At 50.6% G+C, this 140,170-nt stretch overlaps 1 protein-coding gene across 5 annotated transcripts; it reads right to left on the bottom strand.

Moving 5' to 3' along the window:
- Nucleotides 1-27,110: 27,110 nt before the first annotated feature.
- On the bottom strand, nucleotides 27,111-139,383 carry RUBCN (rubicon autophagy regulator). Of its 5 annotated transcripts, none has more exons than XM_075340425.1 (21): nucleotides 139,266-139,383; nucleotides 126,580-126,736; nucleotides 123,386-123,469; nucleotides 121,679-121,835; nucleotides 120,243-120,349; nucleotides 111,388-111,541; nucleotides 90,053-90,505; nucleotides 89,834-89,878; nucleotides 88,296-88,379; nucleotides 87,985-88,100; nucleotides 68,213-68,408; nucleotides 60,172-60,273; nucleotides 58,632-58,686; nucleotides 58,391-58,523; nucleotides 56,226-56,371; nucleotides 56,066-56,130; nucleotides 48,507-48,745; nucleotides 48,355-48,416; nucleotides 35,969-36,122; nucleotides 31,896-31,986; nucleotides 27,111-31,727 (listed from the first exon to the last, which is right to left on the bottom strand). In XM_075340425.1, the coding sequence occupies exons 1-21, from the start codon at nucleotides 139,301-139,303 to the stop codon at nucleotides 31,567-31,569; spliced, it is 2,799 nt and encodes a 932-aa protein (XP_075196540.1). In that variant the 5' UTR covers nucleotides 139,304-139,383; the 3' UTR covers nucleotides 27,111-31,566. The 5 variants fall into 5 exon arrangements, with proteins under 5 accessions (XP_075196540.1, XP_075196541.1, XP_075196542.1 ...); XM_075340426.1 differs by having other exon boundaries at nucleotides 126,580-126,733; XM_075340427.1 differs by lacking the exon at nucleotides 89,834-89,878.
- Between the last annotated feature and the right edge of the window lie 787 nt (nucleotides 139,384-140,170).

The raw sequence follows: 140,170 nt of genomic DNA, 5'->3' as shown, positions 1-140,170 counted from the left end.
GGTATCGGTCCTATGTGACCTAGCCTTGTCGGGAATCACCTGATTACTAATGGATTAAAAGGAGGCTGGGAAGTTGGGGGAGGGTCTCGATCTGGGAACACAGAAAGCCTGTCTGTGTAGGAGACACTTGTGAGTGGGAGCACTGCTCGATGTCTGTATGGTTTAGCTGGAAGGAAGAAGCCCTCCAGTCTGTAGTTAGGATATCATCCTGGATAGTTAGCGCCAGGCAGGCAAAGATTTATTTTGTTGATGTTTTTGTTTGTGCTTCACTGCAATAAGTCTGACCAAACGTCAGTTACACCTGGAATTCGGCTGTCTGCTTGAGGTGAATACCGAACCTACGTGCCCTTTGAACCTAGCAAAGGCGGTCACCGAGCGTGTTAATACAATATGTGTCTCCTACACAGACAGGCTGTCTGGTTTCCCAGATGGAGATTCTCCCCCAACTTCCCAGCCTCCTTAATCCATTAGTAACCAGGTGATCCTGACCAGGCTAGGTCATATAGGACCGATACCAGGGTGAGATATACCTGCCCTTATTCACTAAGCCCACAAGTCTCACAATATACAATGTGTCCACCCATATCCTGTCCACCGCCATTAACTTAAGAACGGCAGCAGCTATAGGCATAGAAGTGGTGTCTAGGTATAGTAAAGTAGCCATACGCTACACAATGAAACCACCTATTGCGCCATCTGGTGGAAAACAACCGAGTTAGCATTTTTATCTGCAAAACGGAATGAGATAGAGAAAACAAGTGAATTACAAAGTGGTAGAGCATCATCAATTCAATATGAATTGACACCTTGCATACAGAAATGCTATGATTAGAACGTGTAAAACTCACAAGGCTGCGGACGTGAAGCGATACCTCATGGAGAGCTTCCTACAAGTCATTGGGTATGGTGGCTGCGTGGAGTGGCCTCCACGCTCACGTGACCTGACCCCATTGGACTTCTTTCTGTGAGGTCACATCAAAGAGCATGTGTACGCGACCCCTCCATCAACATTGCAGGACCTATGACGACGTATCACAGATGCTTGTGCAAACGTGTCACCTACCATATTGCACAACGTGCAGCAAGATACAGTATGCTGTCCAGAGTCCAGATGTGCATTGCAGCTGACTGGCCACTTTGAGCATCAAAGTTAAATGAGCGCCATATTCGTGACCAGCATTCAATGTTGTTGTTTTTTGTTGGGGAGGGGTGTCATGGGTTTCATATAGCATTTCTATATGCAAGGTGTCGATTTGTATTGAAGTGATGATGCCCTACAATTTTTTAATTCACTTTTTTTTCCTCTATCTTGTTCCTTTTTCGAGATAAAAATGCTAACTCCGTTGTTTTCCACCAGGTGACGCTATAGGTGGTTTATTTGCGTAGCGCATGGCTACTTTACTATACCTAGACACCACTTCTATGCCTATAGCTGCCGCTGTTCTCAAGTTAATGGCTGTGGACACACTGTATATGAAACCGCAGGAGAACCACCTTCCAGAAGACAGGAAATATAACCACATAACGCCAGATAGAATTACTCACCCTCCCTAAGGATAACCTAAAAGTCCTTAAGCAGATACAGTGCCTTGCGAAAGTATTCGGCTCCCTTGAATTTTTCAACCTATTCCCCCATTTCAGGCTACAAACAAAGATAAAAATGTTAATATTACGGTGAAGAATCAACAAGTGGGACACAATTGTGAGGTTGAACAAAATATATTGCTCATTTTAAACTTTAGAAAATAAATAACTGAAAAGTGGGGCGTGCAATATTATTCGGCTCCTTTAGTTTCAGTGAAGCAAACTTACTCAAGAAGTTCATTGAGGATCACTGAATGATCCAATGTTGTCCTAAATGTCTGATGAAGATAAATATAAGCGCCCTATGTGTAATAAAGACTCCGTATAAATGCACCTGCACTGTGATAGTCTCAGTGTTCTGTTTAAAGTGCAGATAGCATCATGAAGACCAAGGAACACAACAGGCAGGTCCATGATACTGTTGTGGAAAAGTTTAAAGCCGGATTTGGTTACAAAAAGATTTCCAAAACTTTAAACATCCCAAGGAACACTGTGCAAGTGATCATATTGAAATAAAAGGAGTATCATACCACTGCAAATCTAGCAAGACCCGGCCGTCCATCCCAACTTTCATATCAAACAAGGAGAAGACTGATCAGAGATGCAGCCAAGAGGCCCATGATCCCTCTGGATGAATGTCAGAGATCTACAGCTGAGGTGGGAGAGTCTGTCCATAGGAAAAACAATCAGTCGTACACTGCACAAATCTGGCCTTTATGGAAGACTGGCAAGGAGAAAGCCATTTCTCAAAGATCCATAAAAAGTGTTTGTTTTAAAGTTTGCCACAAGCCACCTGGGAGACACAGCAAACATGTGGAAGAAGGTGCTCTGGTCCGATGAAACCAAAAAACGGATTTTTGTGTACTCACCGTAAAATCGTTTTCTCTTAGCCATCATTGGGGGACACAGGACCATGGGTGTTATGCTGCCTATCCATAGGAGGACACTAAGTAGATGCAAAAGCATAGCTCCTCCTCTGCAGTATACACCCCCTGGCCGGGCCAGGCAAGGTCAGTTTTAGTACACAAGCAGTAGGAGAAAAAAACAGTAAAAACTTCTCAACAGAGGAACATGAGAAAAAAAAGAGTCATAACCAAATAAAGTACTGAGAGAACCAAGGCCCAACAGGGCAACAGGGTGGGTGCTGTGTCCCCCAATGATGGCTAAGAAAAAACTATTTTACGGTGAGTACACAAAAATCCGTTTTTCTCTGACGCCTCATTGGGGGACACAGGACCATGGGACGTCCTAAAGCAGTCCATGGGTGGGAAACATAAAAGAAGACAACACAACCCAAGGACTAGGAACCAGTCCCGGACAGCCTGGAGCGCCTACTGAGAGAGGTGCTCTACTGCCGTTTGCAGAATTTGCCTACCCAGATTTGTCTCAGCTGAAGCCTGGGTATGGACTCTGTAATGCTTTGAAAATGTATGTAGGCTAGACCAGGTCGCAGCCTTACACACCTGTTCCACTGAAGCCTGATGCCGAATGGCCCACGAAGCGCCAACTGCTCGCGTGGAATGAGCCCGCAGCCCACTAGGAATGGGATTTAATTGCAAGCGGTAGACTTCCTGGATCGCAGAGCGAATCCAGCGAGCTAGCGTTGCCTTTGAAGCTGCCTGTCCCTTCTTAGGCCCCTCAGGAATGACGAACAAAAAAGTCCGTTTTCCTAAATGGGGCTGTCCTGGATATGTAATATCTGAGAGCTCTGACGAGGTCTAACGAATGCAGAGACCTTTCCACCCTATGAACTGGGTGTGGACAAAAGGAAGGCAGGACAATGTCCTCGTTCAAATGAAACGAGGTAAGAACCTTTGGAAGAAAATCCGGGAGAGGGCGCAGAACCACCTTGTCCTGGTGAAAGATCAGAAAAGGCTCGCGGCAAGAGAGTGCTGCCAGCTCCGAAACCCGTCTGATGGACGTAATTGCCACTAAGAATGTTGCCTTCCAGGACAGAAGAGCAAGGGAGGATTCCTTGAGAGGTTCAAAGGGAGACCTCTGGAGACCGTCCAGAACGAGGTTGAGGTCCCATGGTTCCAGCGGCCATTTGTACGGTGGAACTAGATGGGAAACGCCCTGGAGGAAGGTCTTGACTTGCGTTTTTTGAGCCAGGCGGCATTGGTAGAAGATTGAGAGCGCTGAGACCTTCCCTTTAAGGGAACTGAGAGCCAACCCCGCTTGCAAGCCAGACTGTAGAAAGTCGAGAATTCTGGGGATGGCCAGAGGCATAGGCTGGACGTTAGTTTCCCTGCACCATGAAAGGAAGATTTTCCATGTACGGTGGTAAATGCGGGCTGAAGCAGGCTTTCGGACGCTGAACATGGTGGCAATAACCGCGGGGGAGAATCCCGCTCTTGTTAATATCCAGGTCTCAATGGCCATGTCGTCAGCTTCAGGGCTCTGGAGTTCTGATGGGAAATGTGCCCTTGGGTCAGCAAGTCTGGGATGTCTGGAAGGCGCTACGGTGCGTCTGTGAGCATTTGTACTAATTCGGCGTACCAGGCGCGCCTGGGCCAGTCCGGTGCTATCAGTATCACCGGGACTCCCTCTGCCGTGATCTTCCTGATTACCCGCGGCAGCAGGGGTAGAGGTGGAACTATGTAAGGCAGGCGGAAGTGGTGCCAGGAGCAGACTAGAGCATCCGCGCCGATGGACTGCGGGTCGCGTGACCTGGCTATGAACGCGGGTACCTTTGCATTCAACCTTGAGGCCATTAGGTCCACGTCTGGTGTGCCCCAGCGAGTGCAGATGTGTAGAAACACATCTGGGTGGAGGGACCATTCTCCGGCAGCCAGGCCTTGGCGACTCAGAAAGTCTACTGCCCAGTTCTCTACCCCGGTATGTGTACCGCTGATATCACTGATCCCGTCGATTCGGCCCAGCTGAGGATCTTGTGGGCCTCGAGATAAGCCGCTTTGCTGCGGGTGCCCCCCTGCCGATTGATATAGGCTACAGCTGTCGCATTGTCCGATTGGACTCGAATCTGACAACCCTCTAGCAGAGGGCTGAACGCTCTGAGCGCGAGGAAGATCGCGCAGAGTTCCAGGATGTTGATGGGGAGGAAAGACTCCTGGGGCGTCCAACGTCCTTGAGCAGTGTGGTGCAGGTACACTGCTCCCCAGCCTAGGAGGCTGGCGTCCGTGGTCAGGACCAGCCAGTTCACTAGGAGAAAAGATCTCCCCTTCGATAGGGATGAGGACCGAAGCCACCAGCGGAGTGCGTACCTGACTGAAGGCGTCAGGTGAAGATGTCCGTCCAGGGAGAAGGGGCTCTTGTCCCAGGCCGCTAGAAGGGCTAGCTGCAGTGGGCGGAGGTGCAGTTGAGCAAAGGGTACTGCTTCCATAGTCGCCACCATCCTGCCGAGCACTTTCATGCTGAATCGAATGGAGCGAGACGGAGGACGTAGAAGGAGAGGGGAGCCAGCACGATCTGAAATTGGCATGCATCATATAAAAAGTGAAAATTCACAGATTTATTCCAACTGTACTACAATAAAAAAATGAGATTTTTAGCAAATAATTGATCAATTTTTTGAGCCACCCCTGCCAACGTCACGGCAAATCTCAATAGGGGGGTCCTACTCTACATTCTGTATTTCATGTGCCATGCGGCCTCCTAGATAAAGTTAAAAGCAGAACCATAATAGAGCACACATACCTGTAACCTGTATATAGCCGCTTCTATGTTGCAAAAAAGGCACTTGTGGATAGAGACCAGCCCAGGTCCCAGCATGTGGAGCAAGCTCTGCACCATACCAGGACTATATCAGAACTGATCCTCCCAGTGCCAAACAGCAACCATTGATAAAGGCGGACCAGATCCAAGATGGTGCTTAATTAGCATTGCCTGTGGAAAGGGGTGAGGTAACTGAATCTGAACAGCTACCAACAGGAGGAATACAAAGCAAACCAAAATCAGGCGTGCATGGCATGGTGGTGACCGGCCACCAGAATTTGTAGCATAACTACGACCAAACAGAGAGAGAGGGGAGCCAGCACGATCTGAAATTGGCATGCATCATATAAAAAGTGAAAATTCACAGATTTATTCCAACTGTACTACAATAAAAAAATGAGATTTTTAGCAAATAATTGATCAATTTTTTTTTTTTTCTAGGACGTAGAAGGCAGAGTACCGCTCTTTGAAGAGCGAACGCCTTGTCCTGAGGGAGAAGGATCAAGCCCCGACGGGTGTCCAGGGACATGCCCAGGAAGGTGATGGATCGTGATGGGATCGGGGATGATTTGTCCAGATTCACTAGCCACCCTAAGCGAGATAGGGTGTCCACAGTGATTTGTACGCTGGTTGAGCAGCCGCGGAAGGAGGGGGCCTTGATGAGGTCGTCCAAGTAAGGGAGAACGACTACTCCCCTGGCGTGAAGGACGCTCATGGCGGCCGCCATGACTTTGGTGAAGACCCTTGGGGCGGTGGCAAGGCCGAAGGGTAGAGCTACGAATTGAAAGTGGGAGTCCTGAATTGCGAAGCGTAGGAACTTTTGGTGATCTGGGGCGATGGGTATGTGCAGGTACGCGTCCTTGATGTCTATGGAGGCGAGGAATTCCCCTTCGACCATGGATGCAATAATGGACCTTAGGGACTCCATTCTGAATCTCCATACGTGCACATGTTTGTTTAGGTGTTTGAGGTCCAGGATGGGTCGAACTGACCCATCCTTTTTGGGGACCACAAAGAGGTTGGAATAAAAAACCCCCGAACTTCTCGTTGTCTGGGACAGGTATTATCACTCCTGCTGTTTGGAGCGAGTGGATTGCTGAGAAAAAAAAAGCTTTGCGGCGTTTTCGAGTCTTTGGGGGTTTGAAAAATAAATAAGAAATAACGTTTGAAACACCATTCTAAGTCTAAACTGGGTGCAAAAACCTAAAAAACATCACTATGGGGAGATAAGGTATGCACACCAGTGACTATGTAAGGGGAATACATGAAATAGCAGAAACTGCTGTGTGAATACTGACTTGAAAAATCCAATAGCTATATGTAAGAGTGAAAATGTGAAAAATGGAATCTGCATTACTGCCATGAACATATGAATCAAGAGAAATTTAGCTACTGAATTGATCAATGCAATAGAGCCCCAACACTACGCCAAAGTATTTCTCTACGTTGGGGTCCCTAGCTTGTGTGTGTCCTCTCATGCAGTTAAAAAACTTACCGTGTATGGGAAGCTGAGACCCAGGCTATTTATGCGTATGATATGGATTGGCAATAGGTGTGGTTGGGGAGGGTTCACAAACGAAAAACTACTAACAAATAAGGAATAACGTTTGGAACACCATTCTAAGTCTAAACTGGGTGCAAAAACCTAAAAAAACATCACTATGGGGAGATAAGGTATGCACACCAGTGACTATGTAAGGGGAATACATGAAATAGCAGAAACTGCTGTGTGAATACTGACTTGAAAAATCCAATAGCTATATGTAAGAGTGAAAATGTGAAAAATGGGGGGTTTGAGAGAGAACTGATTCGGGGGTCGGGTCCGAAATTCTATGTGGTAACCGGAAGACACAAGGTCTCGCACCCATTTGTCGTCTGAGGCAGCAGCCCAGATGTGTTGAAAGAGCCGCAGTCGACCTCCTACAATGAGTGCGTCTTCCGGGGTGCCGAAGGAGTCATGAGGGGGGAAAACGTCGTGGCCGAGTCTCCCTAGTCCTGGACTGTTTCGGTCTAGGCTGCCATGACGAAGTGGGTTTCAAGGAGGGCTGAGAAGGTCGGTCCCTGCGTAGTCCGCGGCTGGTGGCGGGGACAGCACGGGATGTCGACCAACCAAATGAGTTCCGAAAGAAGCGGAAGCTGGGGGAGGGAGGTACTCTTTCCTCCCGTGGCGTCAGTAATGAGCTTGTCCAGACGTTCGCCAAACAATCGGTCTGGAAAAAAAGGAAGGCCCGTGAGAGACTTCTTGGAGGCAGAGTCCGCTCGCCATTGTCGGAGCCAGAGAGCTCGACGGATGGCTATGGTATTTGAGGCGGCAAACGCTGCGCAGGTAGCAGCGTTCATGGAGGCCTGGATGAGGTACTCCGCCGCAGCGGCAATTTGAGCTGTTACCTCTGTGAAGGTCTGAGTGAACTGGGATTCCTCAAGCGAAGTGTTAAGGGATTCTGCCCAGACCGAGATCGCCTTTGCGACCCACACAGAGGCAAAGGAGGGTGAGAGGGAGGAACCCGCAGCCTCAAAAGCAGAGCGGGCGAGGTGCTCCACCTGTCTGTCTGTCGGGTCCTTAATGGAAGAACCATCGGGTAAAGACAGGAGTGTCTTTGTGGTAAGGCGGGAGACCGGGGGGTCGACCGAGGGCGGATTGGCCCAGCCCTTAGGGGCAGGTGAGGCAAAAGGGTACTGAGACTCCATGAGTTTTCGGTTACCGAAGCGTCTGTCAGGCTTCTCCCTTTGCTTTGTGAGGATATCCTGAAACTCTGGGTGATCAGCGAAAACCTTTTGGGGTTTCCTTGCCCTCTTAAAGGAGACCGCATGGTCAGTGGTAGTGGATGGGGGATCCTCCACGTGCAGAGTTTGGTTGATTGCTGCTATAAGAGAGTCTATTGCAGTTTGATCATCTCGGGGTGATGAAACCCAGGAATCCTCCTGGTACAAACAGCATTCTCCCTCCTCCAGCTCTTCAGAAGCCGTGGAGCGTGTGGGAGAGCCTGCCCTGTGTGCTCCCGAGGGAGAGCCCGTTGGAGACACCCGGCCGTGTGCCCTTTTCCTGATCCCTGCAACCGGTGAAGCATGTGCCCGGATTACCTCAGAAGGATCCTCCATAGGGGTATCCTCAGGATGCGTTCTGTCCAGGGACCCAGAAGGGTGTGGAGGACGACATTGCATAGTCAGAACCAGGTTCTGTGAGTTTTTCCATTGATTGGGACAGAAACTGTGCCCATTCCGGTGGGCTGGGGGCCCTAGGTTCTGGGCTGCCGGTTGCGGTGGTGGTGGCAGGGGGGTCTTGGGGGGCTATAGGGGCACAGAACTCACAGAGAGAAGAGGTGTGTTTACGTGGTAGCTCATCGTGGCAGGCAGTGCAGGCTGAATAATAGACTATGTGAGCCTTAGCACTCTTAGTGCCTTTTGAATTTTGCATGTTCCTAATAGGAGTATGCCAGGAGGGGGAGCAATGCTCAGCAGAGCTGCAATTGATAGCAAGCACCTCACCAGAATCAGCCGATGACCCTGTCCTCAGGAAGGCTTAAGCTCTATGAAGATCTCGCACGCTTCCCTGGGGGAGCGGGGCTTATCGCGGGGGGGCGGGGCTTAGCGCTAAAACAGCGGGAAGATGAGTCAGTGTGCCCCCCCCTGCTGTGGGTAGTAAAAACCGGCGGGAAGGTAGCTTCTGAGTTTTCCTCCCTCTCTCTACAGTCAGCACACAGCTTGTCTGCGGTGGTTATCAGCCGGCTTTTGCTGGAGCAAATAAACAGAGCAGATAATACACAGCGTGAGTCCCTGAGCCCTGGGTCCTCCGCCTGCCACCAGGAAATTATCTGCAAGACTTTCTGCAAACAGCAGAACTTCCCCCCAGTCAGCAAGCTAGCGAAAGTTAACACTGTGTGTGCAGGATCCTTGCTCCTTGCACATAAATACTGTAAATGGCCTGGGAGCCTTCTGCAGCGTCCTTTCTCCCTTTGTCTGGGAAACCAGTCAGGGGGGATCTCACCTGCTTTCCAGGCAGTGAAAATAGCAGAGCCAGCTTGCTGTGTCGTTATCATATTCAACTCAGAGCCTGCAGAGAGGGGCTGAGGAATCAGTGCCATCTTCATCTCAGAGCCTGCGGAGAGGGGCTGAGGAATCAGTGCCATCTTCATCTCAGAGCCTGCAGAGAGGGGCTGAGGAATTGGGCTATAGGGCACAGGCCTCTACCCTGGGCTTTGGAAAATTGGTGTCTGTGGAACCCGTCGTCCAGCCCAGGATCCAGCGTCGCGGGAGGGGGTACGTTTAGGCAACGCTTCGCGTTCCCGCCCGTTGATGGTAGTGGGAGATCGGTCCCAAAAGGAAACAGTCGCCCTCAAAAAATAACAAACCTTGAAAGGAAGTGCCTCCTACAGACACTAAGCTAAAACTGAGCTTGCCTGGCTCGGCCAGGGGGTGTATACTGCAGAGGAGAAGCTATGCTTTTGCATCTACTTAGTGTCCTCCTATGGATTGGCAGCATAACACCCATGGTCCTGTGTCCCCCAATGAGGCGTCAGAGAAATCGAACTTTTTGGGCACAATGCCAAATGATATGTTTGGCGTAAAAGCAACACACCTCAACACCCTGAACACACCATCCCCAATGTCAAACATGGTGGTGGTAGCATCATGGTTTGGGCGTGCTTTTCTTCCGCAGGGACAGGGAAGATGGTTAAAATTGATGGGAAGATGGATGGAGCCAAATACAGGACCATTCTTGAAGAAAACCTGTTGCAATCTGCAAAGAAGGGAATTTTGTTTACTTACCGTAAATTCCTTTTCTTCTAGCTCCTATTGGGAGACCCAGACAATTGGGTGTATAGCTTCTGCCTCCGGAGGCCACACAAAGTATTACACTTTAAAAAGTGTAACCCCTCCCCTCTGCCTATACACCCTCCCGTGCATCACGGGCTCCTCAGTTTTGGTGCAAAAGCAGGAAGGAGGAAACTTATAAATTGGTCTAAGGTAAATTCAATCCGAAGGATGTTCAGAGAACTGAACCATGAACCAAAAGAACAATTCAACATGAACAACATGTGTACACAAAAGAACAACAGCCCGAAGGGAACAGGGGCGGGTGCTGGGTCTCCCAATAGGAGCTAGAAGAAAAGGAATTTACGGTAAGTAAACAAAATTCCCTTCTTCTTGGGGAGACCCAGACAATTGGGACGTCCAAAAGCAGTCCCTGGGTGGGTAAAAGAATACCTCGATAAAAAGAGCCGAAAACGGCCCCTTCTTACAGGTGGGCAACCGCCGCCTGAAGGACTCGCCTACCTAGACTGGCATCTGTCGAAGCATAGGCATGCACCTGATAGTGTTTCGTGAAAGTGTGCAGACTCGACCAGGTAGCCGCCTGACACACCTGCTGAGCCGTAGCCTGGTGCCGCAATGCCCAGGATGCACCCACGGCTCTGGTAGAATGGGCTTTTAGCCCTGAAGGAATCGGAAGCCCAGAAGAACGGTAGGCTTCAAAAATCGGTTCCTTGATCCACCGAGCCAAGGTTGACTTGGAAGCCTGCGACCCCTTACGCTGGCCAGCGACAAGGACAAAGAGCGCATCAGAACGGCGCAGGGGTGCCGTGCGAGAAATGTAGAGCCGGAGTGCTCTCACTAGATCTAGCAAGTGCAAATCCTTTTCACATTGGTGAACTGGATGAGGGCAAAATGAAGGTAAGGAGATATCCTGATTGGGATGAAAAGGGGATACCACCTTAGGGAGAAATTCCGGGACCGGACGCAGAACCACCTTATCCTGGTGAAAAATCAGGAAGGGGGCTTTGCATGACAGCGCTGCCAACTCCGACACTCTACGGAGCGATGTAATTGCCACTAGAAATGCCACCTTCTGCGAAAGACGTGATAGAGAGACATCCCGCAGTGGCTTGAAAGGTGGTTTCTGAAGAGCCTTTAGCACTCTGTTAAGATCCCATGGTTCCAGCGGCCTCTTGTAAGGTGGGACTATGTGGCAAACTCCCTGCAGGAACGTGCGGACCTGCGGAAGCCTGGCTAGACGCTTTTGAAAAAACACGGAAAGCGCCGATACTTGTCCCTTGAGAGAAACGAGCGACAAACCCTTGTCCATTCCTGATTGAAGGAAGGAAAGAAAAGTGGGCAAGGTAAACGGCCAGGGGGAAACACCCTGATCAGAGCACCAGGATAAAAAGATCCTCCAAGTCCTGTAATAGATCTTGGCGGACGTTGGTTTCCTGGCCTGTCTCATAGTGGCAATGACATCTTGAGATAACCCTGAAGACGCTAGGAGACAGGACTCAATGGCCACACAGTCAGGTTGAGGGCCGCAGAATTCAGATGGAAAAATGGCCCTTGAGACAGCAAGTCTGGGCGGTCTGGGAGTGCCCACGGTTGACCCACCGTGAGGTGCCACAGATCCGGGTACCACGACCTCCTCGGCCAGTCTGGAGCGACGAGGATGGCGCGGCGGCAGTCGGACCTGATTTTGCGTAACACTCTGGGTAGCAGTGCTAGAGGAGGAAATACATAAGGCAGTCGAAACTGCGACCAATCCTGAACTAATGCGTCCGCCGCCAGCGCTCTGTGATCTTGAGACCGTGCCATGAAAGCCGGGACTTTGTTGTTGTGCCGAGACGCCATGAGGTCGACGTCCGGCGTTCCCCAGCGGCAACAGATCTCTTGAAACACGTCCGGGTGAAGAGACCATTCCCCTGCGTCCATGCCCTGGCGACTGAGAAAGTCTGCTTCCCAGTTTTCTACGCCCGGGATGTGAACTGCGGCGATGGTGGAGGCTGTGGCCTCCGCCCACAGCAGAATCCGCCGAACTTCTTGGAAGGCTTGACGACTGCGTGTGCCACCCTGGTGGTTGATGTACGCAACCGCCGTGGCGTTGTCCGACTGTATGCGGATCTGCCTGCCCTCCAGCCACCGATGGAACGCCTTTAGGGCTAGATACAGTGCCCTTATCTCCAGAACATTGATCTGAATGGAGGACTCTGTCGGAGTCCAGGTTCCCTGAGCTCTGTGGTGGAGAAAAACCGCTCCCCACCCTGACAGACTCGCGTCCGTCGTGACCACAGCCCAGGATGGGGGCAGGAAGGATTTTCCCCTCGACAAAGAAGTGGGAAGAAGCCACCACTGAAGAGAGGTTTTGGCTGCCAGTGAAAGAGAGACGTTCCTGTCTAGGGACGTCGACCTCCTGTCCCATTTGCGGAGAATGTCCCATTGAAGTGGACGCAGATGAAACTGCGCAAAGGGAACTGCCTCCATATAGCTGCCACCATCTTCCCTAGGAAGTGCATGAGGCGCCGCAAGGGGTGTGACTGGGCCCGAAGAAGAGAGTGCACCCCTGTCTGCAGCGAACGCTGTTTGTCCAGCGGTAGCTTGACTATCGCTGAGAGAGTATGAAACTCCATCCCGAGGTAAGTCAGTGATTGGGACGGAGTCAATTTTGACTTTGGGAAATTGATGATCCACCCGAAGCTCTGGAGAGTCTTCAGAGCAATGGTCAGGCTGTGTTGGCATGCCGCCCGGGAGGGAGCCTTGACTAGGAGATCGTCTAAGTAAGGGATCACCGAGTGGCCCTGAGAGTGTAGGACCGCCACCACGGATGCCATGACCTTGGTGAAGACCCGTGGGGCTGTCGCCAGGCCGAAAGGCAGTGCCACAAACTGAAGGTGTTCGTCCCCGATGGCGAAATGCAGGAAGCGTTGATGCTCTGGTGCAATCGGAACATGGAGATAAGTCTCCCTGATGTCGATTGATGCTAGGAAATCTCCTTGTGACATCGAAGCGATGACCGAGCGGAGAGATTCCATGCGAAACCGTCTGGTTCTCACGTGTCTGTTGAACAGTTTGAGGTCCAGAACAGGACGGAATGATCCGTCCTTTTTTGGCACCACGAACAAGTTGGAGTAAAAGCCGCGACCACGTTCTTGAAGGGGAACGGGGATCACAACTCCTTCTGTCCTCAGAGTGTTCACCGCCTGAAAAAGTGCATCGGCTCGCTCGGGGAGCGGAGATGTTCTGAAGAAACGAGTCGGAGGACGAGAGCTGAGCTCTATCCTGTAACCGTGAGACAGAATGTCTCTCACCCATCGGTCTTGGACATGTGGCCACCAGGCGTCGCAAAAGCGGGAGAGCCTGCCACCGACCGAGGATGCGGTTTGGGGAGGCCGAAAGTCATGAGGAGGCCGCCTTGGAGACGGTGCCTCCGGCGGTCTTTGGAGGACGTGACTTAGACCGCCATGCATAAGAGTTCCTCTGGCCCTTCTGAGGCCTGTTGGACGTGGAGGATTGGGACTTGGCTGAGGGCCGAAAGGACCAAAACTTCGACTGAATCTTTCGTTGCTGCGGTCTGTTTGGCTTGGACTGGGGTAAGGACGAATCCTTTCCCTTGGATTGCTTAATAATTTCATCCAATTGCTCGCCAAACAAACGGTCGCCAGAAAATGGCAAACCGGTTAGGAACTTCTTGGAAGCAGAGTCTGCCTTCCATTCGCGTAGCCACATGGCCCTGCGGACTGCCACTGAATTGGCGGACGCTACCGCTGTACGGCTCGCAGAGTCCAGGACGGCATTCATGGCGTAGGATGAAAATACCGACGCCTGAGAAGTCAAAGACGCAACTTGCGGAGCAGAGGTACGTGTGACCGCATTAATCTCAGATAGACAAGCTGAGATAGCCTGGAGTGCCCACACTGCTGCAAAGGCTGGGGCAAAACACGCGCCTATGGCTTCATAGATGGATTTCATTAGGAGCTCTATCTGCCTGTCAGTGGCATCCTTGAGCGATGAACCATCTGCCACTGATACTACGGATCTAGCCGCCAGTCTAGAGACTGGAGGATCCACCTTGGGACATTGAGCCCAACCCTTAACTACATCAGCAGGAAAAGGGTAGCGTGTGTCATTAAGACGCTTAGAAAAGCGCTTGTCCGGAAATGCTCTGTGCTTCTGGACAGCATCTCTGAAGTTAGAGTGATCGAAGAACGCACTCCGTGTACGTTTAGGAAACCTAAACTGGTGTTTCTCCTGCTGCGAAGCAGACTCCTCTATAGGTGGAGGTGGGGGAGAAAGATCTTGCACCTGGTTGATGGACGCTATAAGATCATTTACTATGGCGTCCCCTTCCGGTGTATCTAGATTGAGAGCAACGTCGGGTCAGAGCCCTGGGCTGCGACCTCCGCTTCATCCTCCAGAGAGTCCTCAAGCTGAGACCCCGAACAGCGTGATGAAGTCGGGGAAGGTTCCCAGCGAGCCCGCTTAGCCGGCCTGGGACTGTGATCCGTGTCGGAGTCCTCCCCGTGAGACTCAGGTGTCACTCCAGGAGCACGCTGCTGCGCAGACCGAGAGGGGCCTGGGGGCGATGAACTCACAGTGCCCGAGGCCTGTGTAAGGACCGATCTGGACTGCAAAGCTTCTAGTATCTTAGCAGACCATCTGTCCATAGACTGAGCCATGGATTGTGACAGTGACTCAGAGTTTCTCAGCCAAAGCTGCAAACTCTGTCCCTGCCACCTGGACAGTGGAGGCCGGGGGTTTTACCTGAGCCGAGGGCCCCACCAGTGCCCGAGGTTCCGGCTGAGCGAGTGCAACAGGGGCCGAGCATTGCTCACAGTGCGGGTAGGTGGAACCTGCAGGTAGCATAGCCGCACAGGAGGTACAGGTTGCAAAATAACCCTGTGTCTTGGCACCCTTGCTCTTTGCGGACGACATGCTGTTGTCTCCTCTGAGCGTGATCACTGAGGGTATATAGTCAAAGCAAAAAACAATGCGGCCGAACAGGTAAAATGTATACAGATATTATATAAATATATACACTTCGGCACCCTGGGGGGACCAGCACCGGTGACCGGTGTGGCTTACCGACCGCCCAAAGCGGTTGTGTGTCCACCAGATTCCCTGCCTTGGGCCTCCCAGAGCTGCAGAGCTCTTCCTGAAATCCTCCACCGGCAGAATGATTGTAAAAATGGCTGCCAGAGTTCTCAGGGGAGGAGGGAGCCGTGGGCGGCGACTAATAAAGTGCGGGAATCTGGTGCCCCACAGTGATCAGTGAGGGGGGAGGAGGACACCAAAGTATGCTCCAGCCCTCACTGTCGACGTCAGGTCGACCGTCCCGCCCTTACCCCTGACTGGCAGGCCCAGGGGCGGGAGTTATGGTACTAGGCCGCAGAAGCCGGGGACTAAATTTAATACCGCGGCCGACAAACAGGCACGGTCGGCGCGGTAGTCCCGGCCGTCCTAAAAAAACAGCAGCCGCTGCAGTGTCAGTGACACGAGCGCTCCATACACCGTCCCCAAGGGGACACAAAGTACCTTTTGGATGCAGGGCCTGTCCCTGATGATATTAAGTCTCCTGTCCGGCAGATTCCCACAGGGGCTGCGGAGGGAGCCCGGTCCCAGTGCCTGGATGACCGGTTAGGATCCCACTTCTCCCAGAGCCTCTAAGGGATGGGGAAGGAAAACGGCATGTGGCTCCAGCCTCTGTACCCGCAATGGGTACCTCAACCTTAACAGCACCGCCGACTTAGTGGGGTGAGAAGGGAGCATGCCGGGGGCCCTGGGGCCCTCTTTTCTTCCATCCGATATAATCAGCAGCTGCTGCTGACTAAAATGTGGAGCTTGAGTGAATGTGTGCCTCCTTCAACACAAAGCACAAAACTGAGGAGCCCGTGATGCACGGGAGGGTGTATAGGCAGAGGGGAGGGGTTACACTTTTTAAAGTGTAATACTTTGTGTGGCCTCCGGAGGCAGAAGCTATACACCCAATTGTCTGGGTCTCCCAATGGAGCGACAAAGAAAGACCTGAGACTGGGACGGAGATTTGTCTTTCAATAAGACAATGATCCAAAACATAAAGCAAAATCTACAATGGAATGGTTCACAAATAAACGTATCCAGGTGTTAGAATGGGCAAGTCAAAGTTTAGACCTGAATCCTACCAAGAATCTGTGGAAAGAGCTGAAAACTGCTGTTTACAGACGCTCTCCATCCAACCTCACTCAGCTCGAGCTGTTTGCAAAGAAAGAATGGGCAGCTGTAATCGCAGCAAAAGGTGGTGCTACAACGTATTAACTTAAAGGGGACGAATAATATTGCACGCCCCACTTTTCAGCTATTTATTTTTTAAAAAAAAGTTTAAAATAAGCAAAACATTTCATTCCACTTCACTATTGTGTCCCACTTGTTGTTGATTCTTCACCATAACATTAAAATTTTTATTTTTATGTTTGAAGCCTGAAGTGTGGGAAAAGGTTGAAATATTCAAGGGGGCTGAATACTTTCACAAGGCACTGTAGATAATACAGGGAAATACTTGATCTGCTTAAGGACTTTTAGGTTATTCTTAGGGAGGCTGAGTAATTTTATCTGGAGTTATGTGGTTATATTGACTGTCTTCTGGAAGGTGGTTCTTCTGCGGTTTCATATAATCATATACAGTATATTTATATACACCCCATTTTTCCATCTCCTTTCCTCCTCATTACTATGGTCATATGTGCCTAGTGGATGTAAGGTTTTGGAGACTTGTGATATATGTGGGCGGCTTCTGAGGGCTCCATGATATTCCAGGCAGGGGTTTTGCCTTAAGGGTCTAAGGTTCTCTACTAGTCTTTATTTGGTCTTATTTTTGACAACTAACCTTTCCTTTCTGTATATCGTGTTATGTAGTCAATGTTTGTCATTGTCAAGGTGTTCCTGAGAGTTTAATATTTTGAGAAAAATTTGTATAATTTTATGGGAAATGGTTTGATGTTACTAAATGTCCTCTCCATCCTTAAAAGGGATTGTCCATTGAGACCGTAGCAGTAGGATAGGTGATCACTTGCCGAGCGTTGTGTCTCCAGTCACTGGGACCTGCACCATGGAACTTGTATCCCAGTCGTATACCTAACAACTGCTCCTTTCATTCTCTATGGAGCTGCTGGAAAAAGCAGAGGGCAGTTCTTGGCATCCCAAAAGGGAGTAAATGGAAATCTGGGCATGCATGTGCATGTTGGTTTTGAAGCCAACTTGGCAACAAATCTGTTCTGTTGATTAGTCTGTCTCCCACTAATCAATCCATTAAATGTAGGGTAGTCCAGTGAAAACAAGTTAACACAGGATTTCTTTTTAATTTTGTGTCCTGCTTAGTGCCTGTGGTACCAGCCACCTCCGCTGTGGCAAGTCTACTAGGCAGGGAGTACATGCTTGTAAGCGCTGCCCTGAAACTAGCCGAATCACAGGACCAGCCAGTATCGGTGTTCCCTGCTTACAGTACCGAGCACAGCGCACAGTTTAGGCCAGTGCCTCAACAATGCTGCGGGTGTGACCTATCAATCATCAGGAGCACAGGAACCCGGGAAGAAAATAAATATCAGGTAGGCAGTTCTATTATATTTAGCCATCTACTTTTACTAACAAGTATTAAATGCAAATTTCTGGTACGGCTGTTCAGGTGCATTGAGGTTTTAAAAACGGTTATCCAGTACTGGACCCTTCAATCAAAAACGAGAATAATAGTGGCTTAAAATTAGAAATTCAACATCACCTGCATTTGCCGTATTAGCAGCTGTTTCTGTAACACTGCTCACAGTATAATAATAAAAATAAACACGGCACAACAATGTCTTTTCGAGATTCATGAATTTTTTCTATACATTAAAAATTTCCAAGATTAACAATCGCTTCACCCCATGGTGCAGGATGAATACGGAAGCTTTTCTTCTTATTGAAGTATAGTTTATCCAGACAGTTGTTTCATAGATAAAATCAAATAGGCACATTTCATTATTCCATAAAAAAGTTCAATAGTTTGGATTAAAAACACCAAAATGTCATCTTCCATACAATAACTCTGCAATTAATCCAAAATAGGATTATTTTACGCATCCTGTGCAGCTCCACTAATGTAGCGCTTTATAATATATGCGGGGTCAGTTACCATATACTGTGCTGCAGCGCTTCAATGTGTCAGCACATTGCATTTTATGTATACACTAGCTGTAGTACCCGGCAATGCCCGGGATAGTAACTGTCTCCTTCTCTGTCTGTCTCCGTGTGTTTCTGTCTCTCTTTTCCCTGTCTCGCTGTTTGTCTCTCTCTGTCGATATATTTCCCTGTCTGTCCCGTTCTCTATCAGTCTCTCCACCGACATATTACCTCACACATAAGCTTCTTATGCTAAGAATGTCCTTTGTTGCATATAGCAACCAATCAGATCTCCTATTAATGACCTGTAACTCCCATCTCCATTGACTTTTACTATAAGCAGGTTTTTGGCGGATAATTAAAGCACAGGGTCAAATTTTCCCCTCAAAATAGTCTATGACGTTCCCGGAGTCAAATTTGGTGTCTGTGCAACATTTTGTGATTGTAAATGCGACGGTGCAGATTTCGTTAGCGGATGTACATACACTCCACTTAATATATTAGATTCATGTGTGTGGTAACTGACCCCAGATGGATCCACTGCGCCCACCACGGATTATTTAAGCGCTACATGAGTGGAGCTGCACAGGATGTGTAAGAATCCCATTTGGGATCCATTGCAGCGTTATTGTATTGAAAATGACGTTTTTGTGCGTTTTAATCCAGACTGTTGTATAGAATAATGAAATGTATCATTTTATGTTTTATGGATCAATTTTATCTGGATAAAACTATACTGCAATAAGAAGAAACGTTTTCAGATTCATCCTGCACTGTGGTGTGAAGTGATCGGCATTGTTAATGCTGGAAATTATCTATATATATATAATTGCCACGGATTGGCCGCTCGCCTCGGTCTGGCCCCGCCCCCCGCATGGATTAGCTGCTCGCCCCGGCCTTCCGCACACATCGCCCGCTCCAGCGTACACCGGCTCCCGGTACACATGTGCAGGGAGCCAGCATACACTGACGCCTCGCCCGCTCAAGCGTACACCGGCTCCCGGTACACATGTGCAGGGAGCCGGCCTACACTGACGCCTCGCCAGCTCAGCTCCGCTCCAGCATACACCGGCTCCCGGTACACATGTGCAGGGAGCCGACTGCCGCCTCGCCCGCTCGCCCCTGCCACACATTGGCACGCTCGGCCCCGCTGGGATCGTGACTGAGCCGGTGTACGCTGGTAACTATGATACACATCGCGTAACTATAGGAAGCGCTTCCCTTAGTTACCCGATGTGTATCATAGTTACCAGCGTACACCGGCTCCCGGTACACATGTGCAGGGAGCCGGCATACGCCGACACCTCGCCCGCTCAGCCCCACCCCTGGCACACGTTGCCACGCTCGGACCCGCCCCCGGCTGCCCCAGCATGGGGGATGGTTCACGATGGGGGGTGTGCAGCATGGAGGATGGAGCACGATGGGGGGTGCGCAGCATGGGGGATGGAGCACAATGGGGGGTGCGCAGCATGGGGGGTGCGCAGGATGGAGCACAATGGGGGGTGCGCAGCATGGGGGGTATGGGGGGTGTGCAGCATGGAGGATGGAGCACGATGGGGGGTGCGCAGCATGGGGGATGGAGCACGATGGGGGGTGCGCAGCATGGGGGATGGAGCGCGATGGGGGGTGCGCAGCATGGGGGATGGAGCACGATGGGGGGTGTGCAGCATGGGGGATGGAGCACGATGGGGGGTGCGCAGCATGGGGGATGGAGCACGATGGGGGGTGCGCAGGATGGAGCACGATGGGGGGTGCGCAGCATGGGGGGATGGAGCACGATGGGTGGTGTGCAGCATGGGGCGCGATAGGGGGTGCGCAGCATGGGGGATGGAGCACGATGGGGTGTGCGCAGCATGGGGGATGGAGCACGATGGGGGAAAAAGCATGATGGGGGTGCACACCTCCCCCCAAAAAACACACACACACACACACACACACCGCCACACGTACACCGCACAACACACCACACACACTGGGAACCACAAACACCGCCCTACACAGACACACACACACACACACAGACACACACACACAGACAGAGCCGCGCACACACACAACACCCAACACACAAACACCGCGGCATACATAAATATACGCACATACCGCGCAACACACACACTGCACAAAACATACCTCCCCCCAAAACACACACACACACACACTCCACACCCACACAAACCGCGCAACACACACAGCACCACACACACAGAACGCTGTAGACACACAGCGCAACACACACAACGCAACACACACAACGCAACACACATACAACACCGCTCACCCCCCCACACACCCAGACAACACCCAGAACGTTTACAGCTTCCTACACAAACACTTGGTAACTACACACAACAACATCTATATATCAATAGATATATCTATATCTATATATAACAAAAATCATACATTAACTACACAATACGTAAATTCTAGAATACCCGATGCGTTAGAATCGGGCCACCTTCTAGTGTATACATAAATATATAAAAAATTCATGAACCACAAAGAAGGGAATTTTGTTTACTTACCGTAAATTCCTTTTCTTCTAGCTCCAATTGGGAGACCCAGACAATTGGGTGTATAGCTATGCCTCCGGAGGCCACACAAAGCATTACACTAAAAGTGTAAAGCCCCTCCCCTTCTGCCTATACACCCCCCGTGCTCTCACGGGCTCCTCAGTTTTGGTGCAAAAGCAAGAAGGAGGAAAAGAATTATAAACTGGTTTAAAGTAAATTCAATCCGAAGGAATATCGGAGAACTGAAACCATTCAACATGAACAACATGTGTACACAAAAAACAGGGGCGGGTGCTGGGTCTCCCAATTGGAGCTAGAAGAAAAGGAATTTACGGTAAGTAAACAAAATTCCCTTCTTCTTTGTCGCTCCATTGGGAGACCCAGACAATTGGGACGTCCAAAAGCAGTCCCTGGGTGGGTAAATAATACCTCATAATAGAGCCGTAACGGCTCCGTCCTACAGGTGGGCAACCGCCGCCTGAAGGACTCGCCTACCTAGGCTGGCATCTGCCAAAGCATAGGTACGCACCTGATAGTGTTTCGTGAAAGTGTGCAGGCTCGACCAGGTAGCTGCCTGACACACCTGCTGAGCCGTAGCCTGGTGCCGCAAGGCCCAGGACGCTCCCGCGGCCCTGGTAGAATGGGCCTTCAGCCCTGAGGGAACTGGAAGCCCCGAGGAACGATAAGCTTCGAGAATTGGTTCCTTGATCCACCGGGCCAGGGTTGATTTGGAAGCTTGTGTCCCTTTACGCTGGCCAGCGACAAGGACAAAGAGTGCATCCGAGCGGCGCAGGGGCGCCGTACGAGAAATGTAGAATCTGAGTGCTCTCACCAGATCTAACAAGTGCAAATCCTTTTCACATTGGTGAACTGGATGAGGACAAAAAGAGGGTAAGGAGATATCCTGATTGAGATGAAAGGGGGATACCACCTTAGGGAGAAATTCCGGAACCGGACGCAGAACCACCTTGTCCTGGTGAAACACCAGGAAGGGGGCTTTGCATGACAGCGCTGCTAGCTCCGACACTCTCCGAAGTGTCAGACACTCTGCCACTAGGAAGACCACCTTCTGTGAAAGGCGTGAGAGAGAGATATCCCTCATTGGCTCGAACGGTGGTTTCTGAAGAACCATCAGCACCCTGTTCAGATCCCAGGGTGCTAACGGACGCTTGTAAGGAGGGACGATGTGACAAACCCCCTGCAGGAACGTGCGTACCTGCGGAAGTCTGGCTAGGCGCTTCTGAAAAAAGACAGAGAGCGCAGAGACTTGTCCCTTAAGGGAGCCTAGTGACAAACCCTTTTCTAATCCGGATTGAAGGAAGGACAGAAAAGTGGGCAAGGTAAACGGCCAGGGAGAAACACCCTGAGCAGAACACCACGACAGGAAAATTTTCCACGTCCTGTGGTAGATCTTGGCGGACGTTGGTTTCCTAGCCTGTCTCATGGTGGCAATGACCTCTTGAGATAATCCTGAAGACGCTAGGATCCAGGACTCAATGGCCACACAGTCAGGTTCAGGGCCGCAGAATTCAGATGGAAAAACGGCCCTTGAGACAGCAAGTCTGGTCGGTCTGGGAGTGCCCACGGTTGGCCGACCGTGAGATGCCACAGATCCGGGTACCACGACCTCCTCGGCCAGTCTGGAGCGACGAGGATGGCGCGACGGCAGTCGGCCCTGATCTTGCGTAACACTCTGGGCAACAGTGCCAGAGGAGGAAACACATAAGGGAGTTGAAACTGCGACCAATCCTGAACTAAGGCGTCTGCCGCCAGAGCTCTGTGATCTTGAGACCGTGCCATGAACGTCGGGACCTTGTTGTTGTGCCGGAACGCCATTAGGTCGACGTCCGGCATGCCCCAGCGGCAACAGATCTCCTGAAACACGTCCGGGTGAAGGGACCATTCCCCTGCGTCCATGCCCTGGCGACTGAGAAAGTCTGCTTCCCAGTTTTCTACGCCCGGGATGTGAACTGCGGATATGGTGGAGGCTGTGGCTTCCACCCATAGCAGAATCCGCTGGACCTCCTGGAAGGCTTGCCGACTGCGTGTCCCGCCTTGGTGGTTGATGTATGCCACCGCTGTGGAGTTGTCCGACTGAATTCGGATCTGTTTGCCTTCCAGCCACGGCTGGAACGCCTTTAGGGCAAGATACACTGCCCTTATCTCCAGAACATTGATCTGAAGGGAGGACTCTGTCTGAGTCCAAGTCCCCTGAGCCCTGTGGTGGAGAAAGACCGCTCCCCACCCTGACAGGCTCGCGTCCGTCTTGACCACAGCCCAGGATGGGGGCAGGAAGGATTTCCCCTTCGACAGAGAAGTGGGAAGAAGCCACCACTGAAGGGAAGCTTTGGCTGCCCGAGAAAGGGAGACGTTCCTGTCGAGGGACGTCGACTTCCTGTCCCATTTGCGGAGAATGTCCCATTGAAGTGGGCGCAGATGAAACTGCGCAAAAGGAACTGCCTCCATTGCTGCCACCATCTTCCCTAGGCAGTGTATGAGGCGCCTCAGGGGGTGTGACTGACCATGAAGGAGAGATTGCACCCCTGTCTGTAGTGAACGCTGTTTGTTCAGCGGAAGCTTCACTATCGCTGAGAGAGTATGAAACTCCATGCCAAGATATGTCAGTGATTGGGCCGGTGTCAGATTTGACTTTGGAAAATTGATGATCCACCCGAAACTCTGGAGAGTTTCCAGAGCAATGTTCAGGCTGTGTTGGCATGCCCCTTGAGAGGGTGCCTTGACAAGTAGATCGTCTAAGTAAGGGATCACCGAGTGTCCCTGAGAGTGTAGGATTGCCACCACTGTTGCCATGACCTTGGTGAAGACCCGTGGGGCTGTTGCCAGGCCAAAAGGTAGTGCCACGAACTGAAGGTGTTCGTCCCCTATGGCGAGGCGCAGGAAGCGCAGATGCTCTGGCGCAATCGGTACGTGGAGATAAGCATCTTTGATGTCTATTGATGCCAGGAAATCTCCTTGGGACATGGAGGCGATGACGGAGCGAAGCGATTCCATCCGGAACCGCCTGGTTTTCACATGCTTGTTGAGCAGCTTTAAGTCCAGAACGGGACGGAAGGATCCGTCCTTTTTCGGCACCACGAACAAGTTGGAGTAAAAACCGTGACCCCGTTGCTGAAGAGGAACCGGGATCACCACTCCTTCCGCCCTCAGGGTGCCCACCGCCTGCATAAGAGCCTCGGCTCTGTCGGGGGGTGGAGATGTTCTGAAGAAACGAGTCGGAGGACGAGAGTTGAACTCTATCCTGTAACCGTGAGATAGAATGTCTCTCACCCATCGGTCTTTTACTTGTGGCAGCCAGGCGTCGCAAAAGCGGGAGAGCCTGCCACCGACCGAGGATGCGGTTTGAAGAGGCCGAAAGTCATGAGGAGGCCGCTTTGGGAGCGGTTCCTCCGGCGGTCTTTTTAGGACGTGACTTAGACCGCCATGCATCTGAGTTCCTCTGATCTTTCTGAGGCCTTTTGGACGAGGAAAATTGAGATCTGCCCGCGGTCCGAAAGGACCAAAACCTCGATTGTACCTTCCGTGGTTGAGGTCCGTTTGGTTTGGACTGGGGTAAGGATGAATCCTTTCCCTTGGATTGTTTAATGATTTCATCCAATCGCTCACCAAACAAGCGGTCGCCAGCCAATGGCAAACCGGTTAAGAACTTTTTGGAAGCAGAGTCTGCCTTCCATTCACGTAGCCACATGGCCCTGCGGAGTACCACCGAGTTGGCGGATGCCACCGCCGTACGGCTCGCAGAGTCCAGGATAGCATTAATGGCATAGGACGCAAACGCCGACGCCTGATTGGTTAAGGACACCACTTGCGGGGCAGATGTACGTGTTACCGCATGAATCTGCGCCTGACAAGCTGAGATAGCTTGGAGTGCCCATACGGCAGCGAATGCTGGAGCAAAAGACGCGCCTATAGCTTCATAGATGGATTTTAACCATAGTTCCATCTGTCTGTCAGTGGCATCTTTGAGTGAAGCCCCGTCTTCCACTGCAACTATGGATCTAGCCGCCAGTCTGGAGATTGGAGGATCCACCTTAGGACACTGAGTCCAGCCCTTGACAACCTCGGGGGGGAAGGGATAATGTGTGTCCTTAAGGCGCTTGGAAAAACGCTTGTCTGGACAGTCTCGGTTTTTCTGGATTGCCTCTCTGAAGTCAGAGTGATCCAGAAACATATTTAATGTACGCTTTGGAAACCTGAAACGGAATTTCTCCTGAGAAGCAGACTCCTCAATTGGAGGAGCTGGGGGAGAAATATCCAACACCTGATTGATGGTCGCTATAAGGTCATTCACTACTGCGTCACCTTCAGGTGTATCTAGGTTGAGAGCGGCTTCAGTATCAGAATCCTGATCTGATACCTCCGCTTCATCCTCCAGAGAGTCCCCCTGCTGGGACCCTGAACAGTGTGATGAAGTGGAGGGAATTTCCCAGCGACCCCGCTTGGGTGGCCTGGGACTGCGGTCCGTGTCAGAGACCTCACCCTGGGACCTGTGGGTTACCCCCGGGGCACATTGCTGTTCCAATTGAGGGGGACCAGGGGTCAAGGATTGGATAGAGCCCTGGGCCTGAATCACCGGTCTGGACTGCAAAGCTTCCAGTATTTTAGCAGACCATTTATCCATAGTCTCAGACAGTTTGTCAGCAAAGGCTGCAAACTCTGTCCCTGTCACCTGGACAGTGGTAGCAGGTGGATCCAACTGGGCCACCTGTAGCAGAGGCTCCGGCTGAGTAAGTGCCACAGGCGCCGAGCATTGCACACAATGAGGGTCAGTGGACCCTGCCGGTAGTACAGCTGTACATGAGGTACAGGTTGCAAAGTACGCCTGTGCTTTGGCACCCTTGCTTTTTGCAGATGACATGTTGTCTCCTCTGAGAACAACCAGGAGGGTATATAGCCAAAAATCAACAGAGCGACCGTACAGTGCAATGTATAGCCTATAAGCCTATATATATATATATATATATACACACTTCGGTACTCAGTGGGGCCAGCACCACAGGTGCTGCTTACCGACCGCTCAGAGCGGTTGTGTGGTCACCAGATTCCCTGCCTGGGTCTCCCTGTGTTGCCTCTCCTCTCCAGCGTCTGAATCGCTGACAGGAATGGCTGCCGGCGTTCTGTGGGGAGGAGGAGACCGTGGGCGTGCCCAAGAAAAAGTGCGGGAATCCAGTGCCCCACTGTACTGAGTGAGGAGGGAGGAGGATACTAATGTATGCTCCAGCCCTCCGCTGACGATCCGTGCAGCGTCCCGCCCCTCCCCTGACTGGCAGGCCTGTGGGCGGGAAAGAACGACACTAGGCCGCAGAAGCCGGGGACTAAAGTTATAAGTGCAGCCGGCAATAAGCGCGGCCGCGCGGTAGTCCCCCGGCGCACTAACACCTCCAGCAGTGCTGGAAAGTGTCTGGCACTAACGCTCCATGTCCGGCGCACTAACACACCCAGCAGAGCTGGAAAGTGTCTGGCACAAACGCTCCATGTCCGGCGCACTAACACACCCAGCAGAGCTGGAAAGTGTCTGGCACAAGCACTCCATGCCCGGCGCACTAACACACCCAGCAGTGCTGTAATGTGTATGGGACCAGCGCTCCATGCGCGGTCCCCACGGGGACACAGAGTACCTCATAGTAGCAGGGCCTTGTCCCTGACGATACCCAGCTCCTATCCTGCAGATTCCCAGGGGCTGCGGAGGGAGCACGGTCCCAGTGCCTGGAGACCGATCCGGATCCCACTTCACCCAGAGCCCATTAAGGGATGGGGAAGGAAAACAGCATGTGGCTCCTGCCTGTGTACCCGCAATGGGCACCTCAACCTTAACAACACCGCCGACAAAGTGGGGTGAGAAGGGAGCATGCTGGGGGCCCTGTTATGGGCCCTCTTTTCTTCCATCCGACCTAGTCAGCAGCTGCTGCTGACCAAGCTGTGGAGCTATGCGTGGATGTCTGCCTCCTTCGCACAAAGCATAAAAAACTGAGGAGCCCGTGAGAGCACGGGGGGTGTATAGGCAGAAGGGGAGGGGCTTTACACTTTTAGTGTAATGCTTTGTGTGGCCTCCGGAGGCATAGCTATACACCCAATTGTCTGGGTCTCCCAATGGAGCGACAAAGAAAAGAGACATTGTTGGCTGTTTTTCTCTTATTTAATATAAAATGCCCCTTATCAAATGTGAAAAAGAAAGAAAGCCCGCTGGTCCAGCACTGTCAGTGCTATGTCACCTAGTGCTCTGCAACTGATAGACTAAACCTTCACAGTGCTGTATATAGGCTTCCATATGACCGAATTCTGCAGTGGCTGACATGAGCACTGCGAGATCCAGCGACGACATTGCTGGCTGAGAGAGAAGTATTTGTTTATATGGGGCATTTGATCAGTTTCTTAACACTTGTTTTTGCATACTCCAGTGACTATAAAATGACCTGCTTTATAAAATGAATGTTAATTCAGGACGGATTTATTTTCCAATCATTCTGTGCAATAGACTAGAAGCATAATACAATTGCACCAGTTAGTATTTACATCACATTTTTACAGTGTTAAGATTTAGTCGCCTTCACAACCAAGGCGCTGGTTTATTTAGCTGGAGCCTGTAGGAGCAGTGCAAAATTGTGATAGGTGGAGTGTATAGACAATGTGTGAAGCCAACCACCTACAAAAATAAGGCAATCAACCCACTACCACTCGTCTCTGGTCCTTTAGAATAATTAACTTATGTAACATAAGTATTAAAACTCAACAAGTTAGTCCGATACAAAAAAATGACTATAATACAATGTGTCTGAGATGAGGCTTTGCAGTCTCCATTAGGCATTTTTTTTGTGCCTAATTGTCATCGACAGCACGAGCACGCGGAATCACTTTATAGATTGTTGTGTGTTTCAATCATTGTAGGAATGTGCTGCATAGAAAAAACAAGTCTGATCTTTAAGAGTCATTCCAAGAAGGAAAAAACAAATTAAAGGGTTCTTTCCATCTCCAAGATCCTATCCCAATATGTAGTAGGTGTAATAATAGGAAGTATTACAATTAGAAATGGAGTATAGTTCTCCTGATATATCCATGTCTCTTACCTCATGTGCAGGTCATTGCAGCGTAATTTCTCGTCATAACCATGGATACCTAACTGTGCCTATATGAGGGGATGTAACCATGGATACCTAAGCTGCAATGCCCTGCACATGAGGTAAGAGACATACCTAAGCAGGAGAACTATACTACATTTCTAATTGGAGGTATTTGCTATTATTATTATTATACTTACGACATATTGGGATAGGATCTTGGTTAAGGGAATAACCTTTTAATGCCTATTCTTAGGACAAAGAACTCTCTGATTACGGAGACCCATGGTGAACCTGAGAACAGAGTTCTGCAGCCGTTTTCCTTTTGAGAGGCAGTGTACATGCTTTACCCCTGTTCAATTCATTGGACTTCAAGAAACAGCCAAGTGCTGTACTCCACTTTCTCGGGTAGTCCCAATTAATGGAGTGAAGGCCAAGCAAGCGCACCGCCCTCCATACAGAGCCAAAGTCTCAGTGCCTACGGAATAAGAAAAGTTATTATTTTTTATATTTGTGAATTACCTCTTAAAAAGTCCTTGGATATGCTACAGATTATTTGTACCATCATTCAGATAATTTTTTCCTTCTTTACTCTGGGGATTTACTTGCAATTCTAGGCATACACGTCAGGTGGAACTTTGACCACAAATTTGGCTATTTGAAAACACTCCCAAAAGCCAGCAACAGAAGATAATGTTGCACGGGCCGTTACCAGATTCACATTAAGGTTTTTTGAGATGCTGCTCAAAATTTCCCATAAACCTGCTTCAAACACTATGAAGGAGCTTCCTACACATTTCAATGGGAAAACACTAGGGATGATCAAATACCTCAAATATTCGGCTTCGCGAATATCCGACGAATAGGTCGCCGCTATGCGAATATTCGATGCGCAATGCAAGTCTATGGGAAGCCCGAATAGTTCCGAATAGTTGTTATTCGGGTTTCCCATAGACTTACATTGCGCATCGAATATTCGCGAATATTCGAATAGTGGCGACCTATTCGGCAAATATTCGCAAAGTTATTCGATCATCCCTAGAAAACACCTATGGTGCTTGTGGTGCTGGTTTTCACTTAAAAAAAGCAATATAATTCTTGAGGTGTTTCTGCTTGAAAATAAAAATGTAAACATGATTATGGAATCAAGTGAGGCAAAAATGTGCCCCATACACAAGCAACCTACACAATAAAAAAAAAAAAAGTCGTTTGAAAACCTCCATGTGTACGCACCCTGCTCTATCCTCTACCTGTCCATATAAGAAAACGAATTGTCATATTATACAATATACACATACAATATATCATAAGTGTGTGTATATGCATACATACACTCACTAGTAAGAATTGGGTGCATGAATATATATATATATATATATATATATATATATATATATATATATATATATAAAATATAAATAAATACATACACACACACACACAATTTTTACTAGTGTGAGTATGTATGTCTGTACATACACGCATGCATACACTCACACTAGTAAGAATTGGGTGTATGTATATATACACACACAAATTCATACATAGATACTAGTAAGAATTGTACATGTACACATGTCCACACACACAAGGTGCAGATTGACAAAGGGTGATGCTTGGTGAAAATTCTCAGCATTAGAGCTCTTCTCCACTTGAGTTTACAAATTCACAGCGACACTCGGTTACAAATGTGGGTCGAGTGTCCTGCGTGTGGTCTGCGTACGGTGTGTGTTTTTTTCCCTCACATAACATCCGTATGACATGCAAGCGTCATGCGAGTGTTATGCAAGCAGTGTAGGACTGGCTACCGGAGGAATCTCCAGTAATACCAGTCCTGGCCGCGGTTACCGGCACTGAACTCCGGAGCTGTTACCTGAGCTCCGGAGTGCGGCCCGGTCTGTTTGCAGCTTTGCTGAACTGAACAGCAATCGCCAAGGAATCAATCACTCGGCGCTCGCTGTTCAGTCCAGGCTGCACTCTAGAGCTCAGGTGACAGCTCCAGAGTTCAGTGCATGTAACCGCGGCCAGGACTGGTATTACTGGAGATTCCTCCGGTAGCCAGTCTGACGCGGTATGCAAGTGTCAAGGATCCGAGTGACAGGCGCACGCCAACCGTATTCTGATTTTTTTTTCTCGCTCCCATAGGATTGCATGGGGGTGCGAGAGCTGAGACTCGGTGAAATCGCAGCATGCTGCGATTTCACCGAGAGCACGAGTCGTGCCGTAAAACATTTAGCAAGAGGACAGCCTCATTGATTAACACTAGTGCGATCCGATTTTCTATCGGATCGCACTTGCACATAGAAATCGCAAGTGGATGTGTGTGTGAAGTCCTCAGCGCAAATCAGTGTGTGGATGTGATTTAATAAAATCATAAAGCTAGTACTGTAATATACCTAGGAAAATACGCAGTAAACCCATCCAATGTGGACATCCGCTTAGTCTAAACTATTACATGATGCAAACATTTTGTTTTTTTTAATCCAGCCCCTATTGTACATCCACAGGGTACATCCATTTTGCAGGCACTTGAGAGATGCCTCTAAACATTAAGTGTTTGCTGGATAAACACTGCACACACTATAACATTCATTGAGGAATGACACCATGTCTACCATTCATCTGGCGCTTGTATGGGTCTTGCGCACAGGTGCAGACTAAAAAGATGGTCACAGACCTTTGGTGTAAAATGCATTAGTGAAGTATCCAATGTTCTGCACTCACATCTTCATGCCAATAATTTATCAAGCTAACGTGCAGGGAGGTGAAAGTGCATAAGAGAGAGTCCGAGAGCTGCCATGACACAGAACAATCTAGGTGCACTGTATTGCTCATACATTCGACTGGTGGGTCATATACATACAGGCCATCCTCAGTGAGGCTCCAGCTAAATAATCACCTTGGGTATTCATGAAGAAAGTGCATCTACTTAAATAACATGAAATATAATGGAAGAGCCGTGATGCTTAACACTTAACACATCAATACTGGAGCCGGGGATACAATCAGTTAGTACATTAGTGCAATACAGTGGGACACTCATGTGACCCAAGGACCTCAAAGTAATGTCAGTTATAGATCACTGTCAGGGGAAAAAAAAGGGTTAATATACGCTTCTTGTTATTCCTCCTCAGTTATGTATATGTAAAGGTTCCACATTTGCAACCAGGCTTGGGCAACGTCTTCGGTAAATTGGAAAAGCAGAAAAGGAACAGACGACGGTCAAAGGCAACTAGGATTACATACTACCTAAACTTTCTGCATATGTGGCAGCTGCCCAGACAAATAGCAAAAACCTGAATGCCAAGGTACCAGTTGTGGCCGAGATGGCATTCCATCTAGTTATGCCCTGGAAAAATACAGAGCTGCTAGAGATAAAGCACTTCTTATAGGAGGCATACATAAAGAGAGGGTATGCACACTTGTGTATTGTCCTGAATCTGCCTTCTAAAATGCTATATAGATGGTTTGGTCACATCTGTGTCCACAAATCTACATGAAAGTCTACATGTCTGGTTGTACAACTCTGTGCCCTCAAGAAAACATTTCCATCCTTCATTGACACAAGTTTTTCTAACCACATGAACTGTCCAAGCAGTGGCAGCGTTCCATGAAGTCAGCAGTTTGGACATCGGCAGTCTCAAAGCCAGAGACAACTATCCAACAGTAACTAGTTCTGCTGATGGATGATGAGAAGCCTGCGAACAGCAACGCTTTTAGGAAGTGTCTTATCAAAATGTCTGATCTGCGGTGGAATGTCGCTGATGAGAATTACTAATAGGCCTAGGTTGTAGGATACACTTGGTTTTCTGCCTCTGCTTGTGACAGTGCTGTCAGTCAGCATCCCTGTCCTGAGACGTTTCATCTTCTTCCTGTTCGGAGTTGTATGACTCGAGACTCTGTCTGGCCATCTGATCCCTCCGCACCCGCAACCGCTCACACTTTGGACAGTGGTCCGAACGGAAACAAGACTTGTGATAACAGGCCTTACAGTCTGTGAAGTGACAAGAGAGATTATTGTGCAATTATTCATCAGCAAACAGTGAAGTTCAGCACAGATAAACCGAATAGTTAATTACACTGTAAAGTAAGAGCTGCAGGTAAAGAAAGGAGGTACAGTGTATATGTTCACACATAGAACGGTCCCTCAGACAGTACATACCTTCACATCTTCTGCATTTTGTCAATTCAAAAGGGAAGATGATGTCTTCACCCTGACAGAACTCACATATGAACCCTTTTGCTTGGCACAACTGGTGATCAAGATAAGCAGACAATGGGTTAGTACATTACAAGAGCCCATACAAAAAACATTAACAGATCACTAAACACTAAGCGGCCGATAAATTATGACCTATGTTGTTCATGACCGTTTACTTAGCTACTCGCTCAACACCAGTCGTAACTATTTGTACTTGCTATGCTGTTAGCGAGTATTGTCCACTACTCGCATATTCGTTAAGAGTAGCGGGCACAATATAAGTCAATGGGAAATACTCGCTAAGTAGTGAGTAACCCGAAAGCCGTACTTCTCATGCGAGGAGCGAATACTACAGCTTTCGGGTTACTCGCTACCTAGCGAGTATCTCCCATTGACTTACATTGTGCCCGCTACTCGTAACGAATATGTGAGTAGCGGACAGTACTCGCTAACAGCATAGCGAGTACGAATAGTCAACTAATCGCTCAACACTAGTTACGACGTCACTTAATGAAAAAGATGCATTTTACAAGTGCTGGTCGCTTCCTCCACAGGAACAGTACATTTCTGAAGTTACCCCACTACAGAGGTGTAACGGTTGATTAATTAGATGCGTAGGGTTAATCCTGCCCTGTCCATTTTAGTGGAGCTGGCCAAACTGCCATGAAAATGCCAAAAGTTGAGACATTTTTGCGCAACTCAAAAATTGTGCAAAACTATTGCGACTTTATAGTGTTCTACACATAACCCGCATAATGAAGCAAGCCCTAAATGTACATGCCCTAAATGTACATTCCCTAATACAGTACATAGCATCCATGCCAAGTGAATGAGCTGGCCCCAAACCAGACTTCCCTGCCCTCCATAGTGTTTTATGGCGGTCTCAGGCTTCCAGTCACATTACAAAGGTTCTTTGGAGTTAATATTTAAAGCCTATGATCATAGTAACGAGGGAAATTTATCAAAAGAAATCTGATGCAGATAATCTATGAAAGGCTATTATATGGATAAGATCCTGAATTGCCCTGGCACTGCCTTTCCCTCCACATTGCTAAGACTGCTTCTTAGTGCACATAAATTACACTGGGGACCAAATGTAGAAAAAAAAATGTGGTGCCTCAGTTATTAGGCTTCATGTTAGGTATATTCAGTCCTCTGAACCAGAACAGGTCATGCATTTCTTTGTAGCAGCTTTACGTTTTGAGATAATGTACAGTTTCGCACTCATGAATTTGGGATTTTTTTTCCTCTGCAGGATTATTAATGATACAGACCATCTTTGGTACTAAGGTATGTAACAAATACTTGTTTATTTATTATATGCAGTGTGCATTTAAGTATTAAGGTATAAAGACTTGCTGCTGGAAATGGGCATATCACAATATCACCCTCCGTGTGCTGTCAGACCTATGTGAGCGCGGGGAGTGTGTGTGTAATCACTGAACATGCTCCCCAGTATGCTAGATCCTCCGTGTGCTGTCAGACCTGTGTGAGCGCGGGGAGTGTGTGCGCAATCACTGAACATGCTCCCCAGCATTCTGGATCCTCCGTGTGCTGTCAGACCTGTGTGAGTGCGGGGAGTGTGTGTGCAATCACTGAACATGCTCCCCAGCATGCTAGATCCTCCGTGTGCTGTCAGACCTATGTGAGCGCAGGCAGCATCTCACTTATAGAAGGGTATTATTTTTTTGAATGGCCCATAAGTATTAATAGCTGTAAAATACAAAAATATTTACACATGTTCTGCTTAATTAAATGTATATTCTATGATGGGATAAACCCTTTAAAATCAAGCTTGTGCAGAACATGGAGGGGAGAAAGATGACTTCTAGAAGTGTAAAGGTGGCTTTACACACTGCAACATCGCAAACGACATCGCTGTAACGTCACCGGTTTTGTGACGTTACAGCGACCTCCCCAGCGACATTGCAGTGTGTGAACCACATCAGCGACCTGGCCCCTGCTGTGAAGTTGTGATCGCTACAAATCGTTCAGGACCATTCTTTGGTCCTTTGTTTCCCGCTGTGCAGCAAAGTTTTAGTGTGTAAAGGGGACTTTACAGCGACTTCGTTAGCGACTTCCCTTTCAAAAAGCTGCTTTACAACGTCCCCAATGACTAGCTAGGTCGTTCTGCAGGTCCGGATCGCTGTTGAGTCGTTGGCCAGGTTTGCCTGTTTGACAGCTCACCAGAGACTTTGTAGCGATCCCAGCCAGGTTGGGATCGCTGGTGGGATCGCTAGAAAGTTTCAGTGTGTAAAGGGGCCTTAACTCAAAGCTATGCAAACTGTAGGAATGTACCCTTGAGAAAGAATGTGCATTTACACTGCAAGATTATCATGAATGATTTCCTGATAATCGTGCAATGTAAACAGGCTAACGAATCACCCAACGAATGAATAAAGTGCTCGTTCATCAAGTGAAAGGATCAAATTTTAAAACAGGACCTGTGCTGCTGAACAATGGCAGCCTGTGCACTGAATGATCTATTGTTGATCATTCTTTGTGAAAATTAAAGGATTTGTCCTGTCTTCAGATAAAATAAAAGTTCATAGTCTATGTGACTGCAGATATCTGAATCCCAACAGCGTGTGGTGGGCATGCTGTCAGCATTCAATTACTGGTGAGAGCGGGCAGCCATGTGATTGCTATGCTGCGATTTTCATACATGGAGTCACGTGCCAACTAGACATGCTCGGCTTCTCTCAATTCACTTGTAATGAGAATAACCAGATGCGTCTAGTCGGAATGTGACTGGAAGTAAGCAAATCACATACTTGTGATCACAGGACCACCTGCCATCACTGGCAATACAAGTGAATCCTGACCGCGTGCGCACATGCGCACAACACACTGTCAGGATTTGTAAGCCTGCAATGACAGTGTGGCTGCAGACTTGAATTAGAAAACTGGACAACCCCCTTAAATGCAGTCTGCCTGTATTAAACAAATAATTAAAAGAACGCTGCTGGGCAAATATGTACCAATCATGGTCATTTAAAAGGGGTTGTCCACTACTTTTACATTATTGGTCTATCCTTAGGATAAGTCAATGTCTGATCGGCCGGGGTCCAACACGCGGCACCCCTGCCGGTTAGCTGTTTTTGATGCCGGCGACAGCAGGTGTCCAGAAATGCTCAGTCCCGAAGCTGCCGCGTCAACTAATTGAAGCCGGGGCCGGATGCTGCATATCCGCCTATTATTCAAATCAATAGGAGGCAGATGTGCAGTACCCGGGCACTATCATAAGACGGCAAGCTCTGAAACTGAGCAGTAACGGACTCCTGCTGCAGCCGCCGCCACAGAGAGCAGCCAATTGTCGGAGTTGCCGGTTGTCGGACCCCAGCCGATCAGACATTGATGATCTAACCTAAGGGGCACTTTGCACACTACGACATCGCAAGCCGATGCTGCGATGCCGAGCGCGATAGTCCCCGCCCCCATCGCAGCTGCGATATCATGGTGATAGCTGCCGTAGCGAACATTATCGCTACGGCAGCTTCACATGCACTCACCTGCCCTGCGACGTCGCTCTGGCCAGCGAACCGCCTCCTTATTAAGGGGGCGGTTCGTGCGGCGTCACACGGCAAGCGGCCAATAGCAGCGGAGGGGCAGAGATGAGTGGGACTTAAACATCCCGCCCACCTCCTTCCGCATAGCCGGCCATGACGCAGGTAGGAGATGTTCCTCGCCCCTGCAGCTTCACACACAGCAATGTGTGCTGCCGCAGGAACGAGGAACAACATCGTAACATCGGTCATTTCCAAATTATGGAAATGACCGATGATACGATTACGACGATTTTGCGCTCGTTAATCGTATCAAAGGATTTACACACTCCAATGTCGACAGCGACGCCGGATGTGCGTCACTTTCGATTTGACCCCACCAACATCGCACCTGCGATGTCGTAGTGTGCAAAGTGCCCCTAAGGATGGGCCATCAATGTAAAAGTAATGTACAATCCCTTTAACATGTCAGATTGCATTCTTAGCTATTAATGTCCACCAAGCAAAACAGACGCCGTAAATGTTTACCATGCATTTATCCACATGTAACGTTCCAAGTCTCACTAACTCCTTCAGTCGTGGCACCAGTTCTCCCTTCTTTATGGTCATAAGGTCATTCAAAGAGAAGAGCTGTAAGTCTTCCGTCAGATGTCCTGGGACACTGTCATAGGACTCCAATATACTGCGATAGGAGGAAGATTCAGAGAAAATATTACATTTGTTTCCTTACGTCAATGCTTTCAGTGCTGAAGAACAGAATTTTAGTTATATAGCCCCAACATATTCCACAGCAGTGTACAATTAAGCGGGGACATGTACAAACAATATCAGACATTACAAAGTAATACATAGTTCAACAGTTACAGGACGAGTGATGGTCCTGCTCACATGCTTATAATCTATAAGAAAATAAGGGGGAGACAACAGGTAACAAGTGCTTGTCATATATGGTCCACCTATCATTATGTTAAATAGGGGTTTTCACTGTATGATCTGATCATCAGCCAGAATCTGTTTACGTACAGCTGCCAAGTGCTACTGTGTGCATAGAGGATGTGGAGACAGATGAATAAGAGGGGAACACATTCTGAGAAAAATTTAGAAAGAGGGAACAGGGAAGAGTTAGATTAGTGAAGAGAGGTGATAGGCTTGTCTAAAGAGATGTGTTTCTAATGCACATTTAATGTGGGTGGTAGATATTAGTAGGATTGTCAAGGGTAGTCCACTCCCGAAAACTGGTGCAGCAAGAGAGACGGAAATGGGAGATTCAGATTTAGTAGGATGTTAGTCTTAGATCAGAGAGCACAGGCAGGGAGATAGACAAATATGAGGGAGGTGATGTAGGATGGTGCAGAACTGTGGACAGCTTTGTGGGTGAGAGAGATACGTTTGTATTGTACTCTAGTGGATGGGCAACAAGTGCAATGACTGGCACAAGGTGGAGACGTTGGTGAAACAGCTGGACAGAAATAGGACCATGGCTGCCACATTCAGGACAGATTAAAGAGGAGAAACCTGATAAGAGGGAGACCGATCAGTAGAGAGTTGCAGTAGTCCAAACGAGAATGAATAAGAGCAACAGTAAAGGTTTGGCAGCTTCAGGGGTGAGAAAAGGATGAATTCTGGAGATGTTTTTAAGATACAGGTAACATTAGTGAGTTATTGGATATGGGAAATAAAGGAAAGTTGTGTGTCAATTATCACCCCAAGACAGTGAGCGTGCTGCTTGGGAGGTATGGATGAACTATCCAAGGACATTGCAATATCAAGTATAGGTACAATGGGGGAAAAAAAGTATTTGGTCAGCCACCAAGTGTGCAAGTTCTCCCACTTAAAAAGATGAGAGAGGCCTGTAACTGACATCATAGGTAGACCACAACTATGAGAGACAAAATGAGAAAACAAATCCAGAAAATCACCACGTCTGATTTGGCAAAATTATTATTAATTTTTTATTTTTAAGTTATGGTGGAAAAAAGAGAATTTTGTTTACTTACCGTAAATTCTTTTTCTTATAGTTCCGTATTGGGAGACCCAGACAATGGGTGTTTAGCTTCTGCCTCCGGAGGACACACAAAGTACTACACTTAAAAGTGTAGCTCCTCCCTCTGAGCTTATACACCCCCTGGAGAACCAGATCTAGCCAGTTTAGTGAAAAAGCTGAAGGAGAATAGCCACCCACAAGTAAAAACAGAGCAAGAACCGGAACAACCGGAGACTCTGTCCACGACAACAGCCGGTAATAACATGCGGAACAAGAAATTGCCAACAGGCAACAGGGAGGAAGCTGGGTCTCCCAATACGGAACTATAAGAAAAAGAATTTACGGTAAGTAAACAAAATTCTCTTTTTCTTTATCGTTCCTATGGGAGACCCAGACAATGGGAGGTCTCAAAGCAGTCCATGGGTGGGAAGAAACAGAAAAACTAAGAAGTAGGCGCAGCCTAACTTCACAAATGGGCGACAGCCGCCTGAAGGATGCGTCTGCCCAAGCTCGCATCTGCCGAAGCATGAGCATGCACTTGGTAGTGCTTTGAAAAGGTATGCAGGCTAGTCCAAGTGGCAGCCTGACAGACTTGTTGAGCCGTAGCCTGGTGCCTGAAAGCCCAAGAGGCACCGACAGCTCTGGTCGAGTGTGCCTTGATCCCCGGCGGGGGAGGCACCTGAGAACACTGGTAGGCATCCGAAATGGTCAACCTAATCCAACAGGCTAAGGTCGGCTTAGAAGCAGAGAGGCCCTTGCGCCGACCTGTGGTTAGCACAAAAAGAGAGGTGCACCGCCTAAGAGCAGCGGTGCGAGACACATAGATCCGGAGAGCATGCACCAGATCCAGAGTATGCAACGCTTTTTCAAAGCGATGAACAGGAGCCGGACAAAAGGAAGGTAGGGTAATGTCCTGGTTAAGGTGGAAAGGAGAGACCACCTTAGGAAGAAAGTCCGGAATCGGACGGAGAACCACCTTATCTTGATGAAAAACCAAAAAAGGTGACTCCGAAGAGAGCGCAGCCAAATCGGAGACTCTCCTGAGGGAAGTTATGGCCACTAGAAAGACCACTTTCTGTGAAAGACGAAACAAGGAAACCTCCCTAAGAGGCTCAAAGGGGGGTTTCTGCAAAACCGTGAGAACCAAATTGAGGTCCCAGGGATCCAAGGGCCGCCGGTAAGGTGGAATGATGTGAGACGCGCCCTGCATGAAGGTGCGGACCTGAGCCAGCCGGGCGATACGCCGCTGGAACAGTACTGACAGAGCCGAGACTTGTCCCTTGAGAGAGTTGAGGGACAGTCCCAGCTGCACACCGGACTGTAGAAAGGACAGAAGGGTCGGCAAGGAAAAAGGCCAAGGAGGATGGCCGGAAGAGCGACACCAGGACAGGAAAATTTTCCAAGTCCTGTGATAGATCTTGGCGGAGGAAGACTTACGGGCCCGAGTCATAGTGGTCATGACTTCAGGAGGGATACCAGAAGCCATCAAGATTCAGGACTCAAGAGCCATGCCGTCAATCTGAGAGCCGCAGAATTCTGGCGGAAAAACGGACCTTGTGAGAGAAGGTCTGGACGGTCCGGAAGATGCCAAGGCACCTCTACGGACAGATGGAGCAGGTCTGGGTACCAAGCTCGCCTGGGCCAGTCCGGAGCAATGAGGATGACTCGACGGCTCTCCATTCTGATCTTGCGCAGGACTCTGGGCAAGAGAGCTAGAGGGGGAAACACATAGGACAGACGAAACTGGGACCAGTCTTGAACCAGAGCGTCCGCGGCGAATGCCTGAGGATCGTGGGAGCGAGTCACGTAAACGGGAACTTTGTTGTTGTGACGGGATGCCATTAGGTCCACGTCCGGAGTTCCCCATTTGCGGCAGATTGACTGAAAAACTGCCGGATGCAGGGACCACTCGCCACTGTCCACGGTTTGACGGCTGAGATAATCTGCCTCCCAGTTTTCCACGCCTGGAATGTGGACTGCGGATATGGTGGACTTGGAGTCCTCCGCCCATTGAAGGATGCGTTGTACCTCCAACATTGCCAGGCGGCTGCGTGTCCCGCCTTGGTGATTGATGTAGGCAACCGCTGTCGCGTTGTCTGACTGTACTCGGATGTGCTTGCCCGCCAACAGGTGGTGAAAAGCTAGGAGAGCCAGAAGCACGGCTCTGGTTTCCAGCACATTGATCGAAAGGGCTGACTCGGACGGAGTCCAAGTGCCTTGCGCTCGGTGGTGGAGACATACCGCTCCCCAGCCGGAAAGACTGGCATCCGTGGTGAGGATCACCCAGGACGGGGCCAGAAAGGAGCGCCCATGAGACAGAGAGAGGGGCCGAAGCCACCACTGAAGAGAACTCCTGGTCTGTGGCGACAGAGCCACTAACCTGTGGAAGGAGGAAGGCCGCTTGTCCCAACAGCGGAGAATGTCCAGCTGCAGGGGACGCAGATGGAACTGGGCGAAGGGAACAGCCTCCATTGATGCCACCATCTGACCCAGCACCTGCATCAGACGTCTGAGGGAATAACGGCGGGGCCTCAGCAGAGAGCGCACCGCCAGTTGGAGGGACTGCTGTTTGACTAAGGGCAACTTCACAAGTGCCGGCAGAGTCTCGAACTGCATCCCTAGGTACGTGAGACTCTGGGTCGGAGTCAGAGTGGATTTGGGAAGATTGACAAGCCACCCGAATTGGGCTAGAGTGGCAAGAGTGAGCGAGACACTCCGCTGACAGTCTGCGCTGGATGAAGCCTTGACTAGAAGGTCGTCCAGGTAAGGAATCACTGCCAACCCCTGGAGGTGCAGAACCGCAATCACTGCTGCCATGACCTTGGTGAATACCCGAGGGGCCGTGGCTAACCCGAAGGGGAGAGCCACGAATTGGAAATGTTCCTCTCCGATTGCAAAACGTAGCCAACGCTGGTGTGAAACTGCAATTGGCACATGCAGATAGGCATCTCTGATGTCGATGGATGCCAGGAAATCCCCCCTTGGGTCATTGAGGCAATGACTGATCGCAGAGACTCCATGCGAAAATGCCGCACCTGAACATGCTTGTTGAGAAGCTTGAGATCCAGGATGGGCCGGAAGGAACCGTCCTTTTTGGGGACTAGGAAGAGATTTGAGTAGAAACCTCTGAACTGTTCCCGGGCGGGAACCGGCACAATTATTCCGTTGGCCTGCAAGGATGCCACGGCCTGAGAGAAGGCGGCAGCCTTGGAGCAGGGGGGAGTTGACAGAAAAAATCTGTTTGGCGGGCTGGAAGAGAATTCTATCCTGTAGCCGTGGGAGATGATATCCCGCACCCACTGATCGGAGACGTGTTGAAACCACGCGTCGCCAAAGTGGGAGAGCCTGCCACCGACTAAGGATGTTGCTGGAGCGGGCAGATAGTCACGAGGATGCTGCCTTGGCGGCAGCACCTCCTGCGGTCTTTTGTGGACGCGCTTTTGGGCGCCAGTTGGATTTCTGGTCCTTGGCTGAGTTAGTGGACTAGGCCGAGGGCTTAGAAGACGACCAGTTGGAGGAACGAAAGGAACGAAACCTCGACTGATTCCTGCCCTGGACAGGTTTCCTGGTTTTGGTTTGTGGCATGGAAGTACTCTTCCCGCCAGTAGCTTCCTTAATAATTTCATCCAGCTGTTCACCGAACAGCCGGGACCCAGCAAAAGGGAGTCCAGCAAGGTACTTCTTTGAAGAAGCATCTGCCTTCCACTCTCGAAGTCACAAGATCCTGCAGATAGCGAGGGAATTAGCCGAAGCCACCGCAGTGCGGTGAGAAGCCTCCAGCATGGCAGACATGGCATAGGATGAAAAAGCTGAAGCTTGGGAAGTTAAGGTAACCATTTCGGGCATAGATTCCCTGGCGAGGGAATGCATCCCCTCTAGAGAAGCAGAGATGGCTTTGAGAGCCCACACTGCTGCAAAAGTCGGGGAGAACGAGGCCCCTGCCGCTTCATATACAGATTTGGCCAGAAAGTCAATCTGGCGGTCAGTGGAATCCTTAAGAGAGGTGCCATCAGCCACCGATACAACGGTCCGGGCTGAGAGTCTAGACACCGGGGGGTCTACCTTTGGGGAATGAGCCCACTCCTTGACCACCTCAGGTGGAAAGGGAAAACGGTCATCAGAACCAAGCTTTGGGAAGCGTTTGTCAGGACAGGCCCTGGGCTTGGTCACAGCGGCCTGAAAACTGGAGTGGTTAAAGAACACACTCTTTGCCCTTTTAGGCGAGGTAAACTGGTGCTTTTCTGCCAGAGAGGGTTGTTCCTCTGATACTGGCGGATTGAGATCCAGTACAGAATTAATGGACGCAATCAAATCACTAACATCTGAGTCACTTTCGGACAGATCAATGGAGTATATGGAGTTAGCCTCCGAGCCCCCAGTAAAGGCATCCTCCTCGTCCTGCGAATCAGCTCCTGAATCAGAGCCGCGGGACGAGAAAGGAGAGGGACCCCTGTGTCTCTTCTTAGAAGGACGGGGTCTGGGACCAGATGATGAATCCTCTGTGAGCTCCGTTCCTGAGAGACCCCTAGCAGCAGAGGCAGCCTGTGAAGGGGGCTGATGCATATTGAGCAAAGTCTTGGACAGACGTCCCATGGACTCAGCAAAGGACTGGGAGATAGACCTAGAAAAGGATTCTACCCAAGCCGGGGTTTCAGCTACAGGAGCAGGAGCAGCCTGAGAGACCACTGGGAGTGAGACGCCAGGCTGAGGCACCGTCAGGTTAGAGCAGGCATCACAATGTGGATAGGTGCTCGGTTCAGGCAGTAGGAGCTTACATGCAGTGCATACTGAATACAGCTTTGGAGCCTTGCTCCTCGTGTGAGTGGGGGCTCTGCTAGAGAATGACCCCCAGAGAGTATATACAGAGGTCCACAACCAGAGGTTGTGGCTTACCAGACCGCTGGAGCGGTGTTGTGTGCCCTCCAGATCCCGAAGCCCGGACCCCAAGCACCTCAGCAGGGATGCTGCAGACCAGCGCTGCAATGACTGATCGCAGGGGGAACGCTGAGAAAATGGCCACCGGAGCGAAGAGAGGGGGCGGGACTTGCTTAAGGAGCGGGATCTGGAGGGCCATAGAGACCTACAGGGGAGGGGACATACACTGCAGTGAGGAGTGTCCCTCCCCTGTGCAGAAAGGCCGCCGGGCGGAGCCGAGCCTGTCCCTCTGCATGAATGACATGCGAGGGCAGAGAAACCGAAACTAGCGGTGCGGCCGGCGCGCAGGCACCATCGGCGCGGTTCTCAGGCGACAGCCAGAGAACCCGCCGGAAATGTGATAAAACACAATCAGCACACTCTCCCACAACAATAAAGTACAGGGACCCCCAATCTATAAACGTCTCAGGTACTTAGCTTGCTGAGACGCAGGGTTCCAAGTCCCTGGGGATGAGTGCTCCGGTCCAGCAGGATCCTGAAGGGCTGCGGATGGAGACCGGTCTCCTGCCAAGCATGGAGAACCGTGCTGGCTCCCACTTCAAGCCAGAGCCCAGGAGGGATGGTGAAGGAGCGCGGCATGTAAGGCTCCAGCCTTGGAATCAACCTTAACAACACCGCCGACACAGTGGGGTGAGAAGGGACATGCCGGGGGTCCAGACTTGGACCCGCTTTTCTTCAAACTCTTTCCAAAAATCAAAAATCAGATGAGAATGCATGTGTGGATGTATGCCTCCTGAACACAAAGCGATAAACTGGCTAGATCTGGTTCTCCAGGGGGTGTATAAGCTCAGAGGGAGGAGCTACACTTTTAAGTGTACTACTTTGTGTGTCCTCCGGAGGCAGAAGCTAAACACCCATTGTCTGGGTCTCCCATAGGAACGATAAAGAAATAAATATTTAATCGCCTAAAAACTTGCAAGATTTCTGCCTCTCACAGACCTGTAACTTCTTCTTTAAGAGGCTTCTCTGTTCTCCACTCATTACCTGTAGTAATGGCACCAGTTTGAACTTGTTATTAGTATAAAGCTATGTGCCCACGGGGACAGTGTCCTGCGGTTATATCTGCAGGACATTCTGCAGGAGCTCCCAGAAAACTGCAACACAACTTTGTCTGTTTTCATGCTGTGGTTGTATTGCGCAATGTCCTGCAGATATGCTGCGGCCATTCTGTATTGAGGATACAGTACCATGGCTTCAGCACTGCATCCTCAATGCAGAACAAGTGCTGAGTGATCTGGGCAGTCATACTTACCTCCATCACGCAGCACTTCAGTTTCCGGCTGTGTCTGTCTGCACTGTGTAGGAGAAGGTGGGCGGGCCTGAACTAGCTCCGGCTGTCACATGATCGTAGCTCGTGCAGTCCCGCCCACCTCCTGTTCCTGGCTTCACTGCGCTCTAGTCTGCACCCGACAAAGCGACTCCGGTGTCTTCTATCAAGGCAGGTAAGTATAGGACCCTGCGGAGAAATCCACAGGAATAATTGACATGCTGCAGATTTTTCCGCAGGGAATTTCGCATTATTTCCATTGCGGAAAAAACCATAGCATGGGCACAGCAGTTCCCAAATGCCATAGAAAGGGCTGGGGACTCGCTGTACTGCGAATTTTTGAAAAATCCGCGGAATTTCCGCAAAACAATCGCGGCAAATTCTGCAAATTTTCCGCAGCGTGGGCACATAGTCTAAAAGTCACCTGACCACAACCTCAAACAGTCACACTCTAATCTCCACTATGGTGAACACAACGAGCTGTCGAAGGACACCAGAAACAAAATTGTAGCGCTGCACCAGGCTGGGAAGACTGAATCTGCAATAGGCAAGCAGCTTGGTGTGATGAAATCAACTATGGGAACAATAATAAGAAAAAGGAAGACATACAAGACCACTGATAATCTCCCTTGATCTGGAGCTCCACGCAAGATCGCACCCCATGGGATCAAAAAGATCACAAGAACGGTGAGCAAAAATCCAAAAACGACACGGGGGGGGGGGGGCCCCTAGTGAATGACCTGCATAGAGCTGGGACCACCGTAACAAACGCTACCATCAGTAACACACTACGCCGCCAGGGACTCAGATCCTGCAGTGCCAGACGAGTTCCCCTGCTTAAGCCAGTACATGTCTGGGCCCATCTGAAGTTTGCTACAAAGCATTTGGATTATCCAGAAGAGTCTTGGGGAATATCATATGGTCTGATGAATCCAAAGTAGAACTGTTTGGTAGAAACACAACTCATCGTGTTTGGAGGACACAGAATGCCGAGTTGCATCTAAAGAACACTTTACCTACTGTGAAGCATGGGTTGCAACATTATGCTTTGGGACAGTTTCTCTGCAAAGGGACCTGATCTGTGTACATGAAAGAATGAATGGGGCCATGTATCGTGAGATTTTGAGTACAAACCTCCTTCCATCAGCAAGGGTATTGAAGATGAAACGTGGCTGGGTCTTTCAGCATAATGATCACAAGCACACCACCAGGACAACGAAGGAGTGGCTTCGTAAAAAGCATGGGAAGGTCCTGGAGTGGCATAGCCAGTCTCCAGATCTCAACCCCATAGAAAACCTTTGGAGGGAGTTGAAAGTCCGTGTTGTCCAGCGACAGGCCCAAAACATCACTGCTCTAGAGGAGATCTGCATGTAGGAATGGGCCAACATACCACCAACAGTGTGTACCAACCTTGTGAAGACTTACCGAAAACGTTTGACCTGTCATTGCTAAAGGAAATATAACAAAATATTGAGATGAACTTTTGTTATTGACCAAATACTTATTTTCCACCATAATTTGCACAAAAAAAAAATCCTTACAAAATTAGACGTGGTGATTTTCTGGATTTGTTTTCTCATTTTGTCTCTCATAGTTGTGGTCACCTATGATGTCAATTACAGGCCTCTCTCATCTTTTTAAGTGAGAGAAGTTGCACAATTGGTGTCTGACTAAATACCGTATATACTGGCGTATAAGACGACTTTTTACCCCCTTAAAATAATGGCTACAGTGGGGGGTCGTCTTATACGCCGGATATACGGGGGGGGGGTGTATATATATATATGTACACTGCAGCGTCCAGGGGAGGTGGGGGCAGCAGCTCTGGAGCACAGGGGAACGCTGCGGGCTGCAGCCTTTGATCTCCTGCACCCGCTCATATAATATGCACAGCCGCTGTCCATCTCCAATGGTGCTGAAATCGCACGCAGTGAGGGGCTGGGGCAGCGGTGCATATTATATGAGCCTGCGTCCCAGTGTGATCGCACATGCCCACCCCTGTGTTAGATTTGGCCCCCAGGCTGCTGCTCATTCTAAAATAAAAAAGCTTTACTTACCCCTGCAGCGTTTCTCCCCGTGTCCCTGCTTCCACTGTGATCAGGCAGAGAGCTCAGCCTGCTGTGCCGATCACATGACCGCACTGAGAACCAGGAAGTGGAAGAACAGAAGCACGGAGCCAGACAGGAGGGAGCTCAGCTCAGCGCTGGAGGAGATAAGGAAAGAGGGTTTTATTTTACTTTGGGCAGCAGCCTAGGGGCCATATCTGACACAGGGGGACTTGTGCGATCTATAGGGGCCATGGGCAGCACTATGGGGGCGATGTCTAACACAGGGGGACTTGTGCGATCTATATAGAGGCCATGGGCAGCACTATGGGGGCGATATCTAACACAGGGGGACTTGTGCGATCTATATAGGGGCCATGGGCAGCACTATGGGGGCGATATCTAACACAGGGGGACTTGTGCGATCTATAGGGACCATGGGCAGCACTATGGGGGCGATATCTAACACAGGGGGACTTGTGCGATCTATATAGGGGCCATGGGCAGCACTATGGGGGCGATATCTAACACAGGGGGACTTGTGCGATCTATAGGGACCATGGGCAGCACTATGGGGGCGATATCTAACACAGGGGGACTTGTGCGATCTATATAGGGGCCATGGGTAGCACTATGGGGGCGATATCTAACACAGGGGGACTTGTGCGATCTATATAGGGGCCATGGGCAGCACTATGGGGGCGATATCTAACACAGGGGGACTTGTGCGATCTATAGGGACCATGGGCAGCACTATGGGGGCGATATCTAACACAGGGGAACTTGTGCGATCTATATAAGAGCCATGGGCAGCACTATGGGGGCGATATCTAACACAGGGGGACTTGTGCGATCTATAGGGGCCATGGGCAGCACTATGGAGGCGATATCTAACACAGGGGGACTTGTGCGATCTATAGGGGCCATGGGCAGCAGCATGGGGGCGTTATCTAACACGGGAACGTGTGCAATCCATAGGGGACCATAGGCAGCACAGGGGAACGTGTGCCATCACAAGGGGGCTATATTCAATATAAGGGGGCCATATCCAGATTAAGGGGGCTAATTTTAGGATGGGGGGCTATGAGGGACATATACCCTATATGATTTGTTAGAGGGACACTGGCATTATAAGATGGATACCATTTAACATTAAAAAAAAAATTCTCTTTTCCTTCACCAAATTTGGGGGTGCGTCTTATAAAGCGAAAAATACGGTATATATCATACAGCAGGGGTCGGGAACCTATGGGTCGCGAGCCAGATATGGCTCTTTTGATGACCGTATCTGGCTCGCAGACAGGGCTCCTACCTGTTTATGGGCAAATGCCGGGGCCCACTCGGCCTCGTCAGTTCTCCTGTCCCTTGGCCGGGGCCCACTCGCCTTTATAGTTCTGCTGCCCCCGGCCGAGTTCCGGGGACCGCAGTCCTCGGCAGCAATCTGTGGCGCCGTCTCTTTAAGGCGCGCAGACATCCTGTTTTGAATTTCATCTGTGGGCGGAGCTACCGCCTTCTCAGTCCCACAGATGAAGGAGGCGAGCTTCTGTCCGGCGCTGTGTGGGCCCCCTCTCCACCGTGACCTAATCGGGTAAATGCCCTCCCCGCCTCCCCATTATGGGCCCCGGTGAACTGCTTCTAACCCCCCAGATGTATGCCCTGCCAATCCCCACCCCCGCCGAGCCGCGGGTGCAGGCCCCACAGAGCAGCAGAGTTGTGTGTATTTGTCTGTATGTAGCAGAGTTGTATGTGTTTGTCTGTATGTAGCAGAGTTGTATGTGTTTGTCTGTATGTAGCAGAGTTGTGTGTGTTTGTCTGTATGTAGCAGAGTTGTATGTGTTTTTCTGTATGTAGCAGAGTTGTGTGTGTTTGTCTGTATGTAGCAGAGTTGTGTGTGTTTGTCTGTATGTAGCAGAGTTGTATGTGTTTGTCTGTATGTAGCAGAGTTGTATGTGTTTGTCTGTATGTAGCAGAGTTGTGTGTGTTTGTCTGTATGTAGCAGAGTTGTGTGTGTTTGTCTGTATGTAGCAGAGTTGTGTGTGTTTGTATGTAGCAGAGTTGTATGTGTTTGTCTGTATGTAGCAGAGTTGTATGTGTTTGTCTGTATGTAGCAGAGTTGTATGTGTTTGTCTGTATGTAGCAGAGTTGTGTGTGTTTGTCTGTATGTAGCAGAGTTGTGTGTGTTTGTCTGTATGTAGCAGAGTTGTGTGTGTTTGTCTGTATGTAGCAGAGTTGTGTGTGTTTGTCTGTTTGTAGCAGAGTTGTGTGTGTTTGTCTGTTTGTAGCAGAGTTGTGTGTGTTTGTCTGTTTGTAGCAGAGTTGTGTGTGTCTGTTTGTAGCAGAGTGTAGTACCATTGTTTCAGTCCAGTTGTGGCTTTATACAGCAGGGAGGAGCATTCCTTGCTGTACTAAGTGAACATTGGAGCGATTGATCTGTCAATGGCCCTTTAAAAACATATTGTACGGCTCTCGCGGAATTAAAATTAACATGTTGCAATCAAAGCAGACTTTTTTTCATTTGGGAGCGGGGTAGTCTTATACAGTGAGTATATCCCAAATTCTATATTTTTAGGGCAGAAGTTGGGGGTCGTCTTATACGCCCAGTCATCTTATACGCCGGCATATACGGTACTTTTTTTTACCCACTGTAGCTTCATAGAGGGGGGAAACATAATTTTTGACTCACCCTTTGGCCAGTCTACATGTTTTAAACATGTTTTTCAGGTGAACCAGTTGTATTCGTAATAGCTGTAAACAAACCAATAAAAACCTTATTAAATACGGATGGGGAAATTGCCCCTGGGGTAATGATTCGGTTTACAAACAACTGCCACCTACCCGGACTTGCTCCAAAGCCTTCACCTTCTTGTACATTGCATTGTTGATATCATGCAGGTTAAAGAGTGGGTCGCTCCAGATCTTGGTCAGAAGGTCTTTGGAGAAGTTACTGACATAATATCTGCTGAAGTCCCATTTCCGTAAAATTCTGCCAGGGATAACAGACTGGGCATTCTCATGGCAACACTGGCAGAAATACTTACCCAGGTACTCACAGTACCGGAGCCTTTTAATGTAATCTGTTGGCAACAATACAGATGATTAGATTGAGCCCTTCAGAATACTGGCTATGTAAGATATAAAGGCATGTACACAGTCACACTATATGACCTTCATGGGACTAAGGGGTACTTCTCACATAGCGAGATCGCTAGTGAGATCGCTGCTGAGTCACGGTTTTTGTGACGCACCAGTGACCTCATTAGCGATCTCGCTTTGTGTGACACTGAGCAGCGATCTGGCCCCTGCTGTGAGATCGCTGCTCGTTACACACAGTGCTGGTTCATTTTTTGGACGTTGCTCTCCCGCTGTGAAGCACACATCGCTGTGTTTGACAGCAAGAGAGTAACGATCTGAATGTGCAGGGAGCCGGCGTCTGGCAGCCTGCGGTAAGCTGTAACCAAGGTAAATATCGGGTAACCAAGCGAAGGGCTCTGGTTACCCGATATTTACCTCGGTTACTAGCGTCCGCCGCTCTCAGGCTGCCAGTGCCGGCTCCCTGCTCCCTGCACACGTAGCCAGAGTACACATCGGGTAAATAAGCAAAGCGGTTTGCTTATTAACCCGATGTGTACTCTGGCTAGGAGTACAGGGAGCCAGCGCTAAGCGGTGTGCGCTGGTAACCAAGGTAAATATCGGGTAACCAAGCGTATGGTTACCCGATATTTACCTTAGTTACCAAGCGCAGCATCGCTTCCACGTGTCGCTGGTGGCTGGTCACTGGTCGCTGGTGAGATCTGCCTGATTGACAGCTCACCAGCGACCATGTAGCGACGCCCCAGCGATCCTAACCAGGTCAGATCGCTGGTGGGATCGCTGGAGCGTTGCTAAAGTGTGACGGTACCCTAACAGAAGCACTGATAAAAGGTTTCTAGTGACGGCCATTCACATTGTCAGGAGAACAAAGTATCAGCCGATTGTTTGGCCATCAATCAACTACCCCATACACAAGAGTGTTCATTCTGCCGAGCACTCTTGTGTTTTCTATGAGAAGAAGGGAATTTTGTTTACTTACCGTAAATTCCTTTTCTTCTAGCTCCTATTGGGAGACCCAGACAATTGGGTGTATAGCTTCTGCCTCCGGAGGCCACACAAAGTATTACACTTTAAAAAGTGTAACCCCTCCCCTCTGCCTATACACCCCCCCGTGCATCACGGGCTCCTCAGTTTTGGTGCAAAAGCAGGAAGGAGTAAACTTATAAATTGGTCTAAGGTAAATTCAATCCGAAGGATGTTCGGAGAACTGAACCATGAACCAAAAGAACAATTCAACATGAACAACATGTGTACACAAAAGAACAAACAGCCCGAAGGGAACAGGGGCGGGTGCTGGGTCTCCCAATAGGAGCTAGAAGAAAAGGAATTTACGGTAAGTAAACAAAATTCCCTTCTTCTTTGTCGCTCCATTGGGAGACCCAGACAATTGGGACATCCAAAAGCAGTCCCTGGGTGGGTAAAGAATACCCCGATAAAAAGAGCCGACAACGGCCCCCTCTTACAGGTGGGCAACCGCCGCCTGAAGGACTCGCCTACCTAGACTGGCATCTGCGGAAGCATAGGTATGCACCTGATAGTGTTTCGTGAAAGTGTGCAGACTAGACCAGGTGGCCGCCTGACACACCTGCTGAGCCGTAGCCCGGTGCCTCAATGCCCAAGACGCCCCTACGGCTCTGGTAGGATGGGCTTTCAGCCCTGAAGGAATCGGAAGCCCAGAAGAACGGTAGGCTTCCAAAATCGGTTCCTTGATCCACCGAGCCAAGGTTGACTTGGAAGCCTGCGACCCCTTACGCTGGCCAGCGACAAGGACAAAGAGCGCTTCAGAACGGCGCAGTGGTGCCGTGCGAGACACGTAGATCCGGAGTGCTCTCACTAGATCTAACAAATGCAAATCCTTTTCACATTGGTGAATTGGATGAGGGCAAAATGAAGGTAAGGAGATATCCTGATTGAGATGAAAAGGGGACACCACCTTAGGGAGAAAGTCCGGGACCGGACGCAGAACCACCTTATCCTGGTGAAAAACCAGGAAGGGGGCTTTGCATGACAGCGCTGCAAGCTCTGACACTCTTCGGAGTGATGTAACTGCCACTAGAAATGCCACCTTCTGCGAAAGACGTGATAGAGAGACATCCCGCATCGGCTCAAAAGGTGGTTTCTGAAGAGCCCGTAGAACCCTGTTGAGATCCCAGGGTTCCAGCGGCCGCTTGTAAGGTGGGACTATGTGGCAAACTCCCTGCAGGAACGTGTGGACCTGCGGAAGCCTGGCTAGACGCTTTTGAAAAAACACGGAAAGCGCCGATACTTGTCCCTTGAGAGAGCCGAGAGACAAACCCTTGTCCATTCCGGATTGAAGGAAGGAAAGAAAGAAAAGTGGGTTTAGGCAAACGGCCAGGGGTAAACCCCTTATCAGAGCACCAGGCTAAGAAGATCCTCCAAGCCCTGTGATAGATCTTGGCGGACGTTGGTTTCCTGGCCTGTCTCATAGTGGCAATGACCTCTTGAGATAACCCTGAGGACGCTAGGAGCCAGGACTCAATGGCCACACAGTCAGGTTGAGGGCCGCAGAATTCAGATGGAAAAATGGCCCTTGAGACAGCAAGTCTGGCCGGTCTGGGAGCGCCCACGGTTGACCCACCGTGAGGTGCCACAGGTCCGGGTACCACGACCTCCTCGGCCAGTCTGGAGCGACGAGGATGGCGCGGCGGCAGTCGGACCTGATCTTGCGCAACACTCTGGGCAGCATTGCCAGAGGGGGAAATACATAAGGCAGTCGAAACTGCGACCAATCCTGAACTAAGGCGTCCGCCGCCAGAGCTCTGTGATCCTGAGACCATGCCATGAATGCCGGGACTTTGTTGTTGTGCCGAGACGCCATGAGATCGACGTCCGGCGTTCCCCAGCGGCAACAGATCTCTTGAAACACGTCTGGGTGAAGAGACCATTCCCCTGCGTCCATGCCCTGGCGACTGAGAAAGTCTGCTTCCCAGTTTTCTACGCCCGGGATGTGAACCGCGGAGATGGTGGAGGCTGTGGCCTCCGCCCACAGCAGAATCCGCCGAACTTCTTGGAAGGCTTGACGACTGCGAGTGCCGCCCTGGTGGTTGATGTACGCGACCGCCGTGGCGTTGTCCGACTGTATGCGGATCTGCCTGCCCTCCAGCCACCGATGGAACGCCTTTAGGGCTAGATACACTGCCCTTATCTCCAGAACATTGATCTGAAGGGAGGACTCTGTCGGAGTCCAGGTTCCCTGAGCCTTGTGGTGGAGAAAAACCACTCCCCAACCTGACAGACTCGCGTCCGTCGTGACCACAGCCCAGGATGGGGGCAGGAAAGATTTTCCCTTCGACAGAGAAGTGGGAAGAAGCCACCACTGAAGAGAGGTCTTGGCTGCCAGAGAAAGAGAGACGTTCCTGTCTAGGGACGTCGACCTCCTGTCCCATTTGCGGAGAATGTCCCATTGGAGTGGACGCAGATGCAACTGCGCAAAGGGAACTGCCTCCATTGCTGCCACCATCTTCCCTAGGAAGTGCATGAGGCGCCTCAAGGGGTGTGACTGGGCCCGAAGGAGAGATTGCACCCCTGTTTGCAGCGAACGCTGTTTGTCCAGCGGTAGCTTGACTATCGCTGAGAGAGTATGAAACTCCATCCCGAGGTAAGTCAGTGATTGGGTCGGAGTCAATTTTGACTTTGGGAAATTGATGATCCACCCGAACCTCTGGAGAGTCTCCAGAGCAACGGTCAGACTGTGTTGACATGCCACCCGGGAGGGTGCCTTGACTAGGAGATCGTCTAAGTACGGGATCACCGAGTGGCCCTGAGAGTGTAGGACTGCCACAACGGATGCCATGACCTTGGTGAAGACCCGTGGGGCTGTCGCCAGGCCGAAAGGCAGTGCCACAAACTGAAGGTGTTCGTCCCCAATGGCGAAACGCAGGAAGCGTTGATGCTCTGGTGCGATCGGCACATGGAGATAGGCATCCCTGATGTCGATTGATGCTAGGAAGTCTCCTTGGGACATTGAAGCGATGACAGAGCGGAGGGATTCCATGCGAAACCGCCTGGTTCTCACATGTCTGTTGAGCAATTTGAGGTCCAAAACGGGACGGAATGAACCGTCCTTTTTTGGCACCACGAACAGGTTGGAGTAAAAACCGCGACCACGTTCCTGAAGGGGAACGGGGATCACAACTCCTTCTGTCTTCAGAGTGTCCACCGCCTGAAAAAGTGCAACGGTTCGCTCGGGGGGCGGAGATGTTCTGAAGAAACGAATCGGAGGACGAGAGCTGAACTCTATCCTGTAACCGTGAGACAGAATGTCTCTCACCCATCGGTCTTGGACATGTGGCCACCAGGCGTCGCAAAAGCGGGAGAGCCTGCCACCGACCGAGGATGCGGTTTGGGGAGGCCGAAAGTCATGAGGAGGCCGCCTTGGAGACGGTGCCTCCGGCGGTCTTTGGAGGACGTGACTTAGACCGCCATGCAGAAGAGTTCCTCTGGCTCTTCTGTGGCCTGTTGGACGAGGAGGATTGGGATCTGGCTGAGGGGCGAAAGGACCGAAACCTCGCTTGAAATTTTCCGTTGCTGAGGTCTCTTTGGTTTGGGCTGGGGTAAGGACGAGTCCTTTCCCTTGGATTGCTTAATAATTTCATCCAATTGCTCGCCAAACAATCGGTCGCCAGGAAAAGGCAAACCGGTCAAGAACTTCTTGGAAGCAGAGTCTGCCTTCCATTCACGTAGCCACATGGCCCTGCGGACTGCCACCGAATTGGCGGATGCTACCGCTGTACGGCTAGCCGAGTCCAGGACAGCATTCATGGCGTAGGATGAAAATACCGACGCCTGAGAAGTCAAAGACGCTACTTGCGGAGCAGAGGTACGGGTGACCGGATTAATCTCAGACAGACAAGCTGAGATAGCATGGAGTGCCCACACTGCTGCAAAGGCTGGGGCAAAGGACGCGCCTATGGCTTCATAGATGGATTTCATTAGGAGCTCTATCTGCCTGTCCGTGGCATCTTTGAGCGATGAACCGTCAGCCACTGCTACTACGGATCTAGCCGCCAGTCTAGAGACTGGAGGATCCACCTTGGGACATTGAGCCCAACCCTTAACTACGTCAGAGGGGAAGGGGTAACGTGTGTCATTAAGGCGCTTAGTAAAGCGCTTGTCCGGAAAAGCTCTGTGCTTCTGGACAGCATCTCTGAAGTTAGAGTGATCGAAGAAAGCACTCAGAGTACGTTTGGGAAACCTAAACTGGTGTTTCTCCTGCTGTGAAGCCGACTCCTCTACAAGTGGAGTTGGAGGAGAAAGATCTAGCACCTGGTTGATGGACGCTATAAGATCATTTACTATGGCGTCCCCTTCAGGTGTATCAAGATTGAGAGCAACGTCAGGGTCAGAGTCCTGGGCTGCGACCTCCGCCTCATCCTCCAGAGAGTCCTCAAGCTGAGACCCCGAACAGCGTGATGAATTCGGGGAAGATTCTAAGCGAGCCCGCTTAGCCGGTCTGGGACTGCGGTCCGTGCCGGAGTCCTCCACGTAATAACTAGAGGCCACCCCAGGAGCACGCTTCGTCGCAGACCGAGAGGGACCTGGGGGCGATCCCGCAGTGCCCGGGGCCTGTGTAAGGGCCGGTCTGGACTGCAAGGCCTCTAGAATCTTAGCAGACCATTTGTCCATAGACTGAGCCATGGATTGTGAAAGTGACTCAGAGTTTCTCAGCTAAAACTGCAAACTCTGTCCCTGCCACCTGGACAGGGGAAGCCGGCGGTTCTACCTGGGCCGAGGGTCCCACCAGTGCCCGAGGCTCCGGCTGAGCGAGTGCCACAGGGTCCGAGCATTGCTCACAGTGAGGGTAGGTGGAACCTGCAGGTAGCATAGCCGCACAAGAGGTACAGGTTGCAAAATAACCCTGTGTCTTGGCACCCTTGCTCCTTGTTAACGACATGCTGTTGTCTCTCAGGAGAGTGAACACTGAGGGTATATAGTCAAAAGCTAATAGTACAGCCGAACCGAGAAAATGTATACAAATATAATATATATATATATATATATATATATATATATATATATATATATATATATATATATATATATATATATATATATATACAGTTCGGCACCCCAGGGGGACCAGCACCGGGTGACCGGTGTGGCTTACCGACCGCTCAAGCGGTGTGTGGCCACCAGATTCCCAGCCTCGGGTCTCCCAGAGCTGCAGCCAGAAGTCCTCCACCGGCAGAATGTGTTTAAAACATGGCTGCCGGCGTTCACAGGGGAGGAGGGAGCTGTGGGCGTAACTAAAAAAGTGCGGGAATCTGGTGCCCCAGAGTGATAAGTGAGGGGGGGAGGACACCTAAAGTGTGCTCCAGCCCTCACTGTCGGCGTCAAGCCGACCGTCCCGCCCTTACCCCTGACTGGCAGGCCCGGGGGCGGGAGTTTAAGGCACTAGGCCGCAAAAGCCGGGGACTAAATTTAAAACCGCGGCCGGCAAGCAGGCGCGGTCGGCGCGGTAGTCTCGGTCGTCATACCAACACAGCAGCCGCTGCAGCGTCTGAGGCCAAAGTGCTCCATGCACCGTCCCCAAGGGGACACAGAGTACCTGTAGATGCAGGGCCCTGTCCCTGATGATACTCAGTCTCCTGTCCGTCAGAATCCCCCAGGGGCTGCGGAGGGAGCCCGGGCCCAGTGCCTGGATGACCGGTTAGGATCCCACTTCTCCCAGAGCCCCTAAGGGATGGGGAAGGAAAACGGCATGTGGCTCCAGCCTTTGTACCCGCAATGGGTACCTCAACCTTAACAACACCGCCGACTCAGTGGGGTGAGAAGGGAGCATGCCGGGAGCCCTGTTAGGGGCCCTCTTTTCTTCCATCCGATACAATCAGCAGCTGCTGCTGACTAAAATGGGAGCATGAGTGAATGTGTGCCTCCTTCAACACAAAGCATAAAAACTGAGGAGCCTGTGATGCACGGGGGGGTGTATAGGCAGAGGGGAGGGGTTACACTTTTTAAAGTGTAATACTTTGTGTGGCCTCCGGAGGCAGAAGCTATACACCCAATTGTCTGGGTCTCCCAATGGAGCGACAAAGAAAGCCATTAATTCACATGTCGGCCCAGTGGTTTACTTCCAGGAGAACACAATCAGCAGTCCAAAATCGGACATTCCTGATTGACATCCCCCCAACCTTCACTATGCTGATGCTACCATACAGAGACTTTTGGCCGAATCAGTCAATGTTGTCTGAAATTAGTCTAATGTGTAAGGGTCCTTCAAAATTTTCTAGAAATGTCATATTTGATTGAGGTGGAACAGAAAACCCAACCAAAAACCCACTTACCAGGCTCAATTCTAATGCCGCAACCAGCACATCTGTAATTCTGCTTTGTGACTGACACTTTTTTCCTGGTAGAAGAAAACCAGATATAAGCGATGGCACAGAGCACAAGATCCCCCCCCCCCCCCGCCACTTTCCAGGAAATCTACAATTTGTCACATACGTAGGAGCTGTGTGAATATTGAAGATGATCTGTGGTCGTGGGGGTGCCCATTCTAAATTGCCACGAACACGAATTCGCAACTTATAGATATCAGCATGTTCTCCATCATCTGGTGAAATAGGCATTGAATCTGGGATTGGCAGGAGCTAAAGCAAGGAACAGCTCATCTTAATACACAATGTGACTATTCATAAACCACATAATAAATAAGAAGCAGCAAGTTATAAAGAAGGGGTAAGGCTCATTCCACATAGCGTCTAAGTGGACCACCAAACGGATACATCAGCACTATACCGCCAGCAGAAGAATCGGATGTGTGCCAATCTATAGCCGAACAGCAACATGGCCTCAAGGTAAAAAAAAAAACACGCCTAAACATTTTATGTGGGGTTATTCTGTGATGGCCCACTATACAGGAAAGTGCAGCAGAATGACCACGGCATTAGGCCGTTGAGGGCAATTATTGCTTGCAGAGATCACAGTCAGGCATGTCATCACTGCTGTGCAGAGGGAGTAGACCTGCGGCTGCACCGATGCTGGACTGGCACGAAGACTCATCAGCTGAATTAGTCTTTTGCCATTCTAAGGCATTCACCCCTGATTGCTCTTTTTCTCTAATACTGCAATATTAGTATATTACTATTATACTGTGCTGTAGGTATACCTGAATGAAAATTCCCATACTTTCAGTAATCATGTAACCTATGCCTGTCAATTTTTGTCCAAAGCTTCATGTTACATGGCCATATGGTTGGTTAGTTAGTTGCATGTCATGCACCTCTGCACCAGTTACACGCTGGCACATGCCAGCCTTAGGATACGTGCCCATGATCAGTAACCCGCTGCGCCCTGGACGCGGCGGGTCCATGAGTTTCCTCCACAGGAGATCGCAGTTGCTCGAACCCACGATCAGGGTTCGGGGCATTGCTGTCTTTTGCTTGTGTTCTCCCGACGGAGGACGCCTGCTAATCCGCAGCAAACAATAGACATGCTTGCGGCTTGGAAAGCTGCACCGCAGGTCAGTGTTCGCTGTGGGCCGTATACGCACAGCGGGCAGGAGATTTCTAGATCCACTGTGCTTGTACTGTACATCGCAGGGTTTTGGACTCAGCGAAAATATGGTACATCCAAAACGCTGCAAACACTGATCGTGGGCACGTACCCTTAGGGGTACTTTGCACGCTGCGACATCGCAAGCCGATGCTGCGATGCCGAGCGCGATAGTCCGCGCCCCCCGTCGCAGCTGCGATATCCTTGTGACAGCTGCCATAGCGAACATTATCGCTACGGCAGCTTCACATGGACTCGCCTGTCCTGGGACATCGCTCTGGCCAGCGACCCGCCTCCTTATTAAGGGGGCGGCTCGTGCGGCGTCACAGCAACGTCACACGGCAGGCGGCCAATAGGAGCGGAGGGGCGGAGATGAGCGGGATGTAAACATCCCGCCCACCTGCTTCCTTCCGCATATCCTACGGAAGCCGCGGTGACGCCGGTAGGAGATGTTCCTCGCTCCTGCGACTTCACACACAGCGATGTGTGCTGCCGCAGTAGCGAGGAACAACATCGGACCGTCACGTCAGCGTAATTATGGATTACGCCGACGCTGCACCGATGATACGATTACGACGCTTTTGCGCTCGTTAATCGTATCATCGAACCTTTACACACTATGATGTCGCATGCGATGCCGGAAGTACGTCATTTTCAATTTGACCCCACCGACATCGAACCTGCGATGTCGTAGTGTGCAAAGCCCGCCTTAGTTTTCTAACAAGATATTTGTTTCTTTTTATGTGTTTAAGGTTTTCAGGTAGCCTAGAAAAATGAAGGACTGAACAAAATCAGGTGGAGGCTACTCCATCTTACACCAGTGATATGTCCTAATGCCAGCTCGCCGTATAGACTGACCTGTGCACTCCATAAACATATTATCAGTACCTGAGAAGTAATGTAAGACAGATCTCACAGTCATGTGTAATATCAATCAACAGATCAACCAGTTATATTGAACACCTATTACCCCCCTCCCCCCATACTTCTCGCTGATGTGTGCAGTGGGTCTATACAGCAAGGTTACACACAAGACTGAACGCACAGCTCCGGTGGTTATGGTTTATTTGGAGGCTTTCTTTGTGCGAGGGACATCCAGGATTTTTAATCCTTACCTTCTGAGGAGCATCATGTTCTGGAACCAGCCAGTCCAGCTCCGAGGCGGCGGGCAGCTGCATGCCCTCAAACTGTTTGAGCAGGCCCATGGCCACGGCTTCAGCAGAATTGGATTGAAGAAAGGAGTAAGATCTGAGAGTAAATGAAAGAGAAAGTCAGTATAGGCCTGGTGTATAAAAGGGTTAATGGTCTCAAAGATTATTTAGTATTAGTCAATTAACAAGCCTCACTTATACTCACATGGACTCGGAGCTCTGCATAGGCTGACAAAAGGAGGACTTTGTACTTTCTGCATCTAGAAAAGAGCACGAAAAAAAATGGTAAACATGGCATACTATCTAAAGGCCCTGTCACACACAGATAAATCTGCGGCAGATCTGTGGTTGCAGTGAAATTGTGGACAATCAGTGCCAGGTTTGTGGCTGTGTACAAATGGAACAATATGTCCATGATTTCACTGCAACCACAGATCTGCCAAAGATTTATCTCTGTGTGTGACGGGGCCTTAACTGATCGTCTAGACCTATGGAAACAAGTGCACCTTAATTATGTGTCATTTCATTGCAAGAGGCTGGACCTTTTACGCCATAGCCAACGTACGCAGCAGCCAAAACTGCAGTGACAGAAGGTGGCAGTATGGAAGTGGATAGCTCCGCTTACCCGCAGAACCGTGTAGCCATTGTCCTATGTATGGGGCAGCCACAATGTAAAAACTAGCCAAAAAGCTAGGAAAAAAAAACACAATAAGGCTATGTTCACACAGGGCATCTTTTGGTGCGTTTTTGGAGGTCACAAAGATGCACCAAAATGCATGTATTTCATTCCCCCAGCAAAGTCTATGAGATTTCTATGTTGCTGTCCACACTGGGCATCTTTATTTTGATGCATCTTGGCTGCGTTTTTGAAGATGCAGCAGGTCAATCCTTATTGCGTTTTTCCAGCATTTTTGACCCCTCCAGTCAATAGATTTGACTTTAAAAACGCATTGTGCATTCAGGGGCTTTCCGTTTTCTCAGATTGTGGAGATGGCAGTATTAGGGAATACCGATGCTCTCATTATATTAGCACCGCTGCCTAAATCATTCACTTGCATGCAATGTTTTCACAATCATTCTGAACACAGACTAGTAAGCACAGTGTCACGCAATACACTTCTATTGAGCGAGTCTGCGCCCACTAGTCAGGTTGTGGCCGGGAGTATGCATGTTGCATACCTGACCATTGTACTCTGTGCAGACACCGGTGAATCCTCGCAGTGCACGGTGCACTGGGAGGACTCACAAGTCTGCAGTCACACAGTTACAGCAGACTTTTCACTCTAGAATAAAGAAAGGGGGTTGTCCAGCACCATCCGATTTGCCATTTTAATCCTCGTCAGACTTCTTCATTTCATAAGAAATAACTTTTATTGTGCATATTTAAAATCATGCTTAAAAGCACATGTCTTGTCTTATGTGTTTCAAGCTCCTAAAGGGTGCTTTACACACTGCGACATCGCTATGTAACACACCAGATCGCATATACGATTTGCCGAGATCGCACATGTGCCCGGCGCTACAAATATGACCTATGTGCGATCTCGGCAAATCTTATCTGCGATCTGGCGTGTCACATCGCTAACGAGATCGCAGCGTGTAAAGCACTCTTTACACATGGTAAAATTTAATTTACCATTTTAAAAGTATCCTGGTTTCTTTTTTCACATGTTGAACAACCCCTTGAAATCTTGCTGAAGTCCTGCGGAACAGATTCATGCTGCTGTATATGCTAAATATTTTACCTGTGATTTCATTTTGATCCATCTCATCTACAGAGCCAGCATCAGACAGATGAATGGAGTCGTGTGAACTCATCTGGGAACTGCTGTCCGTCACATTAATGCCTGGAACACATAATCAATAGGAAAGTCCAATAGGAAGTCACTTCATTTATCAGACATAACATCGTATCTTTACTGATAAAGCCAGCAGGATAGGAAATATGTACACCCCTGACATAAATAAGGGTGGGCTTACACTACAAAACTGTCACCATTAAATGACCACTGATCGGCATTGGTTTAATATTACACAAGCTGACCGCACTTACGCTGAGTACAGAACGATCAGTAATATTGTTCTGTGTAGAACGTCTGTCATCATTCTCGTCAGCACGTGCAGCTTACACAGGATGACGTGCTGCCGAGAATGATGATTTTTTTTCGAGTAAGCTTAACGATCATTTCACCTGATTTATGACCGCTTTGCTTGCTTGTCGGCTATTCGGCAGCCTGTTTGTACTGCATAATAATAAGGAATGAGAGCTCCTAGTAAGGCTGGGGCCACACGGGCACTACTGCGATCCACTTGCATGAGACTCGGCTCGTGCTGGCAGTACAGCAGAGCCGAGTGTCATGCGTGTGTCTTTACAACTGAGGTCCGTTCGTGCGAGCAGACCTCAGCTGCGGGGGGCGGGCCGGCACTCAGGAGGGGAGGGAGGGATTTCTCTCCCTCTCTACTGCGTAGCCGGCTATTGCCATTCTCGCACTGCACTGGCAGTACACCGGTGTACCGCGAGTGCAGTGCGATTTTTCTCTCGCCCCATTCACTTGAATGGGTGCGAGAGAAAGAGACTCAGCTTACAATCGCAGCATGCTGCGATTGTTTTCTCAGTCCGATTAGGGCTGAGAAAATAATCGCTCATGTGTGCTGACACACAGGCTAGAATTGGTCCGAGGGGAATGCGATGTTTTATAGCACTCCACTCGCACTGTTTTTCTCGCCGTGTGGCTTAGCCCTAACAGTCAGTCCTGATAATCGTGCAGTGTAAATACACCCAGACTATTCTCTGATCTCACAGATATCATTTCTTACACGTGTGTACAAGAAGAAGGGAATTTTGTTTACTTACCGTAAATTCCTTTTCTTCTAGCTCTAATTGGGAGACCCAGACAATTGGGTGTATAGGCTATGCCTCCGGAGGCAGCACAAAGTATTACACTCAAAAGTGTTAAGCCCCTCCCCTTCTGCCTATACACCCCCCGTGCTCCCACGGGCTCCTCAGTTTTGGTGCAAAAGCAAGAAGGAGGAAAAAGAATTATAAACTGGTTTAAAGTAACATCGATCCGAAGGAATATTGGAGAACTGAAACCATTCAACATGAACGACATGTGTACACAAAAAAACAGGGGCGGGTGCTGGGTCTCCCAATTAGAGCTAGAAGAAAAGGAATTTACGGTAAGTAAACAAAATTCCCTTCTTCTTTGTCGCTCTATTGGGAGACCCAGACAATTGGGATGTCCAAAAGCAATCCCTGGGTGGGTAAAATAATACCTCGTAAGAGAGCCGTAAAACGGCCTCTTCCTACAGGTGCGCAACCGCCGCCTGAAGGACTCGTCTACCTAGGCTGGCATCCGCCGAAGCATAGGTATGCAACTGATAGTGTTTCGTGAAAGTGTGCAGGCTCGACCAGGTAGCCGCCTGACACACCTGCTGAGCCGTATCCTGGTGTCTCAAAGCCCAGGACGCACCCACGGCTATGGTAGAATGGGCCTTCAGCCCTGAGGGAACCGGAAGCCCAGCCGAACGGTGGACTTCGAGAATTGGCTCCTTGATCCACCGAGCCAGGGTTGATTTGGAAGCCTGTGACCCTTTACGCTGGCCAGCGACAAGGACAAAGAGTGCATCCGAGCGGCGCAGGGGCGCCGTACGAGAAATGTAGAGTCTGAGTGCTCTCACCAGATCTAACAAGTGCAAATCCTTTTCACATTGGTGAACTGGATGAGGACAAAAAGAAGGTAAGGAGATATCCTGATTGAGATGAAAGGGGGATACCACCTTAGAGAGAAAGTCCGGAACCGGACGCAGAACCACCTTGTCCTGGTGAACAACCAGGAAAGGGGCTCTGCATGACAGCGCTGCTAGCTCGGACACTCTCCGAAGTGAAGTGACTGCTACTAGAAAAAACCCTTTCTGCGAAAGGCGTGAGAGAGAGAAATATCTCTCATTGTCTCGAATGGTGATTTCTAAAGAACCAGCAGCACCCTGTTCAGAATCCAGGGTTCTAACGTCAGCTTGTAAGAAGGAACGATGTGACAAACCCCCTGCAGGAACGTGCGTACCTGTGGAAGTCTGGCTAGACGCTTCTGGAAAAAACACAGAGAGCGCTGAGACTTGTCCCTTAAGGGAGTTGAGCGACAAACCCTTTTCCAGTCCAGATTGAAGGAAGGACAGAAAAAATGGGCAAGGCAAAGTGCCAGGGAGAAGAACCCTGAGCAGAGCACCACGACAGGAAAATTTTCCACGTCCTGTGGTAGATCTTGGCGGACGTTGGTTTCCTAGCCTGTCTCATAGTGGCAATGACGTCTTGAGATAATCCTGAAGACGCTAGGATCCATTACTCAATGGCCACACAGTCAGGTTGAGGGCCACAGAATTGAGATGGAAAAAAAAAACGGCCCTTGAGATCAGGGCTGTGGAGTCGGTAAGCCAAACCTTCGACTCTGACTCCGACTCCTCAAATTCTCTTGCACCGACTCAGACTCCGGCTCCGACTCCGGCTCCGGCTCCGACTCCTACATATATTGCTTATAGTTAGGTGAAAAATTTATTGTAGTACATGAATATGTGTATGTGAACATCAGACATTTAATAATTTTTATGATACAATAATCAAGATATTTGGATAGAACATAAAATATATTTATTGGAATACAACTTTAGAACACAAAAAACTGTAATAAATTGTAAATATGTAATACACTATGTAATATACAGTAGATTACATATATATCTTGTGTGTGTGTATATACACTGTATATATATATATATATTATATATATTACATATTTACAATTTATTAGTTTTTTTGTGTTCTAAAGTTGTATTCCAATAAATATTTTATGTTCTATCCAAATATCTTGATTATTGTATCATAAAAACAATTAAATGTCTGATGTTCACATTGTACTACAATAAATTTTTCACTTAAATATAAGCATTATACTAAATGTTGTTATTTAGTAAAATATTCAGCACATTCTGCATTGCACTCCTGTCCCCAATTTATTATATATTTTAGGAGTCGGAGTCGGTGCATTTTATACCGACTCCGACTCCACCAAAATGAGCTCCGACTCCGACTCCGACTCCACGACTCCGACTCCACAGCCCTGCTTGAGATAACAAGTCTGGTCGGTCTGGTAGTGCCCACGGTTGGCCGACCGTGAGATGCCACAGATCCGGGTACCACGACCTCCTCGGCCAGTCTGGAGCGACGAGGATGACGTGGCGGCAGTCGGCCCTGATCTTGCGTAACACACTGGGCAACAGTGCCAGCGGAGGAACACATAAGGGAGCTGAAACTGCGACCAATCCTGAACTAAGGCGTCTGCCGCCAGAGCTCTGGGATCTTGAGACCGTGCCATGAACGTCGGTACCTTGTTATTGTGCCGGGACGCCATGAAGTCGACGTCCGGCACCCCCCAGCGGCAACAGATCTCCTGAAACACGCCCGGGTGAAGGGACCTGCCCTGGCGACTGAGATAATCCGCTTCCCAGTTTTCCACGCCTGGAATGTGAACTGCAGAGATGGTGGAGGCCGTGGCTTCCACCCACATCAAAATCTGCCGGACTTCCTGGGAGGCTTGCCGACTGCGTGTGCCGCCTTGGTGGTTGATGTATGCCACCACTGTGGAATTGTCTGACTGACTTCTGATCTGCTTGCCTTCCAGCCACTGCTGGAAAGCTTTCAGGGCAAGATACCCTGCCCGTATTTCCAGAACATTGATCTGAAGCGAGGACTCTTGCTGGGTCCCACGTACCCTAAGCCCTGTGGTGGAGAAAAACCGCTCCCCACCCTGACAGACTCGCGTCCGTCGTGACTACTTCCCAGGATGGGGGTAGGAAAGATTTCCCCTTCGCTAATGAAGTGGGAATAAGCCACCACCGAAGGGAAGCTTTGGTCGTCTGAGAGAGGTAGACGGTCCTGACGAGGGACGTCGGCTTCCTGTCCCATTTGCATAGGATGTCCCATTGAAGGGGACGCAGGTGAAATTGCGCGAAAGGGACTGCCTCCATTGCTGTCACCATCTTCCCCAGGAAGTGCGTGAGGCGCCTCACGGGGTGTGACTGGCCTTGAAGGAGAGATTGTACCCCTTTCTGTAGTGACTGCTGCTTGATCAGCGGAAGCTTCACTATCGCTGAGAGTATGAAACTTCGTGCCAAGATATGTCAGCGATTGGGCCGGTGTCAGATTTGACTTTGGAAAATTGATGATCCACCCGAAACCCTGGAGAGTCTCCAGGGTAGCGTCAAGGCTGCGTTGGCATGCCTCTATAGAGGGTGCCTTGATCAGCAGATCGTCCAAATACTGGATCACCGAGTGACCCAGGGAGTGTAGAAGCGCTACTACAGTAGCCATAACCTTGGTAAAAACCCGTGGGGCTGTTGCCAGGCCGAACGGCAGTGCCACGAATTGCAGGTATTCGTGTCCTATGGCGAAGCGCAAGAAGCGCTGGTGCTCTGGAGCAATCGGTACATGGGGATAAGCATTTTTGATATCGATTGATGCAAGGAAATCTCCTTGGGACATTGAGGCGATGACAGAGCGGAGGGATTCCATCCGGAACCGCCTGGTTTTTACCCGTCTGTTGAGCAGTTTCAGGTCCAGGACCGGGCGGAAAGACCCGTCCTTCTTTGAGACCACCAACAAGTTGGAGTAAAAACCGTGGCTCTGTTGCTGAAGAGGAACAGGGATCACCACTCCTTCAGCCGTCAGAGTGCGCCGCGCCTGCAGAGGAGCCTCGGCTCGCTCGGGAGGCGGGGATGACCTGAAGAATCGAGTCGGGGGACGAGAGGTAAACTCTATCTCGTAACCGTGAGACAGAATAACTCTCACCCAGCGGTCTTTAATTTGTGGCAGCCCGGTGTCGCAAAAGCGGGAGAGCCTGCCACCGACCGAGGATGCTACTAGCGGAGGCCGAAAGTCATGAGGAAGCCGCTTTGTTAGCGGCGCCCCCGGTGGTCTGTTTAGGACGTGACTTAGACCGCCATGCATCAGAGCTCCTTTGTCTTTCTGAGACCTTGTGGACGAGGAGAATTGGGACCTGCCCGCGCCCCGAGAGGAGCGAAACCTCGACTGCCCTCTCCTCTGTTGGGATATGTTTGGTTGGGACTGGGGTAAGGATGTATCCTTTCCCTTGGATTGTTTGATGACTTCATCCAGACGCTCGCCAAACAACCTGTCGCCACAAAATTGGCAAACTGGTTAGGCGCTTTTTTGGAAGCAGAATCTGCCTTCCATTCCCGTAGCCATAAGGCCCTGCGGAGTACCACCGAATTGGCGGCCGCAACCGCCGTACAGCTCGCAGAGTCCAGGACAGCACTAATAGCGTTGCCGAGGTTTGGGTGGTAATGGATGCCACTTGTGGCGCGGCCGTGCATGTGGCTGCTTCAATTTGCGCTTGACCTGCTGATAGCTTGTAGCGCCCATACGGCTGCGAATGCTGGGACAAAAGAAGCTCCGATAGCTTCATAGATGGATTTCAACCAGAGCTCCATCTGCCCGTCAGTGGCATCTTTGAGCGAGGCTCCATCTTCCACTGCAAGTAATGATCTAGCCGCCAGTCTGTGAGATTGGAGGGTCCACTCTGAGACACTGAGTCCAACCTTTAACCACGTCAGGTGGAAAAGGACAACGTGTATCCTTAAGGCGCTAAGAAAAAACGCTTATCCGGACAAGCATGGTGATTCTGGACTGCCTCTCTGGAATCAGAATGGTCTAGAAACATACTCGGTGTACGCTTGGGGAACCTGAAGCCGAATTACTCCTGCTGATAATCTGACTCCTCCGCCGGAGGAGCTGAGGGAGAAATATCCAGCATTTGATTGATGGACGCAATGAGATCGTACACTATGGCGTCCCCGTCTGGAGTATTACGATTGAGAGCGCCCTCAGGATCAGAATCCTGATCAGCTGTCTCCGCATCATCAACCGGAGATTCCCCCCGCTGAGACCCTGAACAACATGATGTCGAGGGAAATTCTAAGCGAGCCCGCTTAGTCGGTCTGGGGCTGGGGTCTAAGTCAGAACCCTCAGCCTGGAATGTATCCCGGGAGGACATTGTTGGTCCAATTGAGGGGGGCCAGGGAACAATGATTCAACAGAGTCCCTTTGCTGAGATACCGGCCTGGACTGCAAGGCTTCTAGTATCTCAGCCATAGTCTCAGAGAGTTTTGCAAACTCCATCCCCGTCACTAAGGACCGTGTCAACAGGTGTCTCCCCCTGGGCCCCTCTTAGCAGATGCTCTGGCTGAAGAAGAGAGTCACAGGGGCCACACATTGCACACAATGAGGGTCAATGGGACCTGCCGGCAGCTGGGTCGTACAAGCGGCGCAGGCAGCATAATAATCCTGTTTTTTGGCACCCCTGTCTTTGTGGGCGCCATGCTATTGTTTTCCCTGATTAACACAAAAGGGTAAATAGCCATAATGAACTGTGCTCATACAGTGTAAAGTATATAGTAATAACACAGAATGTATCAATACACTACAGCACCATGGGGCTAACACCACAGGTGCTGCTTACCAGCCGCCTAAAGCGGTTGTGAGGCCACCAGAGACCAGAGACCGTGTCTGGGTTTCCCAGGGTTTGTCCCTCTCTGCAGCGTCGGAGGAGCTGACAGGAAATGGCTGCGGCGTCCTGACGAGAGGAGGGAGCCGTGGGCGTCTCACACAGTGCACAGTGAGGGGAGTGGAGTATGCAAAGCATGCTCCAGCCCTCATGCTGCTCGTTTGTCCCTCTCTTCCGTGCAGCGTCCCGCCCTTCCCCTGCCTGTCAGGGCTGAGGGCGGGAAAAAGGAAGCTAGGCCGCAAGAAAGCCGGGGACTCGAGTATAAGCGTCGCCGCCGTAAAAGCGCGGCCGACGCCGAAGTCCCCGGCGAACTACAAGTCCCAGCCGCGCCGCAGTTTCACATGGCAGCGGCGGTTAGCGCGGTAGCCCCTACATATAAACACACTCAGCGACGCTGAGTGTGTAATGGCACATATAGACCCGGTCAGCGCCGCGGTCCCCGGTGCACTAGCACACCCAGCAAAGCTGAGGTGTTGCCGTGCACGGTCCCTACAGGGATACAGAGTACCTTCAAGATGCAGGGCCATGTCCCTGAACGGAACCCGGCTCCTATCCAGCAGTCTCAACAGGAGTGGTGGATGAAGCACGGTCTCAGTGCCTGGAGACCGATAGGATCCCACTTCACCCAGAGCCCTGAGGGGGATGGGGAAGGAAAGCAGCATGTGGGCTCCAGCCTCCGTACCCGCAATGGATACCTCAACCTTAACAACAACGCCGACAAGAGTGGGGTGAGAAGGGAGCATGCTGGGGGCCCTATATGGGCCCACTTTTCTTCCATCCGACATGGTCAGCAGCTGCTGCTGACCAATCTGTGGAGCTGTGCTGTGCATGTCTGCCTCCTTCGCACAAAGCATAAAAACTGAGGAGCCCGTGGGAGCACGGGGGGTGTATAGGCAGAAGGGGAGGGGCTTAACACTTTTGAGTGTAATACTTTGTGCTGCCTCCGGAGGCATAGCCTATACACCCAATTGTCTGGGTCTCCCAATAGAGCGACAAAGAAAATAATTTTACCAACTGGAATGAATTTCCTAAAAGCACATTCACGCTAACAATTGATCATATAGGCATAACAGCACGTAGTAAAATCAGCATTGGGTATGTGTCTATGGTGAGAAAAGTTCGGCAGAGTCATAGGAGGCTTCGGTAGAGTGCTCTTGTTATGGTCATCTGAAACCGGCTAACCTATTTTTTGGCTGAAGCGGTTACTTACTGATTGACTGCTCATCGTTACTGGGTATCTTCCCGCTTCGGATCTGCTGTCGGCGCAGACGGATCTTTTGTTTTAGTTCCCGAATCTCCCGGTCATTGTCTTCTTCCTCCTCCTGCAGCTGACGGCTCAACAGGTTACATTTCATAAGCTCAATAGCTGCGATCAGAGACTCGGAAATGCTGAAGTGTGCATTCTCCTGTACAAATAGAACAGAAGGAGTAAGAATTGTCTGGCCATTGAGAATGAATTAAAGGGGGATGTCTCACCCCAAACTTCGCCTGTAACCAATACTCATACTTCAAAATATGTATGGCTGACAAGTTATCTGCCAATGCTCTTTGGTTGTCCTTGGTTATTTCCGCCAACTGAACAGTAAAGAAGGGAATTTTGTTTACTTACCGTAAATTCCTTTTCTTCTAGCTCCAATTGGGAGACCCAGACAATTGGGTGTATAGCTATGCCTCCGGAGGCCACACAAAGTATTACACTAAAAGTGTAAAGCCCCTCCCCTTCAGCCTATACACCCCCCGTGCTGCCACGGGCTCATCAGTTTTGGTGCAAAAGCCCGAAGGAGGAAAAAAAATTATAAACTGGTTTAAAGTAAATTCAATCCGAAGGAATATCGGAGAACTGAAACCATTTAACATGAACAACATGTGTATACAAAAACAGGGGCGGGTGCTGGGTCTCCCAATTGGAGCTAGAAGAAAAGGAATTTACGGTAAGTAAACAAAATTCCCTTCTTCTTTGTCGCTCCTTATTGGGAGACCCAGACAATTGGGACGTCCAAAAGCAGTCCCTGGGTGGGTAAATAATACCTCATAATAGAGCCGTAACGGCTCCGTCCTACAGGTGGGCAACTGCCGCCTGAAGGACTCGCCTACCTAGGCTGGCATCTGCCGAAGCATAGGTATGCACCTGATAGTGTTTCGTGAAAGTGTGCAGGCTCGACCAGGTAGCTGCCTGACACACCTGCTGAGCCGTAGCCTGGTGTCCCAAGGCCCAGGACGCTCCCACGGCCCTGGTAGAATGGGCCTTCAGTCCTGAGGGAACCGGAAGCCCCGAGGAACGGTAAGCTTCGAGAATTGGTTCCTTGATCCACCGAGCCAGGGTTGACTTGGAAGCTTGTGTCCCTTTACGCTGGCCAGCGACAAGGACAAAGAGTGCATCCGAGTGGCGCAGGGGCGCCGTACGAGAAATGTAGAGTCTGAGTGCTCTCACCAGATCTAACAAGTGCAAATCCTTTTCACATTGGTGAACTGGATGAGGACAAAACGAGGGTAAGGAGATGTCCTGATTGAGATGAAAAGTGGGCAAGGCAAATGGCCAGGGAGAAAACCCCTGAGCAGAGCACCACGACAGGAATATTTTCCACGTCCTGTGGTAGATCTTGGCGGACGTTGGTTTCCTAGCCTGTCTCATAGTGGCAATGACCTCTTGAGATAATCCTGAAGACGCTAGGATCCAGGACTCAATGGCCACACAGTCAGGTTGAGGGCCGCAGAATTCAGATGGAAAAACGGCCCTTGAGACAGCAAATCTGGTCGGTCTGGCAGTGCCCACGGTTGGCCGACCGTGAGATGCCACAGATCCGGGTACCACGACCTCATCGGCCAGTCTGGAGCGACGAGGATGACACGGCGGCAGTCGGCCCTGATCTTGCGTAACACTCTGGGCAACAGTGCCAGAGGAGGAAAACACATAAGGAAGCCGAAACTGCGACCAATCCTGAACTAAGGAGTCTGCCGCCAGAGCTCTGTGATCTTGAGATCGAGCCATGAATGTTGGGACCTTGTTGTTGTGCCGTGACGCCATTAGGTCGACGTCCGGCATCCCCCAGCGGCAACAGATCTCCTGAAACACGTCCGGGTGAAGGGACCATTCCCCTGCGTCCATGCCCTGGCGACTGAGAAAGTCTGCTTCCCAGTTTTCTACGCCCGGGATGTGAACTGCGGATATGGTGGATGCTGTGGCTTCCACCCACAGCAGAATCCGCCGGACTTCCTGGAAGGCTTGCCGACTGCGTGTCCCACCTTGGTGGTTGATGTAAGCCACCGCTGTGGAGTTGTCCGACTGAATTCGGATCTGCTTGCCTTCCAGCCACTGCTGGAACGCTTTTAGGGCAAGATACACTGCCCTGATCTCCAGAACATTGATCTGAAGTGAGGACTCTTGCTGAGTCCACGTACCCTGAGCCCTGTGGTGGAGAAAAACTGCTCCCCACCCTGACAGACTCGCGTCCGTCGTGACCACCGCCCAGGATGGGGGTAGGAAGGATTTCCCCTTCGATAATGAGGTGGGAAGAAGCCACCACCGAAGGGAAGCTTTGGTTGCCTGAGAGAGGGAGACGTTCCTGTCTAGGGACGTCGGCATCCTGTCCCACTTGCGTAGGATGTCCCATTGAAGTGGACGCAGGTGAAACTGCGCGAAAGGGACTGCTTCCATTGCTGCCACCATCTTCCCCAGGAAGTGCATGAGGCGCCTCAAGGGGTGTGACCGACCTTGAAGGAGAGATTGCACCCCTGTCTGTAGTGAACGCTGTTTGTCCAGCGGAAGCTTCACTATCGCTGGAAGAGTATGAAACTCCATGCCAAGATATGTCAGCGATTGGACCGGTGTCAGATTTGACTTTGGAAAATTGATGATCCACCCGAAACTCTGGAGAATCTCCAGAGTAACGTTGAGGCTGTGTTGGCATGCCTCTTGAGAGGGTGCCTTGACCAGCAGATCGTCTAAGTAAGGTATCACTGAGTGACCCTGAGAGTGGAGGACCGCAACTACTGTAGCCATTACCTTGGTGAAAACCCTTGGGGCTGTCGCCAGGCCGAACGGCAGTGCCGCGAACTGAAGGTGTTCGTCTCCTATGGCGAAGCGCAAGAAGCGCTGATGCTCTGGAGCAATTGGTACGTGGAGATAAGCATCCTTGATATCGATCGATGCTAGGAAATCTCCTTGGTACATTGAGGCGATGACGGAGCGGAGGGATTCCATCCGGAACCGCCTGGTCCTTACGTGTTCGTTGAGCAGTTTTAGGTCCAAAACAGGACGGAAGGACCCGTCCTTCTTTGGAACCACAAACAGGTTGGAGTAGAAACCGTGACCCTGTTGCTGAAGAGGAACCGGGACCACCACTCCTTCTGCCTTCAGAATGCCCACCGCCTGCAGAAGAGCCTCAGCTCGCTCGGGAGGCGGAGATGTTCTGAAGAATCGAGTCGGAGGACGAGAGCTGAACTCTATCCTGTAACCGTGAGACAAAATGTCTCTCACCCAACGGTCTTTTACTTGTGGCAGCCAGGTGTCGCAAAAGCGGGAGAGCCTGCCACCGACCGAGGATGCGGTGTGAGGAGGCCGTAAGTCATGAGGAAGCCGCCTTAGTAGCGGCACCTCCGGCGGTCTTTTTAGGGCGTGATTTAGACCGCCATGCGTCGGAGTTCCTCTGATCCTTCTGCGGCCTTTTGGACGAGGAGAATTGGGACCTGCCCGCACTCCGAAAGGACCGAAACCTCGACTGTCCCCTCCTCTGTTGGGGTGTTTTTGGTTTGGCCTGGGGTAAGGATGTTTCCTTTCCCTTGGATTGTTTGATGATTTCATCCAATCTCTCACCAAACAAACGGTCGCCAGAAAATGGCAATCCAGTTAAGCACTTTTTGGAAGCCGAATCTGCCTTCCATTCCCGCAGCCACAAGGCCCTGCGTATTGCCACCGAATTGTCGGCTGCAACCGCCGTACGGCTCGCAGAGTCCAGGACAGCATTAATAGCGTAGGACGCAAATGCCGACGTTTGAGAGGTTATGGACGCCACCTGCGGCGCAGACGTACGTGTGAGTGCGTCAATTTGCGCCTGACCAGCTGAGATAGCTTGGAGTGCCCATACGGCTGCGAATGCTGGAGCAAAAGACGCGCCGATAGCTTCATAGATGGATTTCAACCAGAGCTCCATCTGTCTGTCAGTGGCATCCTTGAGTGAAGCTCCATCTTCCACTGCAACTATGGATCTAGCCGCAAGTCTGGAGATTGGAGGATCCACCTTGGGACACTGAGTCCAGCCCTTGACCACGTCAGGGGGGAAAGGGTAACGTGTATCCTTAAGGCGCTTGGAAAAACGCTTATCTGGACAAGCTCGGTGTTTCTGGACTGCCTCTCTGAAGTCAGAGTGGTCCAGAAACATACTCTTTGTACGCTTGGGAAACCTGAAACGGAATTTCTCCTGCTGAGAGGCTGACTCCTCCACTGGAGGAGCTGAGGGAGAAATATCCAACATTTCATTGATGGACGCAATAAGATCATTCACTATGGCGTCCCCATCAGGAGTATCAAGGTTGAGAGCGGCTTCAGGATCAGAATCCTGATCAGCTACCTCCGCTTCATCATACAGAGAGTCCTCTCGCTGAGACCCTGGACATTGTGATGATGTCGAGGGGATATCATAGCGAGCTCGCTTAATCGGTCTGGGGCTGCGGTCCGTGTCAGAGACCTCACCCTGGGATCCATGAGACACCCCGGGAGGACATTGCTGTTCTAACTGAGGGGGACCAGGGGGCAATGATTCCACAGTGCCCCTGGCTTGAGATGCCAGCCTGGACTGCAAGGCTTCTAATATCTTAGCCATAGTCTCAGAAAGTCTTTCAGTAAAAACGGCAAACTCCGTCCCTGTCACCTGACAGTGTTAACAGGTGGTTCTCCCTGGGCCACCCTTAGCAGAGGCTCCGGCTGAGAAAGTGCCACAGGGGCCGAGCATTGCACACAATGAGGGTCAGTGGAACCTGCCGGCACTATAGCCGTACATGCTGCACAGGCAGCATAGTAAGTCTGTGCTTTGGCACCCTTGCTATTTGTGGACGACATGCTGTTGTCTCCTCTGAGCAATACAGGAGGGTATATAGACAAAAATCAACAGTGCACCATACAGTGTAAAGTATAGTCTATAATCATATAATCTATAAGTACACTTCTGCACTAGTGGGGCCAGCACCACAGGTGCTGCTTACCGCCTGCGCAAGGCGGTTGTGTGGGCACCAGAAATCCTGCCTGGGTCTCCCTGAGCTTGTCTCTCCTCTCCAGCGTTAGCAGAGCTGAGAGGAATGGCTGCCGGCGTCCTGAGGAGAGGAGGGAGCCGTGGGCGTGACCCAGAAAAGTGCGGGAACTGGTGCCCCACTGTGCAGAGTGAGGGGGGTGGAGTATGCAAAGCATGCTCCAGCCCTCAGTGCTGCCGTCCTGTACAGCGTCCCGCCCTTCCCCTGATTGGCAGGGCTGGGGGCGGGAAGAAAACGAGACTAGGCCGCAAAAGCCGGGGACTCGAGTTATAAGCGCGGCCGCCGTATAAGCGCGGTCGGCGCGGAAGTCCCCGGCGCACTAACAGTCCCAGCCGCGCCGCAGTGATAACCATGGCAGCGGCGGTCAGCGCGGCAGTCCCCCTACACGAACACACTCAGCGACGCTGAAGTGTGTAATGGCACAAACGCAGTCAGCGCTGCTGTCCCCGGTGCACTAGCACACCCAGCAATGCTGGAGTCTTGCTGTGCGCGGTCCCCACGGGGACACAGAGTACCTCAAAGTAGCAGGGCCATGTCCCTGAACGATACTCGGCTCCTATCCAGCATGGTCCTCAGGAGCTGTGGATGGAGCACGGTCTCCTGTGCCTGGAGACCGAAAGGATCCCACTTCACCCAGAGCCCTAATTGAGGGATGGGGAAGGAAAGCAGCATGTGGGCTCCAGCCTCCGTACCCGCAATGGATACCTCAACTTTCACAACACCACCGACAAGAGTGGGGTGAGAAGGGAGCATGCTGGGGGCCCTGTTATGGGCCCTCTTTTCTTCCATCCGACATAGTCAGCAGCTGCTGCTGACTAAGCTGTGGAGCTATGCGTGGATGTCTGACCTCCTTCGCACAAAGCATAAAAACTGATGAGCCCGTGGCAGCACGGGGGGTGTATAGGCTGAAGGGGAGGGGCTTTACACTTTTAGTGTAATACTTTGTGTGGCCTCCGGAGGCATAGCTATACACCCAATTGTCTGGGTCTCCCAATAAGGAGCGACAAAGAAAAGGTGCATGCTGAGATCACTGCCCTGTACTGCGAGGGCTCGGTTCCATTCCAGCTTCTCTTTCTGAGACAGGACCGCCTGCAGTGGTCCCATGGCAGTCATATGAGCGCCCATGTACCGCTCAGGGAGTAAATCGGGAGGGAGTGCAATCAGGTCAGTGTAAGTAACTCTTTAAAAAAAAATATCTATACCTATATCATGCAAGTGCTGTAAATTTGTATTACTTGTTGATTTTAGCCACTTTTACAATAAAATGCCTTGGAAGAAAAATTATAAAACTTGAGCATTCTTAATAGGTGATACCTTTTAAATGCCAAGTGAATAGGTGATGTAAATTGACAACCTTTCGTAACTACTCAGGGCTCTTTATCAGGCATACGAAGAGTCACATGTTTATACATGACAGGGCATAGAATAGTAATAAGACAAGTAACGTAAAACAGAACTATCACTATGGGAAGGAGAGAGAACAGTTGTGGCAGTTGGTGCAGTTTATATGGAAGTTTTATTGTCCTCTGAGGTCTGGTCCATGGTTGGGATGCCCCGCAGATCTTTTGGGGGCAGAAATTGTTAAAGGGAACCAAACCAGCAGGTTTTTCACATATAAAGTAAAGGCAAGGAAATTCTGGCGCTACGATGGGGAATCAAATCATAACTTCAGTTTAGAGATTGCTTGATAGCCAAAAAAAAAACTAAGTCATAGCTTTGGCAATGACGTCATTGGTGCAGTGGCTTGAACATCGGGGGGATACTATGCGAGTCCGGGTCCTCTGATGATTCCGCCTATTGCCTTGCCTCCTTTTCTTTATTCAATTTTCCGCTGGCAATGTTGGCGGTGCGTGCGCATTACTAGTGTGCCGCTGTCTTTAATAAAAATGGATCTGGAATTGACACATGCACGTACCACGATCTCCAGCACCATTTTAGTGAAGACACTGTGGAGACGTATGTGAAGATTTATTTTCTTTTTTCATCAGTGCATGCGCCATTACCGTTCATAGCTCTATTCACAGTATCCCCAGTAAAATGGAGCCAGAGACAGCGGTAAAGGCTTGCTCCGATTCCAGCGCTGCTTTATTAAAGTCAACGTCATACTAACAATGTGCATGCATCGCCAACATCGGCAATGGCGGCAGTGATGCGAAATTTAAAGAAAAGGGGGCATGAACTTTATATGTGAAAAACCTGCTGGTCTGTTCCCTTTAAACTATGCTCGATAACGAGACCCAAGTGGTCTAGAATTCTTGCTATACAGCTTTTCAGTTAGCTATTAAAAAGGCATGTACCTCTGGGGACTCTCAATTTTTATTACGTTTTCTATTGACTGGCTAACACAGAAGAGAAGGGAATTTTGTTACTTACCGTAAATTCCTTTTCTTCTAGCTCTTATTGGGAGACCCAGACGATTGGGTGTATAGCACTGCCTCCGGAGGCCACACAAAGCAATTACACTAAAAAGTGTAAGGCCCCTCCCCTTCTGGCTATACACCCCCAGTGGGATCACTGGCTCACCAGTTTTAGTGCAAAAGCAAGAAGGAGGAAAGCCAATAACTGGTTTAAACAAATTCTCTCCGAGTAACATCGGAGAACTGAAAACCGTTCAACATGAACAACATGTGTACCCGCAAACAAACCAAAAATCCCGAAGGACAACAGGGCGGGTGCTGGGTCTCCCAATAAGAGCTAGAAGAAAAGGAATTTACGGTAAGTAACAAAATTCCCTTCTTCTTCAGCGCTCTATTGGGAGACCCAGACGATTGGGACGTCCAAAAGCTGTCCCTGGGTGGGTAAAGAAATACCCCATGTTAGAGCTGCAAGACAGCCCTCCCCTACGGGGAGGCAACTGCCGCCTGCAGGACTCTTCTACCTAGGCTGGCGTCCGCCGAAGCATAGGTATGCACCTGATAATGTTTGGTGAAAGTGTGCAAACTCGACCAGGTAGCTGCCTGGCACACCTGTTGAGCCGTAGCCTGGTGTCGTAATGCCCAGGATGCACCCACGGCTCTGGTAGAATGGGCCTTCAGCCCTGATGGAACCGGAAGCCCAGCAGAACGGTAGGCTTCAAGAATTGGTTCTTTGATCCATCGAGCCAGGGTGGCCTTAGAAGCCTGCGACCCTTTGCGCTTACCAGCGACAAGGACAAAGAGTGCATCCGAACGGCGCAAGGGCGCCGTGCGGGAAATGTAGATTCTGAGTGCTCTCACCAGATCTAACAAATGTAAATCCTTCTCATACCGATGAACTGCATGAGGACAAAACGAAGGCAAAGAGATATCCTGATTAAGATGAAAAGAGGATACCACCTTCGGGAGAAACTCCTGAATGGGGCGCAGCACAACCTTGTCCTGGTGGAAGACCAGGAAGGGAGCCTTGGATGATAGTGCTGCCAGCTCAGACACTCTCCGAAGAGATGTGATCGCTACCAGAAAAGCCACTTTCTGTGATAGTCTAGAAAGTGAAACCTCCCTCAGAGGCTCGAAGGGCGGCTTCTGGAGGGCAACTAGTACCCTGTTCAGATCCCATGGATCTAACGGCCGCTTGTACGGGGGTACGATATGGCAAACCCCCTGTAGGAACGTGCGCACCTTAGGAAGGCGTGCCAAACGCCTCTGAAAAAAGACGGATAGCGCCGAGACCTGACCTTTAAGGGAGCCGAGCGACAAACCTTTTTCTAACCCAGATTGCAGGAAAGAAAGAAAGGTAGGCAATGCAAATGGCCAGGGAGACACTCCCTGAGCAGAGGACCAGGATAAGAATATCCTCCACGTTCTGTGGTAGATCTTAGCGGACGTGGGCTTCCTAGCCTGTCTCATGGTGGCAACGACCCCTTGGGACAATCCTGAAGACGCTAGGATCCAGGACTCAATGGCCACACAGTCAGGTTCAGGGCCGCAGAATTCCGGTGGAAAAACGGCCCTTGGGACAGTAAGTCTGGTCGGTCTGGGAGTGCCCACGGTTGGCCGACCGTGAGCTGCCACAGATCCGGATACCACGCCCTCCTCGGCCAGTCTGGGGCGACAAGTATGACGCGGCTGCAATCGGATCTGATCTTGCGTAGCACTCTGGGCAAGAGTGCCAGAGGTGGAAACACATAAGGGAGCCGGAACTGCGACCAATCTTGCACTAGGGCGTCTGCCGCCAGCGCTCTTTGATCGCGAGACCGTGCCATGAAGGTTGGGACCTTGTTGTTGTGCCGTGACGCCATTAGGTCGACGTCCGGCACCCCCCAGCGGCGACAGATTTCCTGAAACACGTCTGGGTGAAGGGACCATTCCCCTGCGTCCATGCCCTGGCGACTGAGGAAGTCTGCTTCCCAGTTTTCTACGCCGGGGATGTGAACTGCGGATATGGTGGAGGCTGTGGCTTCCACCCACATCAGAATCCGCCGGACTTCCTGGAAGGCTTGCCGACTGCGTGTCCCCCCTTGGTGGTTGATGTATGCCACCGCTGTGGAGTTGTCCGACTGAATTCGGATCTGCCTTCCTTCCAGCCACTGCTGGAAGGCTAGTAGGGCAAGATACACTGCTCTGATTTCCAGAACATTGATCTGAAGGGTGGACTCCTGCTGAGTCCACGTACCCTGAGCCCTGTGGTGGAGAAAGACTGCTCCCCACCCTGACAGACTCGCGTCTGTCGTGACCACCGCCCAAGACGGTGGTAGGAAGGATCTTCCCTGTGATAATGAGGTGGGAAGAAGCCACCACTGCAGAGAGTCTTTGGTCGTCTGGGAAAGGGAGACTTTCCTGTCCAGGGATGTTGACTTCCCGTCCCATTGGCGGAGAATGTCCCATTGAAGTGGACGCAGATGAAACTGCGCAAACGGAACCGCCTCTATTGCCGCCACCATCTTCCCGAGGAAGTGCATGAGGCGTCTTAAGGAGTGCGACTGACTTTGAAGGAGAGCCTGCACCCCAGTCTGTAGAGACCGCTGCTTGTCCAGCGGAAGCTTCACTATCGCTGAGAGAGTATGAAACTCCATGCCAAGATACGTTAGTGATTGGGTCGGTGACAGATTTGACTTTGGGAAGTTGATGATCCACCCGAACGCCTGTAGAGTCTCCAGTGCAACATTCAGGCTGAGTTGGCATGCCTCTTGAGAGGGTGCCTTGACCAGTAGATCGTCCAAGTAAGGGATCACAGAGTGTCCGTGAGAGTGCAAGACTGCTACCACTGCCGCCCTGATCTTGGTGAACACCCGAGGGGCTGTCGCCAGACCAAATGGCAGAGCTACGAACTGAAGATGGTCGTCTCCTATCACGAAGCGTAGAAAGCGTTGGTGCTCTGTAGCAATCGGCACGTGGAGATAAGCATCTTTGATGTCTATTGATGCTAGGAAATCTCCTTGAGACATTGAGGCAATGACTGAGCGGAGGGATTCCATCCGGAACCGCCTGGCGTTCACATGCTTGTTGAGCAGTTTTAGGTCCAGAACAGGACGGAAGGAGCCGTCCTTTTTTGGAACCACAAAGAGATTGGAGTAAAATCCTCGCCCCCGTTCCTGAGGGGGGACAGGGATCACGACTCCTTCTGCTCTTAGAGAGTCCACCGCCTGCACCAGGGCATCTGCTCGGTTGGGGTGTGGGGAGGTTCTGAAGAACCGAAGTGGAGGCCGAGAACTGAACTCGATTCTGTACCCGCGAGACAAAATGTCTGTTACCCACCGGTCTTTGACCTGTGACAGCCAAATGTCGCAAAAGCGGGAGAGCCTGCCACCGACCGAGGATGCGGAGGGAGGAGGCCGAAAGTCATGAGGTAGCCGCTTTGGAAGCGGTTCCTCCATTTGCTTTCCTGGGGCGTGAGTGAGCCCGCCAGGAATCTGAGCTCCCTTGTTCTTTCTGAGTCCTTTTGGACGAGAAGAATTGGGCCTTGCCAGAGCCTCGAAAGGACCGAAACCTCGACTGCCACTTTTTCTGTTGAGGTTTACTTGCTCTGGGCTGTGGTAAGGAAGAGTCCTTACCCATGGACTGTTTTATGATTTCAGCCAATGGCTCACCAAACAGTCTGTCTCTAGATAATGGCAAGCTGGTTAAGCATTTTTTGGAACCAGCATCTGCTTTCCAGTCCTTTAACCACAAGGCTCTGCGCAAAACCACAGAATTGGCGGACGCCATAGCGGTACGGCTCGTAGATTCTAGGACAGCATTGATAGCATAGGTCGCAAACGCAGACATTTGCGAAGTTAGGGACGCCACTTGCGGCACTGCTGGATGTATGATAGCATCCACCTGTGCTAAACCAGCTGAAATAGCTTGGAGTGCCCACACGGCCGCGAATGCTGGAGCAAACGACGCGCCGATAGCTTCATAGACAGATTTCAACCAAAGGTCCATCTGTCTGTCGTTGGCATCCTTAAGTGAAGCGCCATCCTCTACTGCGACTATGGATCTAGCCGCAAGCTTGGAAATTGGGGGATCCACCTTTGGACACTGGGTCCAGCGTTTGGCCACCTCAGAGGGAAAAGGATAACGGGTATCCTTAGAACGTTTAGAGAAACGCTTGTCTGGATGAGCGTCGTGTTTCTGGATCGATTCTCTGAAGTCAGAGTGGTCCAAAAAAGCACTTAATTTACGCTTGGGATACAGGAAATGGAACTTCTCCTGCTGTGCAGCTGCCTCCTCTGCAGAAGGGGCTGGGGGAGAAATATCCAACAGTCTATTAATTGCCGATATAAGGTCATTAACCATGGCGTCACCATCAGGGGCATCCAGATTGAGAGGGGCCTCAGGATTAGAATCCTGATCACCGTCCTCAGTCTCATCACAGAGAGACTCTTCTCGCTGAGACCCTGAGCAGTGTGATGACGTGGAGGGTCTTTCCCAGCGAGCTCGCTTAGGCTGCCTGGGACTGTCATCTGAGTCAGAGACTTCAGCCTGTGATGCTTGAGACCCCCTTGAAGTACGGATTAGTTCCAACTGAGGGGGACCGGAGAGCATAGACACAGCAGTGTCCATGGTCTGAGTAACTGGCCTGGACTGCAAGGTCTCCAGGATTTTTGTCATAGTCACAGACATTTTATCAGCAAAAACTGCAAAGTCTGTCCCCGTCACTGGGGCAGGGTTCACAGGCGTCTCTGCCTGGGCCACTACCACCATAGGCTCTGGCTGACGAAGTGCCACTGGGACTGAACATTGCACACAATGTGAGTCATTGGAGCCTGCCGGTAGATCAGCCCCACATGCAGTACAAACAGTGTACACAGCCTGTGCCTTGGCACCCTTGCGTTTTGCGGATGACATGTTGCTGCCTCCTCAGAGCAGTACAGGGTGTCCAGCCAAGAAGCGACCTTACAGTGCAACTATATATATATATGGTACCAAGAAAAAAGTACACTAATATAACACTGAGGCACTAGTGGGGCCAGCACTAAAGTGCAGCTTACCGCCCGCTTAGGAGCGGGTGTGTGGTCGCCGAAATCCCTTTAGTCTGGGTCTCCCAGAGCCTGCTGCCTTTCCCCAGCCAGACCGCATGTGTAATGGCTGCCGGCGTCCTTATGGAGAGGGGGGGCGGGCCCTGGGCGTATACAGACGAAGAGCGGGAAGCCTGCTTCCCACTGTGCCTAGTGAGAGGGCTGGAGCATGTAAATAAAGCTCCAGCCCTCGGCGCTGCCAATTGAGCAGCGTCTCTCCCTTACCCTGATTGACAGGGTGGGGGCGGGAACGAAGCGGCGCTAGGCCGCAGAAGCCGGGGGCTAAAGTTAGAAGCGCCACCGCCGTAAAAGCGCGGTCGGCGCAAAGTCCCCGGCGCACCACAAGTCGCAGCTGCGCCGCCGCTCCAGTAGCGGTCGGCGCAGTAGTTCCCAACATGTAACGTCACTCAGCAAAGCTGCAGTGACCTAACCCCAGCGCACAGCGCTACTGTCCCCGGCGCACTATAACGCTCAGCAAGCCTTGAGAGTGTCCGTGCCTGCCGGGGACACAGAGTACCTGAAAGTTGCAGGGCCTTGTCCCTGAACGGCACTCCCGCTCCAAATCCAGCAGGTTCTCTGGGTCTGTGGATGGAGCCCGGCCTCAGGGCTTGGGGGCCGGCAAGATCCCACTTCCACAGAGCCCTCCAGGGGATGTGGAAGGAAAACAGCATGTGGGCTCCAGCCTCTGTACCAGCAATAGGTACCTCAACCTTACAAGCACCACCGCGGGTGAGAAGGGAGCATGCTGGGGGCCCCATATGGGCCCTCTTTTCTTCCATCCGATATAGTCAGCAGCTACTGCTGACTAAACAGTGGAGCTATGCGTGGATGTCTGACCTCCTTCGCACAAAGCAGAAAACTGGTGAGCCAGTGATCCCACTGGGGGTGTATAGCCAGAAGGGGAGGGGCCTTACACTTTTTAGTGTAATTGCTTTGTGTGGCCTCCGGAGGCAGTGCTATACACCCAATCGTCTGGGTCTCCCAATAGAGCGCTGAAGAAAATAGATTTCCTGTAATAAAAGAAGGGAATTTTGTTTACTTACCGTAAATTCCTTTTCTTCTAGCTCCTATTGGGAGACCCAGACAATTGGGTGTATAGCTACTGCCTCCGGAGGCCACACAAAGTATTACACTTTAAAAAGTGTAACCCCTCCCCTCTGCCTATACACCCTCCCGTGCATCACGGGCCCATCAGTTTTGGTGCCAAAGCAGGAAGGAGGAAACTATATAAATTGGTCTAAGGTAAATTCAATCCGAAGGATGTTCGGAGAACTGAAACCATGAACCAAAGGAACAATTCAACATGAACAACATGTGTACACAAAAGAACAACAGCCCGAAGGGAACAGGGGCGGGTGCTGGGTCTCCCAATAGGAGCTAGAAGAAAAGGAATTTACGGTAAGTAAACAAAATTCCCTTCTTCTTTGTCGCTCCATTGGGAGACCCAGACAATTGGGATGTCCAAAACCAGTCCCTGGGTGGGTAAAAGAATACCTCGATAAAAAGAGTCGAAAAACGGCCCCCTCTTACAGGTGGGCAACTGCCGCCTGAAGGACTCGCCTACCTAGGCTGGCATCTGCCGCAGCATAGGCATGCACCGGATAGTGTTTCGTGAAAGTGTTTTGTGAAAGTGTGCAGACTCGACCAGGTAGCCGCCTGACACACCTGCTGAGCCGTAGCCTGGTGCCGCCATGCCCAGGATGTACCTACGGCTCTGGTAGAATGGGCTTTCAGCCCTAAAGGAATCGGAAGTCCAGAAGAGCGGTAGGCTTCAAGAATCAGTTCCTTGATCCACCGAGCCAAGGTTGACTTGGAAGCCTGCGACCCCTTACGCTGGCCAGCGACAAGGACAAAGAGCGCATCAGAACGGCGCAGGGGCGCCGTGCGCGAAATGTAGAGCCGGAGTGCTCTCACGAGATCTAACAAGTGCAAATCCTTTTCACATTGGTGAACTGGATGAGGGTCAAAAGAAGGTAAGGAGATATCCTGATTGAGATGAAAATGAGATACCACCTTAGGTAGAAATTCCGAGACCGGACGCAGAACCACCTTATCCTGGTGAAACACCAGGAAGGGGGCTTTGCATGACAGTGCTGCTAGCTCAGACACTCTCCGAAGTGATGTGACTGCCACTAGGAAGGCCACCTTCTGCGAAAGGCGTGATAGAGATAACCCTGAGGACGCTAAGAGCCAGGACTCAATGGCCACACAGTTAGGTTGAGGGCCGCAGAATTCAGATGGAAAAATGGCCCTTGAGACAGCATGTCTGGTCGGTCTGGGAGTGCCCACGGTTGACCCACCGTGAGGTGCCACATATCCGGGTACCACGACCTCCTCGGCCAGTCCGGAGCGACGAGGATGGCGCGGCGGCAGACGGACCTGATCCGTAAAACTCTGGGCAGCAGTGACAGAGGATGAGATACATAAGGCAGTCGAAACTGCGACCAGTCCTGAACTAATGCATCCGCCGCCAGCGCTCTGTGCTGGTGGTTGATGTACGCGACCGCCGTGGCGTTGTCCGACTGTATTCGGATCTGCCTGCCCTCCAGCCACCTCTGGAACGCCTTTAGGGCTAGATACACTGCCCTCATCTCCAGAACATTGATCTGAAGGGAGGACTCTGTCGGAGTCCAGGCTCTCTGAGCCCTGTGGTGGAGGAAGACCGCTCCCCACCCTGACAGACTCGCGTCCGTCGTGACCACCGCCCAGGATGGGGGCCGGACGGATTTTCCCTTCGACAAAGAAGTGGGAGGAAGCCACCACTGAAGAGAGGTTTTGGCTGCCAGTGAAAGAGAGACGTTCCTGTCTAGGGACGTCGACCTCCTGTCCCATTTGCGGAGAATGTCCCATTGAGTTGGACGCAGATGAAACTGCGCAAAGGGAACTGCCTCCATTGCTGCCACCATCTTCCCTAGGAAGTGCATGAGACGTCTCAAGGGGTGTGACCGGACCCGAATGAGAGAGTGCACCCCTGTCTGCAGCGAACGCTGTTTGTCCAGCGTAAGCTTCACCATCGCTGAGAGAGTATGAAACTCCATCCCGAGGTAAGTCAGTGATTGGGTCGGTGTCAATTTTGAGTTTGGGAAATTGATGATCCACCCGAACCTCTGAAGAGTCTCCAGAGCAATGGTCAGGCAGTGTTGACATGCCACCCAGGAGGATGCCTTGACTAGGAGATCGCCTAAGTAAGAGATCACCGAGTGGCCCTGAGAGTGTAGGACCGCCACCACTGATGCCGTCACCTTGGTGAAGACCCGTGGGGCCGTCGCCAGGCCGAAAGACAGTGCCACGAACTGAAGGTGTTCGTCCCAGATGGCGAAACGCAGGAAGCGTTGATGCTCTGGTGCAATCAGCACATGGAGATAAGCATCCCTGATGTCGATTGATGCTATGAAGTCTCCTTGGGACATCGAGACGATGACAGAGCGGAGAGATTCCATCCGGAACCGTCTGGTTCTGACGTGTCCGCTGAGCAGTTTGAGGTCCAGAACGGGACGGAATGATCCGTCCGTTTTTGGCACCCCGAACAAGTTGGAGTAAACACCGCGACCACGTTCTTGAAGGGGAACGGGAATCACAACTCCTTCTGCCTTCAGAGTGTTCGCCGCCTGAAAAAGTGCATCGGCTCGCTCGTGGGGCGGAGATGATCTGAAGAAACGAGTCGGAGGACGAGAACTGAGCTCTATCCTGTAACCGTGAGACAGAGTGTCTCTCACCCATCGGTCTTGGACATGTGGCCCCCAGGCGTCGCAAAAGCGGGAGAGCCTGCCACCGACCGAGGATGCGGTTTGGTGATGCCGAAAGTCATGAGGAGGCCGCCTTGGAGACGGTTCCTCCGGCGGTCTTTGTAGGACGTGACTTAGACTGCCATGCAGAAGAGTCCTTCTGGCCCTTCTCTGACCTGTTGGACGGGGAGGAACGGGACTTGGCTGAGGGCCGAAAGGACCGAAACCTCGATTATATTTTTCGTTGCTGAGGTCTGTTTGGTTTGGACTGGGGTAAGGACGAGTCCTTTCCCTTGGATTGTTTAATAATTTCGTCCAATTGCTCGCCAAACAAACGGTCGCCAGAAAATGGCAAACCGGTTAAGAACTTCTTGGAAGCAGAGTCTGCATTCCATTCGCGTAGCCACATGGCCCTGCGAACTGCCACCGAATTGGCGGATGCTACCGCTGTACGGCTCGCAGAGTCCAGGACGGCGTTCATGGCGTAGGACGAGAAGGGTGACGCCTGAGAAGTCAAAGACACAACTTGCGGAGCAGAGGTACGTGTGACCGCATTAATCTCAGACAGACAGGCTGAGATAGCTTGGAGTGCCCACACGACTGCAAAGGCCGGAGCAAAAGACGCGCCTATGGCTTCATAGATGGATTTCATCAGGAGCTCTATTTGCCTGTCAGTGGCATCCTTGAGCGATGAACCATCTGCCACTGCTACTACGGATCTAGCCGCCAGTCTAGAGACTGGAGGATCTACCTTGGGACACTGAACCCAACCCTTAACTACGTCAGGGGGGAAAGGGTAACGTGTGTCATTAAGGCGCTTAGTAAAGCGCTTGTCCGGAAATGCTCTGTGCTTCTGGACAGCATCTCTGAAGTTAGAGTGATCGAAAAACGCACTCCGTGTACGTTTGGGAAACCTAAACTGGTGTTTCTCCTGCTGCGAAGCCGACTCCTCTATAGGTGGAGTTGGGGGAGAAAGATCTAGCACCTGGTTGATGGACGCTATAAGGTCATTTACTATGGCGTCCCCTTCAGGTGTATCCAGAATGAGAGCAACGTCAGGATCAGAGCCCTGAGCTGCGACCTCCGCTTCATCCTCCAGAGAGTCCTCATGCTGAGAGCCCGAACCGCGTGATGAAGTCGGGGAAGGTTCCCAGCAAGCCCGCTTAGCCTGTCTGAGGCTGCGGTCCGTGTCGGAGTTCTCACCGTGGGATCTGGGTGCCACCCCAGGAGCCCTTTGCTGTACCGACCGAGAGGGGCCTGGGGGCGATGAACTCACAGTGCCCTAGCCCTGTGTTACCGGTCTGGACTGCCAAGCTTCTAGTATCTTAGCCGACCATCTGTCCATAGACTGAGCCATGGAATGTGAGGCGACTCAGTTTCTCAGTCAAAAATGTAAACTCTGTCCCTTCCATCTGTGCAGTGGAAACCGGCGGTACCACCTGAGCCGAGGGTCCCACCAGTGCCGGAGGCTCCGGCTGAGTGAGTGCCACAGGGGCAGAGCATTGTCACAATGAGGGTAGGTGGAACCTGCAGGAAACATAGCCGCACAAGAGGTACAGGTTGCAAAATAAGCCTGTGCCTTGGCCCCCATGCTTTCTGCGGACGACATGCTGTTGTCTCCTCTTAGAGATATAGCCAAAAGCAAATAATGCTGCCGAATAGAGAAAATGTATACAAAATATATATATATACATATACATATTATATATATATATATATATATATATATATATATATATATATATATATATATATATATATATATATATATATATATATATATATATATATATATATATATATACACATATACACACACTTCTGTACCCAAGGGGGGCCAGCGCCTGACAACTGGTGTGGCTTACCAACCGTCCCAAGCGGTGGTGCGTCCACCAGATTCCCTGCCTGGGACTCCCAGAGCTGCAGAGCCCATTCTGAAATCCTCCACCGGAAGAAGAGATTATAACAATGGCTGCCAGCGTTCTGAGGGGAGGAGGGAGCCATGGGAGTGCCTAATAAAGTGCGGGCATCTGGTGCCCCACAGTGCTCAGTGAGGGGGGAGGAGGATACCAAAGCATGCTCCAGCCCTCACTTCCGACGTCCAGTCGGCCGTCCCGCCCCCACCCCTGACTGGTAGGCCCGGGGGCGGGAGTACCTGGTACTAGGCCGCAAAAGCCGGGGACTAAAGTTAAAAGCGCGGCCGGCCAACAGGCACGGTCGGCGCGGTAGTCCCGGCTCACAAACCCCACAGCAGCCGCTGCGGCGTCTGTAACACCGACGCTGCCTGCACCGTCCCTAATGGGACACAGAGTACCTCATGGATGCAGGGCCCTGTCCCTGATGATATCCAGCATCCTGTCCGTCAGATTCCCCCAGGGGCTGCGGAGGGAGCCCGGTCCCAGTGAACGGCGACCGGTTAGGATCCCACTACTCCCAGAACTGCGGAGCTCGTTCTGAAATCCCCCACCGGCAGCAGTGATTATAACAATGGCTGCCAGCATTCTGAGGGGAGGATGGAGCCGTGGGCGTGCCTAATAAAGTGCGGGAAACTAGTGCCCCACAGTGCTCAGTGAGGGGGGAGGAGGATACCAAAGTATGCTCCAGCCCTCACTGTCGACGTCCAGTCGGCAGTCCCGCCCTTACCCCTGACTGGCAGGCCCGGGGGCGGGAGTATATGGTACTAGGCCGTAAAAGCCGGGGACTAAAGTTAAAAACGCGGCCGGCAAACAAGCGTGGTCGGCGCGATAGTCCCGGTCTCACAAACCACACAGGAGCCGCTGCGGCGTCTGCAACACAGGCGCTGCATGCCCCGTCCCTCAGGGGACACAGAGTACCTTGTGGATGCAGGGCCCTGTCCCTGATGATATCCAGGCTCCTGTCCGTCAGATTCCCCCAGGGGCTGCGGATGGAGCTCGGTCCCAGTGAATGGTGACCGGTTAGGATCCCACTTCTCCCAGAGCCTCTAAGGGATGGGGAAGGAAAACGGCATGTGGGCTCCAGCCTCTGTACCCGCAATGGATACCTCGACCTTAACAGCACCGCCGACTTAGTGGGGTGAGAAGGGAGCATGCTGGGGGCCCCGTGGGGGTCCTCTTTTCTTCCATCCGATATAATCAGCAGCTGCTGCTGACTAAAATGTGGAGCTTGTTTGCATGTGTGCCTCCTTCAACACAAAGCTAAAAACTGATGGGCCCGTGATGCACGGGAGGGTGTATAGGCAGAGGGGAGGGGTTACACTTTTTAAAGTGTAATACTTTGTGTGGCCTCCGGAGGCAGTAGCTATACACCCAATTGTCTGGGTCTCCCAATGAAGCGACAAAGAAAGCCTCAGTAAGACAGCCCTTTCAAATATACAAAGGCCCTACAAAAACATAGGCACCACCACAATGTGATAACTAAAGGCCCTATCACACATAGAGATAAATCTTTGGCAGATCTGTGGTTGCAGTGAAATCATGGACATATTGTTCCATTTGTACACAGCCACAAACCTGGCACTGATTGTCCACAATTTCACTGCAACCACAGATCTGCCGCAGATTTATCTGTGTGTGACAGGGCCTTTATGGGGCAAAATCACCTCGATCCCTGCCATACCTTCTCTAAGTCAGCGCAGCTCCCAAAATCCTGCTCAGATAGATAGCTGATTAATGATTGTCCCTCTGAAGGCCTCCGAAATATCCCGTCTGGGGCATTCAAGTACTGAGAGCTGTCTGTAAGAAGAAAGGATTGTATACACGTTTACTAGTGTAAAAATCCAAAGGGGGAAATACACAAGCCATTAGTGTAGTAAAGGGGAGACCGGGGCATTTCACCATAGACGTATGATAGTAATGTGATTATATAAAGGTTAGATATTAGCAGAAGTAGGTCAGTACATCTAAGGAACAGAAAACACGACAACTTACCATAATCGACAAAAAGGGAGTTAGGAGGATTTGATCTTCCATTAAACGTATTATTGCTTCTCCTGGAAATATCTCCGTAGGATTCTATATGAAAAGCGGAAAGATTATTACCAGATATAGACATTTCCCACTTCCAAATACTGACACCATATTGACAATACACATCGCTTATACAAGAACAACAATACAGAACATGATGACTGATTACGGAGGATTCGGATGATAATTCATGCCTTCATGACATAAAGCCAAACAACGACCCACTACATCTAATAAACGAATGAATAAAGACTAACATAACACAATCAACGTAAACAGTAATGGAGGTAATAAAGTAACACATGCAGCACGTACACGGGTAATGGAAGAGCAAAAAGCACTAGTCCGGGGTAGATACAGTGATCACACGCTGCCCATGATCACGCCTGCGCCTCCTGTTTGTATGTGTGCAAGGCCTCAAATACAGGCTCTCCCTCTAATAACTTCACTTTTATAACGTTATTAGGAACTGCTTACATGGAAACTTCCCAAAACAAGTATTAAACATGTAATGGATATGTGCTATATGAATCTGTCATTGTGCCAGAGACACTACATTCTGCTTCACATGTAAGTGCAGTATCTGCAAACTAATACGGGGGCCCCTGGTTACATTAGGTTTAGAGAAAATGTCTGACAGACCAATTATCAGATGCAAGCATGTGTTCCTAATAGATTTGTCCAGTGCGAGAGACAGAGACCGCGCAAGAGACAGAGACCGCGCGATAGAGCCCGGAGTCACATCGCATCACCCAACACAGCCACACGCTCTCCTGGTAGTTTCATCTCAGCTGCACAGAAGAACATGCAGCTGACCCATTCCTGTCAGGAGAGTGTGTGGCCGTACCAGGTGATGTGATGCGACTCTCGTGTGAGTCACTTGCAAGTGTGACTCCAACTAGAGAGAGATACAAAGAGAAAGAGACACACACACACAGACAGAGTGAGAGAGATACAGAGCAAGCAAATAAATTACTAAAGATGGGAAATAAAAAAGGGAAGAGAAAGGCTTTGGTAACCCCCATACCTCTATACCGTGCAGTAATCTGAATGTGGCCTAATGAGATCACTGGTGTAACTGTGGGAGGGTAATGCACACAAGACCTGTCATCTAAATAGGTTTAATGGGCAAAATAACTGGTTGCCCAGGGACTCATGGGTGGCAAATTCAATAACCAGCACCCACCTGCAATCACTGCAGGCTATTCCAAGGTTTGCACCAGCAAAAGGAGGTGAAGTCCAAGTTCAACGAGCCACCGGACCACTACGACCTGGGACTGGCTGCAGGGATCATATGACTGAGCAACATGACACCAAAAAGTTGATGTGCAACTCCAGGGGACTGACCAATGCAGACAATGTACATGCTAATGGTTATTTGGAGAATTCCAATGAAGCCTGTTGTTCGGTATCACACCCGTCTGTTGGGACTTTGCTGTCTGACCACTGTATCAGTATCACCGGTGCTTCTGCTTTTCTAATGAGAATAGATGCTGAACCTGCTATAGGATCCTCCATTATACTAGTGATACTTCGCTCCGCTCCTGGTATCAGCAGTTAGAGGTAAAGTAAGAGAATCCATTTCAGACAGCAGAAATATCACAAATAACAGAACATTTACAGACCGGGTCCACCTACAGATCTGGGGGCATCCCAGAGTATAAATATACCATGTGCTTTAGAGTGTACTAGTGTGATTAATAGTGCACTAAACTTACCCTGATTTTTACCTATGGCTACATTAGTATCAGAATGTGAGCGCATGTGGCTCTTTTTGATGAGGCTTGATCCATTACATATTTGGCCTTCTGAGAAGCTGGAGCGGCGAGGCACAGACAGCAAGGTGAGACTTGGTACCGTTGGTGTTGGTGGGACTGGTGAATCTGTTTTTTGGGAGCTTGAGAACAGATTAGAACTGCTGCTGCTCTGAGTAGATCCTCTGCGGCTCATGTTTCCTATTGCCAGGTACTCTGGGCCATCGTCTACCTCAATAGTCGTGTCGTCCGGACTGGCAATCTCCTCACTGTGGCTGGTCATGGTACTGATACTCATTTCACTCACAGGAGAAAGCGGCTCATGGGGAGACAAGTCTCTGGGTGGAGGAATGCACTCAATCACGGGCAATGACACACACAAGTTGTTTTGCTGATCTACCACGCTGGAATGAAGCCCTGAAAAAAAAAAGAATAGATCGGTGATTATAAAGGAGGACAAAACATAAATCGGGCATGGACTGTATGGACAATACCCCAAAAAGCACCACATTCCTGAGGGTGGCTGTGCAGGATCACAGAGGAGTTACCAGAGAGCTCTTTCATTCTCACCTTCCACCAGACACAGAGAAAAGAACGCAGTGGCACTTTTGGCACAGGGGAGCGGTGACAAGAGTAACTGCTCTTGGCAGGGGCAAGGAGAGTTCGCTGACAATTATGATGACACTATAGCCATTACTTACAGAGGACCATGCGGATGGTACAGTTTATATTTGCAATGTCATGGAGAAAAAGCATAAGACGTATTGATGCTTTATTTTAAGGTGTTCCCTTTCTGAACTTTTTGCAAAAATCAAAAGCAAAGTTTGCTTAAAAAAAAAAAGAAAATACAGAAGTGTCATCATGTGTGCCCCCTTGAGGAAGAAAGTATATGGTCCTCCGATTCCAGAGCTACTTTTGTAATGTGGTATTGGGTGTAAACCAGCGGTGTCAAACTCGGCTGGGTATAAGGGCCGCACAAGGAAAAAAAAAATAACGGGGGGGGGCTGCATTCTTTTCAGGACAAAGTGACAGTTTTATTGGTAGCATATTTTTTTTTCTATACACCTCTGGATCACTGTTTTTGAACATTTTTTGTTTATTACAACAATTGTACTGTACTATACAGCTCTGCCAAAAATTAAGAGACCACTTCCAAATTTTCAGTTTTTCTGATTTTTCTCTTTATATGTATATTTTTGAGTAAAATGTAAATTGTTCTTTTATTCTATAAACTACTGATAATGTTTCTGAATTTCCAAGCAATAAATTTTGTATTTTTTGAAAAGGAGAAATGGTAAAAATAACAAAAAAATGCATTGCTTTCAGACCTCAAACAATGCAAAGAAAACAAGTTCATAATCATTTAGAAACAACAGTACTAATGTTTTAACTCTGGAAGAGTTCAGAAATCAATATTTCTCTATCGTTTCATTGGGGGACACAGGACCATGGGTTATGCTGCTGTCACTAGGAGGCTGACACTAAGTAGACAGAAAAAGTTAGCTCCTCCCCAGCAGTATACACCCCGAGCCGGAGGCGGGCTCAATTCAGTTTTAGCTTAGTGTCGTAGGAGGCTGATGTGGGCCGTCTCGGCCCCCCTCAGCCATTTGCTTTTTGCGCTTTTTTTCGGCGCCGCTCATCGCTCTCATACCGGTCTTCTCGTTTCTGCAGGTATTTTCTTCATCACTCATCCTCCGCAGCCCTGTGGGTACCACTCCCCAGGGTCGCAGGGGCTTGAGAATTTGGGCCCTCTCCCCCGTTCAGTCCCGTGGTACCACTCCCGGGTTTGTTCGTGTGGGAAACATCTCATGGGCACCCCTGATTCGCCCTGCGGTATCACCCCAAAGGGCGTACAGGGGCATACAGCAGGGATGGGACCTCAGCAGCACGTCTGAAATCCGATGGGGCCCGCATCGCTGCCTTCTCCTGCAGGGGGGGCTCCTTACCCCCATCATGATGTCCACTTCCCTGCCTCAGCACGCTGCTCCCCCGGAGCCAGCAGTCTTCCAGGACGGGGGCACTGCACACAGGCAGGGGCAGGGCGCCCTGCCTGCACCGCATCCATGTCTGGGCCGGCGCCGCTGAGATCAGGTAGGACCGACCTTCTCCTACCTTCTTCTCCAGGCGGCTACAAAATTGAGGCCCCGGTCTCGGCCTAGACGCTCTGCGCCCCAGCCACGTCTCAGCAGTCGGCGGCGCGCACCGGCACAAGCGCACAGCTCCCTCTCGGCGCTCCGGTCATCGCTGCTGCGCCACCACTGCTTGCAGGTAGGGCCGCCTGTCTCTACCTCCCTGCGCGCCGGCAGCCCCAAAATGTAGGCCCCGGCTCCGGCCTTGTCTCCAGTGTCCCAGGCCCGCCCTTCACTGCAGCGCTATTGGTCGCCGGCCGTCCGTCTCCGCCCTCTGCTCTGCCCCAGGCATCACAGGGGGGGCGGTGGATGTGTTTTTCCCACTCTCCAGACTCCTTCAGCGTCCATCTTCCCTAAAAAAAAAATAGAAAAGAAATAGGACTCCCGGTGTGCAGATTGCTGAGGCTGCAGCAACAGTTTATAACAGTAAAAACAAGCCCTCAAAAGAGCTCCAATCATGCAGGGATTGTGTTTTATCAGAGGTTGAGTTTATTATTATATTATATTAATATTATATATATATATATATATATTAGAGAGAGAGAGAGAGAATTGTACAGGTGCTATCGGGCAACTAGTTGGCATGATAGATACATACATATAGAAGGGAACGGTGTTTTTTACTGTCAACATATATTCCCAGAATAATATCTCAACTTTTGAATTCACCCAAATCATGTCAGATTTAGTGATTACAGCCACCGCAGCCCCTGACACTGCAGGTCCCGCTGTCTCAAGCCATAAATCCCCTCGCTGACGTCCTCGGGTCGGTGCGCATACGCTGCGTCCCTGGCCGACGCTCTGTCATACCTCCACAGGACTGGCGCAATCCCCTTGGGGAGTTTTCACCTTCATCCCCAGGTCCAGACGGCCACTCCTCCGGAAGCCTTTCGACCTTTCGGGTGATGGCCCAGGCGTACCGCCTCTGCTGGATTCCAAGCAGGCGCCTGATGTTCGGCGCATGACGAATAGCCTGGTAGAAATGGTGAGTCAAGCCATAAAGGTACGGACAGCCCTTTTCTCTCCGTGCACACAGGGGGAGGTGAGTCCCGTACCAGGGACCTTATCCACGGCTCGAAGCGGACCCGCCTGGTCTCTTCGGCGCCCCCCCCTGGTTTTTCCTTCATTCCCAGGTCCAAACTTCCGCTCCACCGGAAGCCTTCCAACCCCTCTGGTGATGACCCAAGCGTACCACCTCTGCTGGATTCCGAGCAGGTGCCCGAGGTTCGGCGCATGACGATTAGCCTGGTAGAAACGGTGAGTCAGACCATAAGAGCACGGGGAGTCCTCTTCTTCTCTCTGAGCACACAGGTCGCCTTTAAGACTTTTCTGGCGGACCCATGATGTATTCAGTGGACATCCAGTAGTTCGCCGGGTTACTGCGTCATGGCAGACGACAACCAGACACGACGTTTACCAGCGGTAAGTCTTGTTATTGTCATTATCCCTTCCCCAAAAGGGCTCCGGAGAGAAGGGGCATGCTCCCCTGTGATCGACCCGCCAGGGTTCCACCTGGCTTATCATCCCTAACGTGACGTCTCTCAGGGACTCCACGGACACCCTACGCAGCGGTCTATGTTCCATCTCTGCCGATTCAGAACTGGTTGACATCTTCGGTGAGTACCTTCTCAACACAGCCCTGGCGTCTGCCAGCGGCACGGTCTAAGCCTCTAGCAGCAGTGTGACCACCCGTTTAGCACTCTAACTCAAGATCTGGAATGCGGATGCGACCTCTATGGCTGGTCTCCCTTCCGCTCTTAGGGGAGCGTCCCTTCGGAAATGGGCTAGTCCAGTTGATCCCCTAGGCCACCTGAGGGAAGAGATTCTTCCCCTACCCAACATCGGCCCAGACGCATGCGGGTGCGTCGCTCCACCGCTCGGTTCCAGTCCTGTCGCGCATCAACCTTTCAAGGCACCTCTATCCCACCAATAGCTCATCCACCTTGCGAGGCAAGGGATCACTTCCTTGCTTAAGGGTCGTTACAGGGATCATAGCGGCTGCCATGCCCATCCTACACTCCAGAGCTATTATGGTCACTCCGCCCTGGGACGACCTGGTGGTCAAGAGTTCTTCCCTCAAGGGCTGTCGTCTGGGTGTGTAGATAGCCATCGTCGCCTTTTCGCTTCTAGAGTAGCTGATCTTTCGGGAAAGGTCTTCTCAGACCCCGCCCCGGCGGATCATCCCTTTAGACACGGTATTCAATACCGTCCAAGGTCAGGTACTCCTCGCACAAGAGTGGTTCTCTTCCCTGCACTGAGGCCTCCGTACTCTCTGCCATCCGCACCCGTTTTTTCCATCGGTCTTGGTATGCGAGTCCCCGGTCAGTTGTCGGCGGGGATATAGGCAGTACACTGTACCCAGTTGCATCCTCGGCCCTTTCAGCGGGCCCTGACGAAGAAGGGGGTCAAATCTCTCCTTGCTATGGACCGATGGTCCCGTCTATATCGAATGTCCCGCCATTCCCTTCCTAAGTGGACCATTCTTCGCAACCTCCCTGGGGAGAGTCCCTTCTCTTCTTCTTCTTCTCTGGAGGATAGTGTCCACCGTCACCGATCTCCATGACTGGGGTGTGCCTCTCCATTCCCGCAGCACAAAGCTGTTGTACACCCCTGAGTATTGTCTCCCTATCAACATTCCGGAATTCAGCCATCCGGCTAGCCCGGCTACGATTTAAGCACCGTGAACTGGGTTGCCCAGTCAGATTCCAGTCTGACCATGCCGCAGTGGTGGCGTGCATCATCCACCAGGAAGACGCAAGGAGTATCATGGCAATGGGTGAAGTCAAGAGGACCTTGCACTGGGCCGGATCTCTTCGCGCTCTAATCTCGGCAGTGCACATCCCTAGCGTGGACAATGGAATGGCCCTCTTTTCTCGGCAGGGATGGCCCCGCGTCAGGCAGACGGTTCCTCAACAGAGAAGTCCCCAGCCAGATTTTCGGCGAAGGAAGACTCCGGTCGGGGACCCAATGGCCTCCCGATTCAACTATCAGGTCCATGGTTCATCGAGTGGTGCTCCCTCCACTTGGCCTAGGTGTCGACGCCTTCGCCCTGTCGTGAAGCCAGTTCAGGCTCCCATGCATCTTCCCTCTGCTTTCCAGGATTTCAAGGTTTCTCCAAAGAATCAAGGCAGAAGGTGGCGCCAGAGTGGCCCAGGCGAGCATAGTTCACACAACTCACTCAGCTCCTCACAGTTGCCCCGTGGCACCTTCCAGACCCTCCAGATCTTCCGTGTCGGGGCCCTCTCTTCCACCAAGACTCAAAGGTCCTTAATTTGACGACCTTACTAGTGGATCCCGGCTACTGGCTCAGACAGGCCTTTCGACAGGAGCGATACACACAATGTTTAAGGCCGGACAGCCAGTTTTCATCGAGATTCTATTTCCACACGGGGAGAGTTCCTCCGGTGGTGTAAGGAGCACATCTGCTCTTCTCTTTGCTCCTTCTCCCTTCTGTCATTGCTGGCATTTTTGCAGTCAGGTCTGGATGCGGGTCTCTCGCGCGTCCCTTTAAGGGCCAGGTGTCTGCTCTATCAATTCGGTTTCAGAAGCCTCTCGCTTCTCGTCTGCCAAATCAGGACTTTTCACCCAGGGAGTCACCCATCTGACTCTACTGTATCGTCATCCACTAGAGACGTGGGATCTAGATCTGGCGAGGGGTTTGCTTCAGGGTATCCTGTTTTTTCTTTCCTAGTTTCCTTCTGTTCTCACCTGTTTTGGAAAGTGGGTTCCTCGTTGCCATCACGTTTTTTACGAAGGGCATCAGGACGGGTAGTCCTCTCTGGTCGTTTTCTCCTCCTTTTTCTGGGCCTCCACCTGCACAGGGGGGGGGTGCTCGGGCCAGACCCCGCCTTCGGTCCGGTGCTGTCTCGCCGTTCCACCTAGATAGGAGATTGGGTTTCGGTCATTCTGTCCTAGTCCTTCTCTCAGCCTGAAAGGGTCCTTGTTTACTCTGGCCCTGGTACGAGCTCTCAGTTTTTTGTTATGTCCTCAGGACCGCACATTTCGGTGACACCGACAGTCAGTTCATGCCGGCGCCCAAGGCCAAGATTGCCACATGGTTCCAATTCCGCTAGAGTTGAGGCCTACCGCAGGAAGAACGGATCCCCGCCGCGGGCAGTAAAGGCGCACTATACCCGTGCAATGGGAGCATCTTGGTCGATTAGACTTCGGACGTCGACCGGCCAGGTCCGCGAGGTCGCCTCCTGGTCTAGTCTGCCTACCTGTACTAGGTCCTACCATGATCACACCCAGGTATCGGCAGAGGCCAGTCTTGGTGTAGGTTTTTGCGGGCGGCGGTAGCACACCTGTAACAAGATCGGTACTGGCAGGTCTGGGTCAAGCCCGACAGGGGGAAGATGTTTCCTTCCTATCTCCGGTGCTTGCTCTTTTCCCACCTAGGGACTGCTTTTGGACGTCCCATGATCCTGTGTCCCCCAATGAAACGATAGAGAAAGAAGGATTTTTGTGTACTCACCGTAAAATCTCTTTCTCTGAGTCTTCATTGGGGGACACAGCACCCACCCTGCTTGTCTTGTGTTACATATTGCCTGTCTATCGCCTCAGTGGTCCATATTTCCAGGCCACTTGTCGCACGGCGACTTGGTTATAATTTTTACTGTGACTTATCTATGGGTCTTTGTTTTGGTTCTCCTCCTACTGCTTGTGCATTAAACTTAATTGAGCCCGCCTCCGGCTCGGGGTGTATACTGCTGGGGAGGAGCTAACTTTTTCTGTCTACTTAGTGTCAGCCTCCTAGTGACAGCAGCATAACCCATGGTCCTGTGTCCCCCAATGAAGACTCAGAGAAAGATTTTACGGTGAGTACACAAAAATCCTTCTTTTGTGGAATAACTATGATTTTTAGTCACAGGTTTCATGCGTCTTGGCATGCTTTCCACCAGTTTTTCCACACTACTTTTGGGTGACCTTATGCCACTCATGGTGCAAAAATGTAAGCAGTTCTTCTTTGTTTGATGGCTTACTATCCATCTTCCTCTTGATTACATTTAACAGGTTTTCAATGAGGTTCAGGTCTGAAGATTGGGCTGGCCATGACAGGGTCTTGATGTGGTGGTCCTTCATCCACAGATTGATTGACCTAGCTGTGTGGTATGATGCATTGTCCTGCGGGAAAAAACAGTCCTCAGAGTTGGGGAACATTTCCTGAGCAGAAGGAAGCGACTGTTTTTCTAGGATAACCTTGTATGTAGCTTGATTTATACGTCCTTCGCAAAGCTTAACCTGCCCAATTCCAGCCTTGCTGAACCATCCCCAGATCATCACCGATCCTCCACCAAATTTCATAGTGGTACAAAACACTGTAGCTTGTACGCCTCTATAGGTCTCCGTCTAACCATCAGATGACTAGGTGCTGGGCAAAGCTGAAAACTAGGTAAAGAAAATTCAACAAACATCTTTGCGAAGGACGTATGAATCAAGCTGCATACAAGGTTACGCTGGAAAAAAACAGTTGCTTCCTTCTGCTCAGGCAATGTTCCCCAACACTGAGGACAGGTATTTCCTGCGGGACGATGTGCCATGCCCCACAGCTAGGCAACAGGGTTACTAAGTATGGGCATGAGCAGCGACCGGTAAGCAGAGAGGTTGTTGAGGACATTGCCACTGCCGTTGTGGAACAGCGCACGTACAACCCTGCCAGGAACAGCAGTGCACACAGTGTTTCCAAGAAAAAGAGAATTTTGTTTACTTACCGTAAATTCTTTTTCTTATAGTTCCGACATGGGAGACCCAGACCATGGGTGTATAGCTTCTGCCTCCGGAGGACACACAAAGTACTACACTCCTCCCTCCGGGCTATATACACCCCCTGGATGACAATCTAACCAGTTCAGTGCAAAAGCTGATGGAGGACATCCACCCATAAGTAGAGACAGTAGAACTCGGAAAAACCGGAACCTCTGTCTACAACAACAGCCGGTGAAACACACGGAACAAGAACTGCCAACAGGCAACAGGGAGGGTGCTGGGTCTCCCATGTCGGAACTATAAGAAAAAGAATTTACGGTAAGTAAACAAAATTCTCTTTTTCTTCATCGTTCCTTATGGGAGACCCAGACCATGGGACGTCTCAAAGCAGTCCATGGGTGGGAAATAAACAAAACTGAGAAGTAGGCAAAACCTAACTTCACAAATGGGCGACAGCCGCCTGAAGGATGCGTCTGCCCAAGCTCGCATCTGCCGAAGCATGAGCATGCACTTGGTAGTGCTTCGAAAAGGTGTGCAGACTAGACCAAGTGGCAGCCTGACAAACCTGCTGAGCCGTAGCCTGGTGCCTGAAAGCCCAGGAGGCACCGACAGCTCTGGTCGAGTGCGCCTTAATCCCTGGCGGAGGGGGCACCTGAGAACACTGGTAGGCATCAGAGATGGCCGACCTAATCCAACGAGCTAGGGTCGGTTTAGAAGCCAAGAGACCCTTGCGCTGACCCGTGGTTAGCACAAACAGTGAGGTGCACCGCCTAAAAGCGGCGGTGCGTGACACATAGATTCGGAGCGCCCGCACCAAATCCAAGGTATGCAACGCCTTCTCAAAGCGATGCACAGGGGCCGGACAAAGGGAAGGCAATGAAATGTCCTGGTTAAGGTGGAAAGAAGACACCACCTTAGGGAGAAACTCCAGAGTCGGACGGAGAACCACCTTGTCTTGGTGAAAAACCAAAAAAGGTGACTCCGAAGAGAGCGCAGCCAAATCAGAGACTCTCCTGAGAGAAGTTATGGCTACTAGAAAAAACAATTTCTGTGAAAGTCTAAACAAAGGAACCTCCCTAAGAGGCTCAAAGGGGGGTTTCTGTAAGGCCGTGAGGACCAGATTAAGATCCCAGGGATCCAAAGGCCGCCGGTAGGGAGGAATGATGTGAGATGCGCCCTGCATGAAGGTGCGCACCTGAGCCAGTCGGGCGATACGCCGCTGGAATAATACCGACAGAGCCGACACCTGTCCCTTAAGGGAATTGAGGGACAGTCCTAGCTGCAGACCGGACTGTAAAAAGGACAGAATGGTCGGCAAAGAGAACGGCCAAGCAGCATGGCCGGAAGAGCGACACCAGGACAGGAAAATCTTCCAAGTCCTGTGGTAAATCTTGGCCGAGGAAGACCTCCGAGCCTGAGTCATAGTGGAGATGACCTCAGAAGGAATGCCTGAAGCTGTCAGGATCCAGGACTCAAGAGCCACGCCGTCAATCTGAGAGCCGCAGAATTCTGGCGGAAAAACGGACCTTGAGAGAGAAGGTCTGGGCGGTCCGGGAGATGCCACGGCATTTCTACGGACAGACGGAGCAGATCTGGGTACCAAGCTCGCCTGGGCCAGTCCGGAGCAATGATTATGACCCGACGGCCCTCCATTCTGATCTTGCGCAGAACCCTGGGCAAGAGAGCTAGAGGGGGAAACACGTAAGACAGACGAAACTGGGACCAATCTTGAACCAGCGCGTCCGCTGCGAAGGCCTGAGGATCGTGGGAGCGAGCCACGTAAACCGGGACCTTGTTGTTGTGCCGGGATGCCATTAGATCCACTTCCGGAGTGCCCCACTTGCGGCAGATTGACCTGAACACTGCCGGATGCAGGGCCCACTCGCCGCTGTCCACGGTTTGACGGCTGAGATAATCGGCCTCCCAGTTTTCTACGCCTGGGATGTGGACTGCGGATATGGTGGACTTGGAGTCCTCCGTCCACTGAAGGATTCGTTGAACCTCCAACATCGCCAGGCGGCTGCGAGTCCCACCCTGGTGATTGATGTAGGCAACCGCTGTCGCGTTGTCTGACTGGACTCGGATGTGCTTGCCCGCCAACAGGTGGTGAAAGGCTACGAGAGCTAGAAGAACAGCCCTGATTTCCAGCACATTGATCGAGAGGGCTGATTCGGACGGAGTCCAAGTGCCCTGTCCCAGGTAGGGGATTACTGCCAACCCCTGGAGATGCAGGACCGCAACCACTGCTGCCATGACCTTGGTGAAAACACGAGGGGCCGTGGCTAACCCGAAGGGGAGAGCCACGAATTGGAAATGTTCCTCTCCGATTGCAAAGCGTAGCCAACGCTGGTGTGAAACCGCAATAGGCACATGCAGATAGGCATCTCTGATGTTGATGGATGCTAGAAAATCTCCTTGGGTCATTGAGGCAATGACCGATCTCAGAGATTCCATGCGAAAGCGCCGCACCTGAACATGCTTGTTGAGAAGCTTGAGATCCAGGATGGGCCGGAAGGAACCCTCCTTCTTGGGGACTAGGAAAAGGTTTGAGTAGAAACCTCTGAACCGTTCCTGGGCGGGAACCGGAACAATTAGCCCGTTGGCCTGCAAGGATGCCATGGCCTGTGAGAAGGCGGCGGCTTTGGAGCAGGGGGGAGCGGAGAGAAAAAATCTGTTTGGCGGGCTGGAAGAAAATTCTATCCTGTAGCCGTGGGAGATGATATCCCGCACCCACTGATCGGAGACGTGTTGAAACCACACGTCGCCAAAGTGGGAGAGCCTGCCACCGACCAAGGACGTTGCTGGCGCGGCCAGATAGTCAAGAGGAGGCTGCCTTAGTGGCAGCGGCTCCTCCGTTCTTCTGAGGACGCGGCTTCGCGCGCCAGTTGCGTTTACGATCCTTGGCTGAGGTAGTGGACGAAGCTGAGGGCTTAGAGGATGACCAGTTAGAGGAACGAAAGGAACGAAACCTCGACTGGTTCCTGCCCTGGACAGGTTTCCTGGTTTTAGTTTGTGGCAAGGAAGTACTCTTCCCGCCAGTAGCTTCCTTAATAATTTCATCCAGTTGTTCACCGAACAGCCGGGACCCAGCAAAGGGGAGCCCAGCAAGGTACTTCTTAGAAGAAGCGTCTGCTTTCCACTCTCGAAGCCACAAGATCCTGCGGATCGCGAGAGAATTAGCGGAAGCCACCGCCGTGCGGTGAGAAGCCTCTAGAATGGCAGACATGGCGTAGGATGAAAAGGCCGAAGCCTGGGAGGTTAAGGCAACCATCTCGGGTATAGAGTCCCTGGCGAGGGAATGTATCTCCGCCAGAGAGGCAGAGACTGCCTTAAGAGCCCACACTGCTGCAAAAGACGGGGAGAACGAGGCTCCTGCCGCCTCATATACAGATTTGGCCAGAAGGTCAACCTGGCGGTCAGTGGGATCCTTAAGAGAGGTGCCATCGGCCACAGATACGACTGTCCGGGCTGAGATTCTAGACACCGGAGGGTCTACCTTTGGGGACTGAGCCCACTCCTTAACCACCTCAGGTGGAAAGGGAAAACGGTCATCATAACTACGCTTTGGAAAGCGTTTGTCAGGACAGGCCCTGGGCTTGGAAACAGTGGCCTGAAAACTGGAGTGGTTAAAAGAAGGGAATTTTGTTTACTTACCGTAAATTCCTTTTCTTCTAGCTCCAATTGGGAGACCCAGACAATTGGGTGTATAGCTTCTGCCTCCGGAGGCCACACAAAGTATTACACTTAAAAGTGTAAAGCCCCTCCCCTTCTGACTATACACCCCCCCGTGCATCACGGGCTCCTCAGTTTTGGTGCAAAAGCAGTAAGGAGGAAACTTATAAATTGGTCTAAAGTAAATTCAATCCGAAGGAAGTTCGGAAAACTGAAAACCATTCAACATGAACAACATGTGTACACAAAAAAAACCAGCCCGAAGGGAACAGGGGCGGGTGCTGGGTCTCCCAATTGGAGCTAGAAGAAAAGGAATTTACGGTAAGTAAACAAAATTCCCTTCTTCTTTGTCGCTCCATTGGGAGACCCAGACAATTGGGACGTCCAAAAGCAGTCCCTGGGTGGGTAAAATAATACCTCGTAATAGAGCCGTAAAACGGCCCCTTCCTACAGGTGGGCAACCGCCGCCTGAAGGACTCGCCTACCTAGGCTGGCATCTGCCGAAGCATAGGTATGCACCTGATAGTGTTTCGTGAAAGTGTGCAGGTTCGACCAGGTAGCCGCCTGACACACCTGCTGAGCCGTAGCCTAGTGCCGCAAAGCCCAGGACGCACCCACGGCTCTGGTAGAATGGGCCTTCAGCCCTGAGAGAACCGGAAGCCCAGAAGAACGGTAGGCTTCGAGAATTGGTTCCTTGATCCACCGAGCCAGGGTTGATTTGGAAGCCTGTGACCCTTTACGCTGACCAGCGACAAGGACAAAGAGTGCATCCGAGCGGCGCAGGGGCGCCGTACGAGAAATGTAGAGTCTGAGTGCTCTCACCAGATCTAACAAGTGCAAATCCTTTTCACATTCGTGAACTGGATGAGGACAAAAAGAAGGTAAGGAGATATCCTGATTGAGATGAAAGGGGGATACCACCTTAGGGAGAAATTCCGGAACCGGACGCAGAACCACCTTGTCCTGGTGAAAAACCAGGAAAGGGGCTTTGCATGACAGCGCTGCTAGCTCAGACACTCTCCGAAGTGATGTGACTGCTACTAGGAAGACCACTTTCTGCGAAAGGCGTGAAAGAGAAATATCCTTCATTGGCTCGAAAGGTGGTTTCTGAAGAGCCATCAGCACCCTGTTCAGATCCCAGGGTTCTAACGGACGCTTGTAAGGAGGGACTATGTGACAAACCCCCTGCAGGAACGTGCGTACCTGTGGAAGTCTGGCTAGGCGCTTCTGAAAAAACACAGAGAGCGCTGAGACTTGTCCCTTAAGGGAGCCGAGCGACAAACCCTTTTCCAATCCGGATTGAAGGAAGGAAAGAAAAGTGGGCAAGGCAAATGGCCAGGGAGTAAAACCCTGATCAGAGCACCAGGATAAGAATATCCTCCACGTCCTGTGGTAGATCTTGGCGGACGTTGGTTTCCTGGCCTGTCTCATAGTGGCAATGACCTCTTGAGATAACCCTGAAGACGCTAGGATCCAGGACTCAATGGCCACACAGTCAGGTTGAGGGCCGCAGAATTCAGATGGAAAAACGGCCCTTGAGACAGCAAGTCTGGTCGGTCTGGTAGTGCCCACGGATGACCCACCGTGAGATGCCACAGATCCGGGTACCACGACCTCCTCGGCCAGTCTGGAGTGACGAGGATGGCGCGGCGGCAGTCGGACCTGATCTTGCGTAACACTCTGGGCAACAGTGCCAGAGGAGGAAACACATAAGGCAGTTGAAACTGCGACCAATCCTGAACTAAGGCGTCTGCCGCCAGAGCTCTGTGATCTTGAGACCGTGCCATGAATGCCGGGACCTTGTTGTTGTGCCGGGACGCCATTAGGTCGACGTCCGGCATCCCCCAGCGGCAACAGATCTCTTGAAACACGTCCGGGTGAAGGGACCATTCCCCTGCGTCCATGCCCTGGCGACTGAGAAAGTCTGCTTCCCAGTTTTCTACGCCCGGGATGTGAACTGCGGATATGGTGGAGGCTGTGGCTTCCGCCCACAGCAGAATCCGCCGGACTTCCTGGAAGGCTTGCCGACTGCGTGTTCCGCCTTGGTGGTTGATGTATGCCACCGCGGTGGAGTTGTCCGACTGAATTCGGATCTGCTTGCCTTCCAGCCACGGCTGGAACGCCTTTAGGGCAAGATACACTGCCCTTATCTCCAGAACATTGATCTGAAGGGAGGACTCTGGCTGAGTCCAGGTACCCTGAGCCCTGTGGTGGAGAAAGACCGCTCCCCACCCTGACAGACTCGCGTCCGTCGTGACCACCGCCGAGGATGGGGGTAGGAAGGATTTCCCCTTCGACAATGAAGTGGGAAGAAGCCACCACCGAAGGGAGGCTTTGGCTGACTGAGAAAGGGAGACGTTCCTGTCGAGTGACGTCGACTTCCTGTCCCATTTGCGGAGAATGTCCCATTGAAGTGGACGCAGATGAAACTGCGCAAAAGGAACTGCCTCCATTGCTGCCACCATCTTCCCTAGGAAGTGCATGAGGCGCCTCAGGGGGTGTGACTGACCATGAAGGAGAGATTGCACCCCTGTCTGTAGTGAACGCTGTTTGTCCAGCGGAAGCTTCACTATCGCTGAGAGAGTATGAAACTCCATGCCGAGATATGTCAGTGATTGGGCCGGTGTCAGATTTGACTTTGGGAAATTGATGATCCACCCGAATCTCTGGAGAGTCTCCAGAGCAACGTTCAGGCTGTGTTGGCATGCCACTCGAGAGGGTGCCTTGACCAGCAGATCGTCTAAGTAAAGGATCACCGAGTGTCCCTGAGAGTGTAGGACTGCTACCACTGTTGCCATGACCTTGGTGAAGACCCGTGGGGCTGTCGCCAGGCCGAAAGGCAGTGCCACGAACTGAAGGTGTTCGTCCCCTATGGCGAAACGCAGGAAGCGCTGATGCTCTGGTGCAATCGGTACGTGGAGATAAGCATCTTTGATGTCGATTGATGCTAGGAAATCTCCTTGGGACATTGAGGCGATGACGGAGCGGAGCGATTCCATCCGGAACCGCCTGGTTTTTACGTGTTTGTTGAGCAGTTTTAGGTCCAGAACAGGACGGAAAGATCCGTCCTTTTTTGGCACCACAAACAAGTTGGAGTAAAAACCGTGACCCTGTTGCTGAAGAGGAACAGGGATCACCACTCCTTCTGTCTTCAGAGTGCACACCGCCTGCCGAAGAGCATCGGCTCGCTCGGGGGGCGGAGATGTTCTGAAGAATCGAGTCAGAGGACGAGAGCTGAACTCTATCCTGTAACCGTGAGACAGAATGTCTCTCACCCAACGGTCTTGTACCTGTGGCAGCCAGGCGTCGCAAAAGCGGGAGAGCCTGCCACCGACCGAGGATGCGGTGTGAAGAGGCCGAAAGTCATGAGGAGGCCGCTTTGGGAGCGGTTCCTCCGGCGGTCTTTTTAGGACGTGACTTAGACCGCCATGAATCGGAGTTCCTCTGGTCCTTCTGTGGCCTGTTGGACGAGGAGAATTGAGACCTGCCCGCGGGCCGAAAGGACCGAAACCTCGATTGTACCTTCCGTTGTTGAGGTCTGTTTGGTTTGGACTGGGGTAAGGATGAGTCCTTTCCCTTGGATTGTTTAATGATTTCATCCAATCGCTCACCAAACAGGCGGTCGCCAGAAAATGGCAAACCGGTTAAGAACTTTTTGGAAGCAGAGTCTGCCTTCCACTCACGTAGCCACATGACCCTGCGGACTGCCACCGAATTGGCGGATGCTACCGCCGTACGGCTCGCAGAGTCCAGGACAGCATTAATGGCGTAGGACGCAAACGCCGACGCCTGAGAGGTTAAGGACACCACCTGCGGAGCAGAGGCACGTGTGACTGCATTAATCTGCGAGTGACAGGCTGAGATAGCTTGGAGTGCCCATACGGCTGCGAATGCCGGAGCAAAAGACGCGCCTATAGCTTCATAGATGGATTTCAACCAGAGCTCCATCTGTCTGTCAGTGGCATCTTTGAGTGAAGCCCCATCTTCCACTGCAACTATGGATCTAGCCGCCAGTCTGGAGACTGGAGGATCCACCTTGGGACACTGAGCCCAGCCCTTGACAACGTCAGGGGGGAAGGGATAACGTGTGTCCTTAAGGCGCTTAGAAAAGCGCTTATCTGGACAAGCTCGGTGTTTCTGGACTGCCTCTCTGAAGTCGGAGTGATCCAGAAACATACTCATTGTACACTTGGGAAACCTAAAACGGAATTTCTCCTGCTGAGAAGCTGACTCCTCAATTGGAGGAGCTGGGGGAGAAAGATCCAACACCTGATTGATGGACGCTATAAAGGTCATTCACTATGGCGTCCCCTTCAGGTGTATCCAGGTTGAGAGCGGCCTCAGGATCAGAATCCTGATCTGCCACCTCCGCTTCATCCTCTAGAGAGTCCTCCTGCTGAGACCCTGAGCAGTGTGATGAAGTCGAGGGAATCTCCCAGCGAGCCCGCTTAGGCGGTCTGGGACTGCGGTCCGTGTCAGAGACCTCACCTTGGGACCTATGAGTCACCCCAGGAGCACTTTGCTGCTCCAACCGAGGGGGGCCTGGGGTCAATGATTCAACAGTGCCCGGGGCCTGTGTTACCAGTCTGGACTGCAAGGCTTCTAGTATCTTAGCAGACCATTTATCCATACTCTCAGAAAGTTTGTCAGCGAATACTGCAAACTCCGTCCCTGTCACCTGGACAGTGGTAGCAGGTGGTTCCACTTGGGCCACCAGTGGCAGAGGCTCCGGCTGAGTAAGTGCCACAGGGGCCGAGCATTGCACACAATGAGGGTAGGTGGAACCTGCCGGTAGCATAGCCGCACATGAGGTACAGGTTGCAAAGTAAGCCTGTGCTTTGGCACCCTTGCTTTTTGCGGACGACATGCTGTTGTCTCCTCTGAGTACAATCCGGGAGGGTATATAGCCAAAAACCAACAGTGCGACCGTACAGAGTAAATGTATAGCATATAAGCATATATATATATATATATATATATATATACACACACACTGCAGCGCCCAGGGGGGCCCTTACCGACCGCCCAAAGCGGTTGTGTGACCACCAGATTCCCTGCCTGGGCCTCCCAGAGCCGTGTTGTCTCTCCTCTCCAGCGTCAGAAGTGCTGACAGGAATGGCTGCCGGCGTTCTGTGAGGAGGAGGGGGCCGTGGGCGTGCCCTAGAAAGTGCGGGAATCTGGTGCCCCACGGTGCTCAGTGAGGGGGGAGGAGGATACAAAGTATGCTCCAGCCCTCAGCGCTGACGTCCAGTGCAGCGTCCCGCCCTTCCCCTGACTGGCAGGCCCGGGGGCGGGAATATGCGGTACTAGGCCGCAGAAGCCGGGGGCTAAAGTTACAAGCGCGGCCGGCAAACAAGCGCGGTCAGCGTGGTAGTCCCGGCGCACTAACACACCCAGCAGTGCTGCAGCGTGTATGACACAAGCGCTCCATGCGCCGTCCCCAAGGGGACACAGAGTACCTCACAGTAGCAGGGCCTTGTCCCTGACGATACCCGGCTCCTGTCCAGCAGATTCCCCAGGGGCTGCGGAGGGAGCACGGTCCCAGTGCCTGGAGACCGATTAGGATCCCACTTCACCCAGAGCCCTTAAGGGATGGGGAAGGAAAACAGCATGTGGCTCCTGCCTATGTACCCGCAATGGGTACCTCAACCTTAACAGCACCGCCGACCAGAGTGGGGTGAGAAGGGAGCATGCCGGGGGCCCTGTTATGGGCCCTCTTTTCTTCCATCCGATATAGTCAGCAGCTGCTGCTGACTAAATTGTGGAGCTATGCGTGCATGTGTGCCTCCTTCGCACAAAGCATAAAAACTGAAGAGCCCGTGATGCACGGGGGCGTGTATAGGCAGAAGGGGAGGGGCTTTACACTTTTAAGTGTAATACTTTGTGTGGCCTCCGGAGGCAGAAGCTATACACCCAATTGTCTGGGTCTCCCAATGGAGCGACAAAGAAAACGTACTCCTAGCTCTCTTAGGAGAGGTAAACTGGTGTATTTCTACCAGAGAAGCTTGTTCCTCTGACACTGGTGGATTGAGGTTCAGTACGGAGTTAATGGATGCAATCAAATCACTAACATCCGCATCACCCTCAGATAAGTCAATGAGGTACATAGAGGTAGCGTCTGAACCCACAGTAAAAGTATCCTCCTCACCCTGCACCTCAGCTCGTGAATCAGAGCCGTGGGACGAGGAAGGAGAAGGGTCCCTGCGTCTCCGTTTAGGAGGACGGGGTCCTAAAACATGCTCTGAGAGCTCTGCAGAGCTCGGAGCAGCAGAGGCGCCCTGAGAAGGGGGCTGATGCATGGTCAGCAGAGTCCGGGACAGCTGTCCCATGGAGTCGGCAAAAGACTGGGAGATAGCTCTGGAAAAAGATGCTACCCAAGCCGGGGGTTCAGCCACCGGGGCCGGAGCAGCCGGGGGGACCCCTGAAGAGGCTCCAGGCTGAGGCACCACCATGTTAGAGCAGGCATCACAATGTGGATCGTGCTCGGCTCAGACAGAATGAGCTTACATGCAGTGCATATAGAGTACAGCTTAGCAGACTTGCTCCTAGTGACAGACATGCTGCTGAGGTGGAGGCTCTGCAGTAAAGAATACACTCCTATAGAATGTGAGAGTGTATAATAAAGCCCACAACCAGAGGTTGTGGCTTACCAGACCGCTTATTTTGTGTGCCCTCCGGATTCCACAGCTCGGACCCCCAGTGGATGCAGCAGCTGCAGCAGCCAGCTCCGATCAGTGTGAGAACGCTGATAAAATGGCTCTGGAGTGAGGAGGGGGGGCGGGGATTAGCCCAAGAGCGGGAATCCGGAGGGCCAAGGAGAGATACAGGGGAGGGAAACATCTCCTCAGAGAGGAGTGTCCTCCCCTCTGCTGATCGGCCGGTGGGCGGCGCCGCACTGTTCCCCTGCAAGGCTGACATGCAGAGGGAATGAAACCGAAACTAGGCCGCAACTGAAGCCGGGGCCTAGATTTTTACATGCGGCCGACAAGCAGGCAGCCTCGGCGCGGTTCTCAGGAAAAACCCAGAGAACCGGCCGGAATTCACAGCAAAGTCAAAAGACACACTTTCCCCACAATAAATATACCCGGGACCCCTGAAAAACGTCTCAATACTTAGCTTTTGAGACGCAGGGCCATGTCCCTGGGGGGGGGGTTACACGCTCCGTCCAGCAGGATCCTGACAGGGCTGCGGATGGAGACCGGTCTCCTGCAAAGCAGAGAGGACCGTGATGGCTCCCACTTCAAGCCAGAGCCTCAGAGGATGGTGAAGGAGCACGGCATGTGAAGGCTCCAGCCTTGTAAAGTCAACCTTAACAGCACCGCCGACACAGTGGGGTGAGAAGGGACATGCCGGGAGTCCAGACTGGACCCGCTTTTCTTCCATATCTTTGAATCAAAAATCTTAAAAATGAAAAATCAGAGAATGCATGTGTGTGTGTGACCTCCTGGAACACAAAGCATTGAACTGGTTAGATTGTCATCCAGGGGGTGTATATAGCCCGGAGGGAGGAGCTACACGTTTGAGTGTAGTACTTTGTGTGTCCTCCGGAGGCAGAAGCTATACACCCATGGTCTGGGTCTCCCATAAGGAACGATGAAGAAATTGGGACTCCCTTACAGCACAGTGTGGAAAGTTCTCTGAAAGGTCTTGCGGGCATACCCGTACAAAATTAGCCATCATCAACAACTTTTTCCTCGTGACAATGATACCGCATGATATTGCACTCATGTTTCTGGCAGTGGAAGTGGATGGCAGTTGACCACGGAATGTTCTGTGGTGCAACGAAGCGCATTTTTTACCTGAATGGAATGGTGAACACACAAAAACTGTCGCATATGGGCTACCGAATATCTGCATGTGGTCCAGGGGGTTCCGCTGCATTCGCCAAAGGTAACCATTTGGTGTTGTTTCACCTCATCATTCATTCTCGGACCGTTCTTTTACAAATAAATGAAGCCAAGTGGGGTTGCTACCTGTTCTGTGATAGCAAGATACAAGACCATGCTAGAAACAGTGGTCGTTCCGGACTCCAAGAGCAGCAGCAGTGTCCTCAGACGACCACCTTCATGCATAATGGAGCAGCTCCTCAGATCACAAATCGTGTACAGAACGTTTTACATGCACATTTTTCCCGATGACAGGATTTTGAGCGGCTCCTTCCATAACTCATGGCCACCACATCCTTATGATTTCTGGTTGTGGGGACATTTGAAAGAGCGTGTTTATTGGGGAAATGTCGACATCCTGACTGAACTCAAATACCGCATCATTTTGGAAGTGTGCAACATCCCACCAGACATGTTCTGCATAGGATGAACATGATCACCAAGGATGATGGGGGCCATATTGAACAGTTATGTTAGACTGTGGAACAATTGTGACATCTCCAATTATCGGCACACGGGTTTTGGGCTACTTGCTCGCTGTACAGAGCCACTTTTTCTCCTGGTGGGGAGTTTTGGTATAAAATTTTTTTTAAGATGCCTTCCGTCTCCCCATGCCTTGAATAGTTGTAGACGATGGCTAATTTTGTATGGGTATGCCCACAAGACCATTTGGAGAACTTTCCACACTGTGTTGTAAGGGAGCCCCAATTTCTTGGAAACACTGCGTGTACTGCTGTTCTCGGCAGGGTTGTTTGTGCCCTGTTCCACGACGATAGTGGCAATGTCCTCCACAACCTCTCTGCTTACCAGTCGTCGCCCGTGCCCTGGCTGAACACTTCGTAACCATGTTGCCTCCAAACATGTCATCATCTGTCTCAGCGAATTGACAGCCATTGGACCGCTATGTGTTTGAAGGTCTTTCAAACGACGAAAGGCTCTCAAGTGCAGCTGTAGCATTCTCATAAAACAACCGCACTAACAGCGCACGATCCGGCAAAGAGAGAGGCATCTTGCAGACTGAGACTGTATAGCGCTACCTCTTCACCTGGTGGGGAGTTTTGGTGTATATATGTATATGTATATATATATGTATATTTATTTTTTTTTAAAGCTGCCTTCCGTTTCCCCATGCCTTGAATAGCACACATACCAATTTTCAGCCAATTCTGTCCACTGAGTCAGTCTGCACACGGCTCCAAACACCTTAGGTTATTTTATGGCCACCATATTATTATATGATAGATAGATAGGATAGACAAACATTTTTGCTTATATTTTGGTTAAAAAACAAAAAATTAAATCATGCTTTATTTTGATTTTCTTTCCACATTTTACCCACTCTTTGTAAGTAACACAGCTTTTTCTAGGCGAAACTCAGACATTATTTACATACTGGTGTGAACCCGGCTTTAAGATCTAAAAATGGTGCCTGTTCCAAAGGAATGGAGCATAGCAAATGTGGTGTCCTCTATGTCTACAGTAAAGATGATTTAATCATAACCACAGATGCAGATTCTTTACTGTAAGAGCAGTGAAACTATGGAACTCTGCCATATGATGCTGTAATGGTTGATTCACTACAAAAGGCCTAGTTGCCTTTCTTATAAAATATAATATTACCGGTTATATGCACTATATTCTCTGATTTGGTGTTGATCCAGGGAACTAGTCTGATTGCCATATGTGGAGTCGGGAAGGAATATTTCCCCAACTATGGGGAAATTAGCATCTGCCCACTGGGGTTTATGTCTTCCTCTAAATCAACATGTTCGGCTATAGGGTGAACTCGTTGGACGTATGTCTTCTTTCAACCTAAAAATCCATGAAGCTGTATTTTCATGTCCCAGCGTTCATTAGGACTGAGTCATGGAATGTAGTCAGTGAGCCGCACCCTTCCAAGTCTTACCATTGCTGGACGTGCTGCCTAGAACTTGCAGGCTGCTATAGGACCTACATAGGAACTGCTGTGGATCCTCAATGTATGGGATGATTGGAGTAATCGGAAGAGAAGTAAGACTTAAACTTCTTCCTGAAATGGTGAACTCCCTTTTTCCTGCAAGCTGGGAAAAAGAAATATATCAAGCTGTTTAAAATATATACTGTAAGATACATCAGATAGATTAGACAAACACAGTTGCTATCAAAAGTATTCAACCCCTATTTCACATTAGGATTATTACAGGAATGATTGAAATGCCTGAATAAAATGTATATAACAAGTTGCCTCTCCAAATGGAAAACTTAGGCCCCGATTCATAAAAGTGTTTACTTCTGCCATAAAAGACTTTGAAAAGTTGCAAATATTTTACGTGATATGAAGCTGAGCAAAAACTTTGCGACTTTTGGCATTTTCACACACGTTTCAGTGAGATGGTGCGTGGCAACATCTGCTCATCAAAGTCACGACAAGCTGTGGTGTAAGATTGGTGCAAAGGAACATGGTGAATGCCACTTGTCAGACGCCCTTGATTTATAAAGTGATGTGGACGTCATAATGATTCGGAAGGGTCTGACTCCAAACACAACCATTCAAAACCAGCATGTTGGGGGTCAGTCCCTCCGGAAATATTACATCTAATGACTGCAACAATCGAAGAATTATAGAATAGTATCCCCCATAATAGCACACAGTTACATACTGGGTGTTGGTCTCAAGCAAACTGGATGCTAATAATCAAAAGATAAACCAATCATGAGATAAAACATATCAAATACCCAGACTGGATAGGGGTTTGCTGACATTGACAATTGAATGAAGGTTAGAAATATGACTAATAAGTTAAGAGACTAATCCAAAAACTTAATGGGAATCTGTCCGCAGGTTTTTGCTATTTAATCTGAGAGCAGCATAACATAGGGCACAAGAGCCCGATTCCATGGATGTGTCACTGTGTGTTGTAGTTTCAATGCAATCAGCATTTTCCCAGCAGGAGATTAACACAACCGGACTACAGCTCAGGCAACAGTCAGTCAGGCTAATCAGGGTACCCCCCCCCCATCACTGATTGGCAGCCTGCTGACAATCCATTGGGTTAACAGGAAGCTGCTGGTCACGGGTGAGGCCGGGGTTATACAAGGTTTAACTCTTAGCTCTACTTCAGACAAAACAGGTATTCCATGAAAACTTCAAGCAATACATGCCTGGGATTAGGCTTAAATTCAAATTTAAAGAAAAAGTGATGACACCATCTGGAAACGGCAGAAAGATGAAGTATCCCTGGCTGCCACAAGGATCCTGAGGAGGCAGAGTCAAAAAGCCTCGAGTTACAGTAAAAGACCCACAGCAAGGTTTGGTGTCTACAGGCTCTGAGGTTTCAGATTGCACAGCAAGGCGTATGCTGAAGGTCTCCCATGTCTAGAAGGTCCAAAAATTATACATCTACTTACTACAAAGCTGCAATACGCTCAAAACTATGTCAAAAAGCTGCATAAGTTTTGTTGGGTAAAGATACATTACTGGAACCTTTTAGGCTTTTGGGTCAGCGGTATGTCTGGAGGAGAAAGAATGATGCATACGGGAATGGATAAAATATGAAATATGAGCTACGCTGCCGGAGTAACCAGATTCTTCAACATCGATGATAAGGTTGGTTCTTTTCCACTTTCATAACGCATTTCAACACCGAACCGGTGTCTTTATCAAATTAAGAAAAAAGAGAATTTTGTTACTTACCGTAAATTCTTTTTCTTATAGTTCCGTATTGGGAGACCCAGACCATGGGTATTTAGCTTCTGCCTCCAGAGGACACACAAAGTACTACACTTAAAAGTGTAGCTCCTCCCTCTGAGCTTATACACCCCCTGGTAGCCAGTCCTAGCCAGTTTAGTGCAAAAGCTGAAGGAGAATAGCCACCCGCAAGTAGAACAGAGTAAGAACCGGAACAACCGTAGACTCTGTCCACGACAACAGCCGGTGATAACACACAGAACAAGAAAATTGCCAACAGGCAACAGGGAGGAAGCTGGGTCTCCCAATACGGAACTATAAGAAAAAGAATTTACGGTAAGTAACAAAATTCTCTTTTTCTTTATCGTTCCTTTGGGAGACCCAGACCATGGGACGTTCCAAAGCTGTCCCTGGGTGGGAATAAACAGAAAAAACTAAGAAGTAGGCGGAGCCTAACTTCACAAGTGGGCGACAGCCGCCTGAAGGATGCGTCTGCCCAAGCTCGCATCTGCCGAAGCATGAGCATGCACTTGGTAGTGCTTCGAAAAGGTATGCAGGCTAGCCAAGTGGCAGCCTGACAGACTTGTTGAGCCGTAGCCTGGTGCCTAAAAGCCCAAGAGGCACCGACAGCTCTGGTCGAGTGTGCTTTGATCCCCGGCGGGGGAGGCACCTGAGTACTCTGGTAGGCGTCCGAAATGGTCGATCTAATCCAACGGGCCAAGGTCAACTTAGAAGCATTGAGACCCTTGCGCCGCCCTGTGGTTAGCACAAAAAGAGAGGTGCACCGCCTAAGCGCAGCGTTGCGAGCCACATAAATCCGGAGAGCACGCACGAGATCTAGAGTATGCAGCGCTTTCTCAAAGCGATGAACAGGGGCCGGACAGAAGGAAGGCAAGGAAATATCCTAGTTAAGGTGCAAGGGAGAGACCACCTTAGGAAGAAAGTCCGGGGTCGGACGGAGAACTACCTTGTCTTGGTGAAAAGCCAAAAAAAGGTGACTCCGAGGAGAGCGCAGCCAAATCAGAGACTCTCCTGAGAGAAGTTATGGCAACTAGAAAGGCCACCTTTTGAGAAAGACGATACAAAGAAACCTCCCTAAGAGGCTCAAAGGGGGGTTTCTGCAATACCGTGAGGACCAAGTTAAGGTCCCAGGGATCCAAGGGCCGCCGATAAGGCGGAATGATGTGAGGCGCACCTTGCATGAAGGTGCGGATCTGAGCCAGCCGGGCGAGACGCCGCTGGAACAGCACTGATAGAGCTGAGACTTGTCCCTTGAGAGAGTTGAGGGACAGTCCTAGCTGCAAACCGGACTGTAAAAAAGACAGAAGGGTCGGCAACGAGAATGGCCAAGGAGAATGGCCGGAAGAGCGACACCAGGACAGGAAAATTTTCCAAGTCCTGTGATAGATCTTGACGGAGGAAGACTTACGGGCCCGAGTCATAGTGGAGATGACTTCAGGAGGAATACCAGAAGCCGTCAAAATCCAGGACTCAAGAGCGACGCCGTCAATTTGAGTGCCGCAGAATTCGGGTGGAAAAACGGACCTTGCGAGAGCAGGTCTGGACGGTCCGGAAGATGCCACGGCACCTCCACGGACAGTTGGAGCAGGTCCGGATACCAAGCTCGCCTGGGCCAGTCCGGTGCAATGAGGATGACTCGACGGCCCTCCATTCTGATCTTGCGCAGGACTCTGGGCAAGAGAGCTAGAGGGGGAAACACGTAGGACAGACGAAACTGGGACCAGTCTTGAACCAGAGCGTCCGCGGCGAAGGCCTGAGGATCGTGGGAGCGAGCCACGTAAACCGGAACCTTGTTGTTGTGACGGGATGCCATTAGGTCCACGTCCGAAGTGCCCCACTTGCGGCAGATTGACTGAAACACTGCCGGATGCAGGGACCACTCGCCACCGTCCACGGATTGACGGCTGAGATAATCTGCCTCCCAGTTTTCTACGCCAGGGATGTGGACTGCAGATATGGTGGACTTGGAGTCCTCCGCCCATTGAAGAATGCGTTGGACCTCCAACATTGCCAGGCGGCTGCGTGTCCCGCCTTGGTGATTGATGTAGGCAACCGCTGTTGCGTTGTCTGACTGGACTCGAATGTGCCTGCCCGCCAACAGGTGGTGAAAGGCTAGGAGAGCTAGAAGCACAGCTCTGGTTTCCAGCACATTGATTGAAAGGGCTGACTCGGACGGAGTCCAAGTGCCCTGTGCTCTGTGGTGGAGATGTACCGCTCCCCAGCCGGATAGACTGGCATCCGTGGTGAGAATCACCCAGGACGGAGCCAGGAAGGAGCGCCCTTGGGACAGGGAGAGGGGTCGAAGCCACCACTGAAGAGAGCTCCTGGTCCGTGGCGACAGAGCCACTAACCTCTGTAAGGAGGAAGGCCGCTTGGCCCAACAGCGGAGAATGTCCAGCTGCAGAGGACGCAGATGCAACTGGGCAAAGGGAACCGCCTCCATGGAGGCCACCATTTGACCCAGCACCTGCATCAGGAAATAACAGCGGGGCCTCAGGAGAGAGCGCACCGCTAGCCGGAGAGACTGCTGTTTGATTAAGGGCAACTTCACAAGTGCCGGCAAAGTCTCGAACTGCATCCCTAGGTACGTGAGACTCTGGGTCGGAGTCAGAGTGGATTTGGGAAGATTGACAATCCACCCGAATTGGGCTAGGGTGGCGAGAGTGAGCGAAACACTCCGCTGACAGTCTGCACTGGATGGACCCTTGACCAGAAGGTCGTCCAGATAAGGAAGCACTGCTAACCCCTGGAGGTGCAGGACCGCAATCACTGCCGCCATGATCTTGGAGAATACCCGAGGGGCCGTGGCTAACCCGAAGGGGAGAGCCACGAATTGGAAATGATCCTCTCCTATCGCAAAACCTAACCAACGCTGATGTGACACTGCGATTGGCACATGTAGATAGGCATCTCTGATGTCGATGGACGCCAGGAACTTCCCTTGGGTCATAGAGGCAATGACTGATCGCAGAGACTCCATGCGAAAATGCCGCACCCGGACATGCTTGTTGAGAAGCTTGAGATCCAGGATGGGCCGGAAGGTACCGTCCTTTTTTGGAACTAGGAAGAGATTTGAGTAAAAACCTCTGAACCGTTCCTGAGCGGGAACTGGGACAATCACTCCGTTTGCCTGCAAGGACGCCACGGCCTGCGAGAAGGCGGTGGCCTTGGAGCAGGGGGGAGTTGAGAGAAAAAAATCTGTTTGGAGGGCTGGAAGAGAATTCTATCCTGTAGCCGAGAGATATGATGTCTCTCACCCACTGATGGGAGACTTGCTTTAACCAAGCGTCGCCAAAGTGGGAGAGCCTGCCACCGACTAAGGACGTGGCTGGAGCGGGCCGAGAGTCATGAGGAAGCTGCCTTAGTGGCAGAACCTCCTGCGGTCTTCTGCGGACGCGCTTTTGGGCGCCAGTTGGATTTCTGATCCTTGGCTGAGTTAGCGGACGAGGCAGAAGGCTTAGAGGATGACCAGTTGGAGGAACGAAAGGAACGAAACCTCGATTGATTCCTACCCTGGGAGGGTTTCCTGGTCTTGGTTTGTGGCATGGAAGTACTCTTCCCGCCAGTAGCTTCTTTAATGATTTCATCCAGCTGTTCACCAAACAGCCGTGAACCAGCAAAAGGGAGCCCAGCAAGAAACTTCTTGGAAGAAGCATCTGCCTTCCACTCTCAAAGCCACAAAATCCTGCGGATAACAAGAGAATTAGCTGAAGCCACCGCAGTGCGGTGAGCAGCCTCTAGCATGGCAGACATGGCATAAGATGAAAAGGCTGAAGCCTGAGCAGTTAAGGTAACCATCTCAGGCATAGATTCCTTGGTGAGGGAATGCATCTCCTCTAGAGAAGCATAGATGGCTTTGAGAGCCCACACTGCTGCAAAAGACGGGGAAAACGCGGCCCCCGCAGCTTCATACACAGATTTGGCCAGAAGGTCAATCTGACGGTCAGTGGAATCCTTAAGTGAGGTGCCGTCAGCCACCGACACAACGGTCCGGGCTGATAGCCTAGACACCGGAGGGTCTACCTTTGGGGAGTGAGACCACCTCAGGTGGAAATGGAAACCGGTCATCAGAACCACGCTTTGGAAAGCGTTTGTCAGGGCAGGCCCTGGGTTTGGTCACAGCGGTCTGAAAACTGGAGTGGTTAAAGAACACACTCTTCACTCTCTTAGGCGAGGTAAACTGATGTTTTTCTGCCAAAGAGAGTTGCTCCTCTGACACTGGCGGATTGAGATCCAGCACAGAATTAATAGAAGCAATCAAATCACTAAGATCTGAGTCACCCTCAGAGAAATCGATGGGATACATAGCCTCCGAGCCCCCAGTGAGGGCATCCTCCTCATCTTGAGAGTCAGCTCTTGAGACAGAGCCGTGGGATGGGGAGGGTGAGGAAACCCTGCGCCTTCTCTTAGAAGGACGGGGTCTGGGATCAGATGATGAATCCTCCGTGAGCTCTGATGGACGGAGGTCAGAGGATAGGAGTCCTCTGTCAAGAGTATTAGAGGCACCCTGTGAGGGGGGCTGAGGCATATTCATCAAAGTCCTGGACAAAAGTCCCATGGACTCAGCAAATGACTGGGATATGGACCTAGAAAAGGACTCTACCCAGGCCGGGGGTTCAATCACAGGTGCAGCAGCAGCCTGAGAGACCACTGGGGGTGAGACTCCAGGCTGTGGCATCGCCAAGTTAGAGCAACCATCACAGTGTGGATAAATGCTCGGCTCAGGCAGCAGGAGCTTACATGCAGTGCATGCAGAATAAAGCTTTGGAGCCTTGCTCCTTGTGTGAGACATGCTGCTGGAGTGGGGGCTTTGCAGAGAATGAACCCCAGGGAGAATATACAGAGGTCCACAACCGGAGACCGGCTGTGGCTTACCAGACCGCTGAGCGCGGTGTTGTGTGCCCTCCAGATCCCGAAGCCCGGTCCCCCAGAGCGCAGCACCTCAGCAGAGATGCAGAATGCAGGATGTCCCAGAGCAGAGTGAACTCTGCCTGAGAAATGGCCGCCGGAGCGAAGAGAGGGGGCGGGACTAGGGACGTTCCTATCAAAGAGCGGGAACTGGAGGGCTATAGAGACCTGCCGGGAAGGAGGGACGCCCCAGCAGTGGGGAGTGTCCCTCCCCTGTGTAGAACGGCCGCCGGGAGGAACCGAACCTGTCCCTCTGCATGAGTGACATGCGAGGGCAGGAAAATGAAACTAGGCCTCCGGCGAAGCCGGGGCCTAAATTTAAAGCGGCGAGGCCGACAAGCAGGCACCATCGGCGCGGTTCTTGGGCAAAAGCTGGAGAACCCGCCGGAAAAGTTAAAAACAATCACATACAGCATACTCTCCCCTTACAATAAAGAATCGGGACCCCCAACATAAACGTCTCAGGTACTTAGCTGCTGAGACGCAGGGCCATGTCCCTGGGGATGAGTGCTCCGGTCCAACAGAATCCTCAAGGGGCTGTGGATAGAGACCGGACTCCTGCCAGGCATGGAGACCGTGCTGGCTCCCACTTCAAGCCAGAGCCCAGAAGGGATGGTGAAGGAGCGCGGCATGTAAGGCTGCTGACTTGTAAATCAACCTTAACAACACCGCCGACACAGTGGGGTGAGAAGGGACATGCCGGGAGTCCAGACATGGACCCGCTTTTCTTCAAACTCTTTCCAAAAGTCAAACAATCAGATGAGAATGCATGTGTGGATGTATGACCTCCTGAACCCAAAGCGATAAACTGGCTAGGACTGGCTACCAGGGGGTGTATAAGCTCAGAGGGAGAAGATACACTTTTAAGTGTAGTACTTTGTGTGTCCTCCGGAGGCAGAAGCTAAACACCCATGGTCTGGGTCTCCCAAAGGAACGATAAAGAAACAATTTTTTTTTTCATGCCTACATAGGAGCTGGGCCTGTCCCAATTTCACAATGTGAGCGTAACCAGCACTTACCCACTCTCCCTCCCTATCCCCCTATTATGCACTCTGTTTACCAAACACCTACATTTTGGCATACACCAAAAAGACCACCCTGCCTACAGTGAAGTACGGCAATAGCTCGGTGATGTCTGGGGCTGCTTCACTTCCTCGGCATTGGAAACCTGAATTGTGTGGAGACCAAGATTGAAGCTACCATGTATCAGGAAATCCTAGGAGAAACCTTCATGCCTTCACTGAAGAAGCTGAGGCTTCAGCATTATTGGACCTTTAAACAAGGTAAATGATCCCAAGCTTACCTCAAAGTACCAAGCAAAAAAATATTAGTGACCTTCTGGCTGTTGCCCACGAGGCATGGGCTACAATTTTTCCGGAGTACTTCTACAGGCTGGTGTCTGAGTATGCATCAGGTTTGAATCGGGTTTTAACATGCAAAGTTCTCTAATAAAGACTCGTCGTGAAGGGACTGATTAATTCTGAGAATGCAGTGGTCACTAGAAGTGAAATTCTGCATGGATTTTGCGGAAACCACTTGTTATATTAATTATATTGAGCTATGTACGGGGGTTGCCCGCTACTAGGACAAACCCTTCTCATTCTGCATGTTTGTCCCATTGAAAATTAAAAACCGCATATATTCACCTCGTCTGGTGCCGTTCCAGTGTTGCCGTCGTTCACGTTCCCGGAACTCACGTGAGGTTGTGACATCACGCGAGCTCCAAGCCCAATCACAGCCAGCGTCTCTCTCCACGGCTTCAGACATATGAGTAAGTAACAGGAAGTTAGCGGCCAGCCGCAGATCTCACTTCTTGTTGAGTACTCATTTGTCTGAAGATGGGAGAGAGAAGCCAGCCAAGATTTGGTGTGGAGCTCGTGTGATGTCACAACCACACGTGAGCTCTGGGAACGTGAACGCCGGCAACACTGGAACGCCGCCACCGCCAGAAGGAGAGGTCAGTATAAGATGTTTCTATATTTAGTGACAGAAACATGCGGAATGAGAAGGAGTTGTCCTAGTTGTGGAACCCCCCTTTAAATTGATCTGGTCTTATTGGATAGTTACAAAGAGCAGACAGTTTGTACATTTTGCTAATAAACCTAATTTGCAATGGGGGTTGAATAATTTTGATTGCAACTGTAGACAGATATAGGTATACTCACCACTGATGGGTCAATTTGTGCTAGTAGTCTGGGATTATTCTGTTCAACGGCTTCCAGACACTGAAACATGGCCGTGACATGAGTGTCACTCAGCAGGAAGGCAGAATCTTTAGGGACAAGAAAATATAGAGTACGGTTACAATAACTGGGTCTTTCAACATTTTTCACCAGGTAGAAAATGGAGTCATGGTTTGAAGGCACTTATTTCTTTTAAAGGTTTGACAACTTTATGTTTATTTTACTAACTGCTTCAAACCACATTATGTGCAACTTAGTCCCATTCGGTATAGCCGAATTCCCACTACTGTGAAACACGGGCTGTGCTGGGATCACACTATCTGGCCACACCATGACCTAACTTAGGGATACGTGCTACATATATGCCTATGGAAGTTAGCTCCTGTCAGGAGAACCATGGGTCGGGCCAGGTCCGGCGATCTGAGCATGGCCATACTTCAATGACGTGTAATTTTGATCCTACTAGAAAATTAGTGTTGATTTTTATCTCAAGAAAAGCCTCCCAGCTTGTTAATAGAGTGAAGACTTCACAGAACAAGAATGGTACTGATCTATATATTACCACATAATGGTGTCTCCAGCATATTTGTGAAACCAAACAAAACACTCAGTCTAAGTTCCCTATAAGTAGGTCTTTGTAGTGTGTGAGGAAACAAATACCTGAAGGAAAGCCAAGCAAACATGGGGAGAACATACTAAGTACGTGTAGATGTTGTCCTTTGTAGGCTTAACTCAACAGTGCTAGCCACTGAGCCATCATGCCGCCCATCTGAGATGAAACAGACTAGATTTACACTAGCCAACCAATTTCATTAGAAAACCTTCAATTTGGCCACTTGTAAGTTAATCGGACGTCGTAGAAAGGCCAACTACATTTCCATGAGCACAGAATAATGGTTAATATGCATAAGCTGGCACTTTTATTGGCAGCACATGCTCAGTTTACTCAGGATGATGTGCTGGCAGGAACGATGATTTTTATGCAAACATTTTACCACATAAACGAGCATTGTGCTTGTTTCTTGGGCGATGGCTGACCCGTTTAGACAATCCGATAATCAGCAATGAATGTTCCTATGATAGATGCACCACCCGTGTGAGACTGTGCTGCACATAGATAACTAGCAGTTACCAGAGCTCGTTCTCCATTGGACCTCAATAATAGACTGTGTACTGTAATAGATAGTAACCAAGTCTATGAATTCAGGGCCTGAGTGATTCCACCTAATATCAAAAGCAATGACCCCAGCAGGAGTGGTTCCAGGGAGCTGCAGGAGATGCCCACATGGGGAGCTTGCTGAGGCTACAGAGAGTGGCGAGGTGGTTAGAGAGCTGGTGTATCCACCAGATGGTGGGAAATAAACGACTGTGATCACTAGGGGAGTCCCAAGGACGTGGTGTGACACAAGGCTTATTACCGGAGTAGAACTTCTTGGTGTACTGTCTGCTGCAGAGAAGGACCTTGAGTTGTGCAGAGAGACTGTGAAATTGCAGGCTATGCTGTAACCATAACTTGCCGCTGTCCTCACTGTTGCCATCACCATTCCTCTGGCTGTTTTCACAAAATTGGAGGAACTAGATAAAGAAGCAAAAAAAGTTTTATCAGATATAGAAATATCACTTATCTACCATAAACTTTGGGGGTTGTGATGACTTTTATTCTAGGAGAACAAATTCTTTGAACTAGCCAAAGAGTAGAGCATAGCATCAAGAAGCAAGCGTTACTTATCACTGGAATCCGCTGCTGCTCCAATGCAGCTGGTCCTGGAAATGACAACACTTTGTCATCATTCAAGTGACCGCTGCAGTCAATCACTGGCCTCATCAGTCATGAGTCGAACATGCAAATGTCAAAACATAGGCCATTGATTGGCTACAGCAGAAGAATGATAGAGAGGACACCATCACCTTCAGAAATAAAGGGACTTGTTCATCCTAGCTGCTTTATTCCAAAAACAGAGCCATAACTGTCCACACATTGCAATGTACCATCATTCCCTTGATAAGCAAGCAGTCAGGACAATTTTACTAAAGAATCTAGGGGGTATGCCTGGATAACAATCTTATAATAACCTGATGTGTTGAGAAACCAAGCTTTGACGCCACATGAGAATTAGCCTGGAAGTGCAGTGGGGGGTGTCAATGTGCTCAAGTGCTCAGCTGCTCACCGGAAGTGCTCAGCTGCTCACCGGAATCTGCAGCTATACAAATCTGCGGGATTCCAGCGAAATAGCTGCAGAAAACCTGCAAACATTCATGCGGCTTACCTGTGGAAGTCCGGGCCTCTATCTCCACAGTGGAGGGCCGGGATTTCCGCAGAAATAATTGACATGCAATTACGTGCATCTGTGGGACATCCGCAGCATATTCCGCAGCCGCATGTATCCGCAGCATGGACACAGCACTCCCCATGTCCCATAGGATAACATGGGGAGTGTCTGTACATGCTGAAACCTGCGGATTTATCTGGAAAATCCAGAAAATCCGCGGATTTTCCGCAGATAAATCCGCAGTTTTAATCTCCCGTGGGCACATAGCCTATCACTTGGTGTTCATCATTGCTGGGGCTAGCTGGCTCTGCCATGATGACCAACATGCCCCCTGCTGTTGTTGACAACCTACTGTCAAGGTACAATCACTATAAAGAGCCTGGTGTGGTTGGGGACAGCTCTCTCAGCTCTGCTAAATCTAAAACATATGATTAGATCAGAATGGCTGCACCCAGTAATCTAAGTGATACACAGTTGGATTCAGAGTCTCTTTGCCTACATTATGCTGCTGTCAGATGAGTTAGCAAAAACCTGCTGAGAGATCCCTTTAAATAAGTATGTGAGGCAGAGCATTAGGGAACGCCCGGACCAATGATGCTGACTGCTCCTTAGCTGTGAATAGGAGGATGACGACGACAACTGGCCGTTAACATATAGGAAGCTCCTAAATGATGTCACCCAAGAGTCTTGGACTAGGACTGAATATCTAGTGAATATTTCTCAGAGGACATTATTAATAACCTCTTCCTGCCACAGACAGTTTTGACTTTTGCACTTTCAGGTTTGTTTCTTCTTCCGAAAATGAGGAAAGAAATTCCAAGCGCAGTGTAATTCTTGCTATGGATCACATATTACCTGCTCCACCTGAGGGGACGATCCAGGGAAGAGTCGTGGGCTGCTCTTCACGAAATTCCAGTAGTTCTGCTGCTTGCTGTAGACCTGAAACAAAGTGATGGGACTAACATCCATGAAATGTCAGGAGCTGGGTCACATCACTCTGAAGGCAACGTCAACTGCAGCTGCCAAACACTTTAGATCAGGGGGTCTCAAACTCGGCTGGGTATATGGGCCGCACATAAAAACAAAAATAATTTGGGGGGCCGCATTCTTTTTTTTTTTTCTTCATTTAATCCCCTTTATGTAAGTAATATAGTTTTAATATTAGCACCATGTAGTAATTTTGGCCAACATCTTGTAGTAATGTTCCTCTGACTGTTCCCCTTCTTGTAGTAATATGCCCATTCTGCTTCTAATTTTATAGTAATGTGCCCATCCTTGTCCCAATCCCGTAGTAATGTGTCCTTGCTGGTGCTTTTGTAGTAACGAGCCCATCGTTGTCCCCATCCCGTAGCAATGTGCCCATCCTTGTCCCCGTCCTGTGCATTCAAATACAGTCCGACTCTAAAACCTATGCAACGGATGCGTCGAAAAAGCCGCATCCTTTGCATACGTTTTTTTAAATGCGGCCCGTCCGGTTTTTGCCGCTTGCGGCATGCTACTGAGCATGTGCAGTGGCAAAAACCACATGCGGTGGCCGGATGCGATTTTTGCCGCATCGCGCCGCATCCGGCGTCCATAGGCATGCATTGAAAGATGCGCCGCATCGGCCGGATGCGGCGCGATGCGGGTTTTTTTGCCGCACAAAAAAAACGTGCCAGGCAACGTTCCATCCGACCGCCGCATCGGCTAAATGTGGCGCATTCGGCAAAAAACGGACGGAACGCAAGCCCATGCGGCACTAATTAAAGTCTATGCAGGAAAAACGCAACCGGCAGCAAAATAAACCGGTTGAGTTTTTCCTGCAAAGTGCCGGATTGTGCCGCATAGCAAAAACCGGATGTGTGAAAGCAGCCTAACTCAGATTTTGGCAATAAACCTATCAAAAGCTTCCAAAGACATGACATCATCATATGGGCTGTCCCACATTGTTTAAAGACATAGTACTCTTGGTGCATATAAACTTTTGACTTTGCAGAAAGTAATGAAAATACCTTAAAACATTTTCTCTCTCATTATTCTGGAATTTGACAAATATAAATAATTTTGGTTCCTAACTGACCTACAACGGGAAAGGTTTATTCTGATTTCATGTCAGATAGTGAGAATAACATGCATGTGTGTCTTTTTAGATAGTGTATGTAAACCTCTGGTTTCAACTGTGATATTATCTAATATATAAAGCTGAGTGTATGTATGTATGTATGTATGTATGTATGTATGTATGTATGTTTGTGTGTGTGTACTAAAGGAATCCGCACCGTCGCATTTACAATCACAAAATATTGCACCGACACCAGATGTGACTCAGGGAACGTCATAGACTATGTTTTGACAAGAAAATTTTAACGCCGCGCTTTACAGTTACTCTCCAAAAAACATGCCTCCATTAAAGTGAATTGAGCTGCGAGCTACAGGCTATTAATAGGAGCTATGATTGGTTGCTATAGGAACAAAGGACATTCATAGTATAAGAAGCTTATGTGTGAAGTAATATGATGTCGGTGGAGAGATGGATAGAGAGAGACAGACTGAGAGACAGACAGACAGGCACAGGCAGAGAAAGACAGATAGGGAAAAAAAACAAACAGAGACAGACGGGCAAAGAGACAGACGGGCAAAGAGACAGACGGGCAAAGAGACAGACGGGCAAAGAGACAGACAGGGAAAGAAATGGGAAAAGAGACAGACATAGATAGACGGGGAAAGAGACAGACAGAAAATGTGAGAGAGACAGAGAGACAGTTACTATACTAGTACTACGAGCAACGCTCGGGCACTACAGCTAGTATTATATATATATATATATATATTTTTTTATTACCTCTCCTTTGTTCCCTTGGTGTCCTCTTTCTGCTTTTTGCAGCCCGCAGGACTCTTGACGAATGAGGCAGATGCAGGGCACGCTGCAGTCTGTGCTTTATGTCAGTTGAATGGATGGCCAGTGCTGCGCAGAGAGCTCTCTGCAGAGCTATACCAATGGCAGCCGCCAGCCTATCAGAGACCGGCAGCTGACATCAGTTGCTGGCCTATAATTGGCCAGAGGCTGCCATTGCTATAACTGTGCAGAAAGCTTCTGTGCGCGGCACCAGAAATTTATTCAACTGAAATAAGGCGCTGACAGCTGTGGCCTGCTGCACCTGTTGCGATCATCAAGGTGTCCATGTGCCTGGGGGCCACAAGAAGCAGCCTCAGCAACCCAAGTGTTTAAGACCCCAGCTTTTGATGTTGCAGTTGAAAGCAACCACACTAAGGGGAATCTATCACCAGGTTTTCGCTTCCTCATCTGAAAGCAGCATGATATAGGGGCACAGACCCTGATTCCATCAATGTATCACTAGTAGGCTGCATTTTTTATAAAATCAGTGTTTTATCTGCTGCAGATCTACCATTGTCTGAATGCTGATCCCTGTATAACCCACATGATTAACAGCTTTCTGTATACACTGTGCATAGGCAGAAAATTGTCAATCAGTGGTGAGGGTGGTGGTTATAGAGAGCTCATCAATATGCAGGACTACATGGTAGCAGGTTTACTAGTTCTCTAGTGATAATCTTCTGATATAAAATCACTGATTTTATAAGTACTGTAGCAAGCATCCCAGTAATCAGTAACATGTCACTGGAATCAGGGTCTCTGTCTCTACATTATGCTTTTCTCAGATTAGGTGGTAAAATATTGCTGACAGATTTCTTTTAAGTGGTTACAAAGAGTGAGAAAGCTTCCTCTAACATCCCATCTCCTTTTCCATGATAAGGGTATAGCATCCAGGAAAAACAATGTTTCTCATGGAGTAACGTCTTTAAGATTTTGCTAGCAGCATAGTTCTAAGGCGAGGACACATTTGCTCCATTGCGGAAGAGATACACAGAATGCTAAACTCTAGGGTGAGCTTAGCCTAACAATGCCGGAGTACTGATCACTTCTGCACTGGCATACTGGTTTTGGTTATACCGGGCATGCCAGCTTAGCACCCTATTTGTTCAGAACCTGTCCAGTTGGATAAGGTAGCATTGTTCCATTATTATGGGTTTGAGAGACGCTATATTACCTGATCACACATAAGACCGTGCTGAAGAATGCTGCTCATGTCTCGGCAAAGTCTCTGAAGACCACCATACTTCGACCACACATTTCGGCTGTTGCCCGATACCAGTCCTTCCACTGTGGTTTTCAAATTATCCAGTAGCCACCAGTGCTCGTCGCTGCTGAAGATTGGCACAAATGTGTTTTATTATGATAAGTACAAAGGAAATAAGACGAGCTGCACAGGAACCTAGAGAAACCTTGGCTGACCACAGGAAGCAACTTCTGAGCAACTGTTAGCTAGAAATGATCACCCGCCTGGAGGTCTACTGAAGAAGAGGATACAAATATGAGCCGCTTACTGCATATCGGACATGTACAAGTCAGCTCGGTCAAGAGACTACGGCCAAGGTCTGCAGACATCGTATCTCTCAAGTGGAAAAACTTGAGTAGAGGAAACGTATCTGTCAATGGAAATCCAAAGCCGGGTACCAATTATCTCACTTCCCTAAGGCTGCTTTCACACCTCCGGTTTTTGCTATGCGGCACAATCCGGCACTTTGCAGGAAAAACGCAACCGTTTTTTTTTGCTGCCAGTTGCGTTTTTCCTGCACTTTTTTTTCCTGACTTTAATTAGTGCCGCATTGTGCCGCATGTCCTTGCGTTCGGTCCGGTTTTTGCCGAAAGCGGCAGATTTAGCCGATGCGGCGGCCGGATGGAACGTTGCCTGGCATGTTTTTTTGTGCGGCAAAAAAAAAAAACGCATCGCGCCGCATCTAGCCGATGCGGCGCTTTTCTCAATGCATCCCTATGGATGCCGGATGCGGCAAAAACCGCATCCGGCCGCCGCATGCGGTTTTTGCCACTGCGCATGCTCAGTAGCATGCCGCAAGCGGCAAAAACCGGACGGGCCGCATGTAAAAAACGTATGCAAAGGATGCGGTGTTTTCACTGTATCCATTGCATAGGTTTCACAGCCGGATTGAGCCGCACTGCTCAAACCAGATGTGTGAAAGCAGCCTTAGAGATTACTTTTGCATTTTAGATCTTAAAATAGATGAAAACCCCAAAGTATCAAGTCAGAGAAGCACTAACAGAAAACTTATGGTCTGTTAGTAAAGTGCATAAGGCAAATAGTAATGTCCTTACTGTGTGGTGAATTCGATTTGCCCACTGGTATGTTTATTACTGAATTTTCTGCTCAATTTTGGTTCTTTTTGACACACTATGAAGCACTGAATCGTGAGTTGGGAAGTCCCTTTCTCCATCTTCCAGCCTTGGTGTGACTCAAGAAAATATATATATATTTATCGGTTGGCTCAGCTGCCAGTCTAATTTATATGGTGGCATCCCAACTCTCCGGTTTCGGGCTGCTGATCCTTTTGTTCTCTAGAGAGAAGCAGCCACCAGAAGAGTCTGACAGCGACTCTCTCGTACAGAACACGATTGTGCCGGCCTAGCGAGCGCTCCAGTGTACGGGGGAGACGGCAGGGATACCTGACAGAAAACTGACCAACTATCTATTGTGTATGGGGAGTATTAGACAAGACTGAAAAGGATGTTTGACACATAAATCCACCTGTGTGGACATTTCTGCCATGACTACTTACCTTATGTACATTACAAAGCTACTATACATTTTTTTGTTCTGGCAGTGCGTTACATAAAAAAATAAATGTCGCCTCTAGTGATGAGTGAGCACTATCATGCTCGGGGGCTCGGTACTTGTATCCAGCAGTCGGACGGGCTCGACTTGTGTACCAAGGAGAATAGAAGTCAATATGGACTAGAGCAGTTTTCCAGAAGATCTTCCAGAAAAATACTAGAGTTCTTCATTGACTTCCATTATACTTGGTACACGACTCAAGCCCGTCCGACTGCTCCTTACGAGTACCAAGCCCTCCAAGCATAGTACTGCTCATTGATCACTAATCGCATACAGTTACAGACTAGTCACCAGAAAATAACGACTTCTACACAAACATCAGATATTTCTACAACTCCCATAGAGTAAAATGGTGACAGCAATGCACACCCAAAACACATGCACAGACCTCCCAGCAGCTGAGCAAGACAGGTGTGAAAGGCTCATGGGTGGGCCACATACTTCTCACCTAGAGGTGCGATTAATGTGTTTGGCTGGAATACCCCTTTATGTAATGACGTTATTCTCATCCTTCTGACTGTACAGCCCCTGCTATAGGGCTCATAATACAAAGGGACCTTTCTGTAAATTTCACATGTAGCACCAGGGCCTATGTTTCCCTCATGCACGTCTCCTGGGTGGTCCCTCATGCACGTCTCCAGGGTGGTCCCTCATGCACGTCTCCAGGGTGGTCCCTCATGCACGTCTCCAGGGTGGTCCCTCATGCACGTCTCCTGGGTGGTCCCTCATGCACGTCTCCTGGGTGGTCCCTCATGCACGTCTCCTGGGTGGTCCCTCATGCACGTCTCCTGGGTGGTCCCTCATGCACGTCTCCTGGGTGGTCCCTCATGCACGACCAGGTAGTCACAGGTAGGCCCTTGCATAACACCCGTCCCCCGAAAAAGGTAACAGCAGCCAACCACATTAAAACCCTAGTCACCTCCCTCAGAGTTTGATGGTCACACCAGGGGGCGGAGCCAGGCGGTTGGCCATGCCCACCGAAGAGTCCAGAGGGCCTGAGGCAGGAGAAAGCAGTTCAGTTCAGTTTGAGTCAGATTAGTTACAGGAGTGAAGGAGTAGAGTGCAGCAGGCCTGTGGTGACAGGTCTGCAGCGGAAACTGACAGGTGCCAGGGTCGTAGCCCTGGTACCTTGGCTAGGAGGCAGTCGGTGGCCTGACCTGCAGGAGCCGGGAAGACGGCCAGGTGGAACCGTAAGGGAGCGGGACAGGGTAGTGGCCCGCCGGTACCGAACCGGGGAACCAACTGGAAACCGGAGCACAAAGGGGGTACTCAGACCCAGAACGAGGCCCAGAAGCCACTGGACCACGTCGAATTCACTGATTGAGGTCTGGACCTTAGGTCCTTTCCCATCCCAAGACCCAAAAGAAGGCAACAGCCCACCGAGGGGGATAAAAAGCCACCGCACAGGCAGAGAAATCCCATGGGCCAGCGCCTGCGGGCAAACGGACTCCACCGGTACATACACAGCCGGGGATCAGACTCCCGCTGCTAAGGCACAGGCAGTCTACACAAACATAACAAGGTGCAGGAAGAAGGTCAGGACCACCAACCCGGGTGAGGGACAAGACGTAGCCGGCTGCGGGCACCGCCCACCATCAACTTTGTTCATCAGAGACTTGTGTGTGTCAGTAATCGTGAGTACAACAGTGCCATCCGGCCACGCACCGCCCAATCGCCAATCTCCCCAAGCGGGTCCCGGGGCCACCATCCCTGCCCACGGAGGGGTTACCATCTTTCTGCACTATCATCTCCCCCGGGTGCCCCCGTAACTGCAGCGGTGGTGTCTACACCTTCACCACGTCCCGTGGGTGGCGTCACGAACTCAAACACGGCTCCGGCCATACACCTACCTAACCACCCCCATCGAGACCACCAGCAACCCCTTGCAGAGCGACGTGACCCCCGGGAACGGAGGCGCTCGAGCCACCCGAGCCACCCACCAAACGAGCCCGGACCCGAGTGGCTCGGCTGCAGCCGAGTGAGGGGCGGTACACATCGACTCTTCTGGTGTCACGAACAGGATTCGATCCATTCACTTACACAGTGAAGTGCGCCTTGAAGTGGAAGTCAGCGGTGATCCGTTGCGAAAATCAGAGAATCCGCCATCTTTTGGCGCGAAGATTCCCGCCAGAGTCTTCTTCCCCGCAGAAAGGGTGCGAAAGCGGAAGCCCCGCCCCCAGAGAACGCAGCCTTGCAGAGAAAGTGAGCGGTCGCGAAGTGAAGTTGTCTGGCTGAAAAAGGGAAGGCCGCAAAAAGATCAAGGGGGTCGGGTGAAGCTGCCGTGCCATGTGACCAAGCTGATAAAGGGCAGGGACGCCAGGACTCTGCCACCCGTTTGGTTCCTGGACACCGAGAGTGCATCATGTCCGCCCCGTCCAGCAAGCCCGAGATCCCAGAGCCCGCACCTGGAACAGCAGTGCGGGTAGAAGCCTGGACCTTGCAGATGTGCTGTCTGTTGCAGGCCCAGGTGCGCTTCCTCAAGGAGCGGTGGGCGGCCGAGATGGAGGAGATAACCGCAGCTGTGCGGGCACGTGAGGTGGAGGCAATTTTGGAGGAGCGGGTACGCGACCCACGCCACTATGTCCCCGAGGGACCGGCCGCTGCGGCTGAGGGACCCGGTCTGCTCCTGCCCTCCATGTTGCCCCCCGCATCGTGAGTACAACAGTGCCATCCGGCCACGCACCGCCCTACACTGCCCAATTGCCAATCTCCCCAAGCGGGTCCCGGGGCCACCATCCCTGCCCACGGAGGGGTTACCATCTTGCTGCACTATTATCTCCCCCGGGTGCCCCCGTAACTGCAGCGGTGGTGTCTACACCTTCACCACGTCCCGTGGGTGGCGTCACGAACTCAAACACGGCTCCGGCCGTACACCTACCTAACCACCCCCATCAAGATCGCCAGCAACCCCTTGCAGAGCGACGTGACCCCCGGGTCCGGAGGCGCTCAAGCCACCCACCAAACGAGCCCGGACCCGAGAGGCTCGGCTGTAGCCGAGCGCGGGGCAGTACACACGTCTCCTGGATGGTCCCTCATGCACATCTCCTGGATGGTCCCTCATGCATGTCTCCTGGATGTATGCTTCAGATACTAAAATGAACCAAAGGGTATGAAAGCTGCCCACAAACGTGCCAAAAATAAAGTGCCTGGTATTTTCATCCAATGCAGCACTTATCGATCTGCCTGGCCTTCTGTGCTGTATTTCAGCCAAATTAATGAGGCATTACAGTGCACATCTAGCCTCGCTCATATGCTTCACCTTGGAAAGTCAATCAGCCGTGCTGGATGAAAATAGCTTTAGAAACTAAAAACTAAGTGAACCCAGTGTGCTATGTAGTGCGTGAACAGCCGACTTGTGAGAAATCTCGGAGGCGTCATATGAAGGAGATATTCAGGGTGATGCAGGAAAGATGGACCTCAGCCTGGTCTCTGGCTGTGGCTGCCATGTTGTTAGCACTTGTTTACTCTTTTGTTACCTCAGACAGAGTCCTCAGAACAATAGGGGCATCCCAGGCCTGCCATAATACTGCCCCCCACCCCCAGTATGCTGCTGGGTCTACATATGAAATTCTGCCCTACACCCCATGATAATGAAGTGGATTTGGATATAAATACACTGCTGGCTTTAGAGAGCACAATGTCCGCTGTAATGGTCAATCAGCTCCATGCAAGTTGATCAGCAGCCGTAGACCGGCGGACCTCAATCATACTCAGCCCATAAAACATCATGTTACCGGCAGCACACTTGCCAAGAATTTCCTACATGATGTCACTTCAGGAGAAAGTAGGTGATCTTTCTCCAGAGGAAGCATATTCTATGTGGCGGCTCCACCACCAGGGTCTCTATCCAGCGAGCTGCTTCATGGTGGAAGTTGCCTGATACTTCTTCTAGCTGCTTCACGGGCTCCAAACAATGAAACGGTTGAAAGAAGTAACAAACAGCCCAACATGTCCATAGCAAGGTCATTTTTACATTGCGGAGCATCGTGTTCACTTTATGCGGCGGCTTTGCAGCACTTTTTTAAAAGCAGAATCCATCTGAAAACATACTGTATGTCTTGTGCATAACTATTACTACTGGCAAAATCCCAATCAGGCGGAATGTAATCACCTCTAGTCAGGAGATTCTCATACGACTCAAATATAAAGTGCATGCGGCAGCCAACTTAAGGTGAGGTCCGAAGTCTAAGTCATCTTCATCTAAATCCCTATCTATTTAGAGCCATAATCTAAACTATTTTTTAATATACCAGCATTAAAAATTCCCTGACTACTCTATCTGCTATGCTATGTTTTTTTCCATACTTGCTTTTTGATGATGCTTCGTTTGATAATCCCAGTGCATGCTGGGATATTCACACGAAGCGTCATCAGGGGCAGAGGCTGCCGGCAGTACCTCCTTCTTAAAAATGCCCAGAGACCTTCACTTCAGGGTCTGGGCTAATGACAGCACGCTCTCCATTGCCAGCTCAGATTAGCAGTAACGAGCTGGCACCAGAGCACAGAATACCTGGCGTGCAGAGACCAGTGACATCACTTGCGGGGGCAGTACTGGTCTCTGAACGCTGGGTATGCGGACACATCTTTTGCCGGCTCGTTATTGCTGATCTGACCTGACAATTGAGAGTGGGCTGTCATTCTGCACAGTGTGCAAGAAATAGCCCAGCCTCTGAAACGAGCGTCACTGATGACACTTCAAAAACGCAAAAGTGACCACAGCCTCTTCCCCTGATGACGCTTCATTTGAGTATCCCAGCATGCACTGGCTTTCTCAAACAAAGCGTCATCAAAAAGGAAGTAGGAAAAAAATAGAATAACAGATAAGGTGGCTTTACACACTGCAACATCGCAAACGACATCGCTGTAACGTCACCGGTTTTGTGACGTAATAGCGACCTCCCCAGCGACATTGCAGTGTGTGAAACACATCAGCGACCTGGCCCCTGCTGTGAAGTTGTGATCGCTACAAATCGTTCAGGACCATTCTTTGGTCCTTTGTTTCCCGCTGTGCAGCAAAGTTTTAGTGTGTAAAGGGGACTTTACAGCGACTTCGTTAGCGACTTCCCTTTCAAAAAGCTGCTTTACAACGTCCCCAATGACTAGCTAGGTCGCTCTGCAGGTCCGGATCGCTGTTGCGTCGTTGGCCAGGTTTGCCTATTTGACAGCTCACCAGAGACTTTGTAGCGATCCCGGACAGGTTGGGATCGCTGGTGGGATCACTAGAAAGTTTCAATGTGTAAAGGGGCCTATAGAGTAGTTACGGAAGGAGAGGGGATTTTTAATGCAAGTATGTTAGAAAATAATCTAGATCATAGCACTAAGTAGATAGGGCTTTAGAATGATAAGTACTTTGGCTTCGGGCCACCCCTTTAAATGAAGCAAAGGCTGCACGTTGAGAGGTATTTGGCCTTTATATAGTGTATGCTCTATTACAGAGCAATTCTGTCTGTAGTGATGGCTGGATAAAGACATTCTGGCCCATCATTAGGATATATCTGGCCCTATCTATAGAAATGTCACATGCTTACAGGAACATTAGCTGTATACTACGCCACAGACATCAGCAGCAGAACATGGCAGGGAGCGATGGCCATGACGAGGGGGCAAAGGTTGCGAGTCTTATCTGTGACATCACCTTTACAGCCTGGCTTATCAGCCCAAGGAGAAGCCATTACATCACTGGCCGGACTGGTGACACTGGCTTCTATTTATATAGTGCGTTCCTGGCTGACCTACACATACGTAACAAGGCCGCTCCCGTACGGTGCCTCATACACCATTATGGAGGATCCTGTAGATGACTAACAGCTGGTAATGTATGACTGTGTAGTATGAGCTGTGTGGACAAATCATATGGGAACTAATAGAGGGGTGAGCCGAGTACAATATAGGCCACACAACGCCATAAGGCTGCTTTCACACATTCGGTTTTTGCAGTATGGCACAATCCGGCTCAAAAACCTATGCAACGGATGCGGCGAAAAAAACTGATCCGTTGCATACGTTTTTCCATGCGGCCCATCCGGTTCTTGACGGATGCGGCTTGATACTGAGCATGTGGCGGTCGAATGCATTTTTTGCCGCAGGACGCCGCATCCGGCGTCCATAGGTTTGCATTGTGAATCGCGCCGCATCGCACCGGATCCGTTTTTTTCGCCGCACAGAAAAATGTGCCAGGCAATGTTCCATCCGGCCGCTGCATGGGCTAAATATGCCGCATCCGGCAAAAACCGGGTGCAACGCAAGGCCATGCGGCACAATACGGCGCTAATGCAAGTCTATGCGGGAAAAACGCAACCGGCGGCAAATAAAACCTTAGGCTGCTTTCACACATTCGGTTTTTGCTGTGCGGCACAATCCGGCTCTTTTGAGAAAAAACGCAACCGTTTTTTTTTTGCCACCGGTTGCGGGTTTTTTTGCATAGACTTGCATTAGCGCCGGATTGTGCCACATGGCCTTGCGTTCGGTCCGGTTTTTGCTGGATGCGGCATATTTAGCTGATGTGGCGGCCGAATGGAACGTTGCCTGGCACGTTTTTTTGTTCGGCAAAAAAAAACACATTGCGCCGCAACCGGCCGATGCGGCGCTTTTTCCAATGCATGCCTATGGACGCCGCATGCGGTTTTTTGCACTGCGCATGCTCAGTTGCCTGCCGCAACCAGCAAAAACCGGAGGGGCCACATGTAAAAACTTATGCAAAGGATCCGTTTTTTTCGCCGCATCCATTGCATAGGTTTTAGAGCCGGATTTAGCCGCACTGCTAAAACCGGAGGTGTGAAAGCAGCCTAAAGCGGACAATGCTGCTCACATTGAGACTGCTCTGAGGATTTAAAGGGGTTGTCCAGTGAACACCAGTTATCGGCTATAGACAGGACAGGTGGTTACTCTGATTGGTGGGTGTCTGACTGCTGAGACCTACAGTGCTTTTATAACAACAACTCTGGAATCCAATAGGTTTTTCTGGCACTGTCAAAAGTAGCTTTTTATTAACATAACTCACTAAAAAAAAAAAAAATACCAAAAAACAATGTTCATTTGAACAGTATGCTGGAACTGCACTCTATGTTGTTTATTTAACACTTCCTCTGCCAGACAGTGAAAGTTGTACTGCTCTTACAGTAAAGAATTCCTGTCTGCATTAGGGTTAGAAACCGTAGCCAATTTCCAAAACGACGGTGCTGCTTTAAGGTTATTTCACATTATACAGATTTTGGTGCAGAAATCTGTGATTAACAGCCCTGGTCATCATGGAATGGATTTCCAGTCACAGACATTGATGCCACAAAATCTGCAGCATGTGAATATCCCCATAGCACAGATCCATCGCAGTCTGCTTACGTACAGATCCCCACGCACAGGCACACAGGCCGAACCAACCAATTTTGGCCATAGCAGGGTTATTGTCTGATGTATATGGGAGGGTCATGACTGTCCCCCTACAGATGTGGAGGGAGCGCAAGAAGAGTCAGACATGTTGGATTTCAGCATGCTCAATCCTGCGATATAGGAAATAAGCTGCGGCCGGAGGTCTCTTGTGGAGACTAACGCACATGGCCATCTTCGCTGACTATGGACACTTGCAGATCTACGGCCATGTCTTCATCGCTACATCACTGTGAGCGGCATAGACTACAGAGAAGAATAACAGACCTGATCCGGAGAGGAGTAACCACACATGTGCAGGGTATATGGTAGACGGAGGCTGGGACGCCAGCGCCACTCAGGCTGCTACTGGACTCAGTAGGGGGGTCCAAGCAGCCCACCCTGCCACGTCCCGCCAGTCACAGCCTTATACACATAGCTGGAAGCTTTCCTGGTGTCCGCTCCAAACAGACAAAAACAGTGATGTGAATAGGGACGAAATGACGACGAGAAAGAAATGAAGCAAAAAGCCATTATATAACTTGCAGATTATAATCCACAAACTACTGAGGTGCCAAACCCACGCCGCGCTCCCCGCAGGACTGTGACCTACTTACTACAAGGCGAGGGTGACGTGAGGAATGTCCCCATCCAGCGCCTGGCTCTGCTACAGCCGTAGGAGGGCCTGTGATTCCCCAGTATACCCGTCCCTTACCTGTAACTCCGCAGTCCTTACTAGCATTATTAAAGGGGAGGTGTCATCTTGTTAAATGGCTAAAATTTCAGTCTTTCTAAAGAATATTAACTTTGTACTATACTCCTTATTACAACTCCTTGGGGTTCTCAAGAAGGGTGGAATTCTTTATTCTATAGTTTACAGCTCGTTGCCCAGGTTACCGGCCACCCATCGGTTATCAGAGGTGGACAGAGTCCTGGGCAAACAGTAACAAACTGCAGGAGCGCTGCTCTGAATGACCTGCGTCCGCCGATGTTGGAGCCACAGCTCCCTCTGCTAGGAGCCCGAGAGAATGCAATGACCAGCGGCACCACCATGCACAAGAAAAGACTCGATCAGCCCTGCTACCCAGCCATATGACCGTGGTGACAATCCTCATCATCAGACTGGTGGCGTCTGACACCGGCCTCCCCCATGATCAGCTGTTAGCTCCAGCGGGAAGCAGCACAGTGCCATCCACTGTGTAGTGGCAGCTCCGGGTACTGCAGATCAGCGCGCCATGAAGAGGATAACAGCTGATTGGTGGGGGGTCAGCCCCAATAGTGTATTGGCCTAAGGATCGGGCTGGGCATTGGAATAATGTTCACAGAGTGCAGCCACCACCCAGACATGTGTGATCCACTGCACCATGCACACCAGAGGCGACAGCAGACCACAGTGATTGGGTAACTCCAACATGTCCATTATTGTCATGGGAAAACTCTCAACAATGTCACAATCGAAAAATTACATAAATGGACCACAATGCACATATAGGGGCTCCATGCCATCATATACATCTATGCAATCCCAGATCTCCGGACATTTCACTGACCCCCACATGTCAGTTATTCCCTCAATTAGGCTACTTTCACACATCCGGTTTTTGCTCTGCGGCACAATACGGCGCTCTGCAGAAAAACTGCAACCGTTTTTTTTGCCGCCGGTTGCGGTTTTTTTTGCATAGACTTACATTAGTGCCGTATTGTGCCGCATGGGCTTGCGTTCGGTCCGGTTTTTGCCGCATGCGGCAGATTTAGCCGATGCCGCGGCCGGATGGAACGTTGCCTGGAACGTTTTTTGCTCCGGCAAAAAAAAACGCATCGCGCCGCATCCGGCCGCTGCGGCGCATTTTTCAATGCATGCCTATGGACGCCGGATGCGGCGCGATGCGGAAAAAAACGCATCCGGCTGCCGCATGCAGTTTCTTCCACTGCGCATGCTCAGTAGCGTGCCGCAACCGGAAAAAAAACAGACGGGCGGCATGTAAAAACTTATGCAAAGGATGCGGTGTTTTCGCCGCATCCGTTGAATAGGTTTCACAGCCGGATTGAGCCGCACTGCTCAAACCGGATGTGTGAAAGCAGCCTTAGTGACCCACCTATCAGGGATCCCTTATCTGTCAGTGACCACCCTTACCTCCCAGTAACCCCCCCCCATATGTGATCCCTTATGTGTCGGTGACCCCCTACCTCTCAATAACCCCCTATCTGTGATCCCTTATCTGTCGGTGACCACCCCCCACCTCCCAGTAACCCCATCTGTGATCCCTTATCTGTCGGTGACCACCCCCCACCTCCCAGTAACCCCCCCTATCTGTGATCCTTTATCTGTCGGTGACCACCCCCCACCTCCCAGTAACCCCCCATCTTTGATCCCTTATCTGTCAGTGATCTCCTACCTCTCAGTGACCCCCTATCTGTGATCCCTTATCTGTCAGTGACCCCCTACCACTCAGTGACCCCCTGTGATCTCTTATCTGTCAGTGACCCCCCTGCCTCTCAGTAACCCCCTATCTGTGATCTCTTATCTGTGGGTGACCCCCCCTGCCTCTCAGTAACCCCCTATCTGTGATCTCTTATCTGTGGGTGACCCCCCCTGCCTCTCAGTAACCCCCTATCTGTGATCCCTTATCTGTGGGTGACCCCCTACCTCTCAGAATCTACCTATATGTGATCCTTTATCGGTCAGTGACCCCTTACCTGTCAGTGTCACCCTACCTCTCAGTAACCCCCTGTGATCCCTCATCTGTCAATCACCCTCCCACCTCTCAGTAAACCCCTATCTGTGATCCCTCATCTGTCAGTGACCCCCCCCCTTACCTCTCAGTAACCCCCTGTGATCCCTCATCTGTCAGTGATGCCCCCCCTTACCTCTCAGTAACCCCCTGTGATCCCTCATCTGTCAGTGTCACCTTACCTCTCAGTAACCCCCTGTGATCCCTCATCTGTCAGTGACCCCCCCCACCTCTCAGTAACCCCCTATCTGTGATCCCTCCTCTGTCAGTGACACCCCCCTTACCTCTCAGTAACCCCCTGTGATCCCTCATCTGTCAGTGACCCCCCCACCTCTCAGTAACCCCCTATTTGTGATCCCTCATCTGTCAGTGACGCCCCCCCCTTACCTCTCAGTAACCCCCTGTGATCCCTCATCTGTCAGTGTCACCTTACCTCTCAGTAACCCCCTGTGATCCCTCATCTGTCAGTGACCCCCCCCCCTCTCAGTAACTCCCTATCTGTGGTTTCATCTGTCAGTGTTCCCCATACATCTCAGTAACCCCCTATCTGCGATCCCTCATCTGTCAGTGTTCCTCATACTTCTCAGTAACTCCCTATCTGTGATCCCTCATCTGTCAGTGACCCCCCACCTCTCAGTAACCCCCTATCTGTGATCCCTCATCTGTCAGTGACGCCCCCCCCCCTTACCTCTCAGTAACCCCCTGTGATCCCTCATCTGTCAGTGTCACCTTACCTCTCAGTAACCCCCTGTGATCCCTCATCTGTCATTAACCCCCCCTCTCAGTAACTCCCTATCTGTGATGTTTCATCTGTCAGTGTTCCCCATACATCTCAGTAACCCCCTATCTGTGATCCCTCATCTGTCAGTGACCCCCTAGCTATTAGAGATCCACCTATCAGTGACGCCCGTAGATCAGCTATGCCCCCTACAATCAGATGCAGTGCCTCACCCCGCAGGTAATCCTCGGTGCAGACCGCTGATCTCCATGTCCGTGCCCGGTGCAGACACTTTCCATCTCACCTCAAAACACAAACCAGCCCTGCCCAAGCCACGCCCACACCACTCGTGCGTCCTACTTCCGGCAAACATGAAGACTACAAGTACCATGATCCTTCAGTGGTGGCGCTTCTGCTGTGCACATGTCCGCCAGCAGGGGGCTCCTGAGCGCACACGTTCTCTGCGCTGAGCTGGTGGTGATGAGACTTGTAGTACCACGTCCTGTCTCAGCTCATGTGTGCACGGACACAGGGACGCATTGGAGCCGATCACCCAGAGCTGTGCGGTGCTGAGGACAGGACCTGGTGCTATACTGATGGCCATGTTCTCAGCGTTCCTATACGTACGAGGGAGGGAGGGAGTGACGATCAGTGGACTCTGATGTTCAGCTTCTACTAAGGCTACGTTCACATTTCCGTTAAAATGTATCAGTCACAATCCGCGGCGCTGGTAAACAACGGCATCCGTTTAGCGGATTCCGTTGTGTCCCATAGACTTGTATTAGTGGCGGATTGCGACTGATGACCTTGCGTTGCATCCGCTGCGCTGCTGTCAGTCGTTCTTTGACTGACCGCCGGGCGGGAGCAACGCAGAATGTAACATTTTTCTGGCCGTCAAAATTAACGCGCCGCGCAGGAATCCGTCGCCATCCGTTAAGCTTGTAATGGATGTCTATGGTGCTGGATTCCGTCGTAATCCGTCTTACAACGGAATCCAGCAATGGATTCCGTCATGCTCTACTGAGCATGCCCAGCATGTTTGGCAAACCCACTGGGCTGTCCCAAACACAAACGGATCATGACTGATCCGTCAAAAAACGGACGCACAGCAGATGTAACGGACGCGACGGATCCGTTT

Source organism: Anomaloglossus baeobatrachus, chromosome 3, assembly GCF_048569485.1.
Source record: "Anomaloglossus baeobatrachus isolate aAnoBae1 chromosome 3, aAnoBae1.hap1, whole genome shotgun sequence".
Taxonomy (NCBI): Eukaryota; Metazoa; Chordata; class Amphibia; order Anura; family Aromobatidae; genus Anomaloglossus; species Anomaloglossus baeobatrachus.
The sequence above is the reverse complement of the archived record's forward strand: the minus strand, read 5'-3'. Positions and strand labels throughout refer to the sequence as shown.

Excerpts from the sequence above, each read along its gene's own strand:
- RUBCN (XM_075340425.1), bottom strand. The coding sequence starts at position 139,303 with ATGGAGATCAGCGGTCTGCACCGAGGATTACCTGCGGG. Across the intron at positions 123,470-126,579 it reads ACGGTCTTATGTGTGATCAG|GTCTACAGCAAGCAGCAGAA; the intron begins GTAATATAGCGT and ends ACTTTGTTTCAG. Across the intron at positions 121,836-123,385 it reads CGTCCCCTCAGGTGGAGCAG|TTCCTCCAATTTTGTGAAAA; the intron begins GTAATATGTGAT and ends TTCTTTATCTAG.